Here is a 144179-nt window from a genome sequence, read left to right on the forward strand (position 1 = left end):
TTATTTATTCTCGATAAGCTTCTGGATAAGCAGGTTTTGATTCCGCATCAGTTCGTGCATACAGTTTTGTATGAATGTCATAAAAGTGGTCATGTTTTGATTGAGTGAGATCAATAGGGCCTCTAGACCACTTGGAGTTTGCTGGCCAAGCTCTGGTGCGATAGGTTGCGAATTCTGTAGATGGAGGAGTGACGGGGTCTCTTTCGCGGGCTCCGTCTGTCCAGTTCGGAGCACACTAGCGAAGGATACACTAGGACTGGTTGTAGCAGTCATGTTGGATGATCTAACAGCCTTGGCGAAGAAAACCTCCGGTGTAGTTTTGGAGGCGTTGAAGGTGATTTTTGGTCCAGCTGGGGGTTTGCGCCCGTTTAGGTGTGATTTAAGATCCTTGAAGACAGGACATCCTCTGTAGTTGGCCGTGTGGTTCCCTCCACAGTTGCTGCATGGTCTTAGTGCGACGTTGTTTCTGTCCTTGGTGCAAATGCCATCTTTATGATGTTCGCCGCAGCCAACACACACTGACATAAGATTGCAATTGTTAGAGGTGTGGTTGTATTCCTGGCAGTTTTTACACTGCGGTGGTTGGCGTCTCTTATGGGGCTCCTCTACGGTGATTCTTCTGTGCAATAGAAGCTGTAGGTTGTAGATCGGGTGCACTTCATTTGGCTTCGACCGCTTTGCATCTGGTTGGAGCTCGATTTTAAAGAGCGGCTGTGCGACTTTGTTCCTGTTGATAATGTTGACAACGGACTTGACCGCAAACCCTTTTTCGACCAACGCGTCTTCTATTTCTTGAGTAGGGACCGATGGCTCAATCCCCTTTAACACAACCTGGGCCCTTTACTGCTTTTTAGTTGGTAGGTATAGAAGCTGATGTTAGCATTACGGAAGTACTTTTCGATGATGCGGAAATTGTCCTCAGTTTGGGTTTGACATTTAATTTCTTTAATGTTACCCCTATTGAGTGAGGTTACAACAAAGTTATTTGCCCCTACTGTTTCTACTAGCTTCGGAATCAGGGCGCTGCAGTTGGCTCCACGGATGTATAAAGGGGGTGGTCTAGCCGATTTATTTTATCTACAGCGCCGGCTTGATCGTCTTGTTGATCGGCAAGAATTTTAAAACGATTCCCGCTAAGGGGTGCTACTCGTTCATTTGGATTGGTTATTTTCGGCGTATTGCCATTTTTTTTCTTTTGCGAGCTTAGCTTCCGCTTAGTTATTTTAATATATCTATCCATTCTAGTTTGGACAGAAGTCGTTGGGTTTACTATTGTAGCTGACTCTGGGCGACTTGTCGTTGACGGCTTGAGGCAGGTCAATACTGTAGTATTTTCATACAAATAATCATTCAGTACAATGAGCTCAACTTGTAACACCCTGTTGCAAGTATAAACAATTAAACATATACGCATTAAAATATAATTGTGCACTTGAATATGTTTATATATATATACATTGATGTATGTACATAAACATATTCACATAAATCTACAGCTAAGCATGATCATATATGTATGTGCATTTGTATATGCACATACATATATTCACATAAGCAATGTATGCACAAGCGTAACATGAGCTAGAGCCAGGCCAGCGTGGGAACGCTGACCAAGCACTTTGATGCATGCGCTCCAACAATATGTATGTATGTACTGACACTCTCCCTCTCTTTTGTAGCTGTCGCATAAGTCGCAGCATAAGAATATATATGTAAACTAAGCTTAAGCAAAATAATAATTTGGAATAAAGAATCAATCGGATAACTAGAACCAACTGACACTGACGTGTCCGTCTTCAAGATTATTTCTTCTCAAATGGAACCCGGTCATTACATGGCGACCGTGACAGGACTCTAAAGGACCTACAAGGACTCTCCATGCTAACAACAGCAACAATAAAAAAAAACCAAGAAAATTTCAACAAAACAAACAAAAATAAAAGCATAAAACAATGTCCCACAATGTGTTGCAACTACTTTAGCGATAGAGAGCAGCATTAGCAGCAGCAGCAAGCAGTGTGGCAACCCTGGCAAAAAACGTTAATTCAAAGCTCAAGCTCCAAGCTCCAGTTCCAGTTCCAGCTCTCCCCCCACCCGGTTTTAAACCAACAATCTTTATAAAAAAAACAAAGAATTCAATTGAACGTTTTAAGCAAGAAAAACAACAAAGACACACACACACAAAAAACAAAGAATTCCCGCCCCCCCGTCAAGTATCCATCTTTTCGGCAGTGGCGTTCGAAACCGACCAATCAACCAACAAGGAACACGAATGAACAGTGAAGATATTCCCTTTGCGGAATCTGCTCCTATCGAGCAAAGGGATGCACCGACGCTAGAGAAAGCGTTAGAGCTGTATCCCAACGATGGACCGCGCCCACTCACAATAGCTGAGTACCGGGCCCGCAACACAAAATCTACAAAGCCAGAGCCAAAGAAGACCAAAAGAGGAGGCCAAATACACAAGCTACTCCAGCAGAAGAGGCTGGAAGTAGACTTACTGGCCACTCTGAAGACGGAGGAAGACCGACAACGCTGCATAGAGCGTATTGACATCCTGAAAGCTGAACTTCACCAAAGAGCGAAGAAACGCAAGGGGGCCGCAGAAATGCGCAAGCCTTAACTTGCCTTTAATTTAATAATTCTAATTAGTATAACTCACTGCTAGGCTATTACTAACAATGTGGTTGGAGAATTTTTTTTTTTTTTTAATAAAACAAATGAAATGTATACCTGAATTGTGAGCCAACCACATTCTCTATAATTTTACCACGTCTCCGGCTCGCTGTGCAAGACACAGTTGAGATAAATTTCTCTCTTACTTTTTTTTTCTCTTCACAAATAATTTAAATAAAAAAAAAAAAATATGCATGAATCCATAACAATTTTATTTTAATATTTCAAATAGAAATCAAATTCAGACAAATATACCGGTCAAAACATATTTATGAAAAAAAAAAAAATTTAAAGTAATTGCTAAACAAATGTTTTTAACCTGTCTTAATGAACTTTATTTCATATTTTGCACACTTGTAATAAATAAAAACAAAAATCCCATACGTATGTTCGATAATAGCATAAGTAAATTTGATGACATATCCGATATACCCACAATGGGGTTAATCGAAACAAAATCAGTGGACTCCACTGCGAATGTCATAAATAAAATTGAATCATCAAATGCTGATATGAGATTAACGAACATACTACTATTAATAATTGTCATAATATTGTGCGCATATGTATTATATAAGGCTTCCCTATTACACAATAAATGTGTAACAAAAAGAGCTCTAAGCCAAGCTAATGATCTAGATAAGATCTAAAAATACATATGCACACAAGCAATTTTAAATCAAAACCTTTTTAACAAAAGATAAAATATATATATATATATAAAAAAAAAAAAAAAATTAAAAAAAAAAATGACCCATTGTGACAGGTACTTTGAAAAAATAAACAACAGGCACCCTAGCATAGTCCAAGACTTAATTGAGGTTTATAGAAGCGAGAGAAGTACCTCACCTCAACGCTCCATAAACTTAGTACAAATTAGGTTAGCTTACCTTGATATAACGGGCGAAGATTTCCCAGTCAAAGGAGGCACTAGGGTACAGATGAGTTTCATTCTCACGGTACCATATGTATGCTGTTTTTCAAACGCAGCAGGCACACTGCGTTTCTACCTAATGGAGGAACCGAAGCAGTAAAGAACTAAATACATCCATAATCAGTTAAAAAGGCTTAGGCAGTTAGTGTAGAATATGGATAAAGCAGAAACAAAAAAGCTCCAAAAATATTTACCTTTCCTTGATTTCCTGATACAATCAGGTGAAACAAATCACAAACACATGGAAATAAGGTATTGGATAGCCCACAACTACAAATTTCGAAAAAACATTGTAGATCTTATGGAAAAATTCATAAAAGTAGCTTATAGTAGATTATTAGCTAAGACTCCTTTAAGAAAAGACGTCCCGGATGGGTCCACGAACTTTTCAAGGACTCAATTGCGCTGATAAACATATCAGAATCGAGTGTAGAACCAATAGATTTAACAGACTCAGATATAGAAATAATAGACATAGAATAGTAAAACCTTACACATTTTCAAAATCTTTTTCTTAAATTAACAACAGGTCTAAACGACAAATTCCTTTTTTGTTTAGTAAAATGGGTTCTCAAGAATCAAAAATAGAAATAGAAATTAATCTTAACAAACTATGGTTACTTCGGATGATATAATAGAAAAAGCTAGAAACAAGAATTAACTAAATCTTGTAAGTGTCTCTCGCAGAATAGAGAAACATCCCAAGATACAGTAACCAAACACACGAAGATAATAACCGAGAATCTTCAAGCTATTAGAGCGGTATTAACTGAACACTATAGCAAACTAAAGACATGGCAAAAAACAGCCGCAAATGCGTTCTACAGTGATTGCAAACAAAAAGCAATAACTGTGCTAAAAAGACACAATATTGAATTCAAACAAACATCTGATTTCGAAACTTCAATAGTACTGGAAGAAAAAACGCAACTTATGGCTGATGAAGAAATATGTCAAGAAGAACCATCAGTGATAAGTCGTAACAAACCAACAATTCCCAAAGAAAACAACAAAATGGCACAAACAACTGTAGAATTCATAAATACAGCCACCAAGCTGATACCATACCTCGATGGTGATAGTAAAAGTCTACCAGGTTTCATTGGAGCGCTTCGCGTTCTTGACACCATAAAAGAACCGCACGAAGCGGTAGCCATCCAACTCATAAAATCAAGCGGCTAATAGCCTAAGCTCAGAAAAAACGATTGATGAAGTTATACAAAGACTATCAACAATCTTCAAGGGTGACTCAGTAGATCTTTTAACAGCAAAAATTAAAAATCTGCAGAGAAACCCCAATAACTGTGTTTCATACACAAACGAAATTACTGAGTTGACCGATGCCCTTAAAGGCGCTTATATTTCGGATGGTCTTCCAACTGAACAAGCAATAAAATAAACCACCAAAGTGGCGGTAAATGCTATGGTAGGTCATACCAAAAGTCCAAGAGTCCAATTATTAATGGAATCAGGACACTTTCAATCAGCTAAAGAAGCAATCACCAGATTTACCACTCTTTCAGTAGAGTCGGGCTCCACAGAAAGTTTCCAAAATAATACCATTTTTTATGCCCAGCATAATGACCGCGGCAGACGCCGCTATAACAATAATGGTAACTGGAGAAACAACTCGAATTGGAACAATAACAACTCGAATTGGAGAAATAATGATGATGTAATATAAATAAAAAATATTTTAATTTGATTTGGCATAAAAAACTGAAATAAAACAATAATCAACTTAATATAAAAGAATAATTTGTTTCCGAACTCTAATTCTATTTTCTTATATTATGAAACTATTTGAGTATATATGTACATCTTTTTTTTAAAGCAATACTATGAAAAGAGGCAGTATTAAGAGTTTCTTGTGTACATACAAGGTGCATGCTGCTGTGAACAGTTCCTATTTCGGCTTTTTGCCATTGCTTTCAATTCAACTCATGCTTGTTTCGAAAAGTTTTGGAATTTTTCTAATCCTTTGATACTTTTATACCCTTGCAAAAAGGGTATAGTAATTTTGCTAAGAAGTATGACAGCATAAAAGGAAGCATCTCCGACCGTATGTACTATATATAAGTTAACACCATGAACTCCGCGAGTGCCCACAAACATCAGGCCACTCTTCCCCTCACACAAACTGCCCCCTCACACAAACTGCTGGATCAACAGAAAGGATGGAGAAGCAGACATACCAACCGCTTGCGCAAGAGCCAAGGCGGTGACACCGGATGCCCGTGCGACAGTTGGACGGTCATTTGCGCGGCGTTAGCAACTTAAGGCCAGCTAGGGAGCTTTGGCGCTTCTGGGCGGCAGCGTAAAGAATTATTCTGCTAGCAGCTAGCTAGTGAGTAACAACCACAAATTGATTTGCATTTATTCTTAAGTATCAAATAAAGAACTTGTAATGTTTCCTAATTCTAACGGATTCTCATTTGGGTAAATAATTTCTGTAATAAATTCTTACTAAATAGTAAGGTGGCTCCCGCACAGTTATGCGGGAGTTAACTAGCGCCCGAGCAGGGACCGCCTCTAAAACCCGCCTTCTGCATAAGCGAGTAGGGTAGGTGTCACCTAACAACGATCCCTACACCTTGCTTTGCTGTTAAGTTGGAAGCAAGATTGGTAAAATATCCAATTTATTGCTTTGGGCAAATTGTGTTGTGGGCATTGTGGGGTAGGTGCGTCTTCTGAAGACCTATAATGTCTGGTCGATCAACAGGTTTTTCTCTATAGTGAACATGCCATTAGGTACCTCCATATACATCCCCAAAGCTGGGTGGTAGTTATACTCTGGATACAACAAATCACTAGTTCATAAATCTTTTATATACTTTATGAAACTAGTCTATTTAGTGGATGTAGATTTTCGAGAACTTGACTCTCCTCCCTTTTCAAGTTAGCGGCTGTACGCCGAATTTTGCTCCGGTTCTCTGGTTATGTAATGGTATGCGTATATTTATAATTATTTCTACTTGCAATAAAGTGTTTTATAACTAATATGAATTCACAATTTTTTAGTAATAAACAATAAATAAGACACCATTTGCATATAAATTTTATTGATTTTCGAATTTTATGGATTTTATATTGTTGAATGAAATCTTAATTGCTTATTAAAATAGACGAAATTGCAATAATTGGTAAACGTTGCAAAGTGCAAAAAAAAACATCTCAAGCAGAACATTAATTTTTTTTAATTGCTTCCAAAATAAAGATCAGCATATAAAATTAAAGAATCAGCCAGAGTAAAATTAAACCATTTGAAAAATAAATCAATTCACCTGTGAATGCAGCCTCATGTTCGCACACGCAATAATGCTACAAAGCCATCATCTTTAATTTAAGAATCGACAAAAAAGTCAGAATATATATGTGACAGATCTTTAATTTCAAATATTAAGGATACAATTTATTTGTTTTCTAAACAATTTTAGGAAACCAAGTCGGCTTGAAACTCCTTAAAAAAGGTGTGCTCTAAAATGTCTTTGACCGAAATACGGTGTACTGGATCATCGATAAGCATTTTTTGAATTAAGTCTTTCCGTTGTCATCTAGATTTTTGAGCTGGTTAGTCAATTGATTTGTTGACCAACGAGGAAAAGTATTCTTATAGTCGGAAAGTGAAGTGACGCCTGGCCAAATATCTTCAGTAGGTGTTTTGAGAATCCTGTAATATTAATAAAAAATATATTAATTTGATTTGGCATAAAAAACTGAAATAACACAGATAATCAACTTAATCTAAAAGAATAATTTGTTTCCGAACTCTAATTCTATTTTCTTATATTATGAAACTATTTGAGTATATATGTATGTACATCTTTTTTTTAAACCGCTTGCGTAAGAGCCAAGGCGGTGACACCGGATGCCCGTGCGACAGTTGGACGGTCATTTGCGCGGCGTTAGCAACTTAAGGCCAGCTAGGGAGCTTTGGCGCTTCTGGGCGGCAGCGTAAAGAATTATTCTGCTAGCAGCTAGCTAGAGAGTAACAACCACAAATTGATTTGCATTTATTCTTAAGTATCAAATAAAGAACTTGTAATGTTTCCTAATTCTAACGGATTCTCATTTGGGTAAATAATTTCTGTAATAAATCCTTACTAAATAGTAAGGTGGCTCCCGCACAGTTATGCGGGAGTTAACTAGCGCCCGAGCAGGGACCGCCTCTAAAACCAATCGCGAGTGTCAAACCGAGTGCCAGTGAAACTTTTTTTACGTTAACGTGAGTGAAAATCGAATGGCCTCAAAAAACGTTTCGTTCTGTGAGTTACAAACATCTGACCAACGACTAAAAACGGTTCATCATTTTTAGAACTTCTAAATAGTTTGCATGATTTGGGCGTATTTATAGACCATAAATTAACTTTAAACGTTTTGCGTTTATCGATAATTCACGTGTAGTTATAAGAATCGATTAATAATAATAACAACATAAGCATTGTACACACATATTTGCGCACTGCTGGGTCGGCGCTTTTTCTCTTTTTGTTCAGTAATAAATTGGCACTCAACTGATTAAGTAGAAAAGAATCACAAAGGGAAATTATCCAATTAATTTCAAGGTACAGTCCACTGCTAGACTTAATCATATTTGGTCATTCGAGCCGAATAAGGGAATCGGTTTTCGTTCGAATAAGTTGCTTTTCGTTCGAATTTCGTTGGATCGATTGGGAAATTCTGTGTGTTATTACTCTGGAATAGTTGTTCGCAATGGAAGAACTAAAAGCTTTAGTGGGTCGTCGGAGCCGACTCAAGGCCATCATCATAAGAATTTTGAATTGGACGGAATGAACCCATCCTACATCAACTACTGAGGTAGCCTCTCGGATGGATCAACTCCAGTCCGTGTAGAGGGAATTTAATGAAATTGGGGATTCCATAGCCCTACTGGAAGATGTAAACGGCTAAGTGGATCCATAGGTTTACTGGACTCTACACTCCAGCTTTTCAAGATATCTAGATAGTACGATACACAACAAAAGGGAGTTAACCAACACTCAAAAGTTTCATCACTTGAAAACACTGCTCGTCGATGATGCTGCTAACTTGGTGCGGCATCTGGCGATAACTGACACGGCTTACAACACTGCTTGGGAACGCCTAAAGGAGAGGTACAATAGGCCACGCCATATTGTAAAGCGGTCACTTGAGACCGCTCCATTCCCAGTCGCGTCAGCGCCGTCTTCTTGACTCTCAGCGCTATGTTGAACAGGTACTCCATCCATATTGCTTATCTCACAAAGGAAGCTTTTGGAATATTCCGTTCCAATCCAATTCACCATCTACCTCTCTTTTTCTATCTCAGCGAGCCGGCATTTAATCGTCTGCGGCGGTCGCTCTCACGAAAGAAGCTTTGGGAAGATTCCGTTCCAATCCACGTGGTTTAGAAATATTCAAGCTCTGCGAATATTTCTGGAGCCAACGAAATAAATATTTTAGGATGTTGACACGCATAATTGGAAAATGATCACTGCCGTGCAGGTCATCTATAACTGACCACTTACAGAAAGGGTAGAGCGAAGGAGAGATAAATGTCAGATCAATATGGGATATATGAATCGACAATTGTTAACTTTATATCCAGGTCTAAGCTAGCCATCTGCTAGTGTAAAATATAATAGTGTAAAATATTTGAGTTAACCGAATTCTGCATAAGCGAGTAGGGTAGGTGTCACCTAACAACGATCCCTACACCTTGCTTTGCTGTTAAGTTGGAAGCAAGATTGGTAAAATATCCAATTTATTGCTTTGGGCAAATTGTGTTGTGGGCATTGTGGGGTAGGTGCGTCTTCTGAAGACATATAATGTCTGGTCGATATTTATTAATTAGAATGCTAAATTCATCATAGTTATTAAAGTATCCTTTCAAGTTCCACTGAACAATCATAAGATTCATAAGATGCAATAGTTGGAAATAAGGCTACAGGAATTAAGATTATAAACTTTTATTGGGACATTCACTCCTCCGAGTCCTTCTAAAATAACAAACAAAACCAAACATTGTGCAAAAAAAGAAAAACATCTCTACGGGTCCAAGGATGTTCAGTTGCTTTTAAAGATTTACCTTACTATTTTGTAATAAATTCTCAACAGGTTTTTCTCTATAGTGAACATGCCATTAGGTACCTCCATATACATCCCCAAAGCTGGGTGGTAGTTATACTCTGGATACAACAAATCACTAGTTCATAAATCTTTTATATACTTTATGAAACTAGTCTATTTAGTGGATGTAGATTTTCGAGAACTTGACTCTCCTCCCTTTTCAAGTTAGTGGCTGTACGTATTTCGGCGCAGCCAAATTTTGCTCCGGTTCTCTGGTTATGTAATGGTATGCGTATATTTATAATTATTTCTACTTGCAATAAAGTGTTTTATAACTAATATGAATTCACAATTTTTTAGTAATAAACAATAAATAATGTTAAATGTTAAAGTGATTTAAAAAAAACACCATTTGCATATAAATTTTATTGATTTTCGAATTTTATGGATTTTATATTGTTGAATGAAATCTTAATTGCTTATTAAAATAGACGAAATTGCAATAATTGGTAAACGTTGCAAAGTGCAAAAAAAAACATCTCAAGCAGAACATTAATTTTTTTTAATTGCTTCCAAAATAAAGATCAGCATATAAAATTAAAGAATCAGCCAGAGTAAAATTAAACCATTTGAAAAATAAATCAATTCACCTGTGAATGCAGCCTCATGTTCGCACACGCAATAATGCTACAAAGCCATCATCTTTTTTCAAAACTATAAAATTTAAGAATCGACAAAAAAGTCAGAATATATATGTGATAGATCTTTAATTTCAAATATTAAGGATACAATTTATTTGTTTTCTAAACAATTTTAGGAAACCAAGTCGGCTTGAAACTCCTTAAAAAAGGTGTGCTCTAAAATGTCTTTGACCGAAATACGGTGTACTGGATCATCGATAAGCATTTTTTGAATTAAGTCTTTCCGTTGTCATCTAGATTTTTGAGCTGGTTAGTCAATTGATTTGTTGACCAACGAGGAAAAGTATTCTTATAGTCGGAAAGTGAAGTGACGCCTGGCCAAATATCTTCAGTAGGTGTTTTGAGAATCCTGTAATATTAATAAAAAATATATTAATTTGATTTGGCATAAAAAACTGAAATAACACAGATAATCAACTTAATCTAAAAGAATAATTTGTTTCCGAACTCTAATTCTATTTTCTTATATTATGAAACTATTTGAGTATATATGTATGTACATCTTTTTTTTAAACCGCTTGCGTAAGAGCCAAGGCGGTGACACCGGATGCCCGTGCGACAGTTGGACGGTCATTTGCGCGGCGTTAGCAACTTAAGGCCAGCTAGGGAGCTTTGGCGCTTCTGGGCGGCAGCGTAAAGAATTATTCTGCTAGCAGCTAGCTAGAGAGTAACAACCACAAATTGATTTGCATTTATTCATAAGTATCAAATAAAGAACTTGTAATGTTTCCTAATTCTAACGGATTCTCATTTGGGTAAATAATTTCTGTCACGTGTAGTTATAAGAATCGATTAATAATAATAACAACATAAGCATTGTACACACATATTTGCGCACTGCTGGGTCGGCGCTTTTTCTCTTTTTGTTCAGTAATAAATTGGCACTCAACTGATTTAGTAGCAAAGAATCACAAAGGGAAGGAAGCCTAAAGGAAAGGTACAATAGGCCACGCCATATTGTAATAGCGGACGTTGACGATACTATGCGCAGTACGTTCAAGTGGCCCCTACGACACCAGGACAAAGCCTGTTACGCGCGAGCCCAAGCAGATAACTGCCCACCTCCCACCCGACCGACCGAGGGGTGCAGCCGTATAACGCACGGCACGAATCGCGTGGACAAAATTCACAATAGAAAAGACAGACAAACACATAATACTATAGCTATCTATTAACTAAATGGGATAGGATAGATGTTTTAAGCATATTAATAGAAAACTCTGAGCCGATTACAGGGTATAGAAGATTGTAATCAGAGCAGAGGACCCTAAAAGGTTCATGCATAGCATAGTTAGAAGAACAACGACTAAGGGATAAAGGTATTAAAGGATGTCTACTCCGTCTACATGGTACCGACAGATTCACCTGAGCTAATAACTTAGGCGAGTCGATATCACCAATTAGGAGCTTGTGCATAAAAATGACACCAAGCATAATTCTACGGTTAGTTAGGGACGGAAGGTTAATCAAGAGAAGTCTACTAGAATACGAAGGCAAATTGACATTGCGATCCCAGCTTAAGCCACGAAGAGCAAATAGCAAGAACTGCTTTTGAACGGATTCTAGTCTAATCTGGTGCGACTCATATTGAGGTGACCAAATGCAAGATCCATACTCTACAATAGGACGGACAAGCGAAGTAAAAAGAACTTTAGTTGTATAGGGGTCATCAAATTCTTTTGACCATCTTTTAATGAAACCCAGGACACTCATGGCCTTTGCGACCGTGGTGGAAATATGGGTGTTAAAATTTAACTTATGGTCCATAAGTACGCCCAAATCATTCATATTATTTAGACGTTCTAAAGGGCTGTTGTTTAGAATATAAGTGACCAGTTAAGGAGAGTTACGAAAAAAAGTCATTACCTTACATTTGGTAGTGTTAAGATTTAGTAGATTAAACTGGCACCAGGATTGAAAGTTAAGATCAGCTTGTAGCCGACTAAATGAATCTGTATCTTTATAAGTAAGACAAAGCTTGACATCATCAGCATACATAAGCACACGCGAATGAACAATGACTGATGGAAGATCGTTAATAAATAGTGTGAAGAGCAGAGGGCCAAGATGACTACCTTGAGGTACACCAGAAGTCACAGAAATGGAAACGGAAAAAGAAGACTTAAAAAGTACCTTCTGTTTTCTATTTGTTAAATATTCTCGAACCCAAGAAAGGAAAAGGGGTGGAAACCCAATGTCGCTCAGCTTAGAAAGTAATAGGGTATGATTAACGGAATCAAAAGCTTTGCTGAAGTCAGTGTATATGACATCAGTTTGTTTACCATTTTTGAACCCCTTGATAATTATTGATGTAAATTCTAAAAGGTTAGTGGTTGTAGATCTACGTTTCACAAACCCATGTTGGGATGGCGAAATAATAGAGCTGCAAAAATGTTGCAATTGAGAAGTTATAATTTTTTCAAAAGCTTTCGGAATAGCGGACAATTTTGAGATACCCCTATAGTTAGAGGCTTCGGACTTTTTGCCATTTTTATGCAGAGGAATAATATACGACTCCTTCCAAATAGATGGAAAAGAGGAAGATTCTACAGACAATAGAAACAATTTTAAAATGGGTTTACATAATGCGTTTGCACAGAACCTGAGTATACATCCAGGAATACCGTCTGGCCCCGGAGAATAAACAGGTTTAACTAATTTAAGTTCGGTAAAAAAACCGATGCATCAGCAATATCAGGTTTTAGCCACGTCTCTGTGAAAGCTAGAATGTTATGCTCAAAAGAAAGACTATCTACATAGAGATTAGGAAGTTTAGATTTCAGTCCTCTAACGTTCTGGTAACCCAGGTTATGGGACGAAGCTAGTTTTTTGACACACCAGCAGATGCTGATGTGGCAGGTATAGTATTAGTTGTTGTTGTAGGCAAGCGAATCGGTTGCCGATTTTTCTTTTTTACATTATATTCCTTAACTATTATATGTTTAGGCCAAAAATCTTCTCGACATATAGTGTCGAAGATATTGGCAGAAACACTAATTTTAAAGGACGAAATGTCCCGAGAATAAGAAAATTTAAACTTCTCCACCGCAATATTCGAGACGTTAACTTTCTTCCGAATATAGGCTATTACATCATCAGATGTGACAACAGGGTCTAGCCTAGAAACAAATATATGTTTCTTTGGTGGTATGCCAACGAGAGGCCGCGGTCCCGAAGCGTCAGCCGCAGCAGTAACGTTGGACGAGTCACCCACTGCAGCAGTCAACTTGTTTACGGGGCCCTCGATACTTTTAGAACTATCGGCAATTTCCATTGGAATGGGTAATTGCCCAGACACATCGGACACTACAATAGGCATCGTTTTTAAGAGATCATTCCCAGGTGATACCGGTAATTCATTACTAATAGCATTCACAACCGGGCTCTTAAACGATATCAATTGCTGTACATTAGGAGTGGACGGTGCATGAGACCGGTCGGGGACGATAAGAGACGCTGGCGGATCTACAGATACAGAAACACCCCAAGGACTGGTTCTTTTACGTTTCGGAGACTCATTCATAAGCGATAAACTTCTGAACTGAGTATCCACCGCAGTAAACTCCGCTTGGAGTTTATTAAAACCTGCCCTTAAAGTGTCAAAACTATCTCTAGTCCGCCTCATGAAAGAGCGCATCTCATTCTCGACCTCCCGGCAAGCATCACATCCATATTTTAAGCCACCACCTTTAGCAATAGACTCCTTGATTCTGCCTGTGTAACCTGCACACTTGACGTGAACCGCATTGTCACACAACCAACAAAGAATATAATCATGGGAGTCAACCGCATTAGTGGCAACTATGCAATTATTTTTTGAGCAGACAACCATTTTATCAAAAGTTTAATTTAATTACAAAAGGAAATACAAAAAAATAAAAATATTCGAATATTCGAAATAAGTCAATTAAAAAAAAAAAATATAATAAAATTTAATTTTGTGGAAAGTTAAAAAAAAAAAAAATGGGTAAAATTACCCGTAAAATCACGGGCTCTAAGGCCAGGGGTGGTAGCCCCTTCTCAGAGCTAAACGGATCCAAAAAGCCAAGAATATCGCGGACATCAAAGGAAAGAAAAATTACCACTAATGAAAGCCAATCAGAATCTGAATATAACGAAGTAGAAATGACAGAAATGCCAAAATCCAATGACTCGGCACCAAAGGAGAATAAAGATCCAACAGAAATGTCAAATGGCAAATCGCAAAATAACGTTCTATATTATAACAATACACACAAGGGACCATTTGTGGTGTATGTAGACAGAGTAGATGGAAATAACAAAGAGAGCAATAAAAGCAGATTACCAATTAATCCATTAGAGCTAAATGCAGTTTTGTTTAAACTAAAAGTCAAAGACATAATAACTGTCAATAAAATAGGATATGGACGTTGCAAGGTAGAATTTAAATCGGCAGCTGCAGCCAACATATTTATCGCATCGGACCTTAAAAAATATGACTATGAACCCAAGTTACTAAAGCATTTCCTAAACAAAACTGGAATCATATTCCAGATCCCCACAAGATTCTCAGACGAAGAACTTAAGTAAGAGTATATCTCAACACCAGTGGACATACACAAGATTATTCGTGTGCGTAGAAAGGAGAAGGACAATCTAATTGCAACATCTAGAGTTAAAATAGTTTTCAAAGGATCTCAAATACCAACAGAAATAACTTTCCTATACTCAAAAGTTCCAGTAAGTCCTTTTGTACCTTTTAATCAATGCTACAGATGCTTCAGATTTAATCACTTTGCGCAACACTGTAAACAGTTAGACCAAAAGTGCAACAAATGCTCCCTGTTACATGATAAAGAAAAAACCTGCACACAAACTATTTGTATCAATTGCAAAGAAAATCACCCAGCTACCTCAATCGACTGCCCCGCTCGCAAGAGAGCCTTTGCCATACAGAAATGTATGACAATGGAGAATCTATCCAGAAATGAGGTAAAAATTAGATATCCAGCTCTATTCCAAAGACAAAATACGATAGACACTAATGATACAACACAATTTCCCATTCCAACATGGCAAAAGACATCTACAACCCCAACTCTGCAGAACAACACAAAATTATCAACAGAACAACTACACGCTCACATCCCATATAATAAAACATTAAGAAACATGCAAAACAGACGAAATGAAGAGAGAAACTCTTCTGAAACAATGAGTACCTGGAAAGCGACTCTAAATGAACACAAAATTACTTTAAATGAGAAATACGTTAACACACATACAAACAACACATTTAAACCAACACCCCCAACCATTACATCCCAATCTAATCAGTCTACTGACAGCCCCTCTGCTCTTGAAATGGCAAAAGAAGGCTTATCACAGCTGGCTATAGACATATCCTCATTTATAACTAATCCAAACATTCAACTAAATTCAGTCCACTATAAATTTTTAGAGACACTAAGAGATAGAATCGCACAAGCTAACACAAAAATAGATATTATAAAAATAAACCAACTTAATTAAATTCAAATCTTAATCCTTACTTAGTACCTTACACTCAACATCTTATTATAATAGACATATGAAGATTCTACAGTACAATATCCAGAGCCTAACGCATAGCAATAATAAACATCTACTAGAAATATTTTTAATAAACAACGACATTGATATAGCAATTATATCTGAAATCTGGGTCACAAATAATGCTAATTGTAGTTTAGCGAATTACAACTTTATTTGCCACCCCAGAGCAGATGGATATGGCGGAGTAGGCATATACCTAAAAAAATATATAAAATTCACACAATTAAATTGCATTAGTGAAGTAGAAGTGATTTCAGTGTCCACTATGAACCTGAAACATAACATCAATTTATTTAGCGTCTATGCAGCGCAAAGTTTAAATGATGATCTTTTTGAGAAAGGATGCAAAGAAATTCTAACGAGGGCAAACCAGACTAATGGTTTAACAATCATAGGAGGAGATCTTAACGCCAAATCACAAATATGGGGAAACACGATTCAAAACAACAGAGGAAACATCCTAGAACAATTACTAATAAACAACAACTTTTATTGTCTTAACAATGGCAACCCCACATATTCACACAACGCATCGTACTTTTCTACCTTAGACATCACATTAATTAACAACTACAACCTCAACCCAAAGTGGACACTGACAAACGCAAAAATATCAAACAGCAACCATTTACCAGTTATACTAGAACTAGACGAAACATACGAAGTACAGAATCAAAAAAGGATAAATCACAAGAAAATACTTCAAGCCTTCTCAAAAATTCACATTTCTTCACTGGACAACCTGACATCAACTTCACAAAATATAACTAGACAGAATACAATTTCAATAGACCCAAAAAATAGATACAAACCAAAAAAATATTGAGATGAACATTGTGACAGACTTTTTAGACTTAGAAACGCGTGCAGACAGAAATATTATAAAACAAAACTTCACACGGACGCTTTAATTTATTTAAAAAGCAATAGAACATTGAACAACTACTTACATAAAGTTAGAAAAAACAATATAGACAAGCTAATGGACGAAATTTCAAAAACTAATTCAGCAAAAGAAATGTGGCAAAAAATTACAGCCCTTAAACAATATAAAAAACTTAAACCGACAAAAAACGAAAAAACTGATGAGGATCATGAAAAATTTCTTAAACAAATGGCGACGGTACCTGACACTTCAGACTGCATTAGAATGAAACCACCTAACACCTGGCTACTACCCGCTAGCAACTCAAACTTTACTGACAACGATTTACTTGACTTTTTAAATTCCCGCAACCCGGACTCAGCAAAAGGTCCAGACAATATCTCATATAGAATGCTTCTAGCCTTACCACCCTCAGAAATTCAAATTTTGGTATCCCTGCTAAATGAGACTCTAGACAACGGTGACATACCAGCTAGTTGGAGAAAAATAAAAGTAGTACCTGTCCCTAAAAAGAATCTAGACTCAGCTATAATAACAAACAATAGACCTATTTGCCTACTAAGCGTAGTTTTCAAATGCTTAGAAGGTTTGGTAAAAACAAGGATGGAAAACCATATAAACAACAACAATATATTGCCCCCGAGATCTTACGGCTTCCGTAAACACCACTCCACATCGAACTGCATCAATGACGTTTTAAACAATATAGCAAATCTGAAAGCTAGGGGCATGCACGTTTGTGCATCTGTATTAGATCTAAGCAAAGCCTTCGACTCTGTTAATATTCCCATTCTAGGCAACAAGCTAATAGATTTAGGTTTCGATCACAGACACATACAATTCATTTACAACTACCTTAAAGAAAGAGTTTTGACTATGGGAAGAACAGAAATAAAAATAAGAAAAGGAGTAAGTCAGGGTAGCTGCCTTAGTCCAATACTTTTCAATTTATACACAGCTGAGCTGCACAAGATAAGCAACCAAATTAACAGCATACTATTTCAATATGCTGATGACTTTTTCCTGGTATGTTACCATAAAAACTTTTCAGACGCTAAAAACATATTAGAAAGACAAGTTACAGAATTTAGTAAAATGTGTAATAAAATCAACCTGTCATTCAACCCGAACAAATCTGCTGCTTTACATTTTAATTTAAGACGTAAACCCCTACAAATAATATGCAATAACGTAGCTATAAGGGACGTAGATAAAATTAACTACTTAGGAAGACTGATTAGCACCAATAATTCCATGACCCAACACATAAAGAAAACAATTGCTAAGTCAAACAAAACAAATATGTTTCTTCATATGATTAATGGCTGTCGTTTTGGCACCCATCCCAAAAATGCAATTCTTTTCTATAAGGCCTTTACAAGGAACAGGTATGAATATGCAAGCTCTTCATTTGCAAATACAACTAAGACAGTAATGGGCATCATAAATACTCATGCTAACTTACATTTAAGGAAGGCATTGGGGCTTATTAGATCAACTCCAACTTATATAATATACCACCTAGCGGCCGAACTTCCACCAGAGTATAGAATTAAATTTACCACAGCAAAAGAACTGATCAGGGTCTTCGCTTATGGCCTGCCAGCAGCGTCGCTTCTGTCCAGTGTCTTTCATGCTAATAAAACAAGTTATGCCAAAGTGTATGCTGAATTTAAAGATGTCCTGGACAACATTACACCCATAGAGCCAACTCCTATACGCACACGAAAAATCTTCATAGATGCCAATTTTTCCAAAGGTGCCTTTAAAAACATAAGACATGCAAATGAAACAATGATACTCTCCCTGTATAAAGAAAAAATTAAGAACTTAAATTCAAAAAATTTTGACCTGATTTACACAGATGGTTCAGTTTCTGAAGATTTTACTGGAAGTGCTTTTTTTCACTTGGGCTCCAACATCACAAAAAGCTATTACAGCAATAAAAAACTGTCATCATTGACTGCGGAACTCACAGCTTTGGAAAAAGCAGTGGAGTTTGCTGATTCGAATCACCTCTTCAAAGTAGCGTTCCTAACAGACAGTCTTGGAGCAATCCAAACAATTAGAAACCCAAAGAACAATAATTGCATTGCTCAAAGAATCCTTAAAAATATACAAAATAGTTATAATATCATCTCAGTCGAAATACACCACATACCTAGTCACTCAAACATAAAAGAAAACGATTTAGCTGATACCGCAGCCAAAAATGCCAGACACGATGGAGTGTTCACGCACATAAGCTGGACAATCAACGATGCTATCATTCATATATACAACAAAATAAAACTAGAATGGGAAAGAGCGTACAATGAATTTTGTATAGATCGAAACAAAGGATACTGCCTTCTATATCCTTATGTGTCATCACAACCATGGTTCCAGGGAAAAAACCAATTCCATAGACTGGAGATAAAACAACTAAACAGAATACTAAGCGGTCACGCATTTGACAAAAACACTCTATTTAAAATGAAAGTCGTTGACAACAACTTATGCGACACCTGTAACATTACAGAAGATATCTCACATATTATTTTAAATTGTTCAAAATACACAAACACCCGAATGAACTTCCCAACACTAACAAAGTATAACGATATATATCAATTACTCGCGCAAGAGCCTATCGCCAACTACAAATCGATAACACAATTTACTAAGGCTGCCAACATAGAACTCTAACAATCTAACCCACACATAAGTAAATTAAATTAAATAGCTAATTTATTTATAACAAAAACCAAAATACGAAACTCATCATCACGAATACGCTGTGGCGTTAACCTGTTATACACAGGGAGGCCAAAGAAATCTTCTGTTCAGAAGTAACTTAATATCAAAAAAAAAAAAAAATAAAAATTCTAAAGGTAAAAAATCTGTGTATAAGAATATACTGACCAGTTCTGACACAAGGGTTAATGTGCAGAGTAAGCCTTCACAACTAAAGAATAAAAAGAAATGAAAACACAAAAACAAAAACACGTATCACAGAGTCGCGGGTAGGCAAAAGACGAGAGCGCAAATCAATCATGTTGGCTAACGGCTGCGCCCTTGCGGAGCCCCAAACTGCTCGCTTTATATGATGCGGCCTTCGGATGATTTCCACCGAGGCGGCTTCGAGGCACTTGCGATTGGCAAGAAATGAGATGACCAGGTTGACTTCAATCGGTTGCTTTATTTTCTTAACCTAAAACTATAGTACAATTGTCGGCGGGCACAGAAGGTGCAACCGCATCGACCGAGATTAATTTCAAGAGTAAAATCAAGTACAGCAAATCACGCTGTCTTTTACAAAATTCAAAGTTCTGGAAATTTCCATAGAAGAAATAAGAAAGAAAAGAATTGAAGTAACGGATCTCCAAGTTTGTCACTTCAAAGTAACTTGCGCTGTTCTTGGTCTCTCTCTCTCTCTCTCTCTTCGTTCGTTTTTCTCTTTTAGCAAAGAGAGTCTGGCTTCAGTTGCAGCTTAAACATTCTCCCCCCTTTGATGATGACGATCTTCATCATCAAATTCACGTCTGGAAGACTCCTGCGAAAAGAAAACTGAAACGAGAAAGTAACAATTTAACGCTTAGGTTTAGGAATGGTGTCATTCTCTATCCAATTCTCCAGAATAGGCAATGGACAGAGTTTGGCTACCGGTCGTTTCATGAGTCCTTTGACTGTCTTCAAAGTCACCACTCTCACTAGTCCATCGGGTCCTGCATGTGTCTCCATAACCCGACCTAGAGGCCATTGATGAGAAGGGAAACGCTCGTCCCTGATGAGCACTATGCATCCAACTGTTAGATTTTCCTTGGTCTGCAGCCATTTTGGTCTCCTTTGTAATCGTGATAAATATTCCGAGTTCCATCTTCTCCAAAACTGTTGTGCATAATATTGACAATTCTTCCATCGATCAATCAGAGTAACTTTAGCCAATTCCGGAGCAGGAGGTGCTAAAGGCGCTTCACCCATCAGAAAGTGACCGGATGTTAATACCATTAAATCGTCAGGATCATTTGATAGGGGACATAACGGTCTTGAATTTAAGCAAGACTCAATCTGTGCCAACACAGTTGCCATTTCCTCGAATGTTAAAACTTGTTCTCCGAGAGTTCTCTTCACATGATACTTCATGGACTTCACTCCAGCCTCCCACAAAGTGTGGCGCTGATGGTGGGTTGAAATGCCAGTTGATTCCTTTTCTCAATAATGTTGGCGCAATATGTTTCGTAATGTACGAACAATATGCCAGTTTGTCCACTTGCAATTTTTTGTTGGCTCCAATAAAATTAGTACCGCAGTCACTATAAACGTCTGTGCATAGGCCACGTCTGCCAATGAAACGGTTAAATGCTCCTATAAACGCATCTGAGGTCAGATCTCCAACTGGTTCCAAATGAATGGCCTTCATCTTACAACATGTGATACATTTATGAATTCCAAACCGAACTGCATTGCGTCCATTAACAATCCAGAATTTCTTCCTTATAAAATTCAGCGTTAGTGAGGTTCCACCATGCAAGGTGCAAATATGACTGTAAGATATGACCAGATCTGTGAAAGGATGTTTATACGGTAATATATAAGGATATTTTTCATTTATAGGCAGATGTAGAAAATGTTCAGGTCGTGACGTGGGACAGCTCCAAAAAAGTTCGCGAGTCGAACATATACCCCGAGCCCTCTAACCAAACAATTAAACGCCGGTTTTGTGTTGTATTGCGCTATATTCAGTTGCACAATTTGTGGGCATATCGATCGGTTAGATCGGTTGGCTGAAATCTTTATTTCAATGTTAATTCAAATTTCTCACATGTTTCTATTTTATCTTACATTTGTGTTTTTCTCTCCTTTTCACGTCTTTCCTGCTTGCCTAATTTTCTGTGACTGGCGCGCCGTCATAGCGGGCCGCCGCTCTGTCATAAGTGCAAGCAAAGACAAAGTAAATTCTAACTGTTCTTCTTCGAATGAGAGAGAATAAAAACCAGGGGCGCGTTGGGTAAGCCTTTCTACTGGCGCGGGGCGGCAATTAAGCCTGCACCGCAACATTCCCCACCCCGTAATTCACCAGCGTCTTCGTGCGGTGGATTACTCTCCAAATTCAGTACGGCCAGCTTCACTGTTGGTCGCGTCACAAGTCCATCTACTGTGCGAACGACTGCGCTTCGCACCTGTCCGTCTTTCCCACGATGAACGTCGATCACTCTTCCCTTTGGCCACGTATTACGTTTAGCGGCATCGTCTACAATTATCACCACGTCACCTACTGCTACCGGCTTGAGCTGTGGTTGGAACCATTTCGTGCGCCTTGTGATTGTAGGTAGATATTCTCTCAGCCACCTCTTCCAGAAACGGTCGGCAATTTGGCTGGCAACACGATACCCTTTTGCGAGTTGCGGCCCGGACTGTTGCAGTGAACCGCTCTCACGTAGGCCACTAGAACTGCCTTTTAGAAAATGGTTCGGCGTTAATGCTTCCGATTCGGCGCTTTCTAAAGGCACATACGTCAGAGGCCTTGAATTCAAAATTTGCTCTACGTCAGCAAACGCTCCTCTTAACACCTCTTCCTTCAGGCCGGCCTTTGGCAGTATTTCTGAAAGTATAGATTTAGTAGAACGTACCAGTCGCTCCCAAACGCCGCCCATGTGCGGTGAACTGGGAGGGTTAAACTTGAACTCCAACGTTGAATACTGCTGCTCCACAGCTGAAGTTGATATCCGTTCTATGTGCTCCTTCAATACGCGGCTGGCTCCTCTAAAATTTGTACCATTGTCCGATAGTATGGTACGCGGCACCCCTCTTCTGGCTACAAACGCCTTCAATACGCAGAGAAATGAGTCGGTTGACAGTGATGTAGCAATTTCTAGCTGTACCGCTCGGGTCGTAAGGCATGTGAATAACACGCCCCATCTCTTCTCGTGCCTGCGGCCCACTGCGACTTCAAATGGGCCGAAGCAGTCCACTCCAGTAAAAGTGAATGGTTGTGTGTTTGGCGATAACCTCTCCTTTGGTAAATCGCCCATCTTTGGTGGCACTGGTCGGGCCACTAGTATACGGCACGCTACACAGGCGTTCGCGACTTTTCTCACTAAAGCGCGTAAGCCGGTTATCCAGTACCGCTGTCGTACCTCGTTAACGACAATTTCATTGTGCAAATGGTAATTCTTTCTGTGATAGTACTCCACAATCAGAAACGTTACTCTATGCTTTTGCGGTAGTATAATGGGTCGCTTAGTGTCCATATCTACTCCTTCAATTCTGTCGATTCGTCCTTTGATACGTAGCACTCCTAACTCGTCCAGGTAAGCAGTGCACTTAAATAGCTTACTTTTCCTATTTGTTATGCTATGTCCTTGGTTTAAGCATCTGATCTCTTCTGGAAACTCCTCTTCTTGGCATGCACGAATAAAAACTGCATCGGTTTCCACATCGCGGTTTATAGCCAAAATGTTCATCAGTTGTTCTCCGCAAGGCCTCTTACATATGGCTTGCAAAAAGTTTAGAACTCGCTTTTGTACCGCCCGTAGCTTTTCCAACGTTCCGAATCGTTCCGGATCAGGTGTGATGCAAGCCAAACTAGAGTTCCCTTTGACTTTCTCCTCGTGGTGCAAGATACTTTCACTCGTCTTGCTCGGGCTCTGCTCCATGCTAGGCCATTGTGTCTCTTGTTCATACAAGAATCTCGGGCCAACAAACCACCTTGAATTCCCGGTCATGTCTGGCATCTTTGTCCATTTCGTGCCATCGTCTGCAACGTTATGCTGGGTGGGCACCCATCGCCAAGATAGCACGTCAGAGTCTTCCAGAATTTCTCCAACTCGCAATGCCACAAATTGATTGTATTTGCGGGCATCTGATCTAATCCAGCATAAAACGTCCTTCGAATCCGTCCAGAAAATACGCTGACATACGGTTACTGAGAGTTCAGGTTCGATGAATTTCGTCAGCCGTAAACCTAAAACAGCAGCCATCAGTTCCATCCGTGGTATTGAGACTGGCTTCAAGGGGCCACTCGTGTCTTAGACGCTACCAAGGAACAGTGGACTATTCCATCCACTTCTGCTCGCAGGTACACAAGCGCTGCATAAGCGTTGATGCTGGCGTCCACAAACGTGTGAAGTTGTACTCGTCTTGCACAACAAACCTTCGGCATGCACCTTGAAATCCTCACTTCGTTGATTTTGGGTAACAGCTTCACCCAAATTTTCCAGTCTGCTTGGTCCTCTTCCTGAAGAGACTCATCCCAATCCGTTCCTGCTCGCCAGATATTCTGCAAAATAATTTTAGCACGAACAGTGAAAAAGCCAAGCAATCCAAGTGGGTCAAAAATTGACATAACCACACTTAACACAGTTCTTTTGGTCGGATAGTCTTTCGATGCTCTTTCAAGCAAATCCGGCTTGACTACATAGGTAAGTTGATCTGTCACGGGCAGCCACCACATGCCTAAAACCTTAACTTGCGTTTTTTCAAGGAATCCCACCTCCCTAGGCACGTCTCCTTCTTGGTTCTTGAGCGCTCTCACTACGCTCGCAGAATTCGAGGTCCAGCGCTTCATGTTGAATCCACCCTCCAAGTGAATTCTTTGCACCTCCATGGCCAACTCCGTCATCTCGTCTTCGGTGTTTGTCGACTCGAGCCAGTCGTCGACAAACGTGTTCCTACAAATGGCCGCAACAGCTCTTGGAGATTCTTTTCTGAACCGCTCTGCGTTGCGATTCTTTATGTAATTAGCTAAGGCCGGCGAGCAGGAAGCACCGAATGTCATAACCTGCATCACGTACGTTTCTGCCGCTTTAGCCGAATTTCCACTGCGCCATAGAAACTTCTGAGCCGTCTGGTCCTCTGGGCGCACTCTTACTTGGTGAAACATCTCACTTATGTCACCAGCCACTGCTACTGGTCGCTCCCGAAAACGTATTAACACGCCAACTAGAGATGCCAGTATATCCGGGCCCTTTAGCAAGACGTCGTTTAATGACGTGCCGTTGACTTTCGCAGCTGCATCCCAGACCAGCCTCGTCTTGTTCTTGTTTGGGTTAGTGACTGTAAATATAGGAAGAAACCATGAACTTTTACCCTTATCTAGCTCACTTTCTGTTAATCTCCGGATGTATCCCTTTTCTTCATAGCTTTGCATAATGTCCAACATAAAGCTTTTAAGATCGATGTCCTTTGCCATTTTCGCTTCTAAACACTGAAGACGCCTCATGGCCATTGAGTATGAATCCGGTAGATCTACTTTGTCGAACCTCCATAACAGTCCAGTTTGCCAACGTTTGTCAATCGGGCAATAACTTGTGGTCGCCTCCATAATCTGCAACGCGCGCTCGTCGTCTTTCGATCTTAATGGCTTACTTGGCACGCGTGTTCCCGAGGACTCCATAGCAAAGTATTCTTTCATTGACGCATCCAAAGCGCGCATGCTGCTCGCTTCATTGCACTCACATATGTGCAATATGTGTGAGGACGCTGGAGCGGCGTCGCTGTGCCGGCCATACACAGACCAGCCCAATCTACAGCGCGCCGCGACCACGTCGTCTCCTTCGGACTCCCGTATCTCCAAAGGCACACAAACTTTCAAATTATCCAGACCAATAATTAAGCTTGCTTTTACGTTACAGTAACTTAAATTTGGTAAATACTGTAGATGCTTTCTCGATGTTACCAGTTCGTCGGTAACTGTTTGCGTAGGCAAGTCTAGCTTACGTACCGTGCGCAAACTCTTGAGTTCAAATTGCGTCGCACCTTGACACATCGACGACACTCCGACACTCACATACTTGGACGCGCTTTCCGTTTGAGTGACTTGACTGGTCCACTTTAAGCACAGTTCTTCGGCCGGGCCATCTAGTCCTAACTCGTCTGCCAGAGTTCCTTCAATCAAAGAGCAAGCGGCTCCCTCGTCCAGTAAGGCATATGTCGCTAAATTTTGCTTCCTTCCGTATAACATGATTGGCATATATCTGAATAAAGCCTTGCTTGTTATATCTCCATGGAATAAGATTGGTGGATGAACTGGTTTATCATCCTCATTCGTCTGCCACTGCGATTTGCTTTCCTTGTAGTCCGCTGTCTCGTGGATCAACGAGTGGTGTATCTGCCTGCACCCATCGACACCACAACTTCTTTTACTTTTGCAATTCCGTATCACGTGCTGATCAAAACAACAATAGCAGAGCCTCTTTTGCCGCACGAACTCCTTTCTCTGCTTTATGCTCATTTCTCGAAAGAGGCGACAGTCTGCTACGTTATGACTCCCTGCACATTTGGGGCACAACCGGATGCGTACTTCTTGTGTTTTCGATTCCTGACTAGATCCACTTTGCAATTCGTTGTGCAGAAAAATTCGCTCTTTGGTTCTCTTTGCTCCATCCTTAGCTGGAACTGTATACGGCGTAACCATTGAGGCACACATTGCAATGCCAAACAACCAATTGTCAAAGATAGACAAGTTAGCCACACATCCAATTAGAGTCATTCGGTGTCTTCCCCAATCGAGTTTCAATTCTCCCGGCAACTTATCGACGAGCTCGCCTAGTAAAGCTGGATCGTGCAGATACTCTTTAAGCCCAATTGCGACCAGTGTCGCGCAATAGTTCTGCACTGCCAAGGCTAGCTGAATAACCGAATCCAAATTATTTGAGCGTGCCGCTGGTTCTTCTCTTAGTTTCCTTTGTAGGCTCGAGTGAATAATCTCCGGTCTTCCATAAAGCATCCGTAACGTACCGATTGCATACGGCACCGTCTCTGGACACATTAGCTTTCCTCGAACGGCATCCCAAGCCGCTCCTTTTAAGCACTTTTGGAGCCGAATAAGATTCTCTTCGTTACTAATTCCACATCTTTCAGTAGATTGTTCGTAGTGGCTTATAAACAACAACCACTCTTCTGGCTTACCGGAAAACACGGGTAAGTCTTTGTTCAGTACTTGGCGGGCCGCTATCTGTTCCGATGACAATAGAGTTTTCTTGTGTCCTAAATCCGTAGAGTGCACTCCAGGGCTTAACGTCAAGTGTCCGGTAGCCGGCAGTTGGATTCCAGGTCCATGCTGCATTCCACCCGCGTTACTTTGTCCTTGGGTCCACAATCCGTTATGAAGATTAGCTGTATTGGCCAGAAAAGGTAGACTCACTCCTTGAAAAGTCGATTGCGCCAACGCAGGTACGGACCACGGAGCTAGATCAATTTTACTGGGCCGTTTAATTGCCGTACCGTTTCCTGCGTGACTCTCGAACATTCCATTAAGAATCGTTTGTTGCACTGACAAACCGTCGCCTCTGGATGGCGTTGACATCGTTGGTGTATCAGTTTCTCTGTCGCTTGAGACCGCTCCATTCTCAGTCGCCTCAGCGCCGTCTTCCTGACTCTCAGCGCTAGGTTGAACTGGTACTCTATCACTGTTGCTCATTGCATATGTTGCGTAACAATGAGGTTATGTTTGCCTGTTTGCACGTGGTTCACTATCTCCCTCTCTTTTCCTCTCTCAGCGAGCCGGCATGTAATCGTCTGCCGCGGTCGCTCTCACGAAGGAAGCTTCTGGAAGATTAAACTCCAATCCGCGTGGTTCAGAGATATTCAGACTCTGCTAATATCTCTGGAGCCAAAGAAACAAATATTTCAGGATGTAGAAAATGTTCAGGTCGTGACGTGGGACAGCTCCAAAAAAGTTCGCGAGTCGAACATATACCCCGAGCCCTCTAACCAAACAATTAAAAGCCGGTTTTGTGTTGTATTGCGCTATATTCAGTTGCACAATTTGTGGGCATATCGATCGGTTAGATCGGTTGGCTGAAATCTTTATTTCAATGTTAATTCAAATTTCTCACATGTTTCTATTTTATCTTACATTTGTGTTTTTCTCTCCTTTTCACGTCTTTCCTGCTTGCCTAATTTTCTGTGACTGGCGCGCCGTCATAGCGGGCCGCCGCTCTGTCATAAGTGCAAGCAAAGACAAAGTAAATTCTAACTGTTCTTCTTCGAATGAGAGAGAATAAAAACCAGGGGCGCGTTGGGTAAGCCTTTCTACTGGCGCGGGGCGGCAATTAAGCCTGCACCGCAACAGGCAACAGGGAATCTCTGAGCCTGCCTCCGAGACGTAAAACACGTTCGTTCGCATCAAAATACGGATTAAGAGACAGTAGTATGCTGACCTTTGCTATAACCCTTCCTTCCGATAGCGCTTTCCATTCAGAGTTAAAACAATCCTTCTGCACCATCCTAATCAATTCACGTAGGCCCTCTTCGTATTCCACAATTGAGAGTCCAAGTCCTCTTCGTTCTGCCACAGATGTTCGACAATTATATACGAAACGTTTTATATATGATATAATCCAGACGAGTCGTGTATACGATGAATACTTGCTGATAAATGCTACACTTGGCATTTCTTCCACTGATATCTTATGGCACGTCACCTTTTTGACTTCAGTGTCAACAACCGACAGCGAATCCTGATCAATAGCATTACAAGGCCATTCGATGTCCGATCCTTGTAACCATGATGGCCCATGCCACCATAATTCACACGATGCCAACTTGGTTGCACTCGTGCCACGGCTGAGATAATCTGCAGGGTTATCTTTCGAGGCGACGTGTCTCCATTGCCTTTCGTCTGAGATTTCCAGGATTTTGTTTATTCGATTGGACACAAATACTTTCCAGTTGGCAGCTCCACTACGGATCCAACTGATGGTTATCATAGAATCTGACAAAAAAATAGTGTTCGAATAATTAATGTTAATTCTTAGATTCTCTTTTAGATACTTATACATTTTGGCTGCTTCAAGCGCAGCACATAACTCTGCCCTAGGTATGGTTAGTTGTTGTTTAGTTGGCGATACTTTCCCCTTTGACAATAGCAACTCTGTGTGATACTTATCCTCTCCAATTGGGAAGCGCAAGTAAGCCGCAGCTCCATATGCTCGTGACGAGGCATCGCAAAACAGGTGCAATTCAGCCACACCACCCGGTAGCCCCCATGTAACATGCCGTGGTATTCGTATAGTTACTATGTTTGGTAACTCTTTTACGAATTTCTCCCATTCTCTCTTAAGAGTGTCCGGTAGTGTGCTATCCCAGCCAATTTTCTCCTTCCACAGTTGCTGCATGAGAATTTTGGCAGTAATCATTATCGGACTAAGCCATCCCATGGGATCAAACAGTCGTGCAATTGCTGATAGTATTGTCCTCTTTGTTGGTGAGCTCATTGGTGGAACGACATGCAAAGCAAAACGGAACTCATCTTCTTTGGGACTCCAGTATAGACCTAACGTGCGAATAGTATCATTACCTTCCATGTGTAACAATCCGCTTGATTCTCGATGCTCAACTGGTATGTTCTCTAATAGCTTTGTGCAATTACTCGCCCACTTCCGTAGTTCGAATGTACCACTACGAAGCATTCCAATCACTTGGTTCTTGACATCCTCCGTTTCTGCAATACTATCGCCACCAGACAGTATGTCATCTACATACATTTGATGATTTATAACATCCACAGCCAGTGGATACTTCTCGCATTCATCCATAGCTAATTGTTTCATAACTCTCATGGCTAAATAAGGTGCGGAGCTCGTTCCAAACATCACCGTTGTGCAGGCATATTCTTCCACATAATCACTTGTGTCCGGATTCCATAGAATACGCTGGTACTGCGCGTCGTCGGGTGGAATATTAATACATCTGTACATTTTTTCAACATCCGCTAAAATACCCATTTTAGCCCTCGCCAATTGAGAATGATTCCTTGAAGATGTACGTGCAATTTTGGACCTATTGCTAGAATCTCATTAAGCGATTTTCCATTACTCGTCTTGCTCGATCCATCGAAGACAACTCGTACCTTCGTAGTTGATGACGATTCCTTTATGACTGGGTGATGCGGTAGGTAGCAATGATCGACTCCCCCCAATGCAGGATTGCCCGTCTTACTAGCCCGTTCCATTTGACCCAGCTCCAGATACTCATTTATCGTGCCAACATAAGCGTTCTTCAAACTCGCATCGTTACGCAACCGTCTGTCCAGAGAATGTAATCGGTTTAACGCGCTCTTATATGATTCTCCAATTACCATTGATTCGTCCAAGTATGTAAGAAAAGGAAGACGAACAACATACTTCCCAGACGGCATTCGGCTATGTGTCTTAACGAAGAAATCTTCGCACCAGTTATCCTCTACTGAAACCCCACGTGGCTCCTCGTCGAATTGTTCTAGCTCCCAAAACTTACATAACAATTGTTCAAGTATCTCATCAGCTTCCTTCCTTCGTACCGTTATGATGTAGGACGATCTCCTACCAGCTTCTTGATTCGTTTTTCCTGATACATTGTATCCCAAATGCGTATTTTGCGCCAGAGGCATACCACGTATTCCTCGATGCACTTCTCCTAACATCAGCTCATCGTAGACGTCATTTCCCAACAAAATATCAACTCCTTGTGGACTGAAGAAGTTAGGGTCGGCCAACGGTAAGCCCTTCAGATGAGTCCACTCTTCAAACGGCAGTCGTTTGATTGGCATGCGCTTACTCACTAGAGGTATTACTGACGCGAGCAGCTTGTATTTCGCATGTGGGTTGTAGATTGATCTTATGACTAGCTCCACCTCTGCTGCCGCATCTGTAATTTTTGTATCTGCTAATCCAGTAATCGTGATGTGAGCCTGTTTGCGCCGTAAACGTAGCTGCTGAGCTGCATTCTCTGAAATGAACGAAACTTGTGAACCTTGATCCAAAAACGCTCTAAACTGTAAGGGATAGCCTTCTATCGACTCTACCCACACCATTGCTGTTGGTAATAAAACCTCGTCTTTGTGCCTTACCGCAGTTTTTGTTGTACTCTTTCCAATTAAAGCATTCGCAGATGCTGTTGGGATAACTCCCTTCCTTAGTGTGCCAAGCGGCCTCTCGCATCCTGATTTGTCTACATGGAGTAGTGTATGATGCCGTCCTTGACATTTTTCACAATTTACCGCACTGTCACATGCATCTATTCGGTGATTTGGTCTAAGGCATCGAAAACACAGTCGATGCCTCACTACACACGCCTTTCGTTCCGATAGCCTCATCTCCTGGAATATCCTGCATACTCCGATAAGGTGTGCATCCCCTTGACACACAATGCATAGGTCTGTCTCTCGAGTAACAAATGAAGCCTTTGTGTAGTTCTGGTTAACTCGTAACCCATGTACACCTGGCTTTGCATTCCGATGTCTATCCCGTGATAGAGTTCCCTCGATATTACCTGCTGACGCCGTAATCATTGTTCTGTACTGTGTTTCAAGATACTGACTGAGCTCCTCAAAGCTCGGCAGATTCTGCGTTGAAGATATTGACCGCTCCCAATCCACTCTTAATTGATTCGGTAATCTCTTCATCATGTAGTACACTAAAATTTCAGACTGTTGTCGCACATCCACACCAGTCTTCTCCAATGAATTCACACATGAGCGGGAAGTTTGCACAAATCTTCTCAAACTTTCCGCATCTCCATATTTTATTGGTAATTGCTGATCGAACACATCCATGTAATGTAAAAATAACACTCGTTTGTTATCATACAAATTTATCAACATTCTCCAAGCCACTTCATAGTTCGCCGCTATTAGCGTTAGATGTTCAATATCCTTAGCTGCGTCTCCAACCAACGAATCCTTCAAATAATGAAAACGATGTAAGTCCGTCAGCTTGTCGCAGTGGTGTACTCTTGTTAAAAACACCTCTTTAAACGCCGGCCACTCAATAAATTTCCCGCTGAAGGTAGGCAGTTTAACTGTTGGGAGTTTCACTTCCTCCAAACATGGTCCCATTTGTTCATGCACCGTCTGATGCAAACAAGACTCATCAAATGCAGTCGACGCCGGGATTCTCCGATCCTTATGTCTCTGCAACTCATTTCGAATCTCAGCTACTCCCATTATGTAGGTTTCTTCGAAACAGTCTCTGATGTCTTTGTCAAAATATCTGCCCTTTATCTGCCGCATTATCTCGTTCTTGAATCAGTTGGTGATGATTGCGCTGAAAATCTGCGTGAAGGTGGGCAATCGAGTCCAATCTGGCTTCCAGATGACTCTCGGTATGTCCAGACTCCTCCGATTTATACCGCGCCAATGACTTCTCCAGCGAAGTGAGCAATGTGATTTGCTCCGTAGCCAACGGTAACAGTTTTTCAGCCATAATGAACACCTACCCAAACACATCAACGTTAAATTGTACTCACCCGAATCAGTCTATCCACTGGCAATCACACTCTAAATCCAATCGCCAAGATCATTCCTCGCGGGTTTCGGCACCAAAAATATGTTGGCTAACGGCTGCGCCCTTGCGGAGCCCCAAACTGCTCGCTTTATATGATGCGGCCTTCGGATGATTTCCACCGAGGCGGCTTCGAGGCACTTGCGATTGGCAAGAAATGAGATGACCAGGTTGACTTCAATCGGTTGCTTTATTTTCTTAACCTAAAACTATAGTACAATTGTCGGCGGGCACAGAAGGTGCATCCGCATCGACCGAGATTAATTTTAAGAGTAAAATCAAGTACAGCAAATCACGCTGTCTTTTACAAAATTCAAAGTTCTGGAAATTTCCGTAGAAGAAATAAGAAAGAAAAGAATTGAAGTAACGGATCTCCAAGTTTGTCACTTCAAAGTAACTTGCGCTGTTCTTGGTCTCTCTCTCTCTCTCTCTTCGTTCGTTTTTCTCTTTTAGCAAAGAGAGTCTGGCTTCAGTTGCAGCTTAAACAAATCAAGAATAGGAAAGAGCGGGAGAGCGCGTCAAATTGAACACATGCAACAACAATTTGTATGCAAAAGCGCGAGAGTTAGTTAAAACGGTAAAGACACAAAAGCAAAAGAGATAAACAAAACAACAACACCGCTAATGCAAGTATTGTTGTAAGTTTTGATTTTATTTAAATTTAAACAAAAACGACAGCAAGAATTCGCGAAATGAAAATAAAATTCGGATGTTGTAATTGTTATTAATTAAACCGATAATTTAAGAGTTATATAAAAGTATTTAATCGCGAGAAAAAATAAAAGTTGATAAGCGCAAAAAAAACACGTCCGTCCTCTGCAACGAGTGAAAGTTTTTTTGTAAGCGGTCACTTGAGACCGCTCCATTCCCAGTCGCGTCAGCGCCGTCTTCTTGACTCTCAGCGCTATGTTGAACAGGTACTCCATCCATATTGCTTATCTCACAAAGGAAGCTTTTGGAATATTCCGTTCCAATCCAATTCACCATCTACCTCTCTTTTTCTATCTCAGCGAGCCGGCATTTAATCGTCTGCGGCGGTCGCTCTCACGAAAGAAGCTTTGGGAAGATTCCGTTCCAATCCACGTGGTTTAGAAATATTCAAGCTCTGCGAATATTTCTGGAGCCAACGAAATAAATATTTTAGGATGTTGACACGCATAATTGGAAAATGATCACTGCCGTGCAGGTCATCTACAACTGACCACTTACAGAAAGGGTAGAGCGAAGGAGAGATAAATGTCAGATCAATATGGGATATATGAATTGACAATTGTTAACTTTATATCCAGGTCTAAGCTAGCCATCTGCTAGTGTAAAATATAATAGTGTAAAATATTTGAGTTAACCGAATTCTGCATAAGCGAGTAGGGTAGGTGTCACCTAACAAGGATCCCTACACCTTGCTTTGCTGTTAAGTTGGAAGCAAGATTGGTAAAATATCCAATTTATTGCTTTGGGCAAATTGTGTTGTAGGCATTGTGGGGTAGGTGCGTCTTCTGAAGACATATAATGTCTGGTCGATATTTATTAATTAGAATGCTAAATTCATCATAGTTATTAAAGTATCCTTTCAAGTTCCACTGAACAATCATAAGATTCATAAGATGCAATAGTTGGAAATAAGGCTACAGGAATTAAGATTATAAACTTTTATTGGGACATTCACTCCTCCGAGGCCTTCTAAAATAACAACCAAAACCAAACATTGTGCAAAAAAAGAAAAACATCTCTACGGGTCCAAGGATGTTCAGTTGCTTTTAAAGATTTACCTTACTATTTTGTAATAAATTCTCAACAGGTTTTTCTCTATAGTGAACTTGCCATTAGGTACCTCCATATACATCCCCAAAGCTGGGTGGTAATTATACTCTGGATACAACAAATCACTAGTTCATAAATCTTTTATATACTTTATGAAACTAGTCTATTTAGTGGATGTAGATTTTCGAGAACTTGACTCTCCTCACTTTTCAAGTTAACGGCTGTACGTATATTAGGAAGAGTAACAGAAAAACATGCAAGGGTATACAAACTTCGGCGCAGCCGAATTTTGCTCCGGTTCTCTGGTTATGTAATGGTATGCGTATATTTATAATTATTTCTACTTGCAATAAAGTGTTTTATAACTAATATGAATTCACAATTTTTTAGTAATAAACAATAAATAATGTTAAATGTTAAAGTGATTTAAAAAAAACACCATTTGCATATAAATTTTATTGATTTTCGAATTTTATGGATTTTATATTGTTGAATGAAATCTTAATTGCTTATTAAAATAGACGAAATTGCAATAATTGGTAAACGTTGCAAAGTGCAAAAAAAAACATCTCAAGCAGAACATTAATTTTTTTTAATTGCTTCCAAAATAAAGATCAGCATATAAAATTAAAGAATCAGCCAGAGTAAAATTAAACCATTTGAAAAATAAATCAATTCACCTGTGAATGCAGCCTCATGTTCGCACACGCAATAACGCTACAAAGCCATCATCTTTTTTCAAAACTATAAAATTTAAGAATCGACAAAAAAGTCAGAATATATATGTGATAAATCTTTAATTTCAAATATTAAGGATACAATTTATTTTATTTATTTTATTTTAATTTATCTATTTGAGTATATATGTTCATTTTTTTTTTTAAAGGAATACTATGAAAAGAGGCAGTATTAAGAGTTTGTACTTTCTTGTGTACATACAAGGTGCATGCTGCTGTGAACAGTTCCTATTTCGGCTTTTTGCCATTGCTTTCAATTCAACTCATGCTTGTTTCGAAAAGTTTTGGAATTTTTCTAATCCTTTGATACTTTTATACCCTTGCAAAAAGGGTGTTGGTGTTTTGATTATATAAAATAAGCTAACATTAAGACAATTATAATATAGAACAAATAGAAATGTATGTCAATTAAGTATGTAACCCGATTATAGATATCGATGGCTAATCAGTCATAAGTAGATCTGATATGGTCAGCAGTAAACAATAAAGACCTAGTTAATCAATAAAAACGTACTTTGCTGACCTAACACTATGTCGAACTATGCATTGGTGAGCTCGCCATTTTGTACTATAGAAGAAATGCATTATTCTTAGTAAGATCAGATACCAATTGTAGCTACATCGGGTGTGCATCGCTGTGTCTTTGGCCCCCATCTCTACCTTTGTAATCTCACTCCGAGGTCCACCCAATTTATGTGTTGGTTGCGACAACCTTTAGTCACTGGTTTATGTGCTAGTGCCTAGATATATATATAAATAAATAAACATTTAATAACTTCAAGAAACACTAACGTCTTTCATTGAACATTTTGGTGACCCCGACATTGGCGGCTCCAAGTTAAAAGAATAACAGACTTGGTGAAACCGTCATCAAGCGAGAACATTTGGTCAACTCAGGCGACCAATCTCTCAACAAAAAGGAAACTGGTCAACTAGGCGACTACTTTCTTTGCACGCTTTGGACACGACAATCCTAAGCGAGGGCACAAATTGATGAACATCTCACATCAATCTGGGGTCCCGACTAAAAACATCGCAATTGATTAACTTGGCAATCATTGCGTAGCCACCTTGGCGAATAAAAAAGATTTATTGGAAAACTAGGAGTTGGTTTTCCGCAACGGGGTAGCAGTGCATACCCATTGAATAAAAGTTGATCAACTAGGCGATGACTTTATAAAAAACATTTAACAACGATTTGTGTCAACGAGGCGACCAAATCATAAAAAGTTTTTTTTATATAAAATAAAGTTTGATCAACTCAACTCTGTTGCATTCCCTGGCGTCAGCAATATCTGACCTAGTTAACTCGGTCAGTAACCCAGGTAGTACGCACGAGTATAGATTTTGGCATTGATCAGCAATTTTTGAAACAAAGAAAAGAAACTCAAAAAATTGGTTTCACTGTCGTGGCAGTTATCAGTGTAAAAGAATAGGTATATTGGAAATAAAAATAAACTATTGTTAAAACACTAATCAAAAGGCAACTTCGATTTATTTCTTATTTTTATTTGTGATACACTTGACCAATTTTAGGAACGAGTCGGAGCGTTCCCTGTCTTTGACAAAATAAATAAACTCCCATCGGGTCAAGTACTAGTACAGATAAGCAATTACATAAGAATATAAAAGAACATGGAGGAGTTTTATAAACAGCAGACAGAACGAGGAGAGGCAATCCAGGCCTTTATTCGGAATACCAAAAAACATTCTTTCGCCAGGAAAACGAAGCCATCTTATTTCGAGGAGAAACTTGAGCTCCTGGAATACATGTGGGAGAACTTCGAGAAAAGTCATCAGGAGTTGATGGACAAATTAAATAACGTGCCAACTGAAGATTACTACTTTGTAACGGACTATTTCAGCAAAATGAAGACGGTTGTATCTAATATAGTGGAAGATTGGAAGGACCATTTGGCAAAAATAAAGCTAGAGAGACAAGCTCGCCAACGAGAGGAAGAGCGAGTCATGATCAAACCACTGGTTCGTAAGCAAAGTGCTCTGCTGGAGTCATTGTCCAGGACATTAAGACAAATTGTGCCTGAAGATAAAATGACTTACAATTCGGTAGTCGACAAATTATGGATGCAAATTGAAGAAATCCATTATGAGATTCATCGGCTAGCTGAAAATCCAGCCGAAGCCGGATATAATATAGCTACGTTTGTGGCCGCAGAAAATACAATGCTGAAATTCTGTGTGGCACCAGCAGAAAATGTAGTGATACAATCACCACCTGTATTGCAATCGATACAATCATTGCAACTACCCAAAATTCCCATTCCAAAATTTGATGGGGATTATCTGAAATGGCAACAATTTCATGACATCTATAAAAAGGTGGTTCATGAGTCAAATGTATCCACGATAGAGAAAATGTGGTACTTAAAATCAAACCTTTCTGGAGAAGCAGAGAGATTGATACGGCACCTGGAATTAACAGAAGCCAATTACAACACTGCTTGGTCAGTGTTGCAGGAACGTTTTAATAACAAACGAGTTCTAGTAACAGCCATACTGGCAAAGCTGTTTGATCACCCAAATGTGGGAAATGACGCAGCTTCTATAAAGAATTTGCATGATAACATTTTTGAATCATTGCAAGCCTTAAAAAATGTAGGCGTCAATATGGAATCGTCAGATGCTGTCATAATGTTTCATATGACAAGAAAATTGGATAGATTCAACCACGCACTATATGAGCAATCTCTTTCCAACACAAGGGATCTGCAGGAAGTAAAGGACTTCCTATCCTTCTTAGAACAGCGCTTCCTAACATTAGAGGCGATTAGGAAACCAAGAAACGAAAATCGCAGCATTGAAAAACCAAGTCCAAGGAAGACATGCGCAACAGCATCTGGGACAAATAGTACCCTGTGTGCTTTCTGCGAAAGAGCAAAGCACAAACTCTTCCAATGTGAAAAGTTCAAAATCAAATCCGCACCAGAGCGGCTTAATTGGGTGCAGAGACACACATTGTGTGTCAATTGCTTCAAACCGGACCATATGGCAAAAAATTTCTCTTGGAGGGGATGCTTTAAATGCGATAAAAAACATAACACAATGTTGCATTTAGAAACAGGCAACCAAATTGCTACATCTGCTTCTGCAGCTTCTGCGTATGGAATTGGCAGAAAATACACCCTGTTGGCAACGGCCAAGGTAGTGGTAAAAGGGATCAATGAAAGGAAAGGAGAATTTCGAGCACTCCTGGATAGCGGCTCTCAAGGAAATCTCGTCTCAGAGAGACTGGTAAAGAAGTTATCGTTAAAAATTAGCGAGACTCATGTGCATATAAATGGAGTGGGTGGTCAACCACAGATAAGCAAGGCGCGAGTAAGCTTGGTTGTAAGGTCAAGATACAACAAGTTCGCAATGCTAGTTGAGGCATTTGTATTGCCCACAGAACAAATAACGCAGAAAGTCACATTACCAGACAACATTCAATTAGCGGACCCAACATTTGATAAACCCGGAAAAATTGATATGCTGTTGGGAGCTGATGATCACTATGCTATGCTGCTACCAGAAAGGAGACGGGGCAATCGAAACCGTCCAACATTACAAAACTCAGAGTTTGGATGGATTATTGCTAGCAGAATTAATATGTCAACGTCAGCTTCAATCACATGTATGGTAGTCATGACGAATCCAGAGGAATCTCTAGAAAGATTCTGGCAGCTAGACACACTAGAGCCAATAAAAAGGTACAGGAGTCCGGAGGAAGAGTATTGTGAAAAATTCTTCCTCGATAACCTACACACGGCGGCGGACAATCGACTAATTGTAAAGCTTCCATTTGCTGAAGAGGCGTCATCTCTTGGAGAATCTCGGGAAGTAGCCATAAGAAGATTCATGTCGTTAGAGAGGCGAATGTACCCTGACATAAAAAAGGAGTATGTAAAATTTATCTCAGAATATGAACAGCTTGGACATATGAAGCAAGTAATGGTAGAACAAATTCCCAAGAACCATTACTTTATACCGCATCATTGTGTACCAAAACCAGAAAGTACCACCACCAAGTGGTATTTGATGCATCATGCAAAACGTCATCAGGAAAATCACTGAACGACAATTTATATCCTGGACCAGTTGTACAGAATCAACTCTTCTCAATTCTTCTGCGGTTCAGGACACACAAATATGTGTTCACGGCAGATATTGAAAAAATGTATCGTCAAGTTTGGATAAACCTTGCCGATCAATTCAATCAGATGATTGTGTGGAGAGAGGATCCAAGTCAAGAACTAAAGTTTTATCGTTGAAAAACGGTAACTTATGGAACCACGTCAGCCCCATATTTAGCGACGAAGTGTCTGGAATATTTGGCACTGAAAAACATTGAAAAATTGTAAAAAATGACTTTTATGTTGATGATTGTCTCACAGGAGCAGACAGTTTACCAGAAGCCCTGCAAATAAGACAAGAGCTTCTAGAAATCGAACGAAAATGGTGTTCAAATAGCAGTCAACTTCTAAAGGAAACTCCAAAGGAAGATACGATTGCTGACATCAATCTCGGTGACACACTGGAACAAACAAGTGTCAAAACATTGGGAATCATATGGGCACCCAAAGAAGACCAATTATGTGGAAAGGCTCAAAGACATACAAAAGGAATAACCAGACGAGTGGTGCTATCTGAAGTCGGTCAAATATTCGATCCTCTAGGGCTGTTCGCACCGGTAGTGGTAAGAGTGAAAATGTTTCTTCAACATGTTGCTACCGAACAAATTGAGATGGATGGTGACCCACCGCCGTATTTGGAGAAACAATGGGAAGCCTACCGAGAGGATGTACAGGCATTAAACAAAAATGAAAATTCCAGTGCATATTTTTGATGGCAACGTCCCCACTACAAAGGAACTGCATACATTTGTTGATACATAAGAAAAGGCGCATGGTGCGGCAGTTTATGTCCGATCAACCTATAAACATGGCCAAATTTCGGTCAGATTGTTGTGCGCCAAGTCGAAAGTGGCTCCCCTGGAAAAACAGACACTGCCCCGGCTGGAACTATGTGCAGCTGTACTTGGAGCTGAACTCACGGATAGAGTTCGACAGGATCTCCAATTCGGATCAGAAAGTGTGGAATCATTCCTCTGGTCAGACTCAACAGTAGTACTCTCGTGGATTAATTCACGGGCATCACATTTCCACACGTTTGTGGCTAATCGGTTGACAAAAATACACGCAGTATCACATCCAAGGCAATGGCGTCATGTGTCATCAGCGCTCAACGCAGCTGATGTTCTGTCTCGAGGCATATCAGCAGTTCAGCTTAGCACACATACATTATGGTTGTATGGACCACTATTTCTGCATGGACCACAACGTGGCTGGCCAGCACCATTTAAGCCTACAGAGCACACGATGGATACCGCTGAAAAGAAAACCAAGGTATTCAGCATGGTGACTGCCACGGCAAACAACAAGAGTGAATGGATATATACGGTAAATCACAGAAATTCGTTTTACCGGCTACAGCGAATAGTGGCGTATGTGCTACGGTTTTGTCACAAGCAGAACAGGAAGCCAACGGCTCAGTTGGAGTTGGAAGAGTTGGACCAAGCACGGAGAGTGATCATTAAGCAAATTCAAGAAACAGGATTTGCATATGAATTACGGCAGTTAAAGAAACGACCTGATCAACCGCTAGATCGCAAAAGCACGGTGGCAACATTGCCACTAATACTGGATGAAGATTCAATCATACGAGTAGCAACTAGGCTACAACAAGCACCAGTATCAACGGAAACAAGGAATTCATATCTCTTGCCGTATAATGATCCGGTGGTAAAAATGATGCTACGGAAACTTCATGAAGAGAATCTTCATTGTGGACATGAGGCACTACGCGGAATAGCTCGGCAACAGTACCACATCATTAAGGTGAAACCGATGGTCCGGAATGTGATCCAGGGCTGCGTAGTATGCACCAAGTACCGGCCTCAGTTCTTTAAACAAGACATGGGCGACTTACCTGAGCATTGGGTATCTCAGAATAGACCCTTTCTCAATGCCGGAGTAGACTATTGTGGACCATTCCTACATTGCAGTATTTGTATGCTTTGCAACCAAGGCAGTACACTTGGAGTTGGTCGGAGACCTGTCCACCTCCTCATTTGTGGGCGCGCATCAGCGCTTTATTGGGCGCAGAGGAAGATGCCAGACATTATACTGCGATAATGCAACAAACTTTGTTGGAGCAAACAACCAACTTAAGGAACTGACCGATACAATACACTCAGAAACGGCAGCAGGTAGTATCAAGGGCCGACCTGAAGACATTTTCAGACGGAGTAGTAAAGGTTGGAGAAATATGCGTGTTAATGAAGGTTCCAGAGGTATGCACCGCAATGCAGAGGCACTTCGAGCATGTCAACTCAGAGCTACGGACAGGAAATGATCTCCTTCACATAGAACGCCAACGACGATCGCCTTTAGATATAATTGGGAACATTGCGAACGGCTTATTTGGTGTGCTGGACTCAAAGTATGCAACAGAGATGTCAGGCACCATACGAAAGGTTAAATCAAATGAAGATTACTTATTGAACTTGCTGCAAAATCAGACATCTGTAATTGATTCAACGATAAATATCATTAAGCGAGATGAAGCCACAATTGAAAATCAGATGAAACTAATGGAACAACAAATGAACGACATGACCAAGGTCCAGGACACTGCGGTAAAGGCATTGCAATGGTATATCACGCTAACTACTCAGATGACAGTTATTGCAGGGAATTTGCAACGAATTCAAACCGAAATTTCCCGAGTATTTACAGATGCCCATCATAGCAAAATAAGCCCGTTACTACTATCACCAGGCCAGCTTCGGGAACATCTGAACCAACTGAAGAGACATCTTCCGTTTGGTTTGGATTTGCCAGTTCCAGATAACGACGTCTTGCAATTATATGGCTTAATGAATGCACAAGGCACAATCGCAAACAATCATGTGATATTTAAGGTCACATTTCCATTAGTGGTAACGCAGGCAGTGCAACTGTATAACCTGGTACCCATTCCAGCAATTGTAACTCATGGGATTGTAATCATGAACATCAAAATTCCCATCATTGCTGTCAACAAGGAACAGAATCAATACATTGGGCTCTCAAGAGCCGATTTGGAACAATGCCATCAGCTCAACAACGAGCAATATATTTGTTTTGATAAACAAACGACGTTTTCGGCTAATAGCAACTGTGAGTTCCAGCTATTCAAAAACACAAAATCATCAACTTGCCAAATACAACACACAAACAGATCATTCGTGTGGTACGACATGTATCACAAAAATCAGTGGATTTTTGCCACCACTAGACCAATTGATAATATACAAGGTGTCACAATTAAAAAGACTGGATTGTTAACTCTAGACCCGACGTGTACAGCTAGGAGTTCTGCTATACGAATAACAGGTCACCGTATAACTACGACAGACACAATGAAATTGTCATATGTCCGATTTGGCAACTTCATTGGCCCAACAAAAGTAGCGCCAACAACAACACAATTCACAAAGATGCAGCTAAGCTGCGACGAACTAAGCAACATTCAAGGAAAACTGGAAACTAAGCAAAACTGGAAATTGCCAGAAGACCTCAGCCAGCCGGCTCACCATATTATAGTCTCCTACGTAGCGCTAACAATACCATTGGTTCTTGTGATGGTATATGGAATAAAAAGATGCTCACAACCCCCAAGACACAATGGTCCAGAGCAGACAACCGTGAGGATCGTCAATCCCATACCGACTCCTGCTGCAGTAAGCCCAGCCCCCAGCAATTTTGGGGTCAACGTTGGATAACGTTGAACAGGTGTTCAACGGCCGGGAATATGTTGGTGTTTTAATTATATAAGATAAGCTAACATTAAGACAATTATAATATAGAACAAATAGAAATGTATGTCAATTAAGTATGTAACCCGATTATATCATAAGTAGATCTGATATGGTCAGCAGTAAACAATAAAGACCTAGTTAATCAATAAAAACGTACATTGCTGACCTAACACTATGTCGAACTATGCACTGGTGAGCTCGCTATTTTGTACTATAAAAGAAATGCATTATTCTTAGTAAGATCAGATACCAATTGTAGCTACATCGGGTGTGCATCGCTGTGTCTTTGGCCCCCATCTCTACCTTTGTAATCTCACTCCGAGGTCCACCCAATTTATGTGTTGGTTGCGACAACCTTTAGTCACTGGTTTATGTGCTAGTGCCTAGATATATATATAAATAAACATTTAATAACTTCAAGAAACACTAACGTCTTTCATTGAACAAAGGGTATAGTAATTTTGGTCAGAAGTATGACAGCATAAAAGGAAGCATCTCCGACCGTATGAACTATATATAAGTTAACACCATGAACTCCGCGAGTGCCCACAAACATCAGGCCACTCTTCCCCTCACACAAACTGCCCCCTCACACAAACTGCTGGCTCAGCAGAAAGGATGGAGAAGCAGACATACCAACCGCTTGCGCAAGAACCAAGGCGGTGACACCGGATGCGCGTGCGACCGTTAGACGGTCATTCGCGCGGCGTTAGCAACTTAGGGCCAGCTAGGGAGCTTTGGCGCTTCTGGGCGGCAGCGTAAAGAATTATTCTGGTAGCAGCTAGCTACAGAGTAACAACCACAAATTGATTTGCATTTATTCTTAAGTATCAAATAAATAACTTGTAATGTTTCCTAATTCTAACGGATTCTCATTTGGGTAAATAATTTCTGTAATAAATCCTTACTAAATAGTAAGGTGGCTCCCGCACAGTTATGCGGGAGTTAACTGGCGCCCGAGCAGGGACCGCCTCTAAAACCAATCGCGAGTGTCAAACCGAGTGCCAGTGAAACTTTTTTTACGTTAACGTGAGTGAAAATCGAATGGCCTCAAAAAATGTTTCGTTCTGTGAGTTACAAACATCTGACCAACGACTAAAAACGGTTCATCATTTTTAGAACTTCTAAAAAGTTTGCATGATTTGGGCGTATTTATAGACCATAAATTAACTTTAAACGTTTTGCGTTTATCGATAATTCACGTGTAGTTATAAGAATCGATTAATAATAATAACAACATAAGCATTGTACACACATATTTGCGCACTGCTGGGTCGGCGCTTTTTCTCTTTTTGTTCAGTAATAAATTGGCACTCAACTGATTAAGTAGAAAAGAATCACAAAGGGAAATTATCCAATTAATTTCAAGGTACAGTCCACTGCTAGACTTAATCATATTTGGTCATTCGAGCCGAATAAGGGAATCGGTTTTCGTTCGAATAAGGTGCTTTTCGTTCGAATTTCGTTGGATCGATTGGGAAATTCGGTGTGTTATTACTCTGGAATAGTTGTTTGCAATGGAAGAACTAAAAGCTTTAGTGGGTCGTAGGAGCCGACTCAAGGCCATCATCATAAGAATTTTGAATTGGACGGAATGAACCCAATCTACATCAACTACTGAGGTAGCCTCTCGGATGGATCAACTCCAGTCCGTGTAGAGGGAATTTAATGAAATTGGGGATTCCATAGCCCTACTGGAAGATGTAAGCGGCTAAGTGGATCCATAGGTTTACTGGACTCTACACTCCAGTTTCAAGATATCTAGATAGTACGGTACACAACAAAAGGGAGTTAACCAACACTCAAAAGTTTCATCACTTGAAAACACTGCTCGTCGATGATGCTGCCAACTTGGTGCGGCATCTCGCGATAACTGACACGGCTTACAACACTGCTTGGGAACGCCTAAAGGAGAGGTACAATAGGCCACGCCATATTGTAAAGCGGTCACTTGAGACCGCTCCATTCCCAGTCGCGTCAGCGCCGTCTTCTTGACTCTCAGCGCTATGTTGAACAGGTACTCCATCCATATTGCTTATCTCACAAAGGAAGCTTTTGGAATATTCCGTTCCAATCCAATTCACCATCTACCTCTCTTTTTCTATCTCAGCGAGCCGGCATTTAATCGTCTGCGGCGGTCGCTCTCACGAAAGAAGCTTTGGGAAGATTCCGTTCCAATCCACGTGGTTTAGAAATATTCAAGCTCTGCGAATATTTCTGGAGCCAACGAAATAAATATTTTAGGATGTTGACACGCATAATTGGAAAATGATCACTGCCGTGCAGGTCATCTATAACTGACCACTTACAGAAAGGGTAGAGCGAAGGAGAGATAAATGTCAGATCAATATGGGATATATGAATCGACAATTGTTAACTTTATATCCAGGTCTAAGCTAGCCATCTGCTAGTGTAAAATATAATAGTGTAAAATATTTGAGTTAACCGAATTCTGCATAAGCGAGTAGGGTAGGTGTCACCTAACAACGATCCCTACACCTTGCTTTGCTGTTAAGTTGGAAGCAAGATTGGTAAAATATCCAATTTATTGCTTTGGGCAAATTGTGTTGTGGGCATTGTGGGGTAGGTGCGTCTTCTGAAGACATATAATGTCTGGTCGATATTTATTAATTAGAATGCTAAATTCATCATAGTTATTAAAGTATCCTTTCAAGTTCCACTGAACAATCATAAGATTCATAAGATGCAATAGTTGGAAATAAGGCTACAGGAATTAAGATTATAAACTTTTATTGGGACATTCACTCCTCCGAGTCCTTCTAAAATAACAAACAAAACCAAACATTGTGCAAAAAAAGAAAAACATCTCTACGGGTCCAAGGATGTTCAGTTGCTTTTAAAGATTTACCTTACTATTTTGTAATAAATTCTCAACAGGTTTTTCTCTATAGTGAACATGCCATTAGGTACCTCCATATACATCCCCAAAGCTGGGTGGTAGTTATACTCTGGATACAACAAATCACTAGTTCATAAATCTTTTATATACTTTATGAAACTAGTCTATTTAGTGGATGTAGATTTTCGAGAACTTGACTCTCCTCCCTTTTCAAGTTAGTGGCTGTACGTATTTCGGCGCAGCCAAATTTTGCTCCGGTTCTCTGGTTATGTAATGGTATGCGTATATTTATAATTATTTCTACTTGCAATAAAGTGTTTTATAACTAATATGAATTCACAATTTTTTAGTAATAAACAATAAATAATGTTAAATGTTAAAGTGATTTAAAAAAAACACCATTTGCATATAAATTTTATTGATTTTCGAATTTTATGGATTTTATATTGTTGAATGAAATCTTAATTGCTTATTAAAATAGACGAAATTGCAATAATTGGTAAACGTTGCAAAGTGCAAAAAAAAACATCTCAATCAGAACATTAATTTTTTTTAATTGCTTCCAAAATAAAGATCAGCATATAAAATTAAAGAATCAGCCAGAGTAAAATTAAACCATTTGAAAAATAAATCAATTCACCTGTGAATGCAGCCTCATGTTCGCACACGCAATAATGCTACAAAGCCATCATCTTTTTTCAAAACTATAAAATTTAAGAATCGACAAAAAAGTCAGAATATATATGTGATAAATCTTTAATTTCAAATATTAAGGATACAATTTATTTGTTTTCTAAACAATTTTAGGAAACCAAGTCGGCTTGAAACCCCTTAAAAAAGGTGTGCTCCAAAATGTCTTTGGCCGAAATACGGTGTACTGGATCATAGATAAGCATTTTTTGAATTAAGTCTATACCGTTGTCATCGAGATTTTTGAGCTGGTTAGTCAATTGATTTGTTGACCAACGAGGAAAAGTATTCTTATAGTCGGGAAGTGAAGTGACGCCTGGCCAAATATCTTCAGTAGGTGTTTTGAGAATCCTGTAATATTAATAAAAAATATTTTAAATTGATTTGGCATAAAAATCTGAAATAAAACAGATAATCAACTTAATCTAAAAGAATAATTTGTTTCCGAACTCTAATTCTATTTTCTTATATTATGAGTATATATATGTACATCTTTTTTTTAAAGCAATACTATGAAAAGAGGCAGTATTAAGAGTTTCTTGTGTACATACAAGGTGCATGCTGCTGTGAACAGTTCCTATTTCGGCTTTTTGCCATTGCTTTCAATTCAACTCATGCTTGTTTCGAAAAGTTTTGGAATTTTTCTAATCCTTTGATACTTTTATACCCTTGCAAAAAGGGTATAGTAATTTTGGTCAGAAGTATGACAGCATAAAAGGAAGCATCTCCGACCGTATGAACTATATATAAGTTAACACCATGAACTCCGCGAGTGCCCACAAACATCAGGCCACTCTTCCCCTCACACAAACTGCCCCCTCACACAAACTGCTGGCTGAGCAGAAAGGATGGAGAAGCAGACATACCAACCGCTTGCGCAAGAGCCAAGGCGGTGACACCGGATCCGCGTGCGACCGTTAGACGGTCATTCGCGCGGCGTTAGCAACTTAGGGCCAGCTAGGGAGCTTTGGCGCTTCTGGGCGGCAGCGTAAAGAATTATTCTGGTAGCAGCTAGCTACAGAGTAACAACCACAAATTGATTTGCATTTATTCTTAAGTATCAAATAAAGAACTTGTAATGTTTCCTAATTCTAACGGATTCTCATTTGGGTAAATAATTTCTGTAATAAATCCTTACTAAATAGTAAGGTGGCTCCCGCACAGTTATGCGCATGCATGATTTGGGCGTATTTTTAGACCATAAATTAACTTTAAACGTTTTGCGTTTATCGATAATTCACGTGTAGTTATAAGAATCGATTAATAATAATAACAACATAAGCATTGTACACACATATTTGCGCACTGCTGGGTCGGCGCTTTTTCTCTTTTTGTTCAGTAATAAATTGGCACTCAACTGATTAAGTAGAAAAGAATCACAAAGGGAAATTATCCAATTAATTTCAAGGTACAGTCCACTGCTAGACTTAATCATATTTGGTCATTCGAGCCGAATAAGGGAATCGGTTTTCGTTCGAATAAGGTGCTTTTCGTTCGAATTTCGTTGGATCGATTGGGAAATTCGCTGTGTTATTACTCTGGAATAGTTGTTTGCAATGAAAGAACTAAAAGCATTAGTGGGTCGTCGGAGCCGACTCAAGGCCATCATCATAAGAATTTTGGAGTGGACGGAATGAACCCAATCTACATCAACTACTGAGGTAGCCTCTCGGATGGATCAACTCCAGTCCGTGTAGAGGGAATTTAATGGAACTGGGGATTCCATAGCCCTACTGGAATATGTAAACGGCTAAGTGGATCCAGAGGTCGATCACGTGACCTACGAAGAGAAGTACTTAAAGGCATATTCTTTACTTCTAGGAAAACAACGGTTAGTACAACAACAAGCATCATTGTCTGACGACGGCATATAACTACGACATCGTTCATTTGCTGCAACAACAACAACTTTTTGAACAGTTAGCTGCAAACCAGAGCAGTTCAAACTTGTCGATGACCACTCGCAAAGAGTTGGCTGCTTCGGATTCGACTTCGGGAAACAACACGACGGCATTCGAGCAAGGCGTCGAATTGCCGAAGATTCAAATAAAACGGTTTACTGACTCTACTCAGAGTGGCCAGCTTTTCAAGATATCTACGGGAGTACGGAACACAACAAAAGGGAGTTAATCAACACTCAAAAGTTTCATCACATGAAAACACTGCTCGTCGATGATGCTGCCAACTTGGTGCGGCATCTGGCGATAACTGACACGGCTTACAACACTGCTTGGGAACGCCTGAAGGAAAGGTACAATAGGCCACACCATATTGTAAAGCGGTCACTTGAGACCGCTCCATTCTCAGTCGCCTCAGCGCCGTCTTCTTGACTCTCAGCGCTATGTTCAACTGGTACTCCATCCATATTGGTTATCTCACAAAGGAAGCTTTTGGAATATTCCGTTCCAATCCAATTCACCATCTACCTCTCTTTTTCTATCTCAGCGAGCCGGCATTTAATCGTCTGCGGAGGTCGCTCTTAAGAAGGAAGCTTTGGGAAGATTCCGTTCCAATCCACGTGGTTTAGAAATATTCAAACTTTCTGGAGCCAAACAAATAAATATTTCAGGATGTTGACACGCATATTGTCGACGTGTGATAGCTCAAAAAGGGTCGCGAGATCGAACATATATCCCGAGCCCTCTAACCAAACAATTAAAAGCCGGTTTTCTATGTTATGCTATATTCAGTTGCACAATTTGTTGGGCAAATCGATCGGTTAGGTCGGTTGGATGATATCTTTATTTCAATGTTAATTCAAATTACTCACATGGTCTATTTTATCTTACATTTGTGTTTTTTCTATCCTCTTTACGTCTTTCCTGCTTGCCAAATTTTCTGTGACTGGCGTGCCGTCGTAGCGGGCACACGTATTGTGTACCCCTGAATTAAATGAGGTAAGTAAGTAATATCGCGGACTTTGTTGTTCCATGCGCCAAATGAAGAAACTGTCTTCAAATTATAAGACCAATGGCAGTACCAATTTAACCTCCACGGTGATAATCGTATTTTTAGAGTTGCTACTCAAACACAACGGACATCAAACACAAGAACAAAGAAAAAAAAAAATCTTTAAAAACCAAAAACACTAACAGGTGTGCTGGGTGTTGCCCAAAAACAACCACCTACAAGAACCACCCGATAGAAGTTTATTGAAATCAGTTATCAGCAAGACAATTCAAGTCAAACCAAAATATGTTGTCTTGAAACAAAACGAACTCATTCACTGCCACAACGGCGTTCCCTATTTATGGCTGCACACGCCGGACAAAATGCATCTAAAATTCCATCCAATAAATATCACACGATCATCTGTACCAGAAGACATAAAAACCGACTGTAACATTCATACAGATCACAAATTCTATTCATCGCAACCCACTGAAGAGCTGATACAAGAAATTTTTTCAAAAGACAAATCTAACAATCTTTCTAATAACATTAAAATCTAAAATAACAACCAAAACCAAGCATTATGCAAAAAAAAAAACTTCTCCGCGGGTACAGGGATGTTCAGTTGCTTTTAAGGATTTACCTTACTTTTTTGTAATTAATTGTTAACAAAATAATTTGTTAATAGCTTAAGTTTTTTCCTTTGGATTGCTTTGCTATTAGTGAAAAGTGAAAAAATCGGTGTTGAAAATGGTAGAAAACGCTATTTTTTATTTGTCGCGTTGTTTGACCGCCCTGGCAGCCAAATATTTTACTCTGAATTTTAAAATCTGGCAGCCGAATATTGCATTCTGAACTATATTTGTTCTCTAAAATCAAGAAAGAATGAAAACTCGACAATATTTTCGTTTGTTGAGAATAGTGCGAACAAAAGTTTCAAAAAGCCCGCGTATTCGGGTATCCGTGATTTGGCATCTGGCAACACTATCTTAAAATTTGACAGCTTCTTTTAGCCGGAAATAGCAACTTTTAGCTATAATCCCGCTGAAAACATAATTTTTATTTTGTTATTTACAAAAAAACTACTCAATAAATCGCCAAGGCGCGATGTTTAGGCGCATTTTGGCGCATTTTGGGCCCGAGTAGCTTAAGTAAATATTTACAAAAATTTTAAACAATAAGCAGTTTTACGAACATGCTACGAATCTTCTAGCACTATCAACATATTTGGATATTTTTCAATGTCATTGTATTTGGTGTCATCTGGCAATATTCTTTTGTCAGTGCATTTGTGAACCAAGAAAGCCACTTCAGAACAACCGATGACTATTTATTTATTTATTTATTTACGTCAACTAACACAGCAGTCGACGAAAAAGCTTAAGCTAAAGACAGATAGTAATTAATTGAAAAAGATAGCTTAGCTATATACACAACTAAACATCCCCGACCCGGTGGAGGTGTTTTATTTGCATAAGATGCCAGCTATGCCCCGAGTCACAGCCAATGTGGTCAGGGATGAGTTGCAGCCAATCCAAGTCCAGAATATTATCATTGGTTTCGCTGTATATGATTAAAAAGTATACCGCGAAGAGAAGTGACAGAAATATGAGGAGAAATTAGGTGAGAAAGGTTGTTAAAAGATTGGCAAAGAACACGAAAAGGTTCGTGAAGAGAGTAGTTAGTCAGACATATACTAAGGTGAATAGGAAAAAAGTTTCTAGTCCGACGTGAGGGAACACAAAAATATAGCGTATCTAGTAAATTAGAAGAAATGATTTCGCCGTTGACTAGTTTATGGAAAAAGAGAATACCAAAAACGAGCCTACGGTTGTAAAGTGAAGGAAGATTAGTAAGAAGTATGCTAGAATAAGAAGGTAGGCGAAGACTCGGGCCCCATTTAAGACCGCGTAACGCAAACTTAAGGAACTGCTTCTGTATTGATTCAATACTAAGCTGGTGAACATCATATTGCGGATTCCACACTGGCGAGCAATATTCGAGAGTAGGGCGAACTAACGAAGTGTATAAAACCTTTGTTACATAGGGATCATCAAATCTTTTGGCCCAACGTTTAATGAAGCCAAGAAGACTGCATGCTCTATTGACAATTGAAGAAATATGAACATTAAATGAAAGTTTTGGGTCAAACATAACGCCTAAGTCTTTGAACGATGGTACACAATCTAACAGAACAGACTTAATAGAGTAATGAGCTAGGAACGGAGACAAACGACTGAAAGTCATAAAAGAACACTTAGAGGCATTAAGGTGTAATTTATTAACGTGGCACCAATCACAGAACGCATCGAGATCTGATTGCAAGTACTGTTAAAAAGAAGGATCATTATAGGAATAACAAATCTTGACGTCATCCGCAAACATGAGCACGCGTGAATGAGCCAAGGCCAAAGGCAAATCATTTATAAACAGAGTAAATAACAGTGGGCCCAGATGACTGCCTTGGGGTACACCTGACGTAACTCGAACAGTTTTAGATTTGCAATTGCAAAGAAGCAGCAAGGCAACACGATAGTTGCAAAGACGAAGAAGGCGACCGGAGGCGAGACAGAGTTAAAAGGAAGGTTATAGTTATAAGTACATACATCGACCTACATATTTTATTATTATCATTATATAATTACTTCAATATCTAAATGTACGCATAAGTTAAAATGTTCACTAATAAGGCTGACAAATTGTTAGGGAAGCAGTTAGAGTTGCATACAAGATTAAAGCAGTTAGAAGCCTTAGACACTAGAAACTTAACTAACAAGGTGATCGAGGAAAAAGAGATACGAAATCGATGGATACCTAATCATAACAAATTGCTACAGCATGGGACTTTCGATCGTCAGTATTTCAGAAATAAAATACATGAAGAAGTGTTAAAAATAGTTGCCAAAATTATAGCCACAGCAGAGTCAGAAAAACCAGGCACTAGTAAGTCGGTATGCGTTGAAGCAGAGGCGAACATGTCAGAGATATTTGATGATAGCTAAGGAAAGTCGCGCGGGAATGCGACCAGGAGATGTTTATGGATAAAGTCCGACAACTCCAGGAGGTAGTAGAGTTGAAATTAACATCCATGTCCCTGGATAATATATATTAATAAATTCCGCCGATATAATAACTCTGGACGCGGGTCCAATAACTCTGGGAGCGGTCCCAGCGCCCCTGGTACCAATTTCATCCAAACATGGTTGAGGAGGAGTTTTATTTCCTAAGAAATATAACATATTAATTAACTTAAAACTAATAGCGAATTTTACTGACGCTTTTCTCTCACAGCTCGATATCAAGTGATAGCTTTTCTACACTAACCCTCTTAGTGTCTTACAACACTGTGTCTTACAACATTAATAAATCACATGCTCTTATAGCTAAATTATGTGTAGCCTACGAAATTACATTTTAAATTCAATTTAACATAACAGCTTTCGGCATTTCTTCACAACAAGATGCATCAGCAATGTCAGGCTCTAGCCACGTCTCCATAAAAGCTATAATGTTGAGTTTAAAAGAAAGACTATCTACATAGAGATTAGGAAGTTTAGATTTTTTTGTCTGGACCTTGACGTGTACTATGCGAAGTACGTTCAAGTGTCCCATACGACACCAGGACATAGCTTGTTTCGCGCGAGCCCAAGCAGAGCGCTGTCCACCTCCCGCCCGACCGACCGTGGGGCGCAGCCGCATATCGGACGGCACGATCGCGTGGACAAATACAAATTAAACGGACAAACAATTAAAAATATGATTAACTACAGCTAATTACGAGCTAAATGTGCTAAAATAGAAGTTTTCACAAGGGAAAGAGATGCTTCTGATTTGATTACGAGATACAGAAGATTGTAATCAGAACATAGGACTCGAAAAGGTTCATGCAAAGAATAGTTAGAACTACAGTGTTTTAAGAATAGAGGAATAGAATCTCTAGTAGGTCTACGGGGTACAGATAGCTCAGGAGAGTCTATTTGACCTATTAAAAGTTTGTGAATAAAGATAGCACCAAGCATTACTGTACGATTAATTAAAGAAGGAAGATTGATTGAAAGAAGCCTACTGGAGTATGATGGCAAATTGATATTGCGATCCCAATTTAGACCCCGAAGAGCAAAAAGCAGAAATTGCTTTTGAACAGATTTAATTTTACTTTGGTGCGTCTCATATTGAGGTGACCATATGCAAGATCCGTACTCTAAGATAGGACGGATTAAAGAAGTATACAGAATTTTGGTTGTGTACGGATCGTCAAACTCTTTTGACCATCGTTTCACAAACCCAAGAACATTCATAGCTTTACTAACTGTAGCAGAAATATGAGGATTAAAAGTTAATTTATGGTCCATAAGAACACCTAAGTCATTGATAATATCTAACCGCTCTAACGCAGTGTCGTTAGTATAATAAGTTGCTAAGCATGGAGTGCAAAAGACATAACTTTGCATTTAGAGCCGTTGAGGTTTAATAGGTTGGTTTTACACCAACTTTGAGGATCATTAAGATCGGATTGAAGCAGGCAAGATGGCGATTTTAAACTGAGCTAAAGTTAAACATCATCCGCACACGAGAATGTGACACTACCAATGGAAGATCATTTATAAAAAGAGTGAATAGCAATGCACCCGAATGACTACCCTGAGGTACTCGAGAGGTCACTTGGATGGTCTTAGAAAACCAGAGTGTGATTAACAGATTCAAAGGCCTTGCTGAAGTCAGTATAAATGACGTCAGTTTGCACGGCAGTCTTGAATCCTTTGATCGAGTGAGATGTAAATTCTAATACGTTAGTCGTTGTCGATCTACTTTTTTTTAAACCCATGTTGGGATGACGAAATAATTGAGCTACAAAAATTCTGCAATTGAGGTGTTATTATTTTCTCAAATGTTTTGGGTATGGCAGACAATTTAGAAATACCCCTATAATTGGAGGCTTCGGACTTTTCCGCCTTTTTATTAAGAGGAATAATATATGATTCCTTCCAGATAGACGGGAAGGCGGAAGATGTGACGGACAGTGTAAACAACTTAAGTATTGGCTTACATAGGGTCTCTGCACAAAACCTTAATACGTAGCAGAGAGGGTCCACCAGGCAACTCAAGTAAATTAAAGACTGGACCATTTCAGACGAGAACGTTGAATCAACAGCAATCAAAACACCACCACCATTACGGATAGTCCTATCATGTCTACATATTAAATATTTTAAGTAAAAAATTGAAGCATCGGCAGTATCAGGTCTCAGCCAAGTAAAGGCAAGAATATGAAAGTCAAAAGTTTAACTATCTAGGAATGTTATTCACAGAGGCAGGTAGCAAGCTAATCGGAGGCCGATTTTTCCTTTTTTATTGTATACTCTTTTACAATAAGGTGTTCCGGCCGAAAATCTTTATGACATATTTGGACAAAAAATCTGGGGAGACACCTATTTTGAAGGACGAAATATATGGACGAGTATATGGACGAAATGTCCGAGTAGGAGTAGTGTTAGTTGTTGTTGTTGGCAGGCGAATCGGTTGCCGATTTTTCTTCTGTACAGGGCAGATACTGTACACTCTGTGTACTGTACTGAGTACTGTATACTCACTATTATATGATTCGGCCAAACATCTTCTCGACATATAAGGTCAAAGATATTGGCAGAAAAACTAACTTTAAAGGACGAAATATCCCGAGAATAAGAAAATTTAAACTTTTCCACCGCAATATTCGAGACGTTACCTTTTTTTCAAATATAGGCTATTACATCCTCAGATGTGACAACCGGGTCTAGCGTAGAAAAAATATATGTTTCTTTGGTGGTATGCCAACGATATGCCGCGGTCCCAAAGTGTAAGCCGCAGCAGCAACGTTGGACAAGTCACTCACTGTAGCAGGCAACCTGTTTACGGGGCCCTCGATACCTTAAAACTATCGGCAATTTCCATTGGAATGGGTAATTGCCTGGACACATCGGACACTACAATTGGCATCTTTTTTGAGAGATCATTCTCAGGGGATACCGGTGATTCCTTACTAATCGCATTCACCACCGGACTCTTGAACGATATCAATTGCTGTTAATTGGGAGTAGACGGTGCATGACACGGGTCAGGGACGATAAGAGACGCTGGCGGATCTAGAGGTAGAGATACACTCCAAAGACTGATCCTGAGTCTCCACCGCATTAAACTCCGCTTGGAGTTTGTTAAAACCTGCCCTAAAGGTGTCAAAGTATTTTTAGTCCTTTAGTCATTTAAAAAATGACCGTATCTCATTCTCGACCTCCAGGCAAGCATCATATACAGCAGGAATAGTTGCAATGGTATTAATAATAATAAACAAAATCCGTTTATGATAGAACTTGGTGGTTTTTGAAATAACTATACAGTCAACTTCTTCACATTTTTGTGTTACATATGAAATAATCTTTTGAAATATTACCTCAAGTCGGCTTAAATGCAAGGTTTGATTAAAAAAAAATTAATAATAAAAACAACATAAAACCAGAGGGGCGGGGCTAACTTCAACCGCGTCAAAATTTTTATACCCTTGCAACTTTTTTGGTAACTCTTTCGTTACCCTTATCCATCAAAGTGGAAAAACGTTTTATCTAAAAAGGCTGATGTTTGCGAAAGAACGGCCTACAATCTTACCAAAGGAAATAACCAAGATATTGATCAAATTCACAGTCATTAACAGATAAATTTAACTAACCAATGTTTAATTTGAAAGCAATTGCGTTAAAAGTAACAAAGGTATTGACGAAAGTGACTGTTTTCGACCGATCGTTCCTATGGGAGCTACATGATATAGTCACCCAATCTTGATCAAATTTGGCATAGTCGTTTATAGGCGTAATAATCTCTCTTATACGACAATAGCTCAGAAAATAACGAAGTTATTGAAAAAAGCCACTGTTCGTGACTTTGCCGTTTGTAAAGGAGTATATGATATAGTAATCCGATCCGGCTGAGTTCAAGATATACAACCTGTGCAATATATACAAGCCTACATGCAAAATTTCAGCTCTGTAGCTCTTACGGTCTGGGAGGAGTTTGCGCTGATCCAGACGGACGGACAGACGGTCAGACGGTCAGACGGACGGACATGGCTATTTGAACTCGTCTCGTCATGCTGTTCAAGAATATATATACTTTATATGGTCGGAAATGCTTTCTTTTATGCACACTTCAAACCAAAATTAATATGCTATATTAATATTATATTAATGTTAAAATGGAAATGCTTCCTTCTATGCGTTGGACACTTCTAACTTCGGCCGCTTCGAAGTTTTGTATACCCCCGACAAGAGTGCAACGACCGAAAATCAATAGGCAAATAAAGAATGTCTCAAAAAATAGCAACGATTCACTAGTAAATGTTTTGCTGGTTTTAATCATAAAAAAAATAGTCAACATCTGTAATGGAGAAAGTAGCGAATGCAAAACTTTACGTAATGTCACAAAAGTAACTAAAACAAAATCACTCCCACAAGCCATAAGACTAGTTACTATCTAATCAAAGTGGAAGTAACGGAACACAACTCTGTCATATACTCCAATAAACTGAAAGACATCAGCGAAGAAGACATCAGAACATAACATAATTTTCAAAACGTCTCTGAAGCTCAAAAAGTCCTAAAGAAGCAAAATTCTCTCTCACATTTTTAACACCCAACCTTCCCACTGAGATTAATATTGGATACCAGATAATAAAAATTCCACACCCAATGCGATGCCGTCGTTGTGGAAGAATAGATCATCCCACAAAGGCATGCAATAGCCAACAACTCTGTTTGAACTGATCCTGCACGTTGTGCAAAAACCTCAATTGTTGGATTAACCTCAAGGAGGAAGGCATACCAAATTACCACCATTCAATATTTCACCGAAAATGCCTAACATTCATCGAACACAAAGAAATTCAAGCGATTCGTATTTTTCAAAAAACCGACCCGAAAACTGCCCGAAAGTTGTATGACGACACCGTGCAGGGAACTCATCTTATCTAACAGTAAGCAACGTTCAACAAAAAAAAAAAAACAAAGGGCTGGGGCTACTTTCGGCCGCACCCAAGTTTCTATACCCTTGCAAGTTTTCTTGTGTCATATTGGAAAAATGTTAGGCCTACATGTAGCTATACTTGGTTCTTTATCGTATGTGTGTTTTATAGCTACAGCTGTGTTGAAAAAAATAGCAGTGTCTTTAAGCTTTGACTTCAAAGTTGTTAAATCATATTAAAAAGACCAAAAAGGCACCAACATTTTTATACCCTTGCAGAGGGTGTTATAAAATTGGTCAGATGTTTGTAACGCACAGAAGGAGACGTTTCCGACCCCATAAAGTATATATATTCTTGATCAGCATGAGAAGCTGAGTTGATATAGCCATGTCCGTCTGTCCGTCCGTCTGTGCATATGCGTTTTACTCAGCCGTCTTAAGAGCTATCGGGCTGAAATTTTTTTTTCGGCGTTTTTTATTGCCCGGGAAAAATAAAGTATGAAAACCATCAGGATCGGACCACTATATCATATAGCTCTAGAAGAACTGGAAGAAACATTTTCATAAAAATTGTAATAATATTGGATATAAAACCCCAGATCCCAAAATTTGAATGTGATCGGATAAATATAACACAAGTTACTGTCAATATATGTAATAATCGGCTCTGCTCCCAGCTCTGCCGGCAGCGCTGCTTGCTGTCTACTACGTCTTTCGTCATCAACAGAGTACATGCATACACACACAGACGCAACGCTACATAAACTGTATGTGTATGCGTGCGTTGCTTTGCTTTGGGAATGAGGGAAGAAGAAGAAGATCAAATCGTAAAATAGAGAGTAAAATTGTTTTGTTTGTATATTGATGAATTGAGTTACAGAAAACAAACTTGTAAAATTATTATTACCAAGGACTGCAAGGGTATATAAACTTCGGCATAGCCGATGTTAGCTTCTTTGATATTTTTTAAGTATTTTAAGAGTACTATCGACAGTAAAAAAAATTTAGGGCCTGCTGTTTTTATATGTCGACATCAAATATACATGGCTTTAGACATCATTGCTAACAATCGCCAAACTCTGCGAATTGTGTAAGAATTTTGATTTCTGAATATTTTCACACAACATTTTTTCCAGAACTGTTTTTAATGTATTTACATAAAAGTACAAGTTTAGTTAATATATTAGTGTTTCAGCTATTAATACAAACGCAAATATTAAAGGGATATTCATGAGGTGTTAACGACTAATAAACACTCTATTAATTTGATGTAACAGAAAAAGATATGTAAATTTATTTTCAAATTGTATTTGCTCAACATATGTATAGCATATATTATGTTAACGATATTCGATTTGTATGAAGAGGCGTTTCGCGCTACTTTTATTTTATTCTCAGTGTTGTACGAAGTGATTTCTCTTGATGCCAACGATATTCTTGGCTGCTTCCCATTTTGGGTTCATTTTTTTTGATTTTTTTATTATAACTTCTGATTAAGAAAAACACAGGTTAACCAGTGGCTTATGTTGTTCCGTGCAAATTCGTAAAAGGGAAAGGCATTGTGAAGAGCATTCTTAATGGTTTTTTGGATCTGCCACTCTTTTGTTTTAATAACAGCAGCCACTCCACCCTGCTTTGTTTTTGTGGTTCATTGCTACAATACCGCTTTTGATTTTCAGCTTTCTAAAATTTATATTTTGTTGCTCCATCTAAATTTTAATTAAAAAACGCTAACAATAACTATGCTAACTTAAATTAATATAAGGATTTGAACATATGGTCATTCAAAAAAAATTAAAAAAATAATTATTTTATTTTTCGATCGCGTCAAAGTTTGTATACCCTTGCAAGTTTTTTAACTAATCACTGTTTTCGACCGATCGTTCCTATTGGAGCTACATGATATAGTCACCCGATCTTGATCAAATTTGGCACAGTCGTTTATAGGTGTAATAAACTACCTAATACGACAATAGCTCAGAAAATAACGAAGTTATTGAGAAAAGTCACTGTTCGTGACTTTGCCGTTTGTATGGCAGCTATATAATATAGTGGTCCGATCCGGCTGAATCCGAGATATACAACCCTGCAGCATATACAAGCCTACATGCAAAATTTCAGCTCTGTAGCTCTTACGGTCTAGGAGGAGTTTGCGTTGATCCAGACGGACGGACAGACGGATCATGCTGATCAAGAATTTATATACTTTATGACCATATAATGGAAATGCTTCCTTCGTTGCGTTGCGTTGCACACCTCAAAAAAAAATACTTAAGGGGGGTTTCTACCTTGTGTTATAAAAAAAATTCAATTTCTTTTTTTGTTGTATTTTCGGATAGATGTATATTTCAAGAATACTGTGTAAAAACTTGAAATCTGTAAAATTACGAAAGTTGTCGGACGTTAAGTGAAGCGAAGTCAATGGCGCTGGGCGGCATCGCAAATTTTCAAACGCGTTCTTCTCAAAACTACATTTTTGGAGCTCATGGAAGTCCTACAGGGCGCAAAAATTAACCAATCGCTATGAATTTACACATGTTCTTTAGGATATTGATATTGTTCAGCGCTGGTAGTAGAATTGGCGAAAAATATTTAAAATTGTTAATTTAAAAAATTAATTAGTAACGAAAAATAGGCAAAAAATACATTTTTTTTCTAAAAAGGTTATAGCTTTTTCATTTTTCATCCTTTTTTCCCCAATTCTACTACCAGCGCTGCGAAAAAGTGTCTAGGAAGATTTAAGAAAGATTTTCATTTTTGGATTCAGACTTCATTTGCGAACGGTAGGACTTCCATAAGGACGAAATGGGGGTGCCATTGAAAATTCCCCTCCCCTCCCCCATTTCACGGATCACCGAAACAAAAATATTATACATAGAATAAAAAAGTTTTCCCAACAACTGTGGAAAATTTCATTCCTTGATCTATTATACTTTTCTAAAAAAAAAAATTCTTACTACAAAACGCCTTTTCGACCCAACAAGGTAGAAACCCCCCTTAACAGAACTCCAAATGTCCTAAATATTTTGAAGAGTAAACTCTTATAAACGTAGCATGTTCACTATACATACAAACTCAACTTCTCTTACAACTATTTTGTTGTACATGTGAACTTTTTTCACTATTTCTATCCAATAATATGAAATCGGAACATTTCTACAAACTATCAACCTAACTATATTTTACAAGCACTGGCAACTAAGGCCTTCGGCTTAGACGAAAACTACATCCATACACTAGCCTGAGATTCGAACCCGGATCCTTGTTGTTCAGATGACTAAATGACTGGGCCACTTTGACAACTCATCTACCGAGGACTGCACATTTCTTAATAATTTATATTATGTAATGAATGAATAGGGATTCCATGGAGGAGGAAAATAACCCAATCTTCATTCGTTGCATTCAAAAATATAAACTGATTTTATTTAACAAAGTGTTGTGTATATAAATTAACTCTTAAACTCTAGGAGGCAACAATTGTTCTTAAAGATACGTATTCTAATGACCCACTTTTTTCGGGGGTTGAAAATTGTTAATATTTCATGCTCAGCGTTGGTTACTTGATACCGCGCCGCTGTTATAATCTTAAGTGTTTTCCACAGAGTGTGGATGCATGTTTTGTTTGGTTTTAAGCAATATTTGTCATATGAATCTTTATGACTTATTTTTGTGTTATGTTTTTCTTTCGTTTTGTATATTTCTTTGGTGCATCTGATTTGGTAAAGCCATTTCAGATGAACAAGATGTTTAATTTTAAACAATAAAAAACCCCAAGATCTTTGGTACTTTCTATTTAGATCCTGTATTTGACCTTTTTCCGGCAATGACCATATAATAAAATTACTACTTTGAAATATCTTAGAATGTTTATTGATTTATTGATAATAATATTACTACTTTGAAATATCTTAGAATGTTTATTGATTAGGTGATATTGAAATTACATATATATATATCGCAAGTTTATAACGCGTGTGCTTGCTGCGAACGACCGGCTGATCTGTTCATGGCGTCAAGCCAGCAGAGTTGCCAGATGGCTTACGTATGATAGGGCTGCATACACAACACCCCTTAACACCCAGATGACTCATAGAATTGAGTGGGTCGTCTCATGCGAGCAGAACGTCGTAGCATCGGTGAGGCATGCAATGACTGTGGATCATCTTGAATAGGACTCTCTGGCCTAGAGTGGTTACTGGAAGCAGGATCTTCCGTGTTGTCATCAGTTGCTGATGGTGCCTGATGTGATATGTTTACATCTGTTTGTTCAACTCGGCTTCGAATTTGGTTATAATGACGCTTTATGATGCGATTGTCTGTCAAACGAACTTTGTAAGACACTGGTCCTGTTTGCTCGGATATGTAGGCTTCTATCCATTTTGGACCCGGTGCATAGTTTCGTACCCAAACGGATTTGCCTGTATCAAAACATTTCGATTGATTAATAAATGGCTCTGCTCCATTAGAAATTTCTTGTGGCTGTAGTTTATTAAAGTAGGACTTTAACTCCCGATTTAACAATAGCTGTGCTGGCGATCGATTTGTCGTTGCATGTGGAGTTATGTGTTGATTAAACAAAAATCGAGCAAGGCTTAGATCCATATTATTGTTCGGAGATAGTTTTTTAAGGTAGTTTTTGGTGGTCTGCACCATGCGCTCTGCTTGGCCGTTTGTTGCTGGGTGAAACGGTGCTGATCTAATGTGTCGAATTAGATTGTTGTGGAGGAATGCCTTGAACTCTTCGGAGGTAAATGCTGTGCCATTGTCTGACACTAACTGATCTGGTAACCCATGCGTAGCAAACAGTTGCCTGAGAACTTTGATTGTAGCCGCTGTAGAAGTGGAGCTAACAACCGCAACCTCTAGCCATTTTGAGTAAGAATCCATGACCAAAAGAAAGGTTTTTCCTTGAAAAGGTCCTGCAAAATCGATGTGTAGACGGGACCACGGCCGCTTGGCTGACTCCCAATGATGCACCAGTGCCTCTGAATGATCGTTACGATTCTGCTGGCATGGAATACATTTCTTAACAATAAGCTCAATCTCAGCGTCAATGTTTGGCCACCAAACATAGCTACGCGCTAACGCCTTCATTTTTACAATGCCTGGATGAGCGGCATGTAGAGCAGCTAAAATTGTTGCTCTGGATTTCGGTGGAACTACTGCGCGATTTCCCCAAATCAAAACTCCTTTATTTGTAGAGAGCTGTTCCCGACGGCAATAGTATGGATATGCTATATCTGATTGCTCCAATTTCATGTCAGGCCATCCCATTAACACCCAGTTTGATATTTTGCGTCAATAATTCCAAGTTTATTTCGGATGATAATTAGCATCCCATCCTCGTCGCCAGTTTGAAATATCTTAGAATGTTTATTGATTAGGTGATATTGAAATTACATATATATATATCGCAAGTTTATAACGCGTGTGCTTGCTGCGAACGACCGGCTGAACTGTTCATGGCGTCAAGCCAGCAGAGTTGCCAGATGGCTTACGTATGATAGGGCTGCATACACAACAACTACCATTTGGGACCAAACAAAAAGTCCCCGATTTTCAGAAAAAGTGCATTTTGAGCGGTTCATCAAAATAGCAGTTAAAACTAAGAATTAAAATCTGTGGATTTCAAAGTATTTAAAACTTTAAATTCAGGTCAATTTTGGTTTTTTTGACTTAATACTTAGTCGAGAAACAATTATACAGTGCTTAACACAATGATAAGATACATTAAAAATTTGTTTGGTTTTTCCTGCTAAACAGTTATTTTTAAGAATTTAGCGAAAAACAATATACCGAATAAAAGATCAAAGCAAAAGCTTTGGAAAAGTACCGTTGGTTTTTATTCCCAGCATCTGCCTGCAATGTATCGTTACTTTTCCAGAAATATGTATGATATTTGCTTGCTTGCAAGCGTATCACAATTATAAGACACATTACAAAAACTGAAGTGAAAGAGATAAGATAGACTTTTTTTTTTGGTGTTTATTATTGATTTACTTCTAGAATTTTTATTTAAAACAAAATGGGGCGATCTACACTGCTTTGTCCTGAAGAAAAGGGCTGTATTTTAGCATTTTCCAAGTCAGGTTGGACTGTTGCCCGAATTTCCCGTGAAATTGGCCGTAGCCGAACCGCAATAGCCAATTTTTTAAAAAATCCGGAAAGTTACGGTAAAAGGCGGAGTACAGGTCGAATTCCAATTCTTGGTGACCGTGAAAAACGGTACATTATTAATAAAGCAAGCAACTCGACAATATCATGTGCCCAACTGGCTTCGATTTCCGGCAAGAAAGTGTCGGCTATGACTGTTTGGCGCACTTGAAGGTGTGCTTAAGAAGATACCCCATTTGACTTTACGACACATTTTTTCTGATAAGAAAAAAATTTAATCTGGACGGTCCGGATGGATATCGATATTATTGGCGAGATTTACGAAAAGAGCCATTATATTTTTCAAAGAGGAACTTTGGAGGCGGATCGGTGATGGTGTGGGGAGCTTTTATCAAGTTTGGAACTCTAAACTTGCAGGCTCAAGGATGAATAGTTCCGACTACATCCAAGTACTAGAGAGTAGCCTGCTGCCATTTTTAACAGAAAATAGGGAAAACCCCTATATTTTTATACAGGATAACGCAAGAATCCACACAAGCCGGCAAACAAAGGCGTTTTTGCAAGACTGTTCGGTCAATTTAATGGACTGGCCAGCATGCTCTCCGGATCTAAATCCAATTGAGAACGTTTGGGGTATTTTGGCAAGACGTGTTTATAAAGAAAACCAGGTTTACGGCAACAAAACCCACCTTAAGGAAGCAATTATCAGAGAATTGGGTCTTCTAGAGGATCAGTTATTAAAAACTCTTTCGGATTCGATGAAAAAGCAATTAATTATTAATTTAAAAAATATTAAGGAAATTCCTACTTGTTTTTTTATTTTTAAGCTTAAATTGAAATATGTCTTATAATTTTGATATGGTAGATAACCCTATTTTTTTTGTTTTCTTGAAAAATATATATATATATGAAAAATATTATTGAAAAATGGCATTAATCTTCTTCGCAATTTAATTTTGAATATATTTCTACAAAAATTTTTTGGAAAACTAAAGTGTTTTAAAAAATATGTGCGAAAAACGAAGTGTCTTATCATTATGATAAGCACTGTAGGCAATAGCGGCTTGGCACCTGCGCCGCACCGAATCCAGCAAAGCTGAACTGGAATCTGCTGCCTTGTTTCTTGCATAACTTCCCAATGTTAAGCTTTATTGGAAAGTTTTTTCTTTGTGACGCTTCTCTGAATGTTTCCCCATACATTTTTAATGGGTTACCAATCCGGCGACTGAGCTGGCCCTGGCATTACATCGATTCTTTTGAACTGAAAACCACCTTTTCGAGCTTGCGCTCCTATGTTTTGGGTCGTTGTACTACTCATACATATGTTCATTTTATGAGCATATTCCATATGATATAGGACCTTCTTCAAATTCTTTGGTGAATAACACAAAATAAAAAATGTAGTTTGTTCTTATATTCCTTTCCGATATATTTCGACCACTTATCGGTGGTCGTCTTTAGGGAAACTATAATGAAGTAACTAAGTCGTCTCTCCGAATTAGGTATACCATACGCCAGTAAAGCAAACATTTCAAATTTATTAAACAAATGCATTTTCACATGCTTTTTATAAGCATATGAGCACCCTAGCGCCCCCACCAGCCAACGGCCAACTCCGGCCTTATGGAAAAACGTTTATATGAATAACTCGACTATTTTTTGTCCGATTTCGACCAATTCAATTCATTATTTTCTTCATTGCTCTTTGATAGTACAATGTTCTTAAAGCTATATGTGATAGGAAGATTTTACAGAGTTATAGCGATTGCTTTTCAGCTGAGAAATTTTTATATACATAGTTATACAGTTTGATGGGTGATAATATAATATGGCAAGGAAAAATTAGCGAAAACCTTTAATATAGGGGAGAGTGGGGCTAATCGGCGCATGGGGCAATCCGGCGCAGACAAACTATCTTGAAATATAATTCACGCACATAAGCTGGACAATCAACGATGCTATCATTCATATATACAACAAAATAAAACTAGAATGGGAAAGAGCGTACAATGAATTTTGTATAGATCGAAACAAAGGATACTGCCTTCTATATCCTTATGTGTCATCACAACCATGGTTCCAGGGAAAAAACCAATTCCATAGACTGGAGATAAAACAACTAAACAGAATACTAAGCGGTCACGCATTTGACAAAAACACTCTATTTAAAATGAAAGTCGTTGACAACAACTTATGCGACACCTGTAACATTACAGAAGATATCTCACATATTATTTTAAATTGTTCAAAATACACAAACACCCGAAGAACTTCCCAACACTAACAAAGTATAACGATATATATCAATTACTCGCGCCTATCGCCAACTACAAATCGATAACACAATTTACTAAGGCTGCCAACATAGAACTCTAACAATCTAATCCACATATAAATAAATTAAATTAAATAGCTAATTCATTTATAACAAAAACCAAAATACGAAACTCATCATCACGAATACGCTGTGGCGTTAACCTGTTATACACAGGGAGGCCAAAGAAATCTTCTGTTCAGAAGTAACTTAATATAAAAAAAAAAAAAAAATAAAATAATAGCACGATCCAAAAAGTGATAAGTGTCCTAAGATCGCATTTTGGTAGGCTATATTTGGATCATAAACTTAGATGTATCCCATTCGTAGTATCCGAAATTTTTGGGATTATGTAATTTTTAACCTCAAAAACCAATTTTTTTTTGGTTTTTTTGGTTTTTTTTTTTTGGTTTTAAAAACATTGAATAAATTTGTAATTTTGATAGATGTTAACTAAAACAGGTTCCGACATGTATTAACTTATGCTGTGCACTTCGTTTTTTTTTTTTTAATTCACACGTTTTTAAAATATTTAGTTTAAAATGCTAAAACTAAGGGTGGGGCAAAGTGGCGCACTAGTTGAAATTTAAATATGGCGTTTTAAAATCATAACTATATTTGAATAAAAGTCCGATATATAAACTAGTTATTGATAAAAACAGTACATTTGCCAGAATCAGACGGATCAGAATACTATATCATATAGCTAATGGTAGCTAATGGACAAACGATGAAATGAACAATCATAATTAAAAGTCTAAACCAATCAACATTTTTGGTGAAAAAAAAGTTTTTTTATAAAACAAGTTTTTTAATATTAAGCTATATTTAGTTTTTTTTTTTTTAAATCGCTTGTTTCTATATAAAAAACTTGTAAAACAACGATGCGCCACATTGCCCCGCTATTTTTGACAACGCCAATTTGGGGTATGTACGAAAAAACCGCTATTTTGTAACGGTAAATTATATCGAAACGTATCTTTGAACAATAGTTCGACAATGAATTAACCTTTCATTTAAGTGCTCATATGAGAGGATACGAGCTCCCGATCAGGATATATGAAGGGTTAAAAAAAAATGCGCCGATTAGCCCCACTCTCCCCTATGCCTTAAATACGAACTTGAGCTAGGTGACTGGGACTAAGGTGACTAAACTAAGATTTAGGGGCTTAGTGCCAGTGGCTACCCTTAGGAGATATGAGTATTGTGATCAAGAAGATATGCTCCTAAACTGTCTAATAGTAGTTTAAGAGTAGTGTTTTCACTAAGAGTCGTCAGATTGGTCAATAATCTGTTTAATGGTTTTAACGCCAGCCGTATGATATAAGGTGAATGTTTTGGTAAAACATGGGAGGTTGAGTAGAAGCTTTAATATTTTGTTTTCGCATACTTGCAATTTCTTGATGTGAGATGCAGCACAACTCTTCAACCTTCTCAACAAGGTTAGTATAGGGAGAAAAATGGTTTTGAATATGATAATTTTGTTAGCTGAGGAAAGTTTAGATTTTCGGTTAATAATTGGGTAAAGGGTGCAGATAGTTTTGTTAATCTTATTGATTGTGGCACAAACATGAGTGCTAAACGTAAGCTTTTTATCGAAGTGGATACCTAAGTATCGCACTGTATCTACTCAGTTAACTGGAGAGTTGCAGATTTTCAGAGGCCCGTCAGGGAGAAAGCAAGCCTTTCTTTTCTTGGAAAAGAAGATGGCATTAGTTTTGGTGGCATTAACTTTTATTTTCCACTTATGGTAGTAAGCTTCGAGTTCGTTTAGCCCGCTTTGCAGGGCTTGTTTAATGTCAGCATAATACGTGCCTTTACAATAGATGGCTGTGTCATCTGCAAACATCGATAGCTTACATCGGGGATGTTGCGGAATATCGTATATGAAGACGTTAAAAAGCACTGGCGCTAGAACTGAACCCTGTGGGACACCAGCTAGTAGCTCTTTTGTTGTTGACCTATTTCCATCTATTTCAATATAAAAGTTGCGATCTAGCAAAAAACTTTTCAGAATGTTTACAAGATATGTGGGTGTTTTAAAGTTTATTAGTTTGAAAATGAGTGCTTCGTGCCAGACTGTATCAAAAGCAGCTTCAATATCCAGAGTGACGAGTCCAACAGACTGTTTGTTGGAGAAAGTATTTTGAACGTAGCTTCTTAGTTTCTTGGTTGGGAGTGAGCAGTTTAGACCAGCTCTGAAGCCGTATTGGGCAGGTGGTAAAATATTATGTGTTTCTAGGTGGACTAGGAGTCTACTTTTATTTATTTTTTCAAATATTTTGGAGAGACTGCTTAATAGACTAATAGGCCTATAGCTTTGTGGCTTGTCCGGAGATTTTCCAGCTTTGACAATTGGGATAACTTTACCTATTTTCCAAGGATTTGGGAAATATCCTATTTGTAGGCTGCTATTGTATAGAGTAGCGAGAAAACTAATGGCATTTGCTGGAAGGTTTTTTAAGCAAATATTCCTTATGTTATCTGGACCGCTGGACTTTTTAGTTTTCAGGGTATTTAGGATGGAAACTATTTCGCTGGTCGTAATTTTATTGATCTGAATCTGATCTGGCATATTGTTTTGCACAGTATTGGCAACCAAGTCTATTGTAATCGGATTTTTTAGATGCAAATTGCTTAATAGATTAGCTTTTTCAATTCCGGTTGTATAAGCCACATCAGCCTCATATAAGGTGGGAATATACTGTTTCCTTCTTTTGATTGCTTTCGTGGTGTTCCAAAACGGCCTACTACATTTGTTCATTTTGCTTAGCTTTCTATTCCATTGTTGGTTGGTAAAAATAAATATCGCTTTGCGGATTATATAGTTTAGATGATTACATCTTGCTTTGATTATAGGCTGTCGAGACCGTATCCATTGTCTATTAAGGGTATTCCTGGTTTTGAGTAGCTTAGAAATGTGCTCTGGAAGCTTGATGTTGGTATCGGATGTGTTGGTGAGGAGTCGATCTCGTGAAGGCACAATTAATTGTTTTAGAAAATGAATCGACTAGCGAATCTATATGAGGAGCTATTGGAAGATTACCAAGGCTTACTTCATTTGTCATGAGCATATTGTCGACTACACGTTTGAACATTTTCCAGTTAGCTTTTTTGAAGATTGGAATCGTTTTCTCGATGAGAGGTATGTTTTTGGAATACTTTATGACTACTGGTAGGTGGTCCGAAGAAAGATCTTTAAAAACGATCGGGTTGCTAATACGATTTGTTAAATTTGTTAGACAGAGATCGATAGTGGAGGGCTTAGACGTTACACATGTTGGGATATAAGTAGGATCTTTTGGAAATAATATATTAAATTTGCCCAGTACGGCGAGGTCATGAAGAATATTTCCTCAACTATTTGCTCGAGTGCAGTTCCAGTTACGGTGCCTAGAGTTTAGGTCACCAAGAACAAGGAATTCCCCGCTTAATTGCGCAAATTTGATCAGGTCTGACTTGTAGATATTTTTCATATGAATCCTATCACCGACTAAGTTACACGCACTGGAAAGGCATTTTGCAGTGTTGCCCGCATAGTAAACGGCATATATACTAAGGTAGCTATTCAAGTTAGTTTTAATTTGGATTCCTACGTTTTCTATGAGGTGCGTTTTGACACCGGATATTTGTTTATGTTCGAGTTTATTGTTAATAGCTATAGCAACCCCACCACCTCTGCTTGAGGTTCTGTCGCAACGATATAGGGTATAGTTGGGAACACTAATGCGATCATTAGGAGTAAGCCATGTTTCATTTATCAGGGCAATATGAATAAAATTATCATTTAGAAACTTGACTAATTCTATTGTTTTTGTTTTGAGGGCACGAGCATTCCATGCCATGATATTAATCGCGTCGATTGAGTTATTTATTTGCATAGACATGTTTAATAACAAGTTCTGTAATAACTTTATATTGTTCGCCTTTGTTAGAGCAGCAGCTTAATTTGGAGATCATCTCGTTTAGGATAGTGGGGGGGGGGGTCCACTGTGTATTTTACCAATTTTGGCATAGGGGGGGAGGGGATCGGAAAGCTTGTGACGTAACATATATTTTTATAACCTTTCAAGACAGAAAAAGTCCGTTAAAAATTCAAATTTAGGCTGTACAAGTGTGTTCATTGGCACAAATACGGTCCCAGTTCCCGATCGCGGTCAGCCAGTGCTGTCAGTTTGGCAGTCCAATCATGGGTGCAGAATACTCCATACGCTGCCCATGGGAAAATAGCGGACGTTGACGATACTATGCGCAGTACGTTCAAGTGGCCCCTACGACACCAGGACAAAGCCTGTTACGCGCGAGCCCAAGCAGATAACTGCCCACCTCCCACCCGACCGACCGAGGGGTGCACCCGTATAACGCACGGCACGAATCGCGTGGACAAAATACACAATAAAAAAGACAGACAAACACATAATACTATAGCTATCTATTAACTAAATGGGATAGGATAGATGTTTTAAGCATATTTATAGAAAACTCTGAGCCGATTACAGGGGATAGAAGATTGTAATCAGAGCAGAGGACCCTAAAAGGTTCATGCATAGCATAGTTAGAAGAACAACGACTAAGGGATAAAGGTATTAAAGTATGTCTACTCTGTCTACATGGTACCGACAGATTCACCTGAGCTAATAACTCAGGTGAGTCGATATCACCAATTAGGAGCTTGTGCATAAAAATGACACCAAGCATAATTCTACGGTTAGTTAGGGACGGAAGGTTAATCAAGAGAAGTCTACTAGAATACGAAGGCAAATTAACATTGCGATCCCAGCTTAAGCCAGAGCAAATAGAAAGAACCGCTTTTGAACGGATTCTAGTCTAATCTGGTGCGACTCATATTGAGGTGACCAAATGCAAGATCCATACTCTAAAATAGGACGAACAAGCGAAGTAAAAAGAACTTTAGTTGTATAGGGGTCATCAAATGCTTTTGACCATCTTTTAATGAAACCCAGGACACTCATGGCCTTTGCGACCGTGGTGGAAATATGGGTGTTAAAATTTAACTTATGGTCAATAAGTACGCCCAAATCATTCATATTATTTAGACGTTCTAAAGGGCTGTTGTTTAGAAAATAAGTGACCAGTTGAGGAGAGTTACGAAAAAAAGTCATTACCTTACATTTGGTAGTGTTAAGATTTAGTAGATTAAACTGGCACCAGGATTGAAAGTTTTTAAGATCAGCTTGTAGCCGACTAAATGAATCTGTATCTTTATAAGTAAGACAAAGCTTGGCATCGTCAGCATACATAAGCACACGCGAATGAACAATGACTGATGGAAGATCGTTAATAAATAGTGTGAAGAGCAGAGGGCCAAGATGACTACCTTGAGGTACACCAGAAGTCACAGAAATGGAAACGGAAAAAGAAGACTTAAAAAGTACCTTCTGTTTTCTATTTGTTAAATATTCTCGAACCCAAGAAAGGAAAAGGGGTGGAAACCCAATGTCGCTCAGCTTAGAAAGTAATAGGGTATGATTAACGGAATCAACGGCTTTGCTGAAGTCAGTGTATATGACATCAGTTTGTTTACCATTTTTGAACCCCTTGATAATTATTGATGTAAATTCTAAAAGGTTAGTGGTTGTAGATCTACGTTTCACAAACCCATGTTGGGATGGCGAAATAATAGAGCTGCAAAAATGTTGCAATTGAGAAGTTATAATTTTCTCAAAAGCTTTCGGAATAGCGGACAATTTTGAGATACCCCTATAGTTAGAGGCTTCGGACTTTTTGCCATTTTTATGCAGAGGAATAATATACGACTCGTTCCAAATAGATGGAAAAGAGGAAGATTCTACAGACAATAGAAACAATTTTAAAATGGGTTTACATAATGCGTTTGCACAGAACCTGAGTACACATCCAGGAATACCGTCTGGCCCCGGAGAATAAACAGGTTTAACTAATTTAAGTTCGCTAAGAATAGAACTTTCATCAATCACTGGATTGAAAATGCAATTAGCCTTTTTTAAATGATAAGGATACGGACTTGCTCGATATTCCGTTGAGGAATAAGTTGTTTTGAAAAAACTCGCAAACATATCGGCAATTGCCTGATCAGTGCTCGCTTTTTTATTTTGAAAAGACAAAAAAGATGGGTGCACAGAGGTCTTACGTTTAGAATTAACAAAATTATAAAATTGTTTAGGGTCAGAAGAAAACTGAAGATTACACCGCTGAAGATAATTCTTATAGCATTGTGTATTAAGCATCATAAATTTTGAACGAGCGACTGTATACAGAGCATAATCTGATGAACGCCGTGTTTTTTGAAACTTCTTATAATATCGTGTCTTCACATTTTTCAAATTGGATAGCTCACGAGAGAACCAGGGAGGTTTGTTAAGCCGCTCCAGCCTACCAAGAGGCACATAAATATCAAAGAGTGAATTCAGAGTATCATAGAAAAAACGAACGGCTGAGTTCATATCTCTACAATTGTACAGATAAGACCGATCGGTAGTAGCAATGTTTTCATTAAGGCTGGCAAAGTCAGTCTTGCGAAAGCACCTAGTTAGAGGTAACTCATTTGAACCAAGTAATGGTGAAAGCAAGGGCAAATCAATTTTTAAATTTAATGTAGGATGAAATTTGTCTTCTGGAAGAACAAATGGTTCGATCCTAGAAACCTCACAATAAGAAGAATCCAATACAAAAATAAGATCTAACGATTTTCCATTAGAATTTAAGACAGGATTGACTTGGGATAAAGATAAGCCTAGAAGGCCATCAATAAAGTCATGTGACAAAGAGGGCAGCACCGTGGTAGATTCATCTGTTAGTGACCATGCTAAAGCGGGTAAATTAAAATCACCTACAACTATGAGCATGTCTTGACTCGAAACTAAAGAGGAGACAAACTGAATTGCCTCTAAATGATTTAAATATACCACCATGTCTGACAATGGTGGAATATAGGAACAAGTAATGAAAGCATTAAAAGATTTAAAATTTACTTTAACACCGACAAACTCAATCTCCTGGGTACTAGAAAATTGAATCATTTCAGATGATAAAGCAGCATGAACAGCTATCAGAACGCCACCACCTATGCGAGAAATCCGGTCACGTCTGAAAATAGAAAAGTTTGTGGAAAAAACCGATGCATCAGCAATATCAGGTTTTAGCCACGTCTCTGTGAAAGCTAGAATGTTATGCTCAAAAGAAAGACTATCTATATAGAGATTAGGAAGTTTAGATTTCAGTCCTCTAACGTTCTGGTAACCCAGGTTAAGGGACGAAGCTAGTTTTTTGACACACCAGCAGATGCTGATGTGGCAGGAATAGTATTAATTGTTGTTGTAGGCAAGCGAATCGGTTGCCGATTTTTCTTTTTTACAGTATATTCCTTAACTATTATATGTTTAGGCCAAAAATCTTCTCGACATATAGTGTCGAAGATATTGGCAGAAACACTAATTTTAAAGGACGAAATGTCCCGAGAATAAGAAAATTTAAACTTCTCCACCGCAATATTCGAGACGTTAACTTTCTTCCGAATATAGGCTATTACATCATCAGATGTGACAACAGGGTCTAGCCTAGAAACAAATATATGTTTCTTTGGTGGTATGCCAACGAGAGGCCGCGGTCCCGAAGCGTCAGCCGCAGCAGTAACGTTGGACGAGTCACCCACTGCAGCAGTCAACTTGTTTACGGGGCCCTCGATACTTTTAGAACTATCGGCAATTTCCATTGGAATGGGTAATTGCCCAGACACATCGGACACTACAATAGGCATCGTTTTTAAGAGATCATTCCCAGGTGATACCGGTAATTCATTACTAATAGCATTCACAACCGGGGTCTTAAACGATATCAATTGCTGTACATTAGGAGTGGACGGTGCATGAGACCGGTCGGGGACGATAAGAGACGCTGGCGGATCTACAGATACAGAAACACCCCAAGGACTGGTTCTTTTACGTTTCGGAGACTCATTCATAAGCGATAAACTTCTGAACTGAGTATCCACCGCAGTAAACTCCGCTTGGAGTTTATTAAAACCTGCCCTTAAAGTGTCTAGTCCGCCTCATGAAAGAGCGCATCTCATTCTCGACCTCCCGGCAAGCATCACATCCATATTTTAAGCCACCACCTTTAGCAATAGACTCCTTGATTCTGCCTGTGTAACCTGCACACTTGACGTGAACCGCATTGTCACACAACCAACAAAGAATATAATCATGGGAGCCAACCGCATTAGTGGCAACTATGCAATTATTTTTTGAGCAGACAACCATTTTATCAAAAGTTTAATTTAATTACAAAAGGAAATACAAAAAAATAAAAAATAAAAATTCTAAAGGTTAAAAATCTGTGTATAAGAATATACTGACCAGTTCTGACACAAGGGTTAATGTGCAGAGTAAGCCTTCACAACTAAAGAATAAAAAGAAATGAAAACACAAAAACAAAAACACGTATCACAGAGTCGCGGGTAGGCAAAAGACGAGAGCGCAAATCAATTAAGAATAGGAAAGAGCGGGAGAGCGCGTCAAATTGAACACATGCAACAACAATTTGTACGCAAGAGCGCGAGAGTTAGTTAAAACGGTAAAGACACAAAAGCAAAAGAGATAAACAAAACAACAACACCGCTAATGCAAGTATTGTTGTAAGTTTTGATTTTATTTAAATTTAAACAAAAACGACAGCAAGAATTCGCGAAATGAAAATAAAATTCGGATGTTGTAATTATTATTAATTAAACCGATAATTTAAGAGTTATGTAAAAGTATTTAATCGCGAGAAAAAATAAAAGTTGATAAGCGCAAAAAAAACACGTCCGTCCTCTGCAACGAGTGAAAGTTTTTGGATGATTGAATTAACTGTAAATTTCTTAAAAATGAATCAACAAATCAAATACTTAAAGCCTTTATTTGGTCCTCGGACTTTTTAAATGTGACGTTAAGCTTGAAGGGGGAGGGGGCGGTTCGGCAATGTGACAATCTGTGACAAAGGGGTGGGGGGGGGGTCAAAAATTGTCAAAAATCGCGTTACGTAATTTATGGACAGCCCCTTACGAACTTCATTGGTTGGGCACTCGTGTGTGGAGAAGAAGCGAAGATAGGCATTCTGTCTGCGAATGCTCTATTTAGTGGTTTCTTGTTGTGTTGCGAAGCTCGATTCAAAAGTAAACTCTGATAGGAGAGATGGTACGGGCAGGTTCGCACATTGAATTTTGGTTTTTGGGCAGTTTACCGTTTCATGGGGCTCGCCACAGTGGGCACAAGCAGTGTTGACTGAACAGTTTTTGGAGCCGTGCCCGAACAATTGGCATTTATAGCATTGCGTTAGCTTACCGGGTACTTTTTCTTTGTATTCCCAACGAACCCTAGTATGATTGACATACATAAAGTCTTTGCGCAGTTGTTGCATTGTTATGCTTTTGTTGGTAAAATATATGATGTATAGCAGCAGTGTATGATTCAATTTTGTTTTCTTTTCTACAATCTTAACGTCAAGGCACTGTAGTCCAAGATTGACTAACATGGTTTTAACATCTTCACCGGTGTGTTTATCCAGTCCTGATAGTACTGCTTTGAATGGTTGAGTGGTCTTAGGGGTATGAGTGAAGAACTGACATTTGCTTTGACTTAGTTGTAAGGAAACTATATCGAATAATTCCATGTTTGGTAGGAAGATTTTAATGCCGATGGAAATGGACCTTATAAAGTACTCCTGGATATTAAGTTTTCCGATAAGTTTGTGGATGAATTCTGCACTTTGCTTAAGTACAGTTGTTGGAGGTGGTTTGGGTTCAATCACTGTTTGGGCCTCCGCTTCACTTTCATTCGTCGTATCATTGTCCTCTTCGTCCCGCACTTGGAGTGGTAGGAAGTAGTTGGTGTATTGTTTAGAGTTTGGGGCTCTCGTTTGTAAGTTTTTCTGCGTTGAGACATTGTAGGAGAGGCAGATGCAGTTGCACCGCCAATAGTGTTGCTACGTTTAATTTTGGTGGTAGGTTTCGACGGTCTCGGGTAACGGTTGTAGTTGACGTACAGATTCAAGCTTACAGTGAAGAGATAGAGAGAACGTAGATTAGCTCGCTCTTGTTTCGACTGTACGCGTGGAGATTAGAAGTGTAACTGGATTTCGACCAAATTTCAAATTTAAGTGTGCCAAATTAGATTGCATAAGGTAGAAAAATACGGGAGATAATCGAGTTTTTTAAAAATCTTTACATAAACAAAATGTGCGCATTTACTAAACATATATACATACTAAATATGGTGTCTCTAGCTAGAATAGTATTTGAGATAAGCACTTTTTTTAAATTGCGGGGGTAGAAAAAGGCGTGGCAAAAATTTGAAATAAACTTGATCACTTTACATACTACACGAGTCTACATACCAAATTTGGTGGCTGTAGCTTTTACAGTCTCCAAGATCTAGGTGTTCATACGGACCGGCGGACGGACAAACGGACAAGGCTAGATCGACTCGGCTGTTGATCCTGATCAAGAATATATACACTTTAGGGGGTCGGAGAAGATTCTGTCTGTTACATACATTTCAGCGACTTTAATATTCCATTTCACCCTATGGGTGTATGGTATAAAAAGTCAAATGCCTTCGAAAGAACGGCCTACAATCTTAGCATAGCAGATAAGTTACGGATCAAAGTCACTGTTTTCCACCGATCGTTTTTATGGAAGCTAAATGATATAGTTAAGCGATCTTGATCAAATTTAGCACAGTCATTAATAGGTGTAATATTAAATTTTACGACAATAGCTCAGAAAAAAATGAAGTTATTGAAAAAAGTCACTGTTTGTGATTTTGCCGTTTGTATGGGAGCTTGATCAAATTTGGCATAGTCGTTTATATGTGTAATAAACTCACCAATAGTAAATTTCGACAATAGCTCAGAAAATAACGAAGGTATTAAGAAAAGTCACTGTTCGTGACTTTGCCGTTTGTATGGCAGCTACACTGACGAGCAAAACTGTAACACCAGCTTGCAGTCTTCAGTTGCGTAGCTCATAACTCTTTTCGGAGTTAACCTACAATGATGATCACTCTACCATTTGATTTTGTAACTATTTAGCTCTCTTGTCCAAAAGTTGGAAGTGATTTGGTCACCCAGACTAGAAATGGTAAGCAAAATTGAAGAAAAAGCCAAATGTTACAGTTTTGCACTCTCTTAGTTTTTAAATCAATTTTTTTTTTTTTTAAATTTTTAAAGGGTATTAAGTGTTTTTAAAATATTTGTTGTATAAAATATTCAACTCCACATATGTTAAAAGCATCATCGAATAAAATTTCAGTAGATTAGCCCTTATATATCCTTTGGTATTGCCTTAACTTTATCAAGCCAAAAGATGGAAATTCTTATTTAATTACTCGAATTTCTTTTTTAAATTTCATTTGGATTTATTTATGCCAACATAAAATCCATTTTCTGATTTTATAATTTTGGGTTCTAATTAAATATTGGTCGAAATAGTGTTAAAAAATTGATTTCTAAACGCCAGGACCTATGTTTTACCCCATTTGAAGGCGTGTTTTTCCTGCAGTTTGTTAAAATATTATTTTTTTTATACTAAAATATTATTATTTGAACAGTTTTTTTTTCTGAGAGACACAAAAATTCCACACACAATTTAATAATACGGCCGTTACTAATGCCTAAATTGGTCAACTTTTTAGTATTGTGACGAGAGTCAATGATAGAAGCGTGTCTGCACTGATACTAGGTTAAACAATATATAAATTGGCACCACACAGATCCTTACTGCCGTTCTAAGTTAGTTCACGTTAAGAAACGATTACGATTAATTTAGGTAGTTTGAGGGCATATTACCTTAATTCAATATGTTTGATGCCTTTTTTGTATCAGAATATCGTAACGCTATGCAAATGCTTTGAGCGATAAATAAAAACAGAGATTTAGGCATTAGTTACGGCCGTATTATTAAATTGTGTGTGGAATTTTTGTGTCTCTCAGAAAAAAAACTGTTCAAATAATAATATTTTAGTATAAAAAAAATAATATTTTAACAAACTGCAGGAAAAACACGCCTTCAAATGGGGTAAAACATAGGTCCTGGCGTTTAGAAATCAATTTTTTAACACTATTTCGACCAATATTTAATTAGAACCCAAAATTATAAAATCAGAAAATGGATTTTATGTTGGCATAAATAAATCCAAATGAAATTTAAAAAAAAAATTCGAGTAATTAAATAAGAATTTCCATCTTTTGGCTTGATAAAGTTAAGGCAATACCAAAGGATATATAAGGGCTAATCTACTGAAATTTTATTCGATGATGCTCTTAACATATGTGGAGTTGAATATTTTATACAACAAAAATTTTAAAAATACTTAATACCCTTTAAAAATTAAAAAAAAAAAAAAAAATTGATTTAAAAACTAAGAGAGTGCAAAACTGTAACATTTGACTTTTTCTTCAATTTTGCTTACCATTTCTAGTCTGGGTGACCAAATCACTTCCAACTTTTGGACAAGAGAGCTAAATAGTTACAAAATCAAATGGTAGAGGGATCATCATTGTAGGTTAACTCCGAAAAGAGTTATGAGCTACGCAACTGAAGACTGCAAGCTGGTGTTACAGTTTTGCTCGTCAGTGTATATGATATAGTGGTCCGATCCGGCTGAATCCGAGATATACAACGCATGCAGTATATACAAGCCTACATGCAAAATTTCAGCTATGTAGCTCCAACGGTCTAGGAGGAGTTTGCGTTGATCCAGACGGACGGACAGACGGACGGACGGACGGACGGACATGGCTATTTGAACTCGTCTCGTCGTGCTGATCAAGAATATATATACTTCATATGGTCGGAAATGCTTCCTTCTATGCGTTGCACGCTTCTGACCAAAATTAAAATACCCTTTTTGCAAGGGTATAAAAACACATTACTATTGGAGAAACATGACACGAGATATCTCAATGTACATAAAGAAATGGAATAAGTGTCAAAAGTCAAAAACCACAAAACATACTAAAACTCCATTGAATTTTACCGAAACGCCTCAAATGGTTTTCGACGGGGTAATTGTAGACACGATCGGTCCATTTACTAAATCAGAAAAAGAAAATGAATATGCAGTAACTCTAATCCGCGATTTGACAAAATATCTTGTAGCAATACTAATTTAAGATAAAAGTGCGAAAACAGTAGCAAATGCTATATTTGAAGATTTTATTCTGAGTACGGTCCAATGAAGACGTTCATTACGGACATGGGAACAGAATATAAAAATTCAATAATTGAAGATTTATGTAAAAATTTGAGTATATACATATATTCTTGATCAGCAAGACGAGACGAGTTCATATAGACATGTCCGTCCGTCTGTCCGCCCGTTTGGATCAACGCAAACTCCTCCTAGACCATTAGAGCTACAGAGTTGAAATTTTGCATGTAGGCTTGTATATGTATATGCAGGGATATACTGTATATCTCGGATTCAGCCGGATCGGACCACTATATCATATAGCTCCCATACAAACGGCAAAGTCACGAACAGTGACTTTTCTCAATAACTTCGTTATTTTCTGAGCTATTTTCGTATTAGGTAGTTTATTACACCTATAAACGACTGTGCCAAATTTGATCAAGATCGGGTGACTATATCATGTAGCTCCAATAGGAACGATCGGTCGAAAACAGTCACTTTCGTCAATACCTTTGTTACTTTTAACGCAATTGCTTTCAAATTAAACATTGGTTAGTTTAATTTATCTGTTAATGACTGTGAATTTGATCAACATCTTGGTTATTTCCTATGGTAAGATTGTAGGCCGTTCTTTCGCAAACATCAGCCTTTTTAGATAAAACGTTTTTCCACTTTGATGGATAAGGGTGAGGAAAGAGTTACCAAAAAAAGTTGCAAGGGTATACAAACTTTGACGCGGTCTAAGTTAGCCCCAGCTCTCTGGTTTCCTAGTAAATTATCTTATTGTTAATAGAGAAATCTTATTCTAGGTTTTCATGACCGCCAGTGTATATACACTAGCTTGTTTTCTTTAGATATTAGGGCTTCGAATGCGCAACACTAAAAAAAACTCCTGCTGCCGAAATTACTACAGTTGCTCCACTAGCCAAACTGCCCTTAAATTCGGGCACACGCACTTTTTATTTATTTATATTTAGTTTTTTTTTTTTTTTTAATATGAACTGATTTTATTTACCAAAGTGGGGTTTTCGGGGGTTGAAAAATGTTTATATTTCATGCTCAGTGCTGGTGACTTGACATCGTGCTAGCAACGGCATGTATATGTATTCCACAGCGTGTGGATGCGTCTTTTTTTCTTCTTGTTGTGTGTACTAAGAAACAATATTATTTTTTTTTTATCATATTTCGTTTGCCGTTGCCACTCGTAAAATATACAGTGGCGAGCTCATGTGGATACATGTTTTGATCCTGTGACTTTGAGTGTCTGTAAAACCCACAAAAATCGATTCCAAATTTTTTACAAAAATCCACTAATAGTATATAAAACGAAAAACAAAGAATTTTATTCATTATCCCCTCCTTAGCTCGAATTATCCATAAAAAACTTAAAAATGAGCAAGTATCCACGTTTGTTCGTATTACAAAACTTATAGATTAAGGAATTTTTTTAACAAAAAAAAAACCCTTTGGCTGTAACCACACTTTTAATGCGGTATTAATTATTCTGATAATGACCCAATACACATATGGAGACGCGGCCAAAAATACTTATGTTTGAGATATAGTTATGAAAACTTGTCCAAAAATTTTAAAAAATATTTAAAACATGTAAAAGAAAAATTGAGCAGATCGGACTACTATATCATATAGCTCCCATATGACCAATAGGTTGAAAACAGTGATTTGTATGGCAATTGTTCGAGTTTTTAGAAATATTGCAAATAAACTCGCGCATTTGGCGTAAGTATGACGTTCCAGCTGGAATCGGATAACTATATTATATAGCCGTCATAGGAACAATCAGATAAAAAGTCAACATGGCGCTAGAAAGTGTACGGGATCTTCTCTTTAGCCGTTCTTACTTGTTTTTAATAAAAGAGGAAAGAAATGTTAGACCAAAATATGTATTTTCATGAATTAAAGAAAAATATATAACAAAAAAAAAACAATAAAAAGAGTCTTCTAATAAACAGATATGTTGTCAGGATATCTAGTTTTTTGGAGCTTAAAATGCCTTGATAGCTCGGAAAAAAATCCAATAACACTTTGCTGTTCACAAAATTCCGTAACAACAGATATTGATGCTTTGTCATTCCGGTCTCCATTAAAAGAGAAATTACTTCTGTCGGATCCGCTGGCAATACATTCCAACTTTGATTTTCATTGAGTAATGCAGAAACAGCGGTCTCATCAACTTCTACCAGCTGAGCTAAACGCCGACGCTTTGTTCTCGTCGAAGATTCTATAAAATTTAGTTTTTTACGGCCACGTGGAGCACTTTCCGTATTTTCCTGGTGTACATTTTTCGTATTCAATAAAATTGATTCCTTTGTACTCACTCAGCCAATCAGACGCATATTGTAAAAGGGAAGATTTGCATCCATAAAACAACAATTTTTTTACATATGTACTCAATAGGTTGAATAAGCGCATTGAAGTCTTCTAGAAGGCCGTTGTTTTCAAAAATTCGTTGCACATCAGCAATTACTTCTCGTAATTTTTTAGCGTTTATGCCTTTTTTGGAGCACCAAGAAAAGACAAAAACAAACACACGAAACAAATACAGAGGCTCCGATGGTCAAGTTGGACCTACACATCTGCAAGTTTCTGCAGCTGACTTAAACACTTTTCTTAAGTAAAAACTTGGATTAATACAATGAATATAGACTCAACCGAGTAATGGGGGGGGTACACAACTAAAACTTTAGGTAAACATAAAAGTCATGCACAAAAAAGGAACAAAAACTAAGGTTTCATAAAACATTAATTTTAAAAGGACAAAAACACAAAATAGTTTTTAAGTATTTACAAAAAAATCCGGTTTGCCATTGTGAAGTATGAACATTTTGGAGACAATTTGCATCAACATTTTTTTTCTACGTTGTTGTGACTTTTTTTTTAATTTTTGGCCTCTGGCGGAACCACTGTGCAATAGGGGTATTTCCAAATTGTCTGTCATTCCTAAAGCCTTTGAGAAAATAATAACATTTCAAGTGACGCATTTTTGTAGCCCTATTATCGCGTCATCCCAACGTGGCCTTGCTTTTATATATGTTGAACGATCTTGGTATCCCCAGCCTTTTGCTTGATTGCATTCTCCAATATATTTCTAAGCGTACACAAAAAAAGTCTTCTTTGAGTCCTAATATTCTAAAACGAAGTTTTCACCTCCAAGTGACTTTTGGATTACCACAGGGTAGTCATTTGGGTTCATTGTTATGCACTTCTTTATAAAGGATCTTGTCGTTGGAGTTGACACATTCTCTTGCGTGTATGGAGAAAATGTTAATGCTATGCTTCAGTTATAAAGACATATCGTTTTCTTGCCTGCTTTATTCCTTTTAACCTTGATAGTTAATGTGAAATCAACATAATAAACCTCAACAGCTTCAAATGTATAGCTATGTCTTTTTATAAATGCACTCCGTACATAGGAACTTATTATCTAAACGATACTCTTGTGTTTGTGAAGCTATGTTGAAAAGAATTTGACGATCTGATCCCAACTAAAATTCTATTTATTTATTTTTTCTATAATTCATTTATTCTATTCACAATTAATAAAGCTCAAATTCGTTGTAAAAGCTATCTGAAGCTAAGACAACACAATAAAGATTTTAATACCTTTGGCATCCTTTTCCAGTAGGCGGCTTCTTTAAATCAATCTTCTTTCTCTTAATAATCATAGAATAATGCTTGGTTCTATCTTTATTCACAAACTTATAATAGGACATAAACTCTCCTGACTGACATCAGTACATATCGGTGACGGTCGAACTTGCAGTATACGAGGGGAGATTGTAGAGCGCAATCAACTCTTTCACGGGGTATAAATGAAATGGCTAAGAAGTCCGTGATTTCAGGCTGGTACCCAAAGCAGGTGACACCAGCCACTTCCAAAAGGCCGATAAGACTAACCACATTGCTGCTCAAGACGCTTGAAAAGTTCTTGGTTATCACCTAAATGGCAACTAACACGCCTATTCTAAGGGAAATTCAATACAAACCGAACTACACAGCAACTATGACCGTGAAAAAAGCGCTTCACAAAAAAAAGGCGGCGCGTTCAAAAACGTATCGACAGATGCCATTCATAAAAGATTAAGAGCCTTTGGAGTTCATCAAGCTCTTGTGTTTTATGTCTATGGGCTGCTAAAATTTAATGTTAATGTTAAACCCCATTCATTAATTCCTTTTATAATGGAACATAGTGGTCATTGACCTGCTCAACACATACAAATGGACTGCCTATCGGGAGACATAAGCATCATCATGTCCCTCAAAAATTAGTTCATCTACTACTTAGAAATTATGCTCTCATGCGCCAGTTAAACCGCCCAAAATAGATGGTAGGTTTTTAGCACTAAGAAACCAGATAAAAGGCTTTACAAGGGGAATTGCAGGTATGCGAATTATCGAATTTGACAAATTTTGGATATGTTGTAGAACACCCCGACATTTGAGGCAGTATTAAATATTTCGGCGTATATTCTATATTAATCGCGTTTAAAACTATATCTTTGGTGTCTTTTAGGTAAAACGCCGAGAGTATTTTTAATATAATTATTTTAATTAATAATTTTTATTTTTTCGCTTTTTTAATAGGTTTGATTCTCTATTGATGATTTGTAATTGGAAACATTTTTTATCAATATACATATGTCGAAATATTCGAAGATACAAATGATTTATCAATAAATACCAGTTATAAGTTCTATGCTGCTGGTTCAAAGTTGACAGACGAGACGATTTTTATTTGGTTTGTTTCTTTTATATTGGATTGTTTCTTTCAACCTTGAAAATATTCCGATTTAATGTTATCGTACGGGTGAACTTGACCGGCACACTGGAGCCCGTAGAGACATTTATATAAGGAACGCATTTGTCGATTAGAGAGCTAAGAGTAGAAAAAACACACTGCTCATTCTATATCACTGCACTCCAATGAGGAAAGAAGTTTGTTAAGAAGATTGAGCTTTGTTTTACGAAAATATCCACGACGCGAAATTGAGATGTTATTCAATGAGATAGTAACGGAATTGTAAGAAAAGATAACTTCAATGGTAGGGTGATAATGATCTTCAGGCTTCACAATGGGCTGTGATCGAAATAACAGTAGGTTCCGAGACAAAGACAAGCTCAAGGATTCTTTTAGAAGAGTTAAGTAAACAATTCAACTGGTATAGAAGACATTCACGAAGGCTATCAGAAAAAAACATGTTGAGATGAATGAATTAAGAAAGATAGATTATCATCAACCAGCCAAGAAATACTAGGCAAGTTAAAATCACCTATAACTATAATCACGATCTTTAAGACGAATAAAAATGGTTTGCAGAGCGTCAGCATGGTGCATAAGCCAAGCTTTGAGAGAAACTGACCACAAGCACAAAGAAGAGAAAACAAAAGAAAGACTAGCGCTGAAGGTATGATCGAGGCGATAAAGAGAGCAAATGCAGAAGCAATGACGAAAAAAAAAAAAAAAAAACTGAAAAAAAATAAAATACAAAACACTAAAACACACAAAAACTAATTAATTGGCAAATTATGCAAATAAAACACAAGGGTGTGAAGCAAAACACACCGGCGAAATCGTAAACGAACTAAGCATAATTGAGAGAAACAATAAATAAAGCAGAAGCTGTTATATATGTAGCTTTTATATACATATGTAGCTTTTATATACATATGTAGCTTTCATATACATATGTAGATTATGGCATGTATGATGGCATCCATCGCCTCCAACTCACGAGCTGGTTGCGACTACTAGTTTTCAATGATGATGTAGCTAGGTTTCTTCATCAGGCAAGTGTAGAGTGCTTTAGGTGCAAAAACGAACAGGTAGAGAGTCCTGAGAATGCTCTCTATGCATGCTCCATGTTTGACGCAGAAAGGCAAGCGGCCAAAACCCTCTGTGGCGGTCCACTATTATCATGGAATCTGGTGGCATTGATGACATTAAAGCAGTCAAATTGGTCAGCTATCTGCACCAATACGCACTTGCGAAAGGCAGCGCGATTCAAGCTGGATCTGTAAAATCCTTGCCTCCAAACTTAACCCAAACCAGAAGGCCGAGGCCAACTTCGACCACGTCAAAGTTTGTATACCCTTGCAACTTCTTGGTAACTCTTTCCTTATCTATAGCCAATCAAAGTCATCAAACGTTTTATCTAAAAAGGCGAAAGAACGTCCTTTAATCTTAGCATAGGAAATAACGAAGATATTGATCAAAGTCACTGTTTTCCACCGATCGTTCCTATGGGAGCTATATGATATAGTCACCCGATCTTGATCAAATTTGGCATAGTCGTTTATAGGCGTAATAATCTCTCTAATACGACAATAGCTTAGAAAATAACGAAGTTATTGAGAAAAGTCACTGTTCGTGACTTTGCCGTTTGTATGGGAGCTATATGATATAGTGGTCCGATCAAAATTTCAGCTCTGGAGCTCATACGGTCTAGGAGGAATTTGCGTTGATCCAGACGGACGGGCATGGCTATATGAACTCGTCTCGTCATGCTGATCAAGAATATATATACTTTATATGGTCGGAAATGCTTCCTTCTATGTCACACTTCTGACCAAAATTAATATACCTTTCTTGCAAGGGTATAAATATCAAATATGCCCTTGCAGTCCTAATAATACATTCCCAATATTCCAAACAATTACTTAGGCAAAAAAACGAAAAAAAACTTTTTCCAACCAAAAATACTTTTAGAATTGTGACGGACGTGTATGTAAAATATATATGTATATACTTTATAAAGTCGCATAAGGTTAAAAAATACAATATTAATAAATACTTAATTCGGACGAATTAAAAAATACAACTCAACGGTTTTACAATCCATCGATTCGAATTTGTTAAGTATAATATTTGTGCTTACATCATCTTACTTCAATCTGATTTGTAATTTTTATTCAATAGTTCCTTCTACATGATTTTTTTGCTAACACCCTTTTTTTAAATAAATATTAAAATAAAATTTAAATAAATAAAATAAAATAAATATTAAAATAAAATTTTCAATTTTACACATAGTTTACCTGAACATTCGAAATAATTGATCTATTTCAGAGTCTCCTTGAAAGAGAGGCTTTCGTGTAGCCATTTCAGCGAAAATGCAGCCAATTGACCAAATATCCACTGGGCAAGAATACCGATGCGAACCCAAAAGCACTTCAGGAGCTCTGTACCATAATGTGACAATTTCGTGTGTATATATTCGCACGGGAATACCAAAGGATCTCCCTAATCCAAAATCGGCCACTTTGATTATGCCATTTTTGTCGATTAAAAGATTTTGTGGTTTGAGATCGCGATGCAATACGCGACGCCGATGACAAAACGAAATTGCGTTTGTGATTTGATACAAATAGCTCTGCACTAGTTTGCTGTCCATTTGTTTTTCCGTTGGCAAGGAATCCATATATTTCTTTAGGTCCATTGACAAAAACTCAAATATTAAGTAAATTCGATTCTCCTCCATTAGAACATCTTCCAAGCAAACGATATTTGGATGTTTTAACTCTTTTAATAACGAAATTTCCCTGCAAAAACAAAATTATATTATGTTACATATAAGGGGTATCTGGTTAGATAACGATCTGCCTAGAATTTAAGTCATACCTTGCAACAAGCCGGCTCGAGGTCAATCTGCAAAAAGAAGATTACTTCAACGGCAGTGTTGTGTGTACAAAGGGGAGCAGGTTGTCTCTGTACAGCTTTTTACACATGCTGTTCCAAAAAAAATATTTCTATGTGGTACAATTACCGTGTATGAACTATTAGGCCATGAACTTAGTTTGTTAAGGACGAAGCTTTTACACTAATTTTCCATAGCGTTTAAGGGTATGCATGTAGACTTTGGCTTTTAGGCTTCGCCAATCTTTTTTCGCCTCATTAAGTTACAATTCCCAATTAGTTTCAGAACTTGGTGGTTTTTGAAATAGCCATTACGACAACCTGCTCACATTTTTGTCTTACCTTTGAAGTAATCTTCTTTTGTGAAAATTAACCTAGAAAGGCAAGTTATTATATTATAGGTATAATTTTATTATATTATATCAGAAAAAAAAATTCACATAACCAAAAAAATTATTTGCTAACTTTTTTGAGAATAAATTAAAATATTTCACCCTATTAACAAAATGTCAAATACTTGATCGCTCATATAGGAGATTTGCACCCGTTTAGGTGTGATTTAAGAGCATTGAACAGCATTCCACAGTTACTGCATAGTCTTAGTGCGACGTTATTTATGTCCTTGGTGCAAATGCCATCTTAATGATGTTCGCCGCAGCCAACACACACTGACCTAAGATTGCAATTGTTAGAGGTGTTGTATTCCTGGCAGTTTTTGCACTGCGGTGGTTGGTATCTCCTATGGGGCTCCTCTACGGTGATTCTTCTGTGCAATAGGAGTTGAAGGTTGCAGATTGGGTGCACTTCATTTGGCTTTGACCGCTTTGTAGCGGCTGTGCGAATTTGTTCCTGTTGATGATGTTGACAATGGACTTAACCGCAAACGCTTTCTTGGCCAATGCGTTGCATCGTTGAGTTTATTGTTGTGGGCGATTTGGCGTTGACGGCTTGAGGCAGATCAATACTTCGGCAGACGTTGCTGTCAACGAGCTCAAGGTGCTGGTTGGTGCAATCGGTGACCCAATTATCGATATTGATGGAGAACCACATTGTTCTCTCCACGGTCAATTGCTGTTGGTTGCTGAGTGGCTTGAATTTTTGATCGACACCACTGAAAAGTACGCGTTGTTCCGTTGGACCTAGAGTCGACGCTCACGTTGTTGTTGTACAATTTGTTCTTGTAGGCGTTGCTGGTGTGGATCAAGAGAGCTTGGGCCCGAATTGGTGGTCATGGCTTTTCCAAAAATTACACATTCTCTTGTTGCAATTTAGTATTTATTGCTATTAGAACAAACTAATAGCAATATGATTTTAAATAGGCTTCTCTGAGGCGACTGAGAGCCCTATACAATTTTTTTTGCAATTGCGGTCTATTTTAAACTAAAATTTGCGGAGTGCATTAAAATCACACGTCTGTATACGGCGGCGGTTGAAATTGAAATCAAATAAAACCGGTTTTCTCAAACACTACACTACCTAGAGACACCAAATTTGGTATGTGTATTTGCTTAGTAAATGCGCACATTTTCTATGCGTAAAGATTTTGCCACGCCCCTTTTCGACCAGCAATTTTATAAAATTCGATTATCTCCCGTAATTTTCTACCTTGTGCGATAAATTTTGGCACTTAAATTTGATAATGATATCCAGCTAAATACTAAATACTTTGATCAAAATCGTTTTTCCATATGGCCGGAATTGGCCGTTGGCTGTTGGGGGCGCTAGGGTGCTCGTATGGTTGAGTGAGCAAAATACTAAGATATGCTTGTAAAAAGCATGTAAGCTGAATTTTTAAAAATTCCGTAATGTATTTGTTATCATAAATTTGAAATATTTGTTTTAATGGGTTATGGTATACCTAAGTCGGCGAGACGACTTACTTAATTTATTAATTTAAAAAATGGTTCGTTTTTTGCTGTCTAATATATTTTTAAGTCGGAATCAATCAATAAATCAATTGAAATAGAATTAGCATCTTTCCGACATTAGCTACTTTTAAAATAACACCAGAAAGTTTAATTTAAGTTAGAGTCCAAAATTTGGAGTCGAAGGAAGATTGCTTGCGTGGGTGTACACGACCGCTCCAATACACGCCATTGAACTCTGTGGATTCACTGATGAATCCACTCAAGACTACATCGCCGTCATCTATAGTCACAAATGGGTAACATCAGAGTAGATAGAAAAGCATTAGTGTGCTAATCTCGACTTAACCATTTATTAATATATTGGAAATAAACCTAATAGCTGTAATCAATCTGTGTAAATAGAATGTTGGTTTCTGAACAATTACAGCACAATCGTAAAAAAAAGAACGTTAGAACTTAAAGTTACGCGGTAGGAAACAAGTGATAAGTACGAAAACAGTACAATGATAAAAAAAAATCCAAAGGATTATTTATAATAAAATAAGACGTCTCCCCGACTTTGGTATACCATGCACCAAGTAAAATTTTTTTTAAATTTATAAGACAACATGTGCATATACAATATTTTACAAGCTGCTCACCAGACATATTTTATCCTACACACTTCTAAAAGCTCACCGGCACTAGCGCCTTTGGTGACAAACGTTAATATGAATAATTTAGTTCTTTTCAGTCCGATTTTACTAGGAACTACAAATCGATATGTCAAGTTTGATTTTGATTTAAAAATAAGGTGAGAAATAATTATTGTCAAATTTCGGGGGCGTAAAAAGGCTTGAAAATTGTAAATAAACCAAAAAATTTGTTTGAGCGGGACTTCAGGTCAATCTTACTGATTTATTTGTAAGATTTTAAATCATAGGCAGCACAAAAGGTGAGCAGGTTGTCTGTATAGCTATTTCAAGAACCACCAAGTTCTATCATCAGCAGACTTCGCTAAAGAATCCACAATTGTAATGGCCATACCAAATCTTCAACGCTAAAACTAGTTGGGAATTACATTGCCAACTAAATGAAGCGAAAAAAGAACGGCAAAGCTTGCAACTGCAGATTCCACCTTTGTTGTGTGCATACCCATGGGCGCCAGCTGAATTAGTGTAAAGGGCTTCGCCTTAACCAACTAATCGTCGCGCCCAAATATTTTGTAATAGTATATTGTACTATATGCAAAAAAGAGGGTTTTTTACAGCAAGTGTAAAACAAAACGGCCAGTTGCGTGACGTTAATCTTTGTACTCCTCGCCATCTCCATAGGTTGGATTCTGAAGAAGGTACCCCAAAAACCAGAAACACCACCCTCCCCCAGGATCACCGCCCATAAGTACAAAGGATCTCCGGGACGTCGATTTTTGAGGGGGGAGGAGTTACCACACCCATCCTCACACGAGGCCTCTTTCCCCTCCTCTCACACAAGTAGCACCCCTGGGACGCCTTTCCCTTTACAAGCCAGACCATGCCCCGCACCCCGGCCTCTCACATTACAAAGGGACTCGATCGGCACACTCTACCAGTATCGGGTAAAATACCCTCCCTCGATCTAAGTAATACTAACCCTTGACCACACACACACCCCCATACATTCTAGGTACACTAACAGACCACACACCCACGCGTATGACCTAAGTGCATCGCGACCTATATCACTTCTCACTTTTAGTCAACTAAGAAACCCACATCTTTCATTTCCTATAAACACTTAACACACTTAGCCAAGTAAGCAACTTATATTTCCTAGTGTTTATACGACCCAAGCAGATATGTGACCCAAGACGACCCATGCTGGGTCACACTAGACACTTCACTTCCCTTTTCTAGTATAAGCACTTTTATATCATCTAGCCTAGCCATTCTTTGAATATTGCCGATAAGCAGAATTCGCCGGAAGAGGCGACCCACTTTGGACACGATCCCAACGCCGCTGCCGGCGGCATGACGCCGCGGCCAGCGCTCATAGGGCATCTCGGGGTATATTTAAAGGACCACGCTCCACAGAGCAGGCAGTCTTAGTTTAGACTTAGAACTAGTTATGTCAAGTACAATTAAATAAAAATCTTATAACGTTCTAAATCAAGTGTTGTGTTGTGCGTCACTATAAAAACCAGAGTTCCCAAAGTCCAATCCTTATTCCCAAGGAAGGATATGGTAAGAATCCACCAATAAAAGAAATGAGAACTCCTAACTGGCGCCCGAGCAGGGACCCGTAATTTTTCTAGAAGTATAATAGTGCTACTCATCCGTCAGGGGGAATCTAGAAATATTACGGGTCTAGACAATAGTAGGAAGAGCTCCACAGTTAAATGCAAGCCAAATGTCGGCAGAACGAGTATTAAAATAAAATAATTAATTGCTCAGGCACAAACCTGACCTATCCCAATTTAAAAAAAAAAAATATAATGTAGGCCACTAGGCCAACGGGAAATGCTTCACCTGATCATGGTGATACTTGAAACCAACTCGTGCCTCGGCTTGCATAAAACTGCTGACTCTTCAAGTAACAATCCCGAACGCGTTTTGCTAACCACTGCATTCTCGAGCCAGCAGAATCAGGCAAGGTGGAATTAGCAAAACGAAGGGAAATTTTGCGCCTCTTGCATTTTTGGGCGTTAACATATAAATTGAAGAAACCGGAAGGGGAACGTCGCGCGAACGAACGCGTAAAAAGAAAGAAAATCTAGCCGCATGCAGAGGCAAGGTTCAATTATCCCTATGAGTGGATATGACTTTCGAACTCCCTCTTCCGGTGTCTTGCTACAGTAAATGACTGGTTGAAAGGCCAAGCCCTCCTTCAAGGAGCTGCGGAAAAAGTTCATTTGGTTGAAAACCCAAGCCCTCCTTCTGAGCAAGGAGCTGCTGAAAGTAAAAGCGTATGACTGGTTGAAAGGCCAAGCCCTCCTTCAAGAAGCTGTGGAAAAAGTTCATTTGGTTGAAAACCCAAGCCCTTCTTTCGTAAGGAGCTGCGAAAATATATGAATGGTTGAAAAGCCAAGCCCTCCTTCTCGGAGAGGAGCTGCGGAAAAAGTTTATTTGGTTGAAAACCCAAGCCCTTCTTTTCATAAGAAGCTGCTGAAAAAAATGCATGTGTTTACATTTGGTTGAAAACCCAAGCCCTTCTTCTGAGCAAGGAGCTGCGAAAATATGAACAAGTGCCCCAATTATATCTCCAATGAAAAGTCAAAACAACCCCTCTTGCTCTCTGATTCTGTGATTTAGTTTATTAATCAGGTTGGGGTTTCGAATTATCTTGGCCGTCTGCGGGCAGGAGTGGGATGCCTCCACTTGAGTGTACCACTCAAATTGGGACACCCAGCTCGCCTTCTATTTTTCTCGTAACGGAAAACTGACTCCAGAGATCGTCTGTTCAAGCTGTGTACAGTGGAAAGCGACCCCTCAAATGGAAGATAATCCAGACATTCCTGAATGATCAACTCGGGAACATTAATCAGCTTAGGGAACCGGAAGGGGATTGTTTCCTCGTCGTCATCCGGATTAGGCACGATAATTCTTGAGCTGGGAAAGTCATCCTCCCATAAACTGTAACTCCAATCAGATCTCGGTGACCCACTTCTGGTGACCCGAGGGAATAATTCGAAAGCTAAATCTGAATCCCCATCGGATTCAGAACTTGAATCCACTATCATGATTTCCTCCCCCATGGCCTCGTCATCAGAAGAAGAGTGGCAGTAAATTATTTCCGCTTGTGTAGTTGGATTAAAATTTTCGTCCGATCGTTCCATGTTCTTAGCTGATACTAAACAAACCTTACACCGACTTTGACCACTATGGGTTTCTGAGAAACACAAAATGCGAATATGCTTAGTCAGACGCTTGAGGTAAAAGAAATAAAAAAAAAAAAGGAAAAAACCCTAGAAGCAGCAATATAGGACCGAATCAACGCATTAAAGGGGCGAAAGGAGAAATGCGAAACATATGCACACAAATGCATTTCCAATTATGCACGCGCAGCAGAAACTAACGCGAAAACCAAAAATTGTTACCCTTTTTATGAGAGTTTTAAGGCACAATGACAGCATAAATGAGCTACTAAATTGGTGGCAAACTAACATTGTTATCCTAATGTGTATTTTCTATTCTTACAGATAATATTGTGAGTATCACGTATTGCAAAATTTGTTACACTACGGGTGAGATTCAAATCCAGGCACACACATACACACTTTAGGAGTCACCCACTCATAAAAAACAAGTATCGCATCCTACAATAGGGAATATAGAACTATTTAAAAATTGAAAACAGTTCCTGTAAAAAAAACTGAAATGAGTGACAACGAAAACTTGAGCAATTGGCAGCCGCAGGATATGCCGCGTACGTCACATCGGACAGTGATACCATGGTGAATACGCCACCAGTAGTCACCCCTGTGACCCATAGCGAACCTAGATCCCGAGTCGAGTCAACCGGTCAAGCCGGAATACTTAATTTAAACACCTACGCTCCCAATTTGAATGCCAACGCAGCATTTTAGCATTTCAATAGAGACCTAGGACCATGATTGCGAAGTTAGTTGACAGTGAAAATAATAAGCAATGGCATAAAGTATTAGATAAGGTAGAGTTTACAATAAATAACACAAGAAACAGATGCACCAATGAATATCCAAGTGTAATGCTATTTGTTATAAAACAAAGAGGTAGCATAACAGACAGCTTAAAGGAAAATGTAATAGAAAAAAATCAAGTTAAAGAAAATCGAAACTTAACAGAAATAAGGGAAAACGCAGTCATTAAGCAACAAAAATCACAAAAGTAAACAAAAAGGAAAAGAATAAGAATAATTATGTTCCGAGTAATATTATAACCGGAAGTAAAGCAACGAGTATCAGGGGATACTCAGGGTATACACCGATCACCAACCATTGACCTTTGCCCTGGGAAACCGCAACTCAAAACGCCAAACTAAAAAGATGGAAGGCCCGGATCGAGGAATATAATTGCAAGTTGTTCTATAAGCCGGGGAAAGCAAATGCAGTGGCCGATGCCTTGTCACGCATTACGGCGCATCTAAACCCTCTCAGGCTAACACAATCGGCTGGACAAACACTTCGCCTTCCACAGCACCGAGTTGTCACCCCACTCAACTCATTTCGGAATCAGAACTGCTCTCGAAGGAGCACTTTCCAAAACTCATCTAAATGGAATCAAGGTCCCGGAAATCGCCATTCCCGACATACAATCCATTCACTCCGTAACTAAAAGGAAACCCCTCGATCTTTTTTTTTATCGAACGTTGCCACAAGGCATGGGCGAAACCACCAATCCCAAGGAAACACTCCTGGAAAACGTTAGAGGATTGCTCGAACATCAACAAGCAATTACAAATAGGGCCAAGAACCTGAAAAGGGTTACAGTAATCACACAAACAGTGAAGAAGCTACACAAGTCACACATTAAGTAGAAACACACCTATACACATAGCACCTAAACAACTAAAAGCTAAGTTAAATTTAATATCACACTAAAAACACCCTTCTACTTCCAATACAAGCCCCCTCATTTTGTGTCTCCCATCGGTGGAGAGCTACCAAGTTTTTAAATACGAATCCCCAATCGTGACGTTACAGCAAGGGAAATGATGGAGAATAGAAGGACACACAAACTTGGTACCCGTAATTCCTCTTGACTCTTTTGCCGGCCTTGCGGAGAATCTATCACTAGCCCTGGACCAATACCCTTCTTGTGACCTGAAAACACTGGCCTCTCTCAAAATTAAAGATCTAAAAACAAAAATTGAGGAACTTACGGTCTCCAACAAGAGGGCTAGACGATCACTCAAATGGTTAGGTTCGGCTTGGAAATGGGTATCAGGATCACCAGATGCAGCTGACTGGGACCAGATTTTACAATCCCATGATTCCCTAATTAGGGAGAATAACCAGCAGTTTACCATAAATAAACAATTCTTGTCCGGTATCCAAGAAGTATTCGACAAAATAAACGAATTAGCAGGAGCCTTGAACACGATCAACAAGGATAACGACTCCGAATTGTCCATTCTACTAAATAAGATGCATGCCAACTCGCTTGATAAACTCAAACCTGCTGGACATAGACGAGCTACAGGATATCATCAAAACGACACCAAGCCTGCCTTACAACAACATCATAGAGGCTTTCTATTAAACTATGATGTGCTCAAACGGTACCTTGCTCCTATACAACATAGCAATGCCACGGGTACTACAACAGGAATATTCGGTGCAGATCATCAGGCCAACTATAACAAACAACCAACAACTTGACATTCCCTCGGGAAAAATTCTGGTAGGACCACGAGACACCTTCATTATATCAAGGAGCTGCCAAACCATGGGCAATATCACCATATGTAAGGAATCGGACATCACCCACCTGGATGAGGATTCTTGCCTGCCAAGACTGATAAAGGGAGGCACCGCAAAATGTCATTCAGTAACCAACACGGCGAGCCCCATCGAATTGCTGGAAGATGGCACCATATTCACGACCAACTTTAAAGGAAAGATGACAAACGGCGTTGTAGAATCGGACCTAAACGGGACCTTTGTCATTAAATTCTCAAACGAATCAGTGACAATTGGTAATAAAACCTTCAAAAGCCAGACGATCACAAGAATGCTGGCAATACCTTCCACATTGTCAGAAGTCATAAACGAAGGGCACAGGTTAAACGTGGAATACGCTCACAATTTGCATATAAACAATTTACGCCGCCTGGACACTCTAACAAAAGGGACCACCATCACGGCCAGTTGCGTGACGTTAATCTTTGTACTCCTCGCCATCTCCATAGGTTGGATTCTGAAGAAGGTGCTCCAAAAACCAGAAACACCACCCTCCCCCAGGATCACCGCCCATAAGTACAAAGGATCTCCGGGACGTCGATTTTTGAGGGGGGAGAAGTTACCACACCCATCCTCACACGAGGCCTCTTTCCCCTCCTCTCACACAACTAGCACCCCTGGGACGCCTTTCCCTTTACAAGCCAGACCATGCCCCGCACCCCCGCATCTCACATTACATAGGGACTTGATCGGCACACTCTACCAGAAACGCCTGAACGAGTATCGGGTAAAATACCCTCCCTCGATCTAAGTAATACTAACCCTTGACCACACACACACACCCCCATACATTCTAGGTACACTAACAGACCACACACACACGCGTATGACCTAAGTGCATCGCGACCTATATCATTTCTCACATTTAGTCAACTAAGAAACCCATATCTATTCACAGACCCATCTATTCAACTCTCATACAAGCTTCCTGACTATTGGAGCATATTTCGAGCGAAGGTCTTCCCTTTAGGAAAAACAGCAAAGTTGGCGATGTCGCTTTCCCCAGACAATGATCGCGTAATTTTTTTGTGGACAGTCAAACAGCCATTAAAACCAACAGAAACGCTTCAACACCTCTTATGCGAATGTCCAGCCTTGGCAGGTACTGAATTCGCTTCAGGATGCGGCCTACCGAACAATTTACGAACTCGTGGCCTTCGCCAGACACCTGGCCTTCGCCAGACATATCTAAGCCCCGCTAGGTGTTTTACACATCCGTCAACATTACGGGCCACATTAGGTCTATGTAAGACTCCAATGGGGTATCCACCGGCTGCACCTAACCTAACCGATTAGCAATAGCTAGCTGAATATTTTATTCTTGAGAAACGATGTTTACCTCGAATAACAATTATATAATTACTTGATCTGGCTTAGATAATAAAAAGCACAGAAAAAAAATTTCAGCCCGATAGCTTTTAAGATGGCTGAGTAAAACGCATACGTACCGACGGACATGGCTATATCGACTCAGCTTTTCATGCTGACCAAGAATATATATACTTTATGGGGTCGGAAACGTCTCCTTCTGTGTAGAAGCTTCTAGAAGAAGCATAGGTGAAAAAATTAGAGTATCCCCATGAAATTTACTAATATGATTGTATTGGATATAAAACTTCAGATCCCAAAGTTTTAATCTGATCGGATAAATAGAACACAAGTTAGAGTCAATATAAGTCGGTTCAAGCGCTGTCGGCAGCGCTGCTTGCTGCTACGTCATCATCAAATCAACAGAGCACATGCATACACACACAGACGCAACGCTACATACATAAGCTGTATGTGTATGCGTGACGTGCTTTGCTTAGGGAATGATGGAAGAAAAAGAAAAAAGAGTAATTATTTTTTGTTTGTGTTTTGATGAATTGAGTTGCAGGGAAAGAAATTTCAAAATGTAAAAATATTATTGCCAAGGACTGCAAGGGTATATATATATATATATATATATATATATATGTGAAGAGGTGTTGTCCGCATCAGAATGGTTATGCCCGTCCCTGGTAATTGGGAGAGCGTCTACAAGAGCATTGAGAGAGCGAATTGGAGAGTCAGTCGTCAGTCGGGAGTTGCAGTTGAGAGTTGAAAGTTGTCAGTCGAAAGTTGTCAGTCGAAAGTCGTCGCGAAGCCCAATCAAAGTTGTTCTCAGTTGTCTTTTATATAACCTAACCACCCAGAATGTCTATAATACTTTAATTAATAAACATAATCAATATAATAAACTTTACATTTGGGGGCTCGTCCCATTCTGAATTGGATTAGGCTATTAAACATTACATTTAAGAACCCGATCGATGTTATACTAATACATACGTATATGTACGTGCGTGAAAAGAAAAAAAAGAGACCAAAAAGTGGACAAAGTTGAACCAGCAATATACATACAAAGTGTTTAATGACGACACGCACACCATCTCAAAAATCGAATTCGCAGAAGACCCCGAAAAGGGCGCGAAACGCAGTGGCTGTGGCGCCAATATCAGCAGACAAAGCATCATCAGTGCCGCCAAAAATTCGGCATCAGAAGCCGAAAGAGGAAAGAGAGAGACAGACAGAAACAGTGACCGAAACAGTGATCGAAACAGTGAGCGAAGAAATCACAGAAGTAGCGACCGAAACAGCGCTTGACCTAATAAACAAAATTGAAACAGTGGAAACGGAACAAGCGATGGCTAACGCCGTGGAAATGCAAAGTCAATTGCAACAGATGATGCAATTGCTGACGCTTAAAATACAAGTCGACGAACAGCGAGAAAGCCAAGTCCATATGGCATCGAATTGCCTTGAAAACATTGTTGGAGAATTTAATGGAACTGGCCCAAGGAAATGGTTTGAAGTTTTCGAGTACAATGCAGATGCATTTGAGCTTAACGAAAAGCAAATGTACGCACAAGCGAGAGGCAAGATGAAAGGTGCTGCCAAACTGTTTTTGGAATCAGTAAGTGTTAACAATTATGCCAATTTGAAAAGTTGTCTAATCGAAGAATTTGAGTGTGAATTAAATAGCGCTGAAGTCCACCAACTGTTGAGAGAACGGAAAAAGCATAAACAGGAGTCGATTCAGGAATATATTCTCACTATGAGAAAGATCGCCTCTGATGGGAATGTAGAAGAGTCAGCTGTTTTGCGATACATCGTAGACAATCTGTTTCTTAAGAACGAATTCAAAGTTGGTCTATATGCATGTAAAACCTTTAAGGAGCAAAGAAAAAACGGATGCCATCAATCGATTTGGAACGCCCAAAAATGTTAGAGCGGTTCAGTCTTTTCTTGGACTTACCGGATTTTTCCGAAAATTCATTAAAGACTACTCTCAAATCACAAGACCATTAATAAATTTACTTCGAAAGGATGTAAAATTTCATTTGCTAACGAGCAAACCACTGTTGCATCTATACTCGAGAGATGCTCCCACCGAGTTGCACACAGACGCATCAAAGCATGGTTTTGGAGGGATGCTACTCCAAAGTTTTAACGATAAACTCTACCCGGTGTATTTTTGGAGTAAAAAAACGACCGAATCCGAAGCTCAACGTCACAGCTACATATTAGAAGCCAAAGCTATGTATCTGGCTCTACGAAAGTTCCGGCTCTACCTGATTGGGATTCACTTTAAGTGACGGACTGTTCAGCGTTCAAGCAGACGACAAAGAAGGAAGACGTACCAAGAGAGGTGACATCGTATGTGCTGTATTTGCAAGACTTCACCTTCGATATTATTCACAAACCAGGAAAAAGTATGCAGCACGTGGATCATCTGAGCCGCTATCCACAATCAATTTATAATATATCAACGGAGGTATCGGCACGCATCAAAAAGGCGCAAGGTATTGATAACCACCATAAGGCTGTGGTAACTATTCTCAATCAACAGTCGTACGAGAATTACAAGATCAAAGGCGGAGTACTGTACAAAGCAATAGATGGAAATGATTTAATCGTGGTGCCAAAACGGATGGAGAATGAAATAATTCGAGAAGCGCACGAAATTGGCCATTGTGCTACCCGCAAGACAATGCATGCGATTTGTCAGCAGTATTGGATCCCTCATTTAGAGCGTAAGGTGTCTAATTTTATTGATAATTGTATCCGTTGTATAATTCACAGCAAAAAACTTGGCAAGCAAGAAGGTCAGATGCATTTGATTGACAAAGGTGACACCCCGTTGCATACTCTGCATATCGACCATTTGGGGCCGATGGATGCCACGTCTAAGTCGTACAAATATATCCTTGCCATGGTAGACGGATTTGCAAAATTTGTGTGGCTCTTTACCACGAAGTCAACAAGCCACGATGAAGTCATAAAAAAGCTGACAGATTGGTCTCACATATTTGGTTTCCCAAAACGTATTATAAGTGACCGAGGTTCTGCCTTTTTGTCGAACGCATTTGCAGAATTTGTCGCCGAAAATGGAGTCGAACACATCCTTACACAGGAGTTGCTCGAGGCAACGGGCAAATAGAACGCATGAATCGATCCATACTGGCCGTCATATCGAAGCTGTCTGCAGAAGAGTCAAGCAAATGGTACAAATATGTCCCACAGGTTCAAAAGGCTCTTAACTCACAGGTCCACGCATCAACAAAATTTTCGCCATTCGAGCTGATGTTTGGAACGAAAATGTGTGCACAAGCAGGAGATCGAGTATTATGTCTAATCAACGAAGAATTCATTAATAACTTTAATGCTGAGAGAGAGAGTTTGCGTGACGAAGCCAAGAAGAATATCCTAGAAGCACAGATGACTTACAAACGCAACTTTGACAAAGGACGCAAGCAGGATCATGGGTACTTGATCGGTGATCTCGTAGCAATCAAGCGAACCCAATTTGTCGCAGGTCGGAAGTAGGCCAGTTGTTTTCTTGGCCCTTATGAGGTAACTAAGATAAAGAGGAACGGCCGCTATGATGTACGCAAAGCAGCCCAAGTGGAAGGACCAAATCAGACGAGCACAAGCTCCGATAATATGAAGCTGTGGAGGTATGTTGTTGACAATGACGATCCGGAATCATCTGGGACAGATGATGATGATCAGGAGGGCCGAAAGTGAAGAGGTGTTGTCCACATCAGAATGGTTATGCCCGTCCCTGGTAATTGGGAGAGCGTCTACAAGAGCATTGAGAGAGCGAATTGGAGAGTCAGTCGTCAGTCGGGAGTTGCAGTTGAGAGTTGAAAGTTGTCAGTCGAAAGTTGTCAGTCGAAAGTCGTCGCGAAGCCCAATCAAAGTTGTTCTCAGTTGTCGTTTATATAACCTAACCACCCAGAATGTCTATAATACTTTAATTAATAAACATAATCAATATAATAAACTTTACATATATATTTTTTTCTTTAATTTGCTATTAGTAATCGACAATTAGACGATTTCCTTAGGTACTTCTATTTATTTTAATATGACACTCAAATCAATGTCGGAAACTCAAATCCGACACTAGGTTTTTTTTGAGAATATTTGAACTGGACATCTTGAATTTTGTCCGATTTTGAACGGTTATAACAAGACTACCACTGAAAGTACTTGCGAGAATAGAAAGATCTCCGTCCAGAGAATTTCAGCTCTGTTTCGTTTAACAAAAAACGTGCCATATACATACCTATATATTTGGATCTGTGGCAGCGCTTCTGAGGCTCTATGAGGGATTACAGGTTCAAAAATAAAAATTAAATTGCTTCTGAAAGCTGAAAGACATCCGCTAGTAATGCTGAAGTTTTTTTTTTGATTTTTTTAATTGGGAGGGTTTCGAAGTCAAAATTTCGTTGTCGGCTAAATTTTGAACTTGTTTTTAATTATAACCAAAAAAAAACCTCTGAAACGACCTTATTATTACGTGTGGAGTTTTAGTGAAACATTTGAAAACGATCGGCTAAATGGTTTTCCCGCTAGAGTGCTCAACAACGTGGAAAATGCCGTTCGTCAGAAAATCGACTTTAAGTTATTTACACTTGAACAGCTTCACAGTGGAAGTCAGTTGCCTGACTTTAAATTGAGGCTCATTGGCATTGACAAACAGAATTGGTTCTATGTATTTGTCAAAACGTTTCTTTCTTCTTTTTGTCTTTGATTAGTGATGAAGCTATAAATGTAAGGGTCACTGGTATTGTCAATCGTGATGCAAATTTGACCACATTCCAAGATTTAGCATAAGTTACTAAGGTATGATACAGCACAATGTTTTTAAGTGGGTTATGTTTGGACGGCATGTATTGGCTGTACTTATATTGCACAGAAAAAGGGATCATCTACTCAATTATCAACATATATTTTGGGCGTGGTATTTTCCAATTGGGTTTTTCTGCATCCGTAAGTAAGCTTCCTAGAAGCGTAGTCGTGAGATCGCTTCTCCAGTAATAGCCAGAAGCAAAATTTATATTACAGTAGATGCTCTGGGTATATTTTAGTGTGTCTCTATCATTAATATCACACCCGAGAAGGGAATAAATTCAATGAAATGAGCATTAATTTATCGAAATATACGTTTTTCTGCGGATATCCAATTTGTTTGCTCAACTGCAAAATGCTCAAAATCGTGTCTTCGTTGATAAATAATTTGAAAAAAAATATAGTTTAATGTTTCACTTTTGTAAATCGAGGCTCAATTCAAATTGGCGCCATCTATCTTCCCTCAAACACTAACATTTCCCAACAGGATCTTGATGGCATACTTAATGACAGATAACCTAAAACCTTAATTGGAGGTGATTGAAATGCCAGAGACTCTTTTTGTGGTGATTCACAAAATAACGTCCGTGGTAAGAAGTTATTTGATGCTACAAATTATATCAGATAAAACGTATTGGCTTCTGGAGGTCAAACTTTGATTGCGCGGGACACGGTATTCCAGATGAACTTCTACTCATCCGTGAACTGCATTACTTTGCGGAGCGCTTGTGCCCCTTGACAAACGCGGCACCTGAAGCAATTGAAACTTCGTTCTAAATCGGATGGTGCTGCTGTCCTTAGGGACATTTTCGGACTGCTGGAGAAGGTAGACCGAGACCTTCTCGATTTTCCAGTAACGGATCCACAGAGAACGCATCCGAACATCGTCTCGATCCCCACGAAAGAATCACCAACATTCTTGATGATTTGTTCCCCAAGGATAGTGGGAAGGAGCTCGACTCCAAGCACCAAATCCACAGGAGCATTTTGGTGAAATTGCGGATCAGCGAGCGGAAGGTCAAGTGAATCCTGCTTAACCTTATTCGGGACGGCGCGGGACGAAAGTGCTTCAGCTACACTAAGCAGCACCACGGCAACTGCTTGGAACTGTCGCAGCGATTCGTCAGGAGGAGAAATCTGTAAGCGGCACACTTTGTCGCCGCTACCAGCATCGCATTGCCCAATGCCGCGAATGCTAGTTGATACTTTGCAGCTTGGAGGATTAATTAATTCAAATATTCTTTGGGAAATAAAGGATGCTTCGGATCCCATATCAATCAAAGCGAGGATTTGAAACTGCTTGCCACGATGATGAATAGTTACCCTCGCAGAACCCAGGAGACCAGAGTTGCGAGTGCAGGGGAAGTAACCTCCCCATGTTTACATGAGGGCTGCTGGAAGAATCGGAGGACGCAGGATTCGGAATTATACAAGCATCAGGTGCTGAGCTCTCTTGCACTTGAGCGGGGAAGACCTGAGCTCTTGGCGTAGGTTTTCGTCTTACGGATGGAAAAGTCTGACCGCTAGAGCTTGGTTGAAGGACATCTGTGGCCTCTAGTACACGGTGGCGAACAGTTAGGAATCGATTCAGGTCTTCCCAGGATCAGACGGCGGTCTTATTTGGAACGGACTGTTCCCACAACAGAAGGGTGGATTTGAGCATTGTGCTCGTACAGATTGCTATGAGAAGTATATCCCAATTGTCTGTACGATCCCCGGAACGCTCAAAACCGGATAGGCAACCTTGAATTGCCGTCTGCAGCGCTCTCAAAGCTTGGTCAAACTCTTGGGATACCGTTGGGATCTGTAGAAGCTGCTTGGCTTGGCTCATAATCAATAATCGATTTTCGTATCGCGCAGTGAGGTTATCCCACGCGGACTGGAACCCTTCATTGGTCAAGGGTGACCTAGAAACAATGGCTCTGGCTTCACCGCGAGTTTTGCAACTTAAGTGGTAAAGTTTCTCCACTTGTGTTAGGCTTGGATTATGGATAAAAATCGTGGTAAACAAATCACGGAATGTAGGCCAAGCCAGGCTGTCTCCGTTAAAGATTTCGACTTCGCACGGGGGAACTGTGTGGCTTTGATGGGTGGAATCGACGGAGAGCCTGACTGGTGGGGGAGCCATTTTTGTGGACAACTGCTCGATTCGCTCTCCAAACAAAGTCCCGCCTCGCACATATACCATATAACAATAATCATGTTTAGCTTTAATTGTAGCTATGTGCTTCGGACTATCGTCGTTCTTTTGAGCCGTCAAGGCTTTATAGCATCGTGAAAACTCTGCCTCGACTTTTGCCCAAAGTGACTTAAGCTGGTCTAAGTGTATTTTAATAGAGGCGAGTGGCACATCGTCAGCTAAATCCTGGGCCTCGCGAGCCTCGAACGTCGTTAATGCCTCGCACACGCAACAAAGTCGGAAAGAGACATCGTAGAGTGTTATCTGAGCTATTACGAATCGAATGAGAACAAATTACTTCGTGGAATTAGAGCTCTCAAGCGAGGAGATCAAAACGAAGCTGTAAGTGGACTGTATAATTTAAGGATTTAAATAAACACAATGAATAAGCATAGATAGCATAAATGAAATTAGGATTTATAATTTTCCTCGTGGTTGTATGAATAAGTATAAGGGGATATAATAATCACTCGGATATGAAAATTTATAAGAATATGTTAATTTCACAATGTGGAAATTTATGGGAATATTTATAAAATATGGAAACACTATATCTTTGATATATAGGATTGGAAAAGCCGACAACTTTTCAATGAAGAAAAAACTCGGAAACAATTTTCATTAAACGGACTAGGTCAATTTATTATAATTATATGTATAATATATGTATTCTGCGCGCATACTAAGCCAATATACATACTAAATTTGGTGACTTTAGCTTTGTTAGTTTTCGAGAAAATCTGTTTTGTTTAATTTTCGGGGGCGGAAATGGGCGTGGCAAAATTTTTAAATAGTCAATATCTGCACGTCTATTAAGCTAGCTTACATACCAAATTTAATGTCGGTAGCTTACATAGTTTTTAAGAAAATCTGTTTTTTGTAAATTCCGGGGGCGAAAGGGGGCGTGGCAAAAATTTGAAACAAACTCGATGACTGTACATACTACACGAGACTGCATACCCAATTTGGTGGCTCTAGCTCTTATAGTCTCCGAGATCTAGGTGTTCATACGGACGGACGGACGGACGGACAGACGGACATGGCTAGATCGACTCGGTTGTTGATCCTGATCAAGAATATGTATACTTTGTGGGGTCGGAGATGCTTCCTTCTGCCTGTTACATACATTTTGGCGACTTTAATATACCATTTCACCCTATGGGTGTATATTATAAAAATGGAAAGTCGTGACTGAGTCAAGTGTCAGCACTGATCGGGAGTCAACTGTTCTGCCGTTGTTTATGTTTTGTGCATTTAATTTCCGCGCCAAAAATTATTACGTACATATGCATATTCATATGGGTGAGTTGATGGGGGTGCGGAACACTTCGATTAAACAGTATGATTTTATTTACAGAAAACTTCACACACGAATTTCTAAGAAAGAAAGAAAACTGGATTTGTTATACGAAATGAAAGTGCGGGAAGTTGTGGATAATTTTCGTACTACAATGATGGCGATATACTGGAGAACTTCTCGTCACACTGACCACATTCCGTTTGGGGAAAAATCCTTTTCTTGCTGTTCATCCGGTGGCGTGAAGGCTAAATCTGCACTTTAAGCCTTGTGTCAGAAGAACTGGTCAGTATATTCTCATATATTTTAATACCATTAACATTTTTTTTTTTCATTTTTATACTGCACGGTTTGTGTATCTCGGATTCACCCGAATCGGACCACTATATCATATTGCACGCATACAAACGGCAAACTCACGAAGAGTGACTTTTCTCATTAACTGCGCTATTTTCTGATCTATTTTCATGAAATTTAATGTTGGTGTGTTAATTATACATATAAACGACTGTGACACATTATCAAGATAGGGTGACTATAACATATAGCTCCCATAGGAACGATCGGTCGAAAGAAGAGACTTTGTTTAAAACTGCAATATTTCAATAACTTAGTTACTTTTAAAGCAATTGTCATACAAATAGTTAAACATAGCGATTAACTTCGTTATTTCCTATGGTAGGATTGTAGGCCATTGCTTCGCAAACATTAGAATTCTAATATAAAACCTTTTCCACTTTGACAGGGTATACTAGGAGAAGGAGATGGGCGTTTCATTCGAAAACGCTAGTACGGAGCTTAACATAAAAATCAAATATATGTACATACTCTAATTTAAGGTGAAAATGGATCGTAAGCGGCAGAAATCTGCCGCATTTCGTGGAAAAAATTAAGTTTGGCTTGCGGAGTATACGAGATTCGTAGATTCGGAGCAGGAAGATGTTCAACCATCAACTAGCCGAGGTAGAGGAAGGCCGCATAAAAATATAGAAGATTGTTCAACGTTTACGAGGGAACGAAAACTTCAGGGTTCTACTGAAAGCATTACACCGGAGCATCTTTCAGAAGCACTTTCTTCAAAGTATACAAAGGAACAAGAGAGGGCAAAGGCGAGCATTCCAAAGCTGTGCAGATCGACAGTCCTAACATGCTGGCAGCCTCTTCTGATCCACTTATTGCATCACTGAGACACGTGCGATAACGAAAGGATTTGGAAAATAGCAACTATAGTCGCAAAATGTTGAGTTTATTAGATAGTCAAGTAAATATTGAAAATTATTTTGAAAAAAATCAGCCATCAATAGAAAGTTTTCAAAATTAACATAAGACCAATTAAAAAAATTCCGTTTGTGATTGAAAAAACCGGGTGTCGCTCCATTTTTAAAGTAAAAACAAATATTTTCTGACTTTGACCTTGAATTTTACAGCACCACGAACATCCAGGTATTCTTTATCATAAGCTTCTTTTAAAATCGCTTTAGGAGCTATGATTTTTGCATTGTGAAATGCCAAACGGCCCTACTGTGCGCCGTCTACTCCCAATTTACAGCAATTGATATCGTTCAAGAGCCCGGTGGTGAATGCGGTTAGTGAGGTATTACCGGTTTCACCTATATAATCTCCCAAAAACGGTTCCAATTGTGGTGTCCGATTTGTCCGAACACTTACCCATTCCAATAGTATAGAGGGCCCCGTGAACAAGTTGACTGCTGCAGTGAGTGACTTGTCCAACGTTGCTGCTGCGGCAGACGCTTTGGAAGCGCGGCCCCTCGTTGGCATATCAACAAAGAAGCATAGGTATATTTGTTTCTAGGCTAGAGACTGTTGTCACATCTGATGATGTAATGCGTTTGAAAAGTTTAAATTTTCTTATTCTCGGGCCATTCTCTCCTTTAAAATTAGTGTTTCTGCCAATATCTTTGACATTATATGTCAAGATTTTTGGAGGAAGTATATAAAAGTGAAGGAATATACTGTAAACCACCGATTCGGTTGCCAACAACCCTACTTATTTTTCAACGGAATATTGATAAAATCCGTATTCATATTAGTTAAAAAAGACTAATTGCATTTTGAATTCAACTAAGAATCCTTCTTAGCGAACTTAAACTAGTTAAACCTGTGTATTCTCCGGTCTACCTGGATGTGTACTCAAGCTATGCGCAAATGCTTTATGTAAACCCATTTTAAAATTGTTTTTATTGTCTGTCGAATCTTCCTCTTTTTATTTGGAAGAAGTGGTATATAATTGCAAAACAGTCCAAAGCCTCTAACTATAGGGATATTTGAAAATCGACTTCTATTCCGAAAGCTTTTGAGAAAATAATAACATCGCAATAGCAACATATTTACAGTTCTATTATTTCGCCATCCCAACATGGGTTTGTGAAACGTAGATCTACAACCACTAACCTTTTAGAATTTACCTTTATAATTATTAAGGGGTTCGAAAATGCTAAACAAACTGATGTCATCTACTTAAGCAAGGCTTTTGATTCAGTTTATCATACTCATTACTTTCTAAACTGAACGACATCGGGTTTCCACCTCTTTTACTTGCTTGGGTTCAAGAATATTTAACAAATAGAATACAGAAAATACGTTTAAAGTCTTCTTATTTCAATCCCATGCTTGTGACATAGAGTGTAAGCGTGTGCTTATGTATGCTGACAATGTCAAGCTTTGTCTCACTTATAAAGAAACAGACTCATTTAGTCGGCTATAAGCTGATTTTTAAAGTTTTCAATCTATATGAAGTTCACCAGTAGTATTGAATCGGTTCAAAAGCCATTTCTTAAGGTGGGAGCCCTGCTTTACGAAGCTCAAAAAATCGAATTTTTTTTAGTGCTTAAATCTGTTCCTAATATATCTAAGAATATGTCTGTCAATTTTGGAAAGACAATTCGAATTATTTTCGAAGATACAGCACTAAAAGCAGTCGGGCACCGAGCAGGTATACGAGTAAACCGTAAACTTTAAAGCGCGTTCTCTCGAGTTTTCATTTTTGGGATTTTCCAAAATTGGCGGGCAAAATTACAAAAAAAGTATTCAACCAATCGTAAAAAACCAAAGCTTATTAGATTCAGTATCTTATTACCTCCTCTGTGAACCTAAAAAGTTCTTGAAAAAAAAATTCTAAACTATTTTTTTTAGTAAATTGAAGTTAGGTTTTTTGGTGAAAAATTCAACTTTTTTTTTCAAATCTAAAAAAAATTTTGATTTTCGCGTTTTTTTTCGGGTTTTCACAGGTTCACATAGAAGAAGGACTAATGAAAATTAATTATCCATTTGATTTTTTTGTTTCCGACAAAAATTGCGACCTACATTTTGCCCGCCAATTGGACATTTGAATTGCGCGGTGGTGCACAAAAGTAGATGAAAGTGGGCTGTACTTCGATATTTTAAATTTTAAAAAATGTTTTTTGTAAGTTTAAATATGTAATAAAATAATGTACAAATTTCATTACATTTGCTTGTTTTTTTCTATCCTAAAAAAAACGAAAAACTGCCTTTTTTAGGCCTCCTAAAGCAGGCTCCCCCCCCTTAAGTTCGCCTCACGAGGTCTTAATTGGGACACGAGTCTTCGCCTACCTTTTTATTCTGACAGACTTCTTCTTATTACTTTTCCATCACTTTACAACCTTAGGCTCGTATTTGCCATTCTCTTTCTTCATAAATTAGTCAACGGTGACGTCATTTTTACTAATTTACTAGATAATCTATATTTTTGTATTCCCTCACGTCGGACCATAAGTTTTTTTTCCTTTTCACCTTGGTAGATGTCTGACTAACACTCTCTTTTCGTGTTCTTTGCCAATCTTTTAACAACCATTCTCACCTAATCTGTCCTCATCTTTCTGTTACTTCACTTCGCTCTATACGTTTCAATAATCTAGGACGAAACCACTGAATATATTCTGGACATCGCATTGCGTGCAACTCTTACCTGACCACATTGGCTGTGAATCGGGGCATGGCTGACACCTTGTGAAAATAAAACACCTTCACCTGGTAGGGGATGTTTGGTTGCGTATAATACTAAGCTTTCGGCGATCCGAAACACACGGCCAAAATTGTAAAGGAATCGCTAGAAAATCAAAGTTTTCTGAAGATGCAGTGGCCGGATCAAAGCCCAGATATAAATCCGGTAGAAAATCATGGCCTTTGCTAAAGAAGCAACTGTGGCGCTACAATAATCCGCCCAGGACAATGGACGAGCTTTGGAGTCGAGTCCAAGTGGAATGGAGCACTCTATCGCACGGAATGAAATTGATGGAAAGTATGCCCAGGTGCATTAAAAGTGTGATTACAGCCAAAGGCCTTTGGACTAAATATTGATAAAATTCCTTAATCTATAAGTTTTGTTATACGAACAAACGTGGATACTTGCTCATTTTTAAGTTTTTTATGGATAATTCGAGCTAAGGAGGGGATAATGAATAAAATTCTTTGTTTTTCGTTTTATATATTATTAGTGGATTTTTGTTAAAAATTTGTGGGTTTTACAGCCACTCAAAGTTACAGTATGAAAACATGTATCCACATGTGCTCGCCACTGTATGTACAGTGGTGCTCATAGACTTAAGCCACTGCCAATACCATAAACTGTTTTCTTCATAACTTTTTTAAACATATTTATTTCGCCCCGAAATTTTTACATTTTGTAACAATATTATTGAGGCAGCTGATCACAGAAAAAAATGATCAGTAGGAATTCGAGGGTTCCCAAAAAATTGAGTAAATGTCAAAAAGAGGTTTCCGCCCTGCTCACATACTTAAGCCACCTTGAGCTAAAATCGTCAAACATGTGTTTTTTTCAGGGAAAGTTGTGTTATTTGTTTTCTACACTAAAACATTGAATACTAAAAACGTTTCCCAAAACAATTTGACCGCTATGGCTAAAAATAAAAATACAAATCCGGCCGAAAGGAAGCTAATATGGGAATATAACGAAAAAATCACAAGTACTCTACAAATTTGTAAGGCTTTACATTTTTCGAGTGGGAAAGTCAGAAATGGCATTGCATTTTATAAGAAACATGCAACCTGGGAAAATATTCCACGTGAAAAGCCCAGAAAAACCACTTTAAACGACGATAGACTGATTGCCAAAATCAGTTAAGCCGATGCTTTCTTGACTTCGACGCAAATCAGAGGTCAAATGGTGGCAGATTATGGCTTGAATGTGTCATCTCAGACCATAAGAAGAGGACTAAATGAGTGTGGGCTATATGGACGCATATCCCAGAAAAAACCATTGCTGTCAATTAAAAATGTTAAATAGCTCCTTCAATTCGCCACAGAGCATATTCAAAAAGGTCCCAATTTTTGGACCATGATTGGTTGGAGCGACGAATCCATGTTTAATGTCTTTGGGAGTGATGGTAAACCATATATAGGACGTCGTCCCAACAACTAATGGACCCCAAGTACACGAAGAAGACCGTTAAACATGGTGTTGCTTCGATTATGTTCTGTGGCTGTTTCACCTCATCGGGCGTAGGTCCGCTAGTGAAGATAGAAGGCATTACTTACGCCGAAATGTACAGGGACATCCTTATTAACAATTTATCTGGTGAATATGCCGATAATTTGCCACTTGCCTGAATATTTCAACAGGACAACGACCCGAAACACTGCAGCAAGATAGTCAAGTCGTGGCTTAACCAAGAGACAATCAAAGTTTTGCAATGGTCACCGACTTGAACCCTATAGAGAACTTGTGGGGAATTATCGAACAAGTCGTTGGCCAAAAAAAAACAGCAAATAAAAAGGATTTGTGGCGAATTTTGCAAGAGTGGAAGAAAATCACCCCTCAACAGTGCGCACGTCTTGTGGACTCAATGCCAAAGCGTTGCTCCACTGTTCTTAAGCAGAATGGTCATCCAACTCAATATTAAAGTAAATTTATTAAAATTATAAGCAATATTGGGCAAATTTTAACTTTTTCAACCATTTTTTCCCAGGTGGCTTAAGTATGTGAGCAGGACATTTTGGAGATAGTCTCAGATTTTTTAAGTTTTTCGTTGAATATATATTTTTATAACTTTGTTGCTCTTCTATAAGAACACTGATATATAGAACTAATGTCACACAAAAAATTGGAGCTGTGAATTAAAAACTTTTCTTAATTTTCGTTTAAATTCTTGGTTGAAGTCTTGTGGCTTAAGTCTATGAGCACCACTGTACATACATACTGTTTGTCAAGTAATTCTTTGCAAAATGAAAAAAGTCACACAAATTCATTTTTCAGCTTAAAATTTGTTATAAACGATTACTTTTTTTCAATTAATTTATTTTGGTAACTTATAGATATAACTATTCTTAACAAATATAAGGCACAAATATTTCAAATTTTCATGCAAAAGAAACAAAAAAAGGAAATTCGTCGAAATTCACACTGTCAATTATTTCTTTGCAAAATGCAAACAATTATTTGAAGTCAACTTCAAACATGGAAAATATTATTTTTTATGATCTAATATTTGGTGTGTGTTCCATTTGCATGTAAAACTGCCTGAAGACATCGGGGCATCAAATGCACTAGGTTCTGCAGGTCATAAATTTCGGGAATTTACGCCCACAAGTTTTCGATGGGGTTTAGATCAGGACTCTGGGCAGGTGTTTCAATCACTTTGCTGCAATTATATAGTAGCCAGGACCTGCATAATAGCGACTTGTGTTTGGGGTCGTTGTCTTGATAGAGCTTATACTTGACCTTATTTGGGTTTTGGTGGTCAATAAAACCAAAACCTGCTGCACTTTTTACTAGTTCATTTTTCAGGATATCCAAATAGAACGCTTTATCCATTATTTCCGTAAAAATTTGTAGTTCTCCAACTCCTCTTGATGAGATGCAACCCCACAGCATTACCGATAATTTGCCAAACTTGACAGTGGGAAATATATTTTGTTCCTGAAGCGCAATAGAGTAGTTCAGCCGCCTCTCAATGTTGAGGGCTGAATGTAATGGCTTCTTCCTTGCTATTTTTGATGAGCATTTATGCAGCTTTAAGACCTTCCTTATGGTTTCATGGCTTACGGACTTCTGGCAATCATTTTTATGGTTTGTCGCTAACTCTCTTAGGCTGACTTGGGGGTTATTGCTGACCTCTTTGATATTTATACCATACACCCATAGGGTGAAATGGTATATTAAAGTAGCCAAAATGTATATAATAGGCAGAAGGAAGCATCTCCGACCCCACAAAAGTATATATATTCTTGATCAGGATCAACAACCGAGTCGATCTAGCCATGTCCGTCTGTCCGTCCGTCCGTATGAACACGCAGATCTCAGAGACTATAAGAGCTAGAGCCACCAAATTTGGTATGTAGACTCGTGTGGTATGTGAATATATATAGAGTTCATATATTTACCGACATTAAATTTGGTATGTAAGCTAGCCTAGACGCGCAGACATTGACTATTTAAAAATTGTGACACGCCCATTTCCGCCCCCGAAAATTAAACAAAACTGATTTTCTCGAAAACTAACAAAGCTAGTCACCAAATTTAGTATGTATACTGGCTTAGTATGCGCGCAGAATATATATATTATAATGTGTTCCCACGCCCACTTACGCCTCCATAATTTAGAAAAAACCGATTGGCTCTTGCAATTTTTTGACCATCGCGATTAAATTTGGCAGTCTAATAAATCTTATCTATTTCTATCAAACTACCAAATTTGATTGAAATCGACTAGACTAGAAACATGTAAAATATACGTATGAACGTATTTTGCTACGCGATCCATCCATAGAATTGGCCGTTGGCTAGTAGCGGCGCTAGAGTGCTCGTGTGTTTGTAGAATGAGCGAGATACCATATGGTATGAGGTATGTTAAAACAATTTAATAGACATACATCGTTTTCAGAATTTTAAATATTTGTTTCACCTGGTGTATGGTATACCCAAGTCGGCGAGACGACTTACAGTGGCCGTCAAAAGTGATTCAATGTTTGCAATTTTACGTTTGAGCGTTCACAGAATAAACAAAAACAACCCAAAGTCAACCAATTTTTTTTTTATTTTATTTCTAATAAAGTTCTTAACAAATCCATATAAAAAAATAATTCGATATTGTTCAAGCTTCTCAGCAAAAATTAATAAACAAAAATAATAACCATTGACTCAGTTTTGACTTTTTTCAAACATTTTTTAAACTTTTTTTTCTTTTCTAATTTTCAATATTTTGTCCAAAGTCCCTTATGTTTTATTACTGCAGAGATTCGAGAGGGCATACTTTCCACAAGATTGTGAAAAATTTCCTGAGGAATCTTTGCCCACTCTTCCTCCACGCGTTGCCATAAGCTCTCCAGGTTTGTTGGCGGTGTTTTATATTGTCCCAGCCGTCTTTTCACAATTGACCATAAATTCTCAATTGGATTGAGGTCAGGACTTTGTGCTGGCCATTTCATCAGCTTGAATTCTTGGTTAGATAACCAATCTTGGACAATTCTAGCTGTATGCTTAGGGTCATTATCTTGCTGAAAAGTAAGATCTGTTGTACCATAAGCGCATCTGTCAATAAAATTGCCAAGATTGGTCTGCAGAATGTTTAAGTAATCTTCCTTTCGCATTATTCCATTAATTTTGACTAATTTTGCAGAACTCCACCAAGTAAAACATCCCCATGCCATATCGTGCCCGCCTCCGTGTTTCACAGTTTCTCTGACATGTCGCCTTTGAATGGTTTCTCCGGGCCTTATCCAGCAGTATTCCTTTCCATCGGACTGATATCGGTTAAATTTGGACTCGTCTGACCAAATAACCTTCTTCCAGTCCTCAATGGTCCAATTCCGATGCATTTTGGCAAATTGCAGACGTGCCTTAACGTTTTTCTCGGACAGTGCTGGCTTTTTTTTCTTTACAATCGCAGTGTAGCCGATATTTCGAAGTGCCCTTCTTGCAGTTGATTCACTAACCGGCTTACCAATTGCTTTGGCAGCATCCTTGGGCGTCATATGACCATCTTTTTTAATTTGGCTGATCATTAAGCGTGCATCACCATCAGTAATCAGTCGAGGGCGTCCGTTGGATGTATTTTGGTTATTGATTTCACGCCGTTTTAATACTCTAATGACTGTCGCTTGACTTATAGAGAGGGATTTGGCTATTTCTCGCGACGAGGATCCTCTTTCTGAAAGGCACACTATACTGTCCTCAACGGGTTTAGAAATTTTTTTCATTCTCGAGTTTTCAATCAATTTTGCAACTATTAGTTACCCGGTGCAAATTACAAATGACTTTACTTCTTCAAAATTGACTACAAATATGAATAAATCAAAAGCGAAAAACAATTCCCCAAAATAACTGTAAATTAAGATGCAGTTATTGATAAAGAACCTAAAAATAGGAATAGTCAAAAGTGAGTCAATGCATGTTGTTTTTGTTTTACATCTCCCTTTTCTGTTGTTTCCGCTCCTTCGTTGTCTAATTTGCATTATTTTATTAAGAATAATCTAAGTAACTGTAAAAATAAGTTTTGTTTCATTTGCTTGCTCTATATTCATACAGCAGCTGTTTAACTGCAAGAGTTGCAAACATTGAATCAGTTTTGACGGCCACTGTACTTACTTCATTTTTGAGTGATCGCGTCTTGTCAACTTAGATGGCCGGCCTCCGGAGTGCTTTAACTCCAACCTATTTTCTTTCTCCGCCCGGCTTATTAAATTATAAATGGTTCTGAATTTTATTGAAAACATTTCCGCCAGTTCCTTTGCTGGTTTTCCTTTACTGTAATGATAGTAAACTAGCTGAATCAATCAATCAATCAATCAATCCGTTTTCCAGGCATTTTAAATCGAGTTAATTTATGCAAGATGTTGACAGCTCAGTTTCCAAATCAAAAATAAATAATTAGGTAAATACATAGCAATGCCGCACATATTGGTTTTTCTTGGAAAAACAAGTGCCGTTACACAGCTGCGGCTTCGATTTGTATTGTCTTTGCATTTTGCAAAGAATTAATTGACAGTGCGATTTTCGACGAATTTTCTTTTTTTTGTTTCTTTTGCATGAAGTGTGCCTTATATTTGTTAAGAATAGTTATTTATTTTTATTTATTTATTTATTTATTTATTTACGTCAACTAACACAGCAGTCGACGAAAAAGCTTAAGCTAAAGACAGATAGTAATTAAATAAAGAAGGTAGCTTAGCTTTATACACAACTAAACATCCCCGGCCCGGTGGAGGTGTTTTATTTGCACAAGGTGCCAGCTATGCCCCGATTCACAGCCAATGTGGCCAGGGATGAGTTGCAGCCAATCCAAGTCCAGAATATTTTCATTGGTTTCGCTGTAGATGATTAAAAAGTATAGCGCGAAGAGAAGTGACAGAAAGATGAGGAGAGATAAGGTGAGAAAGGTTGTTAAAAGATTGGCAAAGAACACGAAGAGGTTCGTGAAGAGAGTAGTTAGTCAGACATCTACTAAGGTGAATAGGAAAAAAGTTTCTGGTCCGACGTGAGGGAACACAAAAATACAGCGTATCTAGTAAATTGGTAGAAATGACTTCGCCGTTGACTAGTTTATGGAGAAAGAGAATGCCAAAAACAAGCCTACGGTTATAAAGTGAAGGAAGATTAATAAGAAGAAGTCTATCAGAATAAGAAGGTAGGCGAAGACCCGGGTCCCAATTTAGACCGCGTAGCGCAAACTTTAGGAATTGCTTCTGTACCGATTCAATACTACGCTGGTGAACATCATATTGCGGGTTCCACACTGGCGAGCAATATTCTAGAGTAGGGCGAACTAACGAAGTGTATAAAACCTTTGTTACATAGGGATCATCAAATTCTTTGGCCCAACGTTTAATGAAGCCGAGAAGGCAGCTTGCTCTGTTGACAATTGAAGAAATATGAACATTAAATGAAAGTTTAGGGTCAAACATAACGCCTAAGTCTTTGAATGATGGAACACAATCTAACAGAACAGACTTAATAGAGTAATGAGCTAGGAGCGGAGACAAACGACTGAAAGTCATAAAAGAACACTTAGAGGCATTAAGGTGTAATTTATTAACGTGGCACCAATCACAGAACGCATCGAGATCTGATTGCAAGTACTGTTGGAAAGAAGGATCATTATAGGAATAACAAATCTTGACGTCATCCGCAAACATGAGCACGCGTGAATGCGCCAAGGCCAAAGGCAAATCATTTATAAACAATGTAAATAATAGTGGGCCCAGATGACTGCCTTGGGGTACACCTGACGTAACTCGAACAGTTTTAGATATCGAGGAACGAAAAGACACCTTTTGGGTTCTGCCAATAAGATACGACTTTAACCAACCCAATAATTTTGGTGAAAAACCCATGATGTTAAGTTTCGCGAGAAGCAAAGAATGATCAACCGTATCAAAAGCCTTACTGAAGTCAGTATAAATAACATCAGTTTGACACTTTTTACGGAAGCCATGGTGTACAAGGGTAGTCAATTCTAAAAGGTTGGTAAGCGACGAACGACCTTTCATGAAACCATGCTGACAAGGAGAAATAGTGGATCTGGATAGATGTTGAAGAGAAGACGTAATAATTTTCTCAAACAGTTTAGGTATTGCCGAAAGTTTGGCAATGCCACGGTAGTTGGAAACATCCGATTTGCTACCCTTTTTAAAAAGCGGAATAATAAATGACTCCTTCCAAATATCAGGAAATCTACAAGTCTCACTCGATATAAAGAATAACCGAGCTAAAGGCTTAGATAGGGAAATAGAACACATTTTAAGGATGCAACTAGGTATATCATCAGGCCCGGGAACGAAGGAAGACTTCATAGATGACAAGCTAGAGAGAATACAGTCTTCAGTAATACTGGGAAAAAACATACAATTTAAATGTGGGATTGAAAAGGGATAGGGTGTAGGATCCGAAACAGTAGTAGAATATGTCGACTGAAAAAATTTAGCAAACAGATCTGCAATATCTAAATCATTATTAGCAGACTGGTCGTTAAGTCTGAAGGTGGAAGGTAGGACATTAGAGCGTCTTTTGGAATTGACAAAGTTGTAAAATCTTTTGGGGTTATTATAAAATTCAGCCTTACAGCGAACGAGATAATTGTTGTAGCATTGAGTATTTAAGAGACAAAATTGAGATTTGGCTATACAATAATTTGCATAGTCAAGTCGCGAACCAGTTTTTTTAAATCTTTTAAAATATCTCGATTTAATGTTACGAAGATTAGAGAGCCTACGTGTGAACCAGACTGGCGAGCTGGAGACGGTAGAGACATTCACATAAGGAACGCATTTATCAATTAGAGAATTAAGAGCAGAATAGAAAAACTTCACTGCACAATCTATATCGCAGCACTCAAATAGAAACGACCAATCAAAAGAGAAAATAAGGCTGTTAAGAAGATTGAAATTTGTTTTACGAAAACATCTACGACGAGAATTTGAGATGTTTTTAAATAAATTAGTAACGGAATTGTAAGAAATAGTAACTTCAATGGTAGGATGATAAGGATCTTCAGGTTTCACTAGTGGCTGTGTTTGCGATACAGCACTAACAGTGGGATCAGAGACAAAAACAAGATCAAGGATTCTTTTAGAACAGTTAAGGAAAGAATTCAACTGATATAGTGGACATTCAAGTAGGCTATCAAGAAAAACATGTTGAGATGAAGGAATTAAGAAAGATAGATTATCATCAACAAGCCAAGAAATATTAGGCAAGTTAAAATCACCTAAAACTATAAGAACATCCCGATCTTTAAGACGACCAAAAATAGTTCGTAAAGCATCAGCATGGTGCACGTAGATCATGGTATCAGAAGCTGGAGGAATATAAGAACAAGAGATATATAGGCTAAAGTTAGAACATGTAATTTCGACGCAAATAAACTCAACACCTAAGGGCAGATCAATCGGCACAACACTTGAAGACAGATTCGAGTTTACAGCAATGAGTACTCCACCGCCACGACGACCAACACGATCAAGCCTATAAGAAATAAAATTATTAGAAAGAATTTCATTATCTAGAACAGAGGAGTTAAGCCAAGTTTCAGAGAAAGCTAATATGTCAGCTGAAAAGGTTTGGCTATCACAGAAAAGGTTCGACAGCTTGGTAAGAAGTCCTCTTACATTTTGATAATGAATGCAAAGACTAGATGTTATTAGTTTTTTGAAGCAGAAGATAAAGTAGGAAGGTGGACAGGCAACGGACGAGAGCGCTTATTGGGCGCAAACTCGTGTACAACTAGGCCCTCTGGCCAAAAATTAGGGTCAACCATAGCTGAGAAGTACTCATTTGGTACTGTAATTTTAAAAGAGGAGATTTCGCGAGGCCTAGAAAACTTAAACTTTTGAATTAAAACCTTAGCAGGGCAAATATTACCAATGTAAGCTGCCACAGACGACTCAGAAGTATCTGGAGCAAGCCTAGAAATAAATAATTGTTTGCGATGGGGCACTACAGTTAGTGGAGGAGGAGGAGCATTGGGATCCGCAAGTGATTGAGAGCCGGCATGATCCTGTGATTGATCAGAGTTCCCGTGAGGGATAGATTGAGGTACACCAGGGCTTGTAATGGGTACTTCAATCTGAAAAGAAGAGCATAAAGAGGGACAAGAAGATGGTGTAGGCGAAAGTAAAATCGGAGAAGAAGTAATAGAGAGAGCAGGCGACTGCTTACGAGGCAACTCAAGGGTACATATCTTGTGCAATTTCTCAGAAGGTGGAACAAATTTGAATTGCGACAATAATTGAACGCTAGAGTCACACTCGTTTGACAGCTGTTTGGCCAGTTTGTTTAAAGAAAGAAACCTTAAACGAAGATCCCTATACATACGGCTAAAATCAAGCTGCTGGCTGGCACAAGATGGGCAAGTCCATCGCATTAAGCCAAGCTCAGGCTTAGACACAGACAAACCAGAAAATTTGTCGTAGTCGCGGCCATTGAGGCCAGCACATTTTAAGTGAATAAGATTATCGCAGAGCCAACAAGATATTGCTCTATACTGATCATCAAAACGATCAGAATGTTTGCAATTAGGTAGACAACAAGCCATTGAAAAGCCGAAAGAAAGGCAAAAAAAATTATATATATATAAGAATATATAGAAAAATTAAATTCACAGCACAAAGATAATTATTGATAAATAATCAACAATTACAAATAAAACAAAGAGACAGCTAGAGTGCACAGCACAACAGAGAGTGCAAGAACAGTTATAAGCCGAGCTTTGAGAGGCGGCCTTACAAAAGTGATTACGCGGGAGAGAAGCTAAGCACAAGCACAAAGCAGAGAGAACAACAAAGCCACTAGCACTGATGGTATGATGGGGGCGATGAGGGGAGCAACTGCAGAAGCAATGACGAAAGAGAAAAAAAAAAGAAAAAAAAAAAAATATGTAATTGCACCAAACACTAATCACGAAAAAGAAAAAACTGTTTAAACTGATTAATTTGGCGAATTATGGAAATAAAACACAAGGGAGTCAAGCGAACAACACCAGCGGAAGTGTAAACAAATTAAGCACAATTAAAAATTGAGAAAAAACAATAAATATTAATAAAAACTCAGGAGCTATGCAAAAACACGACCGTCACGTCAGAGAGCAGAAAGCTTTTTTTTTATATCTATAAGTTACCAAAATAAATTAATTGAAAAAAAGTAATCGTTTATAACAAATTTTAAGCTGAAAAATGAATTTGTGTGACTTTTTCATTTTGCAAAGAATTACTTGACAAACTGTACATACATAGTAGACGAGCCAACATCAAAATTTGTGGTTTCAGCTACACAGAAAAAATTATGTAAATTTGTGTGGAATTTTGCTGTACATATGTATGTACATGCATACAGTCAAGGAATAATGTCAACATACACCTCCAATTTTGCCAAAATTCGGCTTTTTACAATAAAAATTAAAAATGTAAGTATGTCATTATTTAGAGGACCGAAAGTTAACTCTATGCGAGAAAAAAAAAATTTTTAACAAAGTTATTGGCAAAAACAGAAAAAGTGATGGGAAAAAAGTCTACATACACTTATGTCCCTCTTCTTAATAACTTAAAAAAACAATGATATTTTGTATTTTTCAAGACTTTTTCGACAAATTGTTTTTTTGTAGGTCTTCCTTATTGCTCATTTTTATAAACAGTATCTAATTTAGGAAAAAATCGGGTAACTTAATGTCCGATTCAGAGTATCCTTACAAAAGTTCAAAAAACAAAACTAGTAGGCAGAAAAGGTCGAAACGCATCGCAAAATGTCCCTTCAGAAATAGGAAACTATGTTGCAAAAAGACCCATCACACTACTTCATATGGCGCAAATACTGTTGAAAGGTAAAGCATTTTACATACAAAAACACATGGATTTCGCAAAGTTATACTTCGCAAGTTATACTACTTAAGGGACATTTTGTCGAAAGAGTCTTGAAAAATACAATATATCATTGTTTTTTTACATTATTAAGAGAAGGGATTTCGGTGTATGTAGACTTTTTTCCCATCACTTTTACTGCTTTTTGGCAATAACTTTAATTGTTTAAAATTTTTTGGAATTTTTTTTTTCTCGCATAGAGTTAACTTTCGGTCTTCTAATTTATGAGATACTTATATTTTTCATTTTTATTGCAAAAAGCTGAATTATGGCAAAATTGGAGGTTTATGTTGATTTTATTCCTTGACTGTAAACAGTAAGTCAAAAAAAAAATCCAACTTCCAAGAGCTGTAACTTTTTTGTTAACACAGCTATAAGTAAATGAAAAATTACATTTATTAAACTCATATATTATATTTAATCTTGAACAAAAAAAAATTAAATTTCAGCTTCGGTTCATTTGTATGTAGTTGGACAATGTATTAGTTTTTTAAATACCTTAATGGGGTCACTGGTCAACGCGCGTGTGACAAATTTTAACAAAAAATTTTGCCGTTATTTTTTTTTTATTCCCTTTTGTAATTGAGTTTGCATTTTGCAGTGAATTAATTCACAGTTTAAATTCTGAGTCGTTATGTTTCTTTTTATAATAGAGTTTTGATTAATTATTGTAATAATATATTGTTTTGTTTATAATTTTAGTGAAAAAATTGTTTCAAAGTACATTACACGCCGTTCAAATACCAGAGTAAAAATAAATTTTAGTACCATCTTCCTAATCCAAAAATTGTTTGACATACTGTTCATATATGTACATACATACATATGTACATATGTACATATGTGTATGTTTGTCTAAGGCGTCAAATGCGTTACATACTTACATATGTATCTTTACTTTTTAAAGTTTTTTTCTACTAAGAAACACTTCAGAAAAATACTCGCATCAATAGCATTGACTAGGCAAATATTGATCATCAAAGAGTTTTACCTTATTGCGGTTGATGGTACACCCTCATCATCTGACTCTAATCGAATTTTCTTCATAGCTACAATCTGACCCGTTAGTCGATTGCGACCCTTATAAACTACGCCGTACGTTCCCTCTCCAATTTTCTCAATTTTCTCAAAATCTTCCATCGCATGAACAATTTATTATTTTCAAAACCGCGCGTTTTCTTACTACAAATTAATGCTTGAACATTTTTCGTGTTACCAGAGTTACTTTTTTACAGTTTTCATATCATGACTCACTATTCTCACAGTACAACATTAAAGTTTCTTTTTTTTTTAATTTAAAGCCCCATTCCCACTGGCGACCATCCATCATACTTTTAAAGGATGCTGCATTAGGGTTGACCGTTCCGACATTTTACAATTTAGTTCAAGATTTAACTGAGACGTTCCTTTGACAGACGGTTCGATTCATAATCCACTATCTCTTAACACCTGATTTCGTATCTACCAAAGGCAGACTTTATCCAACAATTAACAATTTAATATTTCTGCAACTGTTGTACCATAAAACCTTTGTAGCGGCTACAGAATGACACTTGGAATGTTGCATTGAATGTTAAGTTTGCAGAATGAAAAGCATCTATGCCGTGGTAACATAATTAGAAGCAAATGCTGAGAACTGTCTTCAGGTCAGATCCTATATAAGGAGGGGCATTGGGCTAGAAAGCGCTGAACAATAAACCCCAGGGGAATTAACCACACTGCTTCACCGAAATAATAAATAAAAGGTATAGAATATAGAAAGAAGTAATAAGTTAATATCAAATGCTAAAAATGTTAATAACGATGAGTGAACAAAACAAAAGTGTTATTAATAAGGACGCCCCATATTTATTTATTTATTTACGTCAACTAACACAGCAGTCGACGAAAAAGCTTAAGCTAAAGATAGATAGTAATTAAATGAAGAAGGTAGCTTAGCTTAATACACAACTAAACATCCCCGACCCGGTGGAGGTGTTTTATTTGCATAAGGTGCCAGCTATGCCCCGATTCACAGCCAATGTGGTCAGGGATGAGTTGCAGCCAATCCAAGTCCAGAATATTATAATTGGTTTCGCTGTAGATGATTAAAAAGTATAGCGCGAAGAGAAGTGACAGAAAGATGAGGAGAAATTAGGTGAGAAAGGTTGTCAAAAGATTGGCAAAGAACACGAAAAGGTTCGTGAAGAGAGTAGTTAGTCAGACATGTACTAAGGTGAATAGGAAAAAAGTTTCTGGTCCGACGTGAGGGAACACAAAAAATAGCGTATCTAGTAAATTAGTAGAAATGACTTCGCCGTTGACTAGTTTATGGAGAAAGAGAATGCCAAAAACGAGCCTACGGTTGTAAAGTGAAGGAAGATTAATAAGAAGAAGTCTGCTAGAAGAAGAAGGTAGGCGAAGACTCGGGTCCCAATTAAGACCGCGTAACGCAAACTTAAGGAACTGCTTCTGTACCGATTCAATACTACGCTGGTGAACATCATATTGCGGATTCCACACTGGCGAGCAATATTCTAGAGTAGGGCGAACTAACAAAGTGTATAAAACCTTTGTTACATAGGGATCATCAAATTCTTTGGCCCAACGTTTAATGAAGCCGAGAAGGCTGCTTGCTCTGTTGACAATTGAAGAAATATGAACATTAAATGAAAGTTTAGGGTCAAACATAACGCCTAAGTCTTTGAATGATGGAACACAATCTAACAGAACAGACTTAATAGAGTAATGAGCTAGGAACGGAGACAAACGACTGAAAGTCATCAAAGAATACTTAGAGGCATTAAGGTGTAATTTATTAACGTGGCACCAATCACAGAACGCATCGAGATCTGATTGCAAGTGCTGTTAAAAAGAAGGATCATTATAGGAATAACAAATCTTGACGTCATCTGCAAACATGAGCACGCGTGAATGCGCCAAGGCCAAAGGCAAATCATTTATAAGCAATGTAAATTACAGTGGGCCCAGATGACTGCCTTGGGGTACACCTGACGTAACTCGAACACATTTAAATATCGAGGAACGAAAAGACACCTTTTGGGTTCTGCCAATAAGATACGACTTTAACTAAGCCAATAGTTTCTGAGAAAAGCCCATGATGTTAAGTTTCGCGAGAAGCATAGAATGATCAACCGTATCGAAAGCCTTATTAAAGTCAGTATAAATAACATCAGTTTGACACTTTTTACGGAAGCCATGGTGTACAAGGATAGTCAATTTTAAAAGGTTAGTAAGCGACGAGCGACCTTTCATGAAGCCATGCTGACAAGGAGAAATAGTGGATCTGGATAGGTGTTGAAGGAAAGGCGTAATAATTTTCTCAAACAGCTTAGGTATTGCCGAAAGTTTGGCAATGCCACGATGGTTAGAAACATCCGATTTGCTACCCTTTTTAAAAAGCGGAATAATAAAAGACTCCTTCCAAATATCAGGAAAGCTACAAGTCTCACTCGATATAAAGAATAAGCGAGATAAAGGCTTAGATAGGGAAATCGAACACATTTTAAGGATGCAACTAGGTATATTATCAGGCCAAGGTACGAAGGAAGACGTCATAGATGACAAGCTAAAGATAGTACAGTCTTCAGTAATACTAGGAAAAAACATACAATTTAAATGTGGGATTGAAAAGGGATATGGTGTGGGATCCGAAACAGTAGTAGAATATGTCGACTGAAAGAATATAGCAAACAGATCTGCAATATCTGAATTATTATTAGCAGTCTGGTCATTAAGTCTGAAGGTGGAAGGTAGTACATTAGAGCGTCTTTTGGAATTAACAAAGTTGTAAAAGCTTTTGGGGTTCTTATAAAATTCAACCTTACAGCGAACGATATAATTATTGTAGCATTGAGTGTTTAAGAAACAAAATTGAGATTTGGCTATACAGTAATTTGCATAGTCAAGTCTCGAACCAGTTTTTTAAAATCTTTTAAAATATCTCGATTTAATGTTACGGAGATTAGAGAGCCTACGTGTGAACCAGACTGGCGCGCTGGAGACGGTAGAGACATCCACATAAGGAACGCATTTATCAATTAGAGAATTAAGAGCAGAGTAGAAAAACTTCACTGCACGATCTATATCGCAGCACCCAAATAGAAATAACCAATCAAAAGAGAAAATAAGGCTATTAAGAAGATTGAAATTTGTTTTACGAAAACATCTACGACGAGAATTTGCGATGTTATTAAATGAATTAGTAACGGAATTGTAAGAAATAGTAATTTCAATGGTAGGGTGATAGGGATCTTCAGGTTTCACTAGGGGCTGTGTTCGGGATACAGCACTAACAGTGGGATCAGAGACAAAAACAAGATCAAGGATTCTTTTAGAAGAGTTAAGGAAAGAATTCAACTGATATAGCGGACAATCAAGTAGGCTATCAAGAAAAACATGTTGAGATGAAGGAATTAAGAAAGATAGATTATCATCAACAAGCCAAGAAATATTAGGCAAGTTGAAATCACCTAAAACTATAAGGAAATCGCGATCTTTAAGACGATTAAAAATAGTTTGAAAAGCATTAGCATGATGCATATAGGTCGTTATATCAACCATAGCTGAAAAATACTCATTTGGTACTGTAATTTTAAAAGAGGAGATATCGCGAGGCCTAGAAAACTTAAACTTTTGAATTAAAACCTAAGCGGGGCATATATTACAAATCTAAGCTGCCACAGACGACTCAGAAGTATCAGGAGCAAGATTAGAGATTGTTGCTCGTTCGACTAGTTAATCTTGCTCCGCCAGTACCTTTGAAATAAATTTAATCCATTAATTCCTTTGGTTAGGTAAGCGGGAAGCTTTTTAATTCTGCAAGTAATTTCAGGTTATTTTACAAATTTTCTTATAACTAATAATTGTTCAATCTCATGTCACTTACTCTAGTCTTGGCCTCTTGGCTACGAAAAAACAACTGAACACGCGGTTCTTATGTATGTACTTAGATCAATGCAGCTGCGTATTTTTCGCGCTTATGTGTCTACTTATGTATAGTAAAGTACCGCAAGAGTAAAATGAGAGAGAGAGTTTTAGAGTTTTTAAAGAGCGTCATTCTGTTTGTTCTGACAAAGTTCCGTTTTGTAGTACAGTGGTACAAAGTTTATTCGCAGGCCCGAATTTTGGCAACATTCCCCTCCCAGCAAGCGAGCCACTGGAGCTTGCTTCATCTTTTCTGACATCGAGGACTGATAACTTTACTGCTGGTCTGGAGAGGACACCTAATTGTGTCTGTACCTTTGCCTGGCGGACTTGACCATCCTCTGCGGTGGTCACTTCGACCACTCGACCCTTTGTCCAGGTATTACGACGCTGATTTTCGTCCACTATTAGTACGATGTCGCCTACACCAATTGGCTTTACTTTTTTTATGCCACTTGGACCTTCGTGTTATGTTTGGTAGCATCTCTTTGACCCAGCGCTTCCAAAATAGGTTGGCGAACATCTCACTCTGGGGGAACGACCATTTATAGTCGATTTGTTACGGATCGCAAATCGGTTTTTCTCCATTTGATGAGCCAAGCAACAGATGATTTGGCGTAAGAGCTTCTTGATCTTCGTCGTCCAGGTACACGTATCTCAGAGGCCTGGAGTTGACCGTCATTTCCACCTCTGCCATGGCGGTAAGAAGACTTTCATCTGAGAATTTTTGTTTTGGTGTTACACGGTTTTGACGGAACGCACCAAGCGCTCCCAGGCTCCTCCCATGTGAGGAGCTGACGGTGGATTGAAGTACCACGCTATTTCCTGCTGCGACAATTCTCGATGCATCTTCGCATCATCCAGTTGAAGTTTGTCTCTAAGAAAGGCATCGGTCCCTCGAAAATTAGTCCCGTTATCGCTATATATTTCCTTTGGTGTGCCTCGGCGCGATATATGGCGTCTTAAGCCCATTAGGCATGAGTTTGTGGTTAGACTATGCACGATCTCAATGCTTATTGCTCGCATTGTGAGGCAGGTTATCAGCATGCCCCATCTCTTCAATGACTTTCTTCCATCGATAACTGCTAGCGGCCCAAAATAATCAACTCCTACATACGTAAACGCTGGCTTGAATTCACCCACTCTAGCCCTCGGTAGGGGCGCCATTAAGTGTGCAATAGGTCGAGCACTACTCAGCTTACATTGTTGGCAATTTCGACGAATCCCTTTTAGGAGAGGTCTTAGTTTTGGAATAAAATATTTTTGCCTCACCTCATTTACTGTAGTCTCATGATTCATGTGATAGTATTTTTCATGGTAGTGCCGGACTATCAGCTTTGTAACCCAGTGTTGGGTGGGTAGAGCGATTCGTCCTTCAGGGGTGCCAGCGAAGCGACTGGCTCGATCGCGTACACACAATACTCCCTGGTCATTTAGGAAGAGTTGTAACCTCCATCGTGGACTGCTCCGGCAAATGTGGTGGCCGTTTTCGATGGCTGTGTACTCTTCGTTGTAACATTCTTGTTGTATGTTCCGGTATAGAAACATTCTGGCTTCATTAATTTGGGATGCCAGTTGGTTTGAATTCTCATTTGATTTACGTATTTTGTTGGTCAATTTCCCCTTATAGGCAAGCCAACATGCTATTGCCCTTGTCAATCGATTCCATTTTGAGAAGTACTCGTAATTGATTTTTGCTTGTTCCCTTCGCATGTGAAGGAAACGAGAACGCAGTTCCTCAGTGACTGTCCTTTCATTGGTAGTTTCCGTCGGACAATCTGCCGGCGGTAGTTTTAAAAATTTGGGTCCTTCGAACCTTTGTGTGTATGTTTCAGGCCTATGTTGTCGTTTGGTGGCGATGTCCGCAACATTTAGTTTGCCCAAGCAAACCAAACCCATCTCCAGTTTCTGGCCTCGGTGAGCTCACATATCTCGGCTATCCTAAACATTACATATTGTTGATATCGTCGTGGGTCTCCATCGAGCCACGCTAGTACCGTTTTCGAGTCGGTCCATAAGTAACATTCCTCAAAGTCGATTTCATGTTGTGCTATTATGTTTTTCATCAGTCGCGCTCCAGTTACTGCTGCCTGTAGCTCCAAGCGGGGTATCGAGAGCGGCTGCAACGGAGCTACCTTGGATTTGGCTGAAACGAGACTCAAAAGTATTTGGTTATTTTGTTCGATACGGAAATACGCAACGGCAGAGTAGGCGTCTTCTCCCGCATCCACGAATACGTGAATTTGAACTCGGCAGTCGTGTGCATGCCAATTTTTAAAATAGCATCTCGGAATTCGCACGTTCTCTATCAAGGGTAAGAAGGACAGCCATGATTGCCACATATCCTGCAGATTGGGTGGTATTTCCTCATCCCAATCAATCTTCGATCGCCAAACTTGTTGGAGCAGTATTAGATACATCATTATACAGGATACAAAACCCATGGGGTCAAAAACTGACATCAAGACTTGTAAAATTTCCCTTTTGGTTGGTGCGACTTTTGTCGCTATTATATTGCGCTTCAGGCGTACAAACTTTAGTGCATAGGTGAAGGCATCTTGACGTGGGCTCCACCGCATGCCTAATATTTTCTCATAAGAGTGTATCTCTTCACTATTAAAGAACTGTTTTTCTTCGTAGGTTGTTGAATCGCGAAGCGCACCGAGTACCCGCTTGGAATTCGAACACCACTTGCGCATATGGAAACCTCCGCGTGCATGGACTTATCTAACTTCTTTCGCTAATGTAATGGCTTCTTCTTCTGAATGGCATGAATCGATGTAGTCGTCTACGTAGTGACTGATGTCAACACATTTAATTGGAAAGTTTCTATGACGCCTGTTGTCTGATTTTGCCATAGGAATCGTTGTGCTTTAGCGTCTTCTTCTCTTACTGCTATTCGATGGAACATTTCGGCGATGTCACCGCTCACGCCAATTTCTCTCATTCTAAAGTTATACATAAGCTGCAGCAAGGGCACGAGCAAATCGGGTCCCTTTTAGAAGAAAGTCATTTAGGGCTACTCCTGATGATTGAGCTGCCGCGTCCCACACCAATCTGACCCTGTCAGGTTTATGTGGATTTCGTACAGTAAAAATGGGCAAGTACCATGCATTTTCGGGTTTCTCCACGACTTCGTCCTCTGCCAACTTTCTGGCATAGCCTTTGGCTATCAAGTTTTGTATTTGACTATGTAGCTCATTTGCAAAAGGAGGGTATGCTGCCATTTTCTTTTGCATGCATAAGAGTCGTCGTTTTGCTACCGGCAGGCTATTTGGAAATACACGGGGACCATCTTTCCAAAGCAATCCCGTGGTGTACATCTGCGAGCTGTAACTAACAAGTTACAGCTACAGTTTACAAGGCAAGTTTTTTAAGTGCGGATATCTTTGTTTTATCCTGTATCATCGTCTCGGCTGAGAGACCAATGGACTTAACTGTGCAGTCTTCATTTACTTTAAATAATTTATTACCCTGTCCTTGTTTTGAGATTCTCGAGTTCAGCTGCTTGGATTCCGGCTCCTGCCGACTAACATCGCCGGTCCATCTAATGCATAGGGGATTGACGAAACCTTTCACTTCGAGCGCATCAGCCAATTTTTCTTCTACAAGTGTTAGAATCGATCCGTCGTCCATAAATGCGTAGATATCGACGGACTTCGAATTGGAGTGCAAAGTGACTGGAACGATTCGAACATAGCATTCTGGCTGGTTGGTTAGTGACCCACGATGATTGTGCAGGACGCTTTCCGTCACCTCCTTGTGAAGAAGATGATGATGTTTTGCTTTGCAGCCATTTATGTCGCAAGTTACGCGACTCCAGCAGAATCCCTTGTGGTTTTTGAGGCACTGAGCACATAGGTGATGGTTATTTATTGCGTTCCACCTGGCTTCGACTGACATCCGCAACAACTTTTCGCAAGACACTGGTTTGTGGTGTCCTTTGCATATCGCACAGAATGTGTGTTTATGGTTATCTGTGGGCGCTGCGGTATGTGTATGCATCACTTCTGTTGGTTCTCTTCTTGTCGCTTTCTAGTAATGTGCTGGGCGTCGATACACGACTCGCTGCTTCAGCCAACTCAAACAACCAATCCGCTAGGTGCTGTATGTTCGGGTACGGTATGGATTTTGAATGTGGGCCCAGTCTTCTCAATAAGCTCTTGTAATAACGTAGGGTTGTTCAGGTGCGCATCTAGCTTGCTTGCCCTAATGGTAGCGCACATATTTTTCACCGCAAATGCAAACTCGATCAGCGGTTCTAGCTTGCCCTTTGGAGGAGGCAAATTTCGCACATTCTCCATCAACAGTTTTATTATGTGTTCCGGGCGTCCAAAGTACATTCTCAAAGTACTTATAACGCCCATTTCTGGGAACAGTAAGCTGTCTCGAACGGCTTCAAGGGCCCTACCTTTCAGACATCTCTGCAGACGCATAGTGTTCTCCCCGATCCGGGTGCTAGTTTCATAGGTGCTTATGAAAAGTGGCCATTCTCTTGGATCTCCTTTGAAAACTGGTAATTTCCTCGGCATTGATTGTCGAGCAACTACTTGTTGTGGTGTTATGCCATTGGCTTTGCACGGCATGCTCTGCGCTTTGGTACTCGTCGCCTGTGGAGTGTTGGTGGCACTATCATCCGTCATCAATATGTAACGAGGTATTCCAGCAGCATGTTGTGGATGGTTCTTCGCTTCTCGGTTTGACTGTACTGTGTGGAGTAAGGCGTACTTACAGCGCAGATATTCCCTTTCGAGGCACATTTCGTGCTCTAATTGTTGCAAAGGTATTTGCTGATCTTCCGGCATCGCTTCATCTTCCACGTGCTGATCTTTGTCACCTGGTTGGTTAACCTTGAAATGTGATTCAGTTTCGAGGTTATGTTCGCCTTCATCAGGCACGTGGCGACATGTCTCGCACATCCAGGAACTCGAGGTGGCACTGTTTTTCGATCCGCAGCAGGTGCAGTGGAATTGAGATGCACACCTGGAGCATGTGAGCATTTCCTGGTTGGCCGGCTCCTGGCACAGACCACAGTTTCCAGTCGGTGCCAATGTCTATACGTAATTTTACGCGTGGTAAAATTTAAATTTGTTCTTTCCTTGGGATTTGTGTAGTCCCTCCTCTTTAGGTCTCTAAAGCTCTACTACACCGTAGGAATTAAAGAATTTGCTCAAAATTCTTTACGAAAGAGTAAATTTAATTTCCAATAGAAATTAAAAATAATTCGATAGAAATTAAAAAGAATTGTTGCTCGTTCGACTAGTTAATCTAGCTCCGCCAGTGCCTTTGAAATAAATTTAATCCATTAATTCCTTTTGGTTAGGTAAGCGGTAAGCGGGAAGCTTTTTAATTCTGCAAGTAATTTCAGGTTATTTTACAAATTTTCTTATAACTAATAATTGTTCAATCTCATGTCACTTACTCTAGTCTTGGCCTCTTGGCTACGAAAAAACAACTGAACACGCGGTTCTTATGTATGTACTTAGATCAATGCAGCTGCGTATTTTTCGCGCTTATGTGTCTACTTATGTATAATAAAGTACCGCAAGAGTAAAATGAGAGAGAGAGTTTTAGAGTTTTTAAAGAGCGTCATTCTGTTTGTTGGGACAAAGTTCCGTTTTGTAGTACAGTGGTACAAAGTTTATTTGCAGGCCCGAATTTGGGCAACAGAGATAAATAATTGTTTGCGATGAGGCACTACAGTTAGTGGAGGCGGAGGAGTATTGGGATCCGCAAGTGATTGAGAGCATATATTACCAATGTAAGCTGCCACAGACGACTCAGAAGTATCTGGAGCAAGCCTAGTGTAATGACCGGGTTCCATTTAAGAAGAAATGATATTATTGAGGACGGACACGTCAGTGTCCGTTGATTCTAGTTTTCAGATTGATTCTTTATTCCAAATTATTCTTTTGCTTAAGCTAAGTTTACATATATATTCTTATGCTGCGACTTATGCGACAGCTACAAAAGAGAGGGAGAGTGTCAGTACATACATACATATTGTTGGAGCGCATGCATCAAAGTGCTTGGTCAGCGTTCCCACGCTGGCCTGGCTCTAGCTCATGTTACGCTTGTGCATACATTGCTTATGTGAATATATGTATGTGCATATACAAATGCACATACATATATGATCATGCTTAGCTGTAGATTTATGTGAATATGTTTATGTACATACATCAATGTATATATATAAACATATTCAAGTGCACAATTATATTTTAAAGCGTATATGTTTAATTGTTTATACTTGCAACAGGGTGTTACAAGTTGAGCTCATTGTACGGAATGATTATTTGTATTAATATACTACACCTCCCCTTTTTAGAGAATAACGTAATATTATGGAGTTATTAATAATCATTAGTTAATTAAAGGTAAAATAAGGGTAAGGTAAATGTGTATATAAGGGAAAAAAATTTTTTTTTTTGTGTCTTAGTTTGTGTCTGCTCAGACAAATTCTCTTTCTCTCTTTCTTTTCGAAATCAAATGAATATATTTTTAATAATAGATGAATCCATAGAAAAAATTTTATGTATATATATTTTTTTTCGTTTTCACTTTTCGATATTATATATTTATTTATTTTATTTTTTTTAAAAAGATATCTATATATATATATTCTTATTAAAATTTTTTTTTCTTTTTTTTTATATATATTTTTTTTTTTGTGTTTTATTTGTTATTCCTTTTTAGTCTATCCTTATGAACTTTTTGTTCCCTATTGTTCCTATTCTTTATAACTACATTATTATTTTTCTCTATACTAATGACCTCAAACGGTCCTATATAAGAAGATTCTAATTTATGACCTGTTTCATTCTTGAGATAAACTTGGTCTCCTATTTCTATTTTAAAATCTAATACTTTGCTATCATTTATTTCTTTTTGCTTAATTTTATTCTTTTCTAAAAGAATTCGAGCTCTCTTACACGCGTTTTCTAATCTAAACTTAACTTCCTTAGAATAGTCTTCTATATTATATATTGGATCTATAGTATTAACGCTATTAAATTGAATTGGTAGGTTACTTTGTCTACCAAATACATGTTCATATGGACAATAATTATGTGTTACTGATGGTGTTGTGTTAAAACAATACACGAAATACTGTAACCATATGTCCCAATCAGTTTTATCTACTGAAATATATGAACGAATGTACTCGTTGAAGGTCCTATGACTTCTTTCAACGGTACCTAATGTCTGGTGGTGGTGTGCTGTAGACCTTATATTGTCTATTTTTAAATACTTGCACAAGTCATTTATAATGGAATTTTTATATTCTGTTCCCATGTCCGTAATGAACGTCTTCATTGGACCGTACTTCAGAATAAAAGATTCGACTATGGCTTTTGCCACGTTTGTTGCACTTTTGTTTGCCACAGGAATTGCTACTAAATACTTTGTCAGGTCACATATTAATGTGATTGCGTATTCATTCCCATTTTCCGAACGTGGTAGTGGACCAATTGTGTCCACTATCACTCTGTCAAAAGCATATTGTGTTTCGGTTATAATCATAGGTGATCGTGTATGTTTCGTCGTTTTCGACGTCAGGCATTTTGGACATTTATTAATGTACTTTTTAACATATTTAGTCATGTTTTTCCAATAATATCGTCATGGAATGTAGACAATATAGCTTCTTTTTCTTTATCGTTTTGGATGAGGGTCACCGGCGTGAGTAGCGCTACTCTTAAAAATTGTAAAATTTGATTGCCCATATTTTTGAAAGATTCTATTGAAATAGTTTCAAAGATCTTTTCGCTAAGTGCCACTTTGACTTTGGTGATACTAAGTATACCGGCTTCTTTTTCGAGCCTTTGAAAAAACTGACCTAAGTCGAGAATTCCATTGGTATAGATATCGCAAATGTCAATTCTTGCTATAACTTTCTTGCCATGTTTGAATGTGGTCGAGGAATCAGTTATTCGCAAGGTCACTACTTTACGTACTTCGTCATTTACAATAACGTCAAATACGTTGGGCTTGGAAGCTTTTTCAAGATTTTGCCTTGGCAATAGTTCTTGTTTATTTTCTGCGCAGAAATTGTTTTGTCTACTTTGGTACCTGGTAGTGACTTTCAGGATTTTTTTGTTCATGTCAATTAGATCGGATATTGTTATCCTTGATAGGGCGTCTGCCACAAAGTTATCTTTTCCTCTCAAATACTCTACTGTAAAGTCGTACTCTTCCAATTCTAGCCGCATGCGTGTCAGTTTTGAACTCGGGTTGACCATGGAGAACAAATATGTTAATGGCCTATGGTCTGTTCGCACTGTGAAATGTTTTCCATATATATATGGTCGAAAATATGTTATTGCCCAGAGTATTGCTGCTAGCTCTTGTTCTGTAGTACTCTTGTTGCTTTCACCTTTAGTGAATGCTCTTGATGCATATGAAACTGGAAGCTGGAGTCCATTATTGTTTTGTATTAAAACTGCTCCACATGCTTGTTTGCTTGCATCTGTGATTATGCAAAATTCTTTGCTAAAATCCGGGTACTGCAATAGATTAGGTTGAACGAGCTTTTCTTTTAAGTATTGGAATGCATTATCGCATTCTGCTGTCCATTCGAATGGAACATTCTTTTTACATAATCTTGTTATGTGCCGGGAATATTCGGCGAAATTTTTTATGAAACGTCTATAGTAATTGCAAAATGCAACGAAACGTCTAGCACTATCTGCATCATGTGGGACTGGATAATTCTTGATGACGTCAAATTTTGTGTCGTCCGGCAAGATTCCTTTATCTGTGCATTTGTGACCTAGGAATGTCACCTCATGCATAAAGAATGAGCATTTTTCTGGATGCAGTTTTAGATTATTTTTTCTGCAGAGTTTAAAAACATCTACTAAATTTTTAATCATATGTTGTTCAGAACAACCAATAACGATTAAATCATCCATATAGAGGAAAGCTTGTCTTGGCTCAAGCCCCGAGAATGCTATTGTCATCATTCTCTGAAATGAATTAGGTGCTATTTTTAGACCGAAAGGTAATCGTGTAAAACGATATGAGCCATTGCTCGTTGAAAAAGACGTTATATCTCTTGATTTTTCTTCTATTTCAATTTGATGAAAACCTGACATTAAGTCAAGGCAAGAAAAATATTTTGCTCTTCCCAATTGATCAAGAATATCATCAATTCTGGGGAGCGGAAACTTATCTGATAGCAATTTTTTGTTTATTTGACGATAGTCAATTACTAATCGCCAGTTTTTTCTTTAGATCCCGAAAGTGTTTTCTTTGGGACTAGCAAGAGTGGGCTATTATAAGGCGAAACAGATGGTTCAACAATACCCTGTTCGATTAACTTTCCAACTTGTCGCTGGATCTCGTTTAGTTGGCTATGCGGACTCCGGTAATTTTTCACATATACCGGTTCATCATCCTTAAGTCTTAATTTTTGTTTATAAAAATTATTTGTTGTGATCGGTTCGGTGTCAAGTCCGAACACATCACTATACTCAGTGCATAACTTTTCGAGTTTGTCTTTGAATAGTATTGGGAAATTTTTCTTCAATTTATGAATTACAGATTCTTTTCTTATATCTTTGGTATTTTGAACTATATCGTAGTTCAAAAGTGATTCAAATTTTATATTGTTAACGCCTACTATTTGGCATTTATCTGTGGTATTTAAAAATCGGACAAAAGTACTTTGGGCTGTTGCAATAGTGTTTGCAACATAAACGCCTGGTTTAATTTCCTGATTCGGAATTAAAATGTTATCTTCTGCTGAAGATAGTTCTATTTTGCGTACCACTTGGGATCTTGCTGGTAGAAGTGTTGAGTTATTACCAGAATTGAATGTTATTGGAACATAAATTGGGTACGTTAAATTTGGTGGTCTAATTATTAACCAATCCTCGGAACTATTGTAATCTAATTGGCAATTAAATCTTTTCATGAAATCTAGTCCTATTAGTCCTATTCCATCGCAGGGGATTGCGAAATCTTCATGAAGTATATGAAATTTATATGGAATAATGTATTTGTCTGTTTGTAGCTCAATTGAGGCTAGTCCTTTGGATTTTATTACTCCTTCTCCTATGCCTCGAATGTCTACAGTTTTGTTTACTTGGTTGTCGTGAAATACATCAGAATTTTCTTTTATTATTGAAATGTCTGCACCGGTATCAATTAAGAATGTTATTTTCTTATTTGTTTTAACATTCTTAAATGATACGAAATTATTAAGACTTAGGTTAATGGAATAGACTTTATTTTTTAATTTTGAGCATTTGGAGGATCTTGTCCGTTTCCCTGGTCGCTTTGGGTAATTCGGACATTTGTGTTGTTGTAACCATTCGGTTGGTTATTTGTATTTTGTCTATTATTATTGTGTCCACCTCCACGGCCGCCTCTTTGGTAGCGTGAATAATTTCGGCCTCGTTGGGCTCTGTGGGCATCATTATTTCTCCAATTCGAGTTGTTATTGTTCCAATTCGAGTTGTTTCTCCAGTTAGCATTATTGTTATAGCGGCGTCTGCCGCGGTCATTATGCTGGGCATAAAAAATGGTATTATTTTGGAAACTTCCGGTGGAACCCGACTCTACTGAAAGAGTGGTAAATCTGGTGATTGCTTCTTTGGCTGATTGAAAGTGTCCTGATTCCATTAATAATTGGACTCTTGGACTTTTGGTATGACCTACCATAGCATTTACCGCCACTTTGGTGGTGTATTTTATTGCTTGTTCAGTTGGAAGACCATCCGAAATATAAGCGCCCTTAAAGGCATCGGTCAACTCAGTAATTTCGTTTGTGTATGAAACACAGTTATTTGGGTTTCTCTGCAGATTTTTAATTTTTGCTGTTAAAAGATCTACTGAGTCACCCTTGAAGATTGTTGATAGTCTTTGTATAACTTCATCAATCGTTTCTTCTGAGCTTAGGCTATTAGCCGCTTGACCTTTTAATTTTGATTTTATCAGTTGGATGGCTACCGCTTCGTGCGGTTCTTTTATGGTGTCAAGAACGCAAAGCGCTCCAATGAAACCTGGTAGACTTTTACTATCACCATCGAAGTATGGTATCAGCTTGTTGGCTGTATTTATGAATTCTACCCTCGTTTGTGCCATTTTGTTGTTTTCTTTGGGAATTGTTGGTTTGTTACGACTTATCACTGATGGTTCTTCTTGACTTATTTCTTCATCAGCCATTAGTTGCGTTTTTTCTTCCAGTACTATTGAAGTTTCCAAATCAGATGTTTGTTTGAATTCAATATTGTGTCTGTTTAGCACAGTTATTGCTTTTTGGTTGCAATCACTGTAGAACGCATTTGCGGCTGTTTTTTGCCATGTCTTTAGTTTGCTGTAGTGTTCAGTTAATACCGCTCTAATAGCTTGAAGATTCTCGGTTATTATCTTCGTGTGTTTGGTTACTGTGTCTTGGGATGTTTCTCTATTCTGCGAGAGACACTTACAAGATTTAGTTAATTCTTGTGCGTGTATTCTAGCTTTTTCTATAATATCATCCGAAGTAACCATAGTTTGTTAAGATTAATTTCTATTTCTATTTTTGATTCTTGAGAACCCATTTTACTAAACAAAAAAGGAATTTGTCGTTTAGACCTGTTGTTAATTTAAGAAAAAGATTTTGAAAATGTGTAAGGTTTTACTATTCTATGTCTATTATTTCTATATCTGAGTCTGTTAAATCTATTGGTTCTACACTCGATTCCGATATGTTTATCAGCGCAATTGAGTCCTTGAAAAGTTCGTGGACCCATCCGGGCACGTCTTTTCTTGAAGGAGTCTTAGCTAATAATCTACTATAAGCTACTTTTATGGATTTTTCCATAAGATCTACAATGTTTTTTCGAAATTTGTAGTTGTGGGCTATCCAATACCTTATTTCCTTGTGTTTGTGATTTGTTTCACCTGATTGTATCAGGAAATCAAGGAAAGGTAAATATTTTTGGAGCTTTTTTGTTTCTGCTTTATCCATATTCTACACTAACTGCCTAAGCCTATTTAACTGATTATGGATGTATTTAGTTCTTTACTGCTTCGGTTCCTCCATTAGGTAAAAACGCAGTGTGCCTGCTGCGTTTGAAAAACAGCATACATATGGTACCGTGAGAATGAAACTCATCTGTACCCTAGTGCCTCCTTTGACTGGGAAATCTTCGCCCGTTATATCAAGGTAAGCTAACCTAATTTGTACTAAGTTTATGGAGCGTTGAGGTGAGGTATTTCCCTCGCTTCTAAAAACCTCAATTAAGTCTTGGACTATGCTAGGGTGCCTGTTGTTTATTTTTTCAAAGTACCTGTCACAATGGGTCATTTTTATTTTTTTTTATTTTTTTTTTTATATATATATATATATATATTTTATCTTTTGTTAAAAAGGTTTTGATTTAAAATTGCTTGTGTGCATATGTATTTTTAGATCTTATCTAGATCATTAGCTTGGCTTAGAGCTCTTTTTGTTACACATTTATTGTGTAATAGGTAAGCCTTATATAATACATATGCGCACAATATTATGACAATTATTAATAGTAGTATGTTCGTTAATCTCATATCAGCATTTGATGATTCAATTTTATTTATGACATTCGCAGTGGAGTCCACTGATTTTGTTTCGATTAACCCCATTGTGGGTATATCGGATATGTCATCAAATTTACTTATGCTATTATCGAACATACGTATGGGATTTTTGTTTTTATTTATTACAAGTGTGCAAAATATGAAATAAAGTTCATAAAGACAGGTTAAAAACTTTTGTTTAGCAATTACTTTAATTTTATTAATAAAATTGTTATGGATTCATGCATATTTTTTTTATTTAAATTTTTTGTGAAGAGAAAAAAAAAATAAGAGAGAAATAAAATTTATCTCAACTGTGTCTTGCACAGCGAGCCGGAGACGTGGAAAAATTATAGAGTATGTGGTTGGCTCACAATTCAGGTATACATTTCATTTGTTTTATTTTTTTTTTAAAAAAAATTCTCCAACCACATTGTTAGTAATAGCCTAGCAGTGAGTTAGTAGTTCGCGAATTGCACTTTCGTGCTCCAACTTGCTATTAAGCTTATAATTAGAATTATTAAATTAAAGGCAAGTTAAGGCTTGCGCATTTCTGCGGCCCCCTTGCGTTTCTTCGCTCTTTGGCGAAGTTCAGCTTTCAGGATGTCAATACGCTCTATGCAGCGTTGTCGGTCTTCCTCCGTCTTCAGAGTGGCCAGTAAGTCTACTTTCAGCCTCTTCTGCTGGAGTAGCTTGTGTATTTGGCCTCCTCTTTTGGTCTTCTTTGGCTCTGGCTTTGTAGATTTTGTGTTGCGGGCCCGGTACTCAGCTATTGTGAGTGGGCGCGGTCCATCGTTGGGATACAGCTCTAACGCTTCCTCTAGCGTCGGTGCATCCCTTTGCTCGATAGGAGCAGATTCCGCAAAGGGAATATCTTCACTGTTCATTCGTGCTCCTTGTTGGTTGATTGGTCGATTTCGAACGCCACTGCCGAAAAGATGGATACTTGACGGGGGGCGGGAATTTGTTGTTTTTGGCGCTTAAAACGTTCAATTGAATTCTTTGTTTTTTATAAAGATTGTTGGTTTAAAATCCGGGTGGGGGGTGAGCTGGAACTGGAACAGGGTTGCCAGACTGCTTGCTGCTGCTGCTAATGCTGCTCTCTATCGCTAAAGTAGTTGCAACACATTGTGAGACATTGTCTTATGCTTTTTTTTTTGCTTGTTTTGTTGAACTTTTCTTGGGTTTTTTTTTTTTTTATTGTTGCTGTTGTCCTTGTCCAGTCCTTGTAGGTCCTTTAGTGTCCTGTCACGGTCGCCATGTAATGACCGGGTTCCATTTAAGAAGAAATGATATTATTGAGGACGAACACGTCAGTGTCCGTTGATTCTAGTTTTCAGATTGATTCTTTATTCCAAATTATTCTTTTGCTTAAGCTAAGTTTACATATATATTCTTATGCTGCGACTTATGCGACAGCTACAAAAGAGAGGGAGAGTGTCAGTACATACATACATATTGTTGGAGCGCATGCATCAAAGTGCTTGGTCAGCGTTCCCACGCTGGCCTGGCTCTAGCTCATGTTACGCTTGTGCATACATTGCTTATGTGAATATATGTATGTGCATATACAAATGCACATACATATATGATCATGCTTAGCTGTAGATTTATGTGAATATGTTTATGTACATACATCAATGTATATATATAAACATATTCAAGTGCACAATTATATTTTAATGCGTATATGTTTAATTGTTTATACTTGCAACAGGGTGTTACAAGTTGAGCTCATTGTACTGAATGATTATTTGTATGAATATACTACACTAGAGATAAACAATTGTTTGCGATGAGGCACTACAGTTAGTGGAGGCGGAGGAGCATTGGGATCCGCAAGTGATTGAGTGCCAGCATGATCCTGTGATTGATCAGAATTCCCGTGAGGGATAGATTGAGGTACACCAGGGCTTGTAATGGGTACTTCAATCTGAAAAGAAGAGCATAAAGAGGGACAAGAAGATGATGTAGTCGAAAGTAAGATGAGAGAAGATGCACTATCTATTGCATCTGGCAGCTGGCGACTGCTTATGAGGCAAATTAACGGTAAATTTCTTGGGCAACTTCTCAGAAGATGGAAAGAACTTAAACTGCGACAATAAATGTATGCTTGAGTCACACTCGTTAGACAAGGCAAGTCCAGCGCATTAAGCCAAGCTCAGGCTTAGACACAGACAAACCAGAAAATTTGTTATAGTCGCGACCGTTGAGGCCAGCACATTTTAAGTGAACAAGAATATCGCAAAGCCGACAAGATATTGCTCTATACAGATCATCAAAACGATCAGAATGCTTGCAAGTAGTTATCCAACGAGCCATTGAAAAGCCAAAAGAAACACAAGGCAAAAAAAAAAAAAAATTATTCTATATATAAGAATATATAGAAAAATTTAAATACACAGCACAAAGATAATTATCGATAAAAAATCAATAATTACAAATAAAACAAAGAGACAGCTTGAGTGCACAGTACAAGAGAGAGTGCAAGAAAAGTTATAAGCCGAGCTTTGAGAGGCGGCCTTACAAAAGTGATTACGCGGGAGAGAAGCACAAGCACAAAGCAGATAGAACAAAAACAATAAACAATAAATATTAATAAAAACTCAGGAGCTATGCAAAAACACGACCGTCCCGTCAAAGAGCAGAAGCATTAATATAAAAAAAAATAAAACAAAAAAATTTTGGTCAGAAGTGTGCAACGCGTAGAAGGTAGCACTTCCGACCATTGAGAAGTATATATATTCTAAATCAGCACGAAGAAGCGAGTTCATATAGCCATGTTCTCCTATATCTAAAGTTTGTAGAGCCATCGTGCCATACAAACCGAAAAATGGCACTTCTGGATTTCCCAGACATAAATGCGCCCAAAATAACAGCGACGCTGTGCAACCAAGTCTGGAAACATTTCTACACAGAAAAGTTCCGTCCAGCGTTATAAAAAAACTGGCTCGACATCAACTGTTATTTTTTACAAATGATCTAAGACTGTTTTTTACAACAGAAGGTAAATATATTTATTATATAAGTGAAAGCTCTCCCTCAGACAGAAATACTGAAACTGAAGCTATCCGCCCACGAAGCTATCCCTATATATGATGTTGATTTATGTTTACATGTTAGTATTAAAAATGTATTTCTTTATTAGGTGAAAGATTTTTGAAACTGGCTCAAACTTTTATTGACATTGGAGCTCACTACGGCAAGCAGAACGTTTCTCAACTACTCAAAAGTAGAAAAACCATAACTAACGTTTTTTCACGTTATTTCGTTTCACAAATAAAATAATATGCATATATGAAAAATTTTTTTCGGGACCCGCGGTCGGGACTGAAAATTTTTCGGGATAACCGGGATGGGAAAAACAAATTTGATTTCGGGACGGGATGGGCGGGAAGCATTTTCCTTCCCGATCCCATCTCTAATATACTCAGTTTATATATCTCAGTCTATATATCTCACTATATAATACAAACAGCGAAGTCACGAACAGTGGCTTTTCTTAATAACTTCGTTAGTTTCTGAGATATTGTAAAATATTGTCGTGTAATTTTGATAAGTTTATTACACCCATAAACGACAGTGCCCAATTTTAACAAAATTGCTTCTAAATTTGAATTTCGCAAAGTTGTTAAAATTTATAAAATAAAAGGCGGTTCTTAGTTAATTGAGCATTCTATGTTATGGTTAATTACTTATCTTTATGGTACACAGCAAAACAGTTATTTATATGCAAATGCAAGAAACTATTGGAATATTTGAAATGGGGACATATTCATATTCATCTTCAGATTCCATTCCATACCGCCGCCGTGTGCAGACGTGTTTTTTTAATGCACTCCGTAAAAATTTAGTGTAAAAAAAAAATAAAGACCTCGTTTGCAAAAATTTGTGTAGGGTCTTTTGTCAGTCGCCTCTGAAACGCCTATCTACAATCATATTGCTATTAGATTGTACTTATAGCAATAAATACTAAGTTGCAACAACAACAGTGCGTAATTTTTGGAAAAGCCATTTCCACCAATTCAGGTTCAAGCTCTCTCGATCCCCACCAGCAACAGCCACAAGAACTAATTGTTCAACAACAACGTGAGCGTTGACTCTCGGTCCAACGCAACAACGCGTACTTTTCTGTGGTGTCGCCGACCCCACTGAATACTACCGTAAGCAATAACACCGAAAGTGCCAGCCACTTTGCAATCAACAGCAATTTACCGTGGAGAGAGCAGTGTGCTTCTCCATCAATATCGAAAACTGGATCACTGATTGCACCGACCAGCACCGTCAGGTCGTTGACAGCAACAACTGCAACGTCTGCCAAAGTATTGACCTGCCTCAAGCCGTCAACGACAAGTCGCCCAGAGTAAGCCACAATAATAAACTCAACGCCTTCTGTCCAAACTGGAATGGATAGATATATTAAAATAACTAAGCGGAAGCTAAGCCCGCAAAAAAAAAAAGTGGCAATACGCCGAAAATAACCAAACCAAATGAACGAGTAGCGTCATCGAAAAGTACCTCCGTAATGCAAATATCAACCAACTAAACAGCAGTAAAGGGCTCCAGGTTGTGTTAAAGGGGATTGAGCCATCGGTCCCTACTCAAGAAATAGCAGACGCATTTTCTGGTTTGGTCAAGTTCGTTGTCAACATCATCAACAGGAACAAAGTCGCACAGCCGCTCTTTAAAATCGAGCTCCAACCAGATGCAAAGCGGTCGAAACCCAATGAAGTGCACCCAATCTATAACCTTCAACTCCTATTGCACAGAAGAATCACCGAAGAGGAGCCCCATAAGAGATACCAACCACCGCAGTGTAAAAACTGCCAGGAATACAACCACACCTCTAACAATTGCAATCTTAGGTCAGTGTGTGTTGGCTGCGGCGAACATCATGAAGATGGTATATGCAGCAACTGTGGAGGGAACTACACGGCCAACTACAGAGGATGTCCTGTCTTCAAGGATCTTAAATCACACCTAAACGGGCGCAAACCCCCAGCTGGACCAGAAATCACTTCAACGCCTCCAAAACTACACCGGAGGTATTCTTCGCCATGGCTGTTAGATCATATAACATGCCTGCTACAACAATTCCTAGTCTATCCATCGCTAGTGTGCTCCAAACTGGACAGACGGAGCCCCCAAAAGAGAGCACCGAGCACAAAAATGAACTGCAACTATTCCTAGACTCAAGTGAATTGGACGTTTTGCTGATATCGGACACACATTTAACATCAAAAAATAATTTTCAAATACCAAAATATACCTTCTACGCAACAAACCATCCAGACGGAAAAGTTCATGGGGGGACTGGTATCCTAATCAAAAACCGTATAAAACACTCGTTCCTCAACAGATTTGAAACACAGCACCTACAAGCAACTTCTATAACCGTCCAAACCAGCGGCAACACTACATTGGTTGCCCTGTACTGCCCGCTACGCTTCTCAATCTCTGAAAATGAATTTACCGATTTCTTTAACACACTCGGAGATCGCTACATTGCAGCAGGGGACTATAACGCCAAACATACGCACTGCGGATCTCGCCTGGTAAATTCTAAAGGCAAGCAGTTGTACAACACAATAGTCAACCATCTCAATAAGATGGATTGCGTCTCACCGGGTAGGCCTACTTATTGGCCCACAGATCCACAGAAAGTGCCTGACTTGATTGATTTCGCAGTAACCAAGAGGATTCCACGTAATCGGATCACTGTGGAAATACTGCTAGATTTAACTTCCGATCACTCTCCAGTGCTATTCACATTATTAACAAGACCTCATGTACTTGATCGCCCATATAGGCTTACAAACAACAAAACAAATTGGCTTAAATTTAAAATGTACATGAGTGCCCACATTGACTGTTCGCCGAAACTGGATGCTGCAGAGGACATTGACATGTGCGACTCTGCACTTGAGTCAATGCTGAGAGCTGCAGCAAGAGTATCTACTCCACATGCCTCTACTTACACTAAACCTGTTGACGAACCGGCGGATGGAACAACTTGTAACGGAAAAACGACGGTTATTTTTTTTTTTTTTTTTTATAGACGTAATTGTACAACGCTCAGTACGATCAAGTGGCTCATATGACACCAGGCCCGGGCCTGTTACGAATGACCCTAAGTAAAGTTAATGTTACAACCTCTACCCACTCCGACCTAAGGGCATAGGCGTATTACATATATAAACATAAATTAAACTAAAGAAATAGAAAATATTAAATGTAATAAGATAATAGGTTACATACAAAAAGAAAACAGGATAGGTTTATATACAGATGATTACAACTAGTTACGAGCGAGGAATGACAAGATCGCAGTTTTTATACCCGGAAGCGATGTTTCGGAACCGATAACGTGCCAAAGTCTGTTGTAGTCACTACATAGGAACGCATTTATCAATTAGAGAATTAAGAGCAGAGTAGAAAAACTTCACTGCACGATCCATAACGCAGCACTCAAATAGAAATGACCAATCAAAAGAGAAAATAAGGCTATTAAGAAGATTGAAATTTGTTTTACGAAAACATCTACGACGAGAATTTGCGATGTTATTAAATGAATTAGTAACGGAATTGTAAGAAATAGTAACTTCAATGGTAGGGTGATAGGGATCTTCAGGTTTCACTAGGGGCTGTGTTCGGGATACAGCACTAACAGTGGGATCAGAGACAAAAACAAGATCAAGGATTCTTTTAGAAGAGTTAAGGAAAGAATTCAACTGATATAGCGGACATTCAAGTAGGCTATCAAGAAAAACATGTTGAGATGAAGGAATTAAAAGAGATAGATTATCATCAACAAGCCAAGAAATATTAGGCAAGTTGAAATCACCTAAAACTATAAGGAAATCGCGATCTTTAAGACGATTAAAAATAGTTTGCAAAGCATCAGCATGATGCATATAGGTCGTTATATCAGAAGCTGGAGGAATATATGAACAAGAAATATATAAGCTAAAGTTGGAACATGTAATTTCGACGCAAATAAACTCAACACCTAAGGGCAGATCAATCGGCACAACACTTGAACACAGATTCGAGTTGACAGCAATAAGTACTCCACCGCCGCGACGACCAACACGATCAAGCCTATAAGAAATAAAGTTATTAGAAAGAATTTCATTATCCAAAACAGAGGAGTTAAGCCAAGTTTCAGAGAAAGCTAATATGTCAGCCGAAAAGGTTTGGCTATCACAGAACAGGTTCGAGAGCTTGGTAAGAAGTCCTCTTACAACTAGGCCCTCTGGCCAGAAATTAGTGTCAACCATAGCTGAGAAATACTCATTAGGTACTGTAATTTTAAAAGAGGAGATTTCGCGAGGCCTAGAAAACTTAAACTTTTGAATTAGAACTTTAGCAGGGC

The 144179-nt window shown here is 38.5% G+C and overlaps 3 protein-coding genes and 2 long non-coding RNA genes across 7 annotated transcripts; 2 read left to right on the forward strand and 3 right to left on the reverse strand.

Annotated features, from left to right (window-relative positions):
• Positions 1–8043: 8043 nt before the first annotated feature.
• On the forward strand, positions 8044–9997 carry LOC124461539. Its single transcript, XR_006955128.1, has 2 exons — positions 8044–8825; positions 8919–9997. It is a non-coding gene; the product is annotated as an uncharacterized LOC124461539 (long non-coding RNA).
• A 12262-nt stretch (positions 9998–22259) lies between these two features.
• Positions 22260–23439, reverse strand: LOC124461565. Its single transcript, XM_047013081.1, has 2 exons — positions 22414–23439; positions 22260–22283 (listed from the first exon to the last, which is right to left on the reverse strand). The coding sequence occupies exons 1-2, from the start codon at positions 23437–23439 to the stop codon at positions 22260–22262; spliced, it is 1050 nt and encodes a 349-aa protein (XP_046869037.1).
• A 353-nt stretch (positions 23440–23792) lies between these two features.
• On the reverse strand, positions 23793–27203 carry LOC124461566. The gene has a single exon (XM_047013082.1). The coding sequence runs from the start codon at positions 27201–27203 to the stop codon at positions 23793–23795; it is 3411 nt and encodes a 1136-aa protein (XP_046869038.1).
• A 17076-nt stretch (positions 27204–44279) lies between these two features.
• Positions 44280–45591, forward strand: LOC124461542. Its single transcript, XR_006955131.1, has 2 exons — positions 44280–44419; positions 44513–45591. It is a non-coding gene; the product is annotated as an uncharacterized LOC124461542 (long non-coding RNA).
• A 403-nt stretch (positions 45592–45994) lies between these two features.
• On the reverse strand, positions 45995–120551 carry LOC111519665 (cyclin-dependent kinase 1). 3 transcript variants are annotated; one of them, XM_023181477.2, is made up of 3 exons: positions 120321–120550; positions 85487–85990; positions 45995–46303 (listed from the first exon to the last, which is right to left on the reverse strand). In XM_023181477.2, exons 1-3 carry the CDS (start codon positions 120467–120469, stop codon positions 46066–46068), a joined length of 891 nt encoding a protein of 296 aa, XP_023037245.1. In that variant the 5' UTR covers positions 120470–120550; the 3' UTR covers positions 45995–46065. The 3 variants fall into 3 exon arrangements, with proteins under 3 accessions (XP_023037245.1, XP_046869000.1, XP_023037246.1); XM_047013044.1 differs by lacking the exon at positions 120321–120550 and adding an exon at positions 119828–119847; XM_023181478.2 differs by lacking the exon at positions 85487–85990 and having other exon boundaries at positions 120321–120551.
• Between the last annotated feature and the right edge of the window lie 23628 nt (positions 120552–144179).

This window comes from Drosophila willistoni, unplaced genomic scaffold (genome assembly GCF_018902025.1).
Source record: "Drosophila willistoni isolate 14030-0811.24 unplaced genomic scaffold, UCI_dwil_1.1 Seg531, whole genome shotgun sequence".
In the NCBI taxonomy this organism is placed as follows: Eukaryota; Metazoa; Arthropoda; class Insecta; order Diptera; family Drosophilidae; genus Drosophila; species Drosophila willistoni.

Coding starts and splice junctions, on each gene's coding strand:
- LOC124461566 (XM_047013082.1), bottom strand. CDS start 27,203: ATGAGCAACAGTGATAGAGTACCAGTTCAACCTAGCGCTGAGAGTCAG.
- LOC124461565 (XM_047013081.1), bottom strand. CDS start 23,439: ATGGAGCAGAGCCCGAGCAAGACGAGTGAAAGTATCTTGCACCACGAG. Junction 22,284..22,413: donor GCGGCGTTTGGGAGCGACTG/GTACGTTCTACT, acceptor ATGTGCCTTTAG/AAAGCGCCGAATCGGAAGCA.
- LOC111519665 (XM_023181477.2), bottom strand. CDS start 120,469: ATGGAAGATTTTGAGAAAATTGAGAAAATTGGAGAGGGAACGTACGGC. Junction 85,991..120,320: donor GTACCATCAACCGCAATAAG/GTAAAACTCTTT, acceptor TTGTTTTTGCAG/GGAAATTTCGTTATTAAAAG. Junction 46,304..85,486: donor CAATTATTTCGAATGTTCAG/GTAAACTATGTG, acceptor TTAATATTACAG/GATTCTCAAAACACCTACTG.